Raw genomic sequence first — 144179 nt, 5'->3', positions numbered from 1 at the left:
AATGACAGCACCACTGATATCTGGCAGACCATCAGTTAGTCACGTCAGCGGTAACTGATGGAAGTTCTCCATTCAGGCCCAGGCTGTGTCCAGGTCCTTTGTCAGCTCAGACAGACAGAAAGACAGGCAGGCAACCTCTCCAACTACATTTAAACAACATACATTCATTAAAATACACCACAGAGGAATTATCTCTGAGAAAAGGTTAGAGGCTAAATGTGCAAATTTAACTGCTCCAAACTGCAGTTACTTTGCCATTGTAATGATGTGTTCAGGATTTTTTTATGCTAGCTGTTTGGAATAATTATCAGTCAATTTTTTTCCCCATTACAGTCATTGAATCTTATGGAAAAACTACATTGTCAGTGTAGCCAAAGACTGATACCGGGTATTCAAAGGGTGCAATAGAGCTTCATTGTTGTCTGAACACATCAGTGAACCAAGTCTTTGCACTACATGTATATACATTGATTCTTAATGGGTATACAGATGTTGTAATTTACTTTAAAATATACTACCCTTGTATTATGATTATTATAGTAAATGTAGCTTAAAATCTAAAATTCAGCATTTATAAGTTTATATTTTCACATTACTACTTTTGGTCTCTTCCAGTGATTGCAAGAAAAGGGAGACAGAATAGCAGCACTTATTCTTTTATATTTTTTTCCTTATTTTCTTTTTCTAAAATATTAGAAGAAAACAAAGATGAAAGCCACATAAAAAATACACAGCAATTAATCTATTATGATCTACTATGTATCAGTACATTTCTGTATCTATTTTTTTTTTTGAGGCAGCAGCATTGTGTTTGTGTCTGCATGTTTGAGTTTGTGTGTGAGTTCATTCAAAACAGATTTGACAGATACAACAAAACACCGACAAAAGATATATGTTTACAACTGTATTCGGATTTAAGGACTTTTTAAACCAATCAATAAATAATTTTGTCGTTTCCAGTTCAAAAAGTTCCTTGTTTGATATTTACATCATAAATTAAATAAGAAACTAAAGACTTTCAACTTATTTAAGATATGTTTGAAGCATTCAATACAACTCATAACAAATCAAAACAATTAAAAATTAAAGAAGACGATTAGGGCCACTGGGGAAAACAATGACAATATGACTTTTTTTCTCCAGGATTTCATTTTTTTTCCTCGGAATTCTGTCAGAATATTAGATTTTCTTTTTCTAGAGTTCTGAGGAAAAAAAAAAGAATTCTAAGAAAAAAGTCTGCAGAAAAAGTTTTCATAGAATTCTAAAAAACAAACAAAAAAACAAAAAACAGCTACAACCTGTGGCCTTAATCCACGGTTAATTTTACAACGCATGGAACAGAATTAAAAAACTTTTACTGCATATTTTACATATGCTAATAGGTCAGGTAAAAGTTAAGTGATGTAAAAACAGAAGAAATCATACTCTGATATGTAAGCATTAATAGCTAAAACTGCAAGTAAATATACAATGCCTATATTTAGAGAGCATGGGAAGATAAAAAAAAAAGAGTGAGTTTGGAAACATCTTTTCGCACACTAAATGAGGGCATTTCACATATTCCATAAACCAGTTTCAAGTTGACCTGGATATTTTGCACTTTTCCATATCAGAGGCATGTTTCTCTTTCTGTTTTTTCACTTCTTCTTCTTTTTTTTTTTTTTTAAATAATGTAATAATGGTGTGATCCAAACACCAAAACTAATTTAATGCCACCAGTGAAATATTCTACTTGGACAGAAAATAATGACACATACAAAAAACAGCTCACTGACAAATAAATACCAGGAAACACTGACATCTTACAATAGGGAGTCAATAGCCTTTTCCATGTTGCACTTCACGTGTCAGACAGTATGGTCTGTGCTCTGGAGTTTTCAGGTGAAATGGCTATGGAACAACACATTTTCTTACTGCCTTTGGAAATCATGTACAGGTCAGGTTAACAAACATGGCCAATGGTGCATGAGAGGTTTGGAATAGAAACACTGGATTGATGTTTAACCAGCTTTTGCAGGGAGGGAAAGTTACTTTACTGCCATTAAGACAACTCTGTTATATTATGTAATGGAGCAAACTTTCTCCATTTGTCAGGCAGTATGCAAAAAGTCAGTTCCTGAACAGCTTCTTAGAGTCTTGGGGAAAAAACTTCTCTAATGACAAAGAAAAGAGAAAGGCCTGACAAACACAAGTTGTGCTGAATGGATCACCAAGGGCAAGTCAGCCCCACACAGGTTCCTTGTATCCTTTTGTCAGTGTCTCAGCTTTTGTGTGGAGCACCTGGTTGCACATGCCTACAACCTCACTACGGATGGTAACGTCCTCTTTTAGACAGCTGGCTCAATCTTCACCAGATATCGTCAGCTTCCATTGGTTATGATAACTGAGGTGGTTTTATGTCCCTGTATTTGTTCAGCCTGCACTCTCACATGAGATGCCACATCATACTGCACTCCTCCACAGGCCAAGGTGGAGTAACTCCGCAAGCTCTCCGGATCATACAGATGCTCGAGGGAGTACCCAGTCAAGGCGTACGCCGCCTGCCTGTCCAGTGGCTGCCTCTCCTGTGCTGGATAGATCAGCGGACTTCCCTGGGGTTGTTGAGGGTGTGGGGACATATCTGTCTGCATGTAGTCTTTGGTGAGGGAGAGGCCTGATCTGGGGATTCCGTCAGAGCTGGGGCTGCTGAGACGAGACAAAGAAGCAGGACTCGTCGTGTTTTCATCATTTTCATTGGGGCCAAGAACTTTAATGCTGTCTCGGTGATGGAGGCGTTCAGTAAGGAGGTCGATGCTGGGGGCTCCGGGGCCACGGCATACCACGCTGGGCATAGTGAGCTGAGAGTGATGGGGTAGGGAGGAGGTGAAACAGGGACTGTGAGTTTTGGTGAGTCCCGAGACATCCAGTGGCATCTTGTGTTGCTGTAGACGGCTCTCCTCCTCTTTGATCATTTGCTGTGTGGCACGGATCAGGGTCTCCATCTTGCTGGGCTCTCGAGGGCTCGCTTGGAATTGGTCACCGTGGTAACGCTCACCTGAATCACTGGTGGACCCACCTCCGTCAGGTGAACTCACTACGCTGTCTTCGTCCCAGTGGCCCCGTCCTATAAATGCAAATCAGTGGTCAGAGTTGATAACAATAGAATAAATGAATATCACATTGTTAAAATGCTCATGTGGTTAATGGGCAAAATTCTGCCTTAAATGCATATATCATTATAGCATCATGGTCTGACTGGGTGTCTTGGCTGAAGCACAGTGGGTTTTTTTTTGCTGTTTGAGGATGTGAAATGTGAAATAACTTGGCTTTCGGTTGCGGGCAATTTTTGAACAGATGGTAGCAATCGGCACACTGGCAAGAGACGGTGTAAACAACTTAGCATGTCCCATAATAACATTTGGAAAACAGCTACCAGGAGAAGCTAGGCCAGAACTATTTTCAGAGACAGATGGTTGTGGTCTCAACCCTAACACCTCACCGTGAATGGCGCCATGGTAGGATGTTATTTCGTAGCCTTCGCTGTTGTCCACTGAGAATTTTGGCAACGAGAGAACGGAGCGTGTGGTGTCCCACCACATCTCTCTTCCCGACTGGGGGGTTCCCAGGAAGTAGCGGCCACTCTGGCATCGAACACGATCACAGGTGGTGGTGTGAGGGTGCGTTTGGGCATGGGCAAGATCCTCTTCTGATAGACCCAGGCCGTAGCACAGGGAGCCCGATTCTGGATACAATCTGTAGGCACAAGAAGCCTCCGTTGCTTCACTGGGATCCAACAGCTGAGGAGAGGCAGAGTCTGTCAGTGGGCTCCCTCCCCACTGACTGTCTTGGTCAGACTCTGAACGCTCTGGATTGAAAGCTGAAAATTGCTGGACAGAAACAAGAAAATCACAGTTCTGGGAGTTTTTGATTTGAATCCACAGCAAGCTTCCCTAATTGACTTAGCTCTAAAAAACAATTACCTGTGGGTAGGGTGACACTCTGGCTTTGGCCTTGGACTGGGTCAGACGTGACTTGGTGCTCTTTCTTTCTTCATTGTGACTGTCAGCGTAGGGAAAGGCTGGTTTGCTGGGGCTCATTTGATCCAAAGACAGCTGCATTCCTTTATACTCAGTGTCCCTTTTAAAACACATAAAATGCATGTTAGAGATAAACAAAATAGTTTAACTTAAACTTCCATTTTGTGATGCTTTTATAATCTTGCAAGATCATGCTCAGAATAACATATCTATAACAGCGAATTGCTATGAAATTCATGGGCTCCACAGGACTCTGCCAAGTAATCCTTTTACTTATTTATCACCATCAAGCGCCACCAAAACCAAATTCATCACCACTCACCATGAGGTTTTCTTTTTAGTGCTGACATCATGTTAGTACTATTACTGCGAGTATGCTGATGTTAGCATGTACACCCTCAGAGATCACCTCGGATCGCTAGCTTTCTTTTAACATGCATGCATCTTTGAACTTTGCTGTGGGTTCAAATTATTTTATGCACTATGAGCTGCAGGTTACTGAGGAGCTTCTTCACAGTGACCTACACAAACACACAGAACATTTTTGACCTAGTTTTACTTTCATTTTTTCAAGCTAGCTCATGTTTCTGTAGTTAATCCAGAATTCCCCAAACCTTTAGGCTATTTTCATCATATATACTTGGATCATGTTCTCTTTCTGACCATCTTGATTTTAGCATTGCACGAGAAGCATAATTACTAATTAGTCTAAAGCACACTCCTTGGCTAATGTTGAATATAGATAGATGGTCAGACTTAGATTGAGTCAGGCTTTATAAAAAAGGATTTAAGTACAACTTTAAGTGAATACAGTATATAAGGGAACTTTAAGATTATAAGCTCTCAGCTTCTGAGATTATTAACAAACACCCAGAAAAAACGCTAATCATTCTTTTTTCTTTTTTCTTTTTTAACCACAAACATTACGAGAATGTGGAAAGAATGCACCGAGAGTAAACACACACCAGAAACATATTTATACTTATAAGTCTTATCTATGCAATCAATTTCCTCTAAATGTACCCAGTTTTTTTAAATTTACTTTTGAATGTTGCAGATTTCAAACATGCAACTTGTGTGCCATCTTTGACATTTTAACCCACTGTACTGCGGCTGAACTCAATGCAATTGTCACCGTCGAGGGAGTGAAAAAGGCTCCTGTGTCAAGTGTTCAGCAAACATGAGCCTATTCTTAACTTATCACATCAACAGTATGTAATAGCAGCTGTCTGGCATTTTAAACCTTGTGGCCCATCCCTGACCCTGTACAGCCAGCCTCTTCAATATGACTCTAAATATGACCCATTCCTTATGTACAACACTGCAGGCGAAAGGCTATGTTTGGATAGCCAGTGCACAGTCTGAGTGTTATTTGCTCTTGCAGGTATAGTTATGGTAGCCAGTTGTGCATCCTATCTGTGCCCTGGCTGACTTATGTCTGAGCCAATAATGTTGGGCCTTTGTGCAAACTCAGCTGTGTTAGCCGAATTCCACCTCAGGGGTCAATGTCAGAGCACCTCACGTCTGAAATATGCCACCAGCCAACTTCCAAACATAATTTATTAATGGATTCTTGTTGGGCGGAAACGCTGCCATGCCAAGGCGATTGAATTGCTGTTTTTTTTTAAGTAGTTGTTTGTTTTTTTCCACTTTTGCCTCTTGGACTTTCAGATACTTCTGTGTTGGACTTGATTATTCACTTGGAAATTCTCTGTCATTTTAATGTAGTTACTTTGTTTTCGCCTTACTGCATTGAAGAAATCAATAGGTGGAGTGCAGCCATATGCATACATGCACGTACAGACTTGCGCAAACTCTCCATCACATGCACTTACACACACACACACACAGAAAAAAACGACATGTGGATCAACCAAACAAGGAAAATCCAACATGTGTTACAGCTATGAGATAGCTATTGATTCCTAGTTCACCGTTTGATCGATTTTGCTTTCCTTAGACTGCAGATCGATGGTGGCAGTAGAGGTTTTTGATGGGGTTGAACCCTGATGTTTGTCTTGCTGTCTCAAAGGGCCTTAGTGTGCTTTGTTCTCTCATAACACACAGCTGCCTGAGTCCTGCAACCTCTGTATTTGGTGGATTTGTACAGAGAGACTACGGAGGGATAAAGAGAAGGATTTCTCCAGGAGAAAAAGACCCATTGTATCACAGAGTGAGCCTCAAGTACAGATCATAAGAGTGCATGATATGATTATACAAGTAAAATATTCAGTGTTATTCCCACAGTGCCATCTCTATTAAAAGGGCATTATTATTTAGACCGGAGTAGTGCTGCAACCTTGTTTTACAATGACTGCGCAGCTACAGTATAATTGCAGCCATCAGCACAGATTATAGATTTAACTGTCTCAAAAAAGCATACTTTTAAAATTATTTTGAAATCAATTATGAAGTATCTGTTAAAACAAAAGTTTCCCTCTGATTTTAGGATGGAAATCGTTATTTACACTTACGTGAGGACATAGTTGACGCTGACGATACAGTGAGGCCTTGAGGATCGGCTATTGTGGACGATAGTGGCATAACTTTGGACCCAGACCCAGCCGCCGTGTTTGGCAAGGAACCGATAGTACTTAGTTGTGACTTGGCCTTTTACCAGCACTGCAGGAGATAAAAGAAACACACAGACAGCAGAGATTAACATGTTTAACAAGTTGCGCGTTTTCTTTTTTGTGTGTGTGCGTGCGTGTGGGAGACGTGTGATTGCCTGCACATGGTGGCTGCAGTAGGTTGCCTGAGCAGTTGCTGCATAACAAGAGAAGGTCAAGCTGCCTGTTGTAAAAGCATAAATGAACACACTTGTAACTCACAGAGGTGGTGTGCACAGCGGAGGTGGAAGATGTCACAGCTGTGGACATGATGGTACAGCGTTTTCTCAATGAGGTCCTGGGGCTCATAACCTGTCAGCTCAGCTACCCTGGGGAGAAATTCAGGAGTTAAAATAAGCAGCTAATTCAGGGATATTTCATTTTTCTGTGCTTCGGTTTTCACAGGCAATTTTAGCTCCAGGAGCTTCTTTTATAACTTGCTTCCCTTTCCTAATGAAAAATGCATAGACTTCACACAACGTTTGCCAAACACACAGTACAATTAAAATAGAAACAAACTCAAAAACACCTAAAGGGAAAAGAAAACAACAAATAGAACAAAGTCTTGATTAGTACCTGGAGTCCAGGAAGATGAGCTTCATGTCCAAGCTGGCTCTGAACATGAACATGTTACTGTGCAGTTTGATCTCAGTCACGGCACTGGGAGGCAGAGAGTGACCGACAGCCACCAAGCCCACATTCTGGTAGCATCCTTCAAAAGGTGACATGTCCAAACTGTACTGACGGATCTTCAGGTAGCCACTGCAGTGGATCACCTATCGTAAAGCATATACAAGATAATAGCTAAATCACAAATTACATTTAATAATGAAATTTCTTAACATTCCATTTCATAAGAACAGTAGTCAGCTTTATGATTTATGTGATGCATTTCGGAAGCAGGCAGGATAATAATAATAATAATAATAATAATAATAATAATAATAATGGATTGGATTTATATAGCGCTTTTCAAGGCACCCAAAGCGCTTTACAATGCCACTATTCATTCACTCTCACATTCACACACTGGTGGAGGCAGCTACGGTTGTAGCCACAGCTGCCCTGGGGCAGACTGACAGAAGCGAGGCTGCCATATCGCGGATAGTGTAATTTATATCAAAATACAATATAATCAAATGATAATAGAACTGTTGGAATAGCCTGACACAATTACATTAAACTGCATGAATAAGCTAAAACTTTTCGTGGTTAGAAAAAAAGGTATAAAGTAATTTTAATGTTGGTGACCATTTTTTCTTATTCGCTTCTTATATTTATTAATGTGAAATAATTTTTATAATACCATTATCGTTATTGTTAATAAAAAAAACAAAACAAGACACTCTTTATTTACTAGCGCTGCCTACCTTGTATCCACCACTGGTAAGCCCCGCGTTTCTTTTTGCCAGCACACATTTCATCCGCAAAAAGAAAGAGCGTTCCACTTCATATTCTGAAAGATGTCAAACACTTTGCTATTAAATTCTCGTATAATAATAACAACAATAATAATTGAAAAATAAAATAATAGGGTTTTACGGCGTTAAAATGTATCCTGCAAGGAAAAAACACAGGCACAGGCACAAGCTATTGCGTAAATTCCATCCGCGTATATTACGCGCGTTCATTGCATTTTTTTTAATCATATGCTAATAATGCTGACACTACACAGTGCAACACTATGATTAAATAGAAAATGCTAAATGACATAACATGTGCATATGTGGAGCCTGAAGGCGTCGTTCTGTACCTTGCACGAAATGTGTGTGATAGGGCTGATGTGGGGTGAGGACAGCTGTCATCTCATCGTGGTCGGCAGGATGGACATATTCATAAATACTGTTCCCAGTCAACTCTACCTGTTGAGAATAACTCAGGTAATTAACGGGTAAAAGCTTCCTGGTGGGTGAATTTTTTTTTTATCTGCGCATGGGTATCGCGTTCATTTTCAGACGATGCTTTATGAATAACAAATACAGAGGGAAAAAAACGTCTGAAAGGAAATATATATATATGTGTGTGTGTGTGTGTGTGTGTGTGTAATGATCACAGAAACGAACCTGAGACAGTCCTAAATGGACCGACGCTGTCTCTGAAATGTACATTATCTTCCCATCTGGGGCCACGACGAAGATGAATCCGTCCAACGTCTGCAAATAATAAACGACAGGCTGCCGTCACTTCTCCGTGTTAATTCACAAGCCCGGGTCGATCATGTTCTTTGGCTGCAGATCAGTACCTTTAATAATATTAATAACAGCCTAAATACCTGCAGTAAATGAGATCCCAGCTCTCGTCCAATGTTATCCAAGGATCTCGTTCGACTTGAGTGACCCCAAGCTTCACCCAGACCTGGGGAGAGAGCGAAATAACGGTGTTTGGCTGCTGCATGACTTTGAAATTAAATAGAAATATATATAGTATTTTTTTTAGTTGAGCTTAAATTATTCTTATTCTTATTCTTCGTTTAGCATAAAGGAAAAAGTAGGACACACACACACACACACACAGAAACCAAGACGCTAGGAGCTCCTATTTAAAGGGCCAATTTACAGTTAAAGCATTTATTCCTCTCCACAGTACTGAAAATTTGTCCCTTCCTGCATGCTGTACAGTCTCCCTGGAGGCACAAACCCACACGTGCAGAAGTGTTATTATTATTATTATTATTATTATTATTATTATTATTATTATTATTATTATTATTATTATTTTTGTTGTTGTTGTTGTTATTGTTGTTGATGATGATGATTTTTTTTTCCTCCCTAAAATGTGACAAAAAAATGTTCATTTGTGGATTTTTGCCTGGTATATCCCACGATAGCCTGGATGCTATCTTGTGCTACTCATCAAATTTATTCAGTTCCATCAGAAATTTCGTATTTTTATTATTATAAGTAAATTAGGTGTCCGTCTCTCCTGCTGTAAATGTGTAAATGAAAATGAAAATAGGTCTACGGTGTCGGTGGGACATGCAGACTAACATCAATCTACCAGATGAGGGGCTGCGTTAATTTTTTTTTTTACATATCTATCTATCTATCTATCTATCTATCTATCTATCTATCTATCTATCTATCTATCTATCTGTGTGTGTGTGTGTGTGTGTGTGTGTGTGTGTGTGTGTGTGTGTGTGTGTGTGTGTGTGTGTGTGTGTGTGTGTGTGTACATGTTCTTTCTTTCTTTTCATTTCATTTTTTAAGCTGCTTCCATCAAACAATGAAAAGATTAAAAAGAAAAACGCGAGCTGGGTATTTGGGAGACATTTTGCGTCCAGCATTTTGTCATCACACCGCAGAAGCTGGGTAAGATTATATGTGCTTTAGGTGATTATAAGCCTTGCAGGTGCTTTTTCTAATTGGCGACTCTTCCTCTCAGTCACGCAGACTAGTGGACCTGCAGAGACGTTGGCAGATCGTCTCATTTGGTTATACGGAATTAAAAAGCATCATAAAGCATCTGAACAGACTCCCTGACGACCCACGAGGAATTGTGGGAATATTCCTGTAACGTTTCTGTAGGACTTGAAGAGAACCTGTGTGTTCTAATTACAACCTACTTTCTAAATTATACTGAACACTAACTTTTATGTTTTTTTTTTTTGCACTAACCGACCAAGTGACAATCCTAAAAATATGCAGATTTTTAAAGTAGTCATGTTTATTTATTTTTTTCCTAAAATATAATAATATTAGGTTGTGTAGAAGTAATTCCAGTTTACTATTATTACTATTATATTACTATATTAGTAAAAATCTCCTGTCACTCCCCATGCGTTTCCCTTCATTCGTAAAATTCTGCAGATAAGTTGATCAAAGAAGAGATATAATTATTTTTAGTTAATGAAATAAAGTTAATGAAAAGATCGCAAAAACGTGTAGATGAAAAAAAATCCAACACAAATAAATAAATAAATAAACAAATAAATAAATAAATAAATAAGCAGTGGAGAGTGCACGTTGGCTAGGTGCTCACCCTGGGGGAAAACAATTCTCATCTTCAGGTAACTTGTTGTCAGTCTTATTATGGAGGCTTTGTCTAACTGGGATGTGATGGCCGACGGTAAAGGCAACATTTTAGCCAGTTCATAGAATTCACTGTTTTCCTTTTCCCTTCTAGTCCTTGCAGCCGTTTTGGATTTCTCCTTCATGTCGGCGCCTTTTCTTTATATCCTTAACTTGTCGGATGGTTCGCTCGTTCAAATCAGCAGTATGACCGACTCCTCCCGCTTTGCTTCGTTTTTCATTGTATACTTTTTTCAACTGCAAAAAAAAGTTTTTCTTGTTGTTGTTGTTGTTGTTTTGTTGTTGTTGTTGTTTTTTTGTATGACAAGATGAATCCAAAGGGTGGGAATATCCCTGTGATCTCCCAAATGAGTGATCTGAGTCTGCGATAATTCAACTGGTTGTAGTTAAACCTCCTCGGTGTAGCCACTGGCCTTCATCCATGACCTGCAAAACAAAGAATGAGTGTGAATAACTGTTGTTTTTCAGAGGAAGGCTTGCATTGCACATAGAGGTGACTCTGGAATAACAGAAAAAAAACCCCGTATACGTCAATCATCAGTCAAAGTCAGATTTATGTTTTTAACAGATCTAGAGCCAGGGCACGATGCCTTTGCCACAGTATCACAAACAAAAACAACAACCTCTGAAAAAAATGATATAAACAATACAGAAAAAAAGGTAATGCAATATGAACGCGACGCTATTACATTACGTGTACGTGGTTTAATTTTCTGAAAAGATGACAAGATTTTGGTAAACAGCTGCTCAACAGAGATATCTGTACTGACCGCAACTAGACCATAACATAAAAAAAAAAAATCTAACGGTAAGATGCAGTAAACTAATTTTGCACGTTGCATTTTCTGTTATTATTTTGGGAGTGAAAAAACAAGCCGTTATGCTGCTGATCCCTGAAGGAGTATCGAGGAAATGACATTTGACCCAACACAATTCCTGAAACGTGTGCAACTGCGTTGGCAGAGACAACTCGGTGCTCGATTTTTTTTCCTCGTTTACTTCTTTAAAGAAAGTTTAAAACATATTAAAAGGATCATTAGTTTTCAGATTTTCTTAGATGCATGTATTTGTAGTGTTCCTACCCGAGCAGAGATACGCTGTTGGGTATTTCCCTACATCTGAATCGATCCTGAGTCTCAAAGCAGCCTGCTGGGAATTTCACCTGTCCTGAACCGGGTTCACCAGTCCTCCCAGTTAAAATTGTTGTCAGCTCCTCCTGGATTTCCACCTGGAAAGGCGAACGGGCCGTGCGCTGCATACACCTCTCCAAATTATAGGGACACGCAACGAGTGGCATTCATGCCCAGCAAACCTCCTCTCCTCAACTATCTCAATGTCCCTCTCTGGAGCAGCTCGAAACCCGCCCATTGTTTTCTTGCTTCCTCGTGATTGGGTGGAAGCGTTACAAGTCATTACGCGATTGGACACTTACAGTGGGCGACGATTTAGGTATGCGTAGCACTTGGCCGTGCCCGAAGTGAGCTTAAATGTGATCCTGTTGTGTTTTTGTCATTAGCCTGCAGATCATGGATCAAGCTGAAATAAATAAATAAACCTGCATAAATAGCAGGGGAATGTTAACAGGTGAGAGGGTAATTAAAAGCTTTAAAGACTCTCACTCGGTGATGGAAAACAACAGAAAATAAAATAATCCTCCAGGAAGAACATGCATTATTTCCACAATTATGCTGCACAAATCACGAAACACCTTTCATTAGATGGTACAGAACAGAATGTATGGGGCAATTTGGGGGACAATGAAAATCGATACGGGTGTTAGTTTACTCAGAGGAACTGCAATTATTTCTTTTAGAAAATAATGGAGATATTCTTATTTTTTTCAATCCGGCTGCATTTGTTTTCATTCAGTGGTCAAATTTTTTGACAATGTGGATTTCGATTTGGGGGGGGGGGGGGGGGGGGGGGTGCAGCAGATAAATAAAGCTTTTAGGTTTTAGCAATACAGGGAGCCACGGCAGAAAACAATAAACAAACATCACGGTATTGCTGTTTGACAGAATCACTTCATGTTCTGCTTGTGCTCATCACGCTGTCTAATAAATAGACCCCACATTCTTACCATCGACCTTTTTTTTGTTTTAGCATCATATGAATGCTCTTGATATGTAATATATTCTTAGTTATATTTAAATCAACAGGCTAAATTATGCCCTCTCTCTTCAGGTTTTGTTTTTGACTAATTTCCCCCTAGCTGTCTGCTGGATTGTTTCCCCGCGGATGCAGATTTTTTTTAGTTCTCTGCTTTAAGAGGTATACTTGCAATATTAACACAGGCATCGGCTACAAAAAAATAAAAAATAAACAAAGTAGTCCGCATGTCCCTCGGTGTAGTCAGTCGTGTACTCTAGATTCTAAATTTTAAGTCTTTTGCATGAGTTCGAGTTTTTGCACATAAACCAGTGGACTGGATGTTAGTTATGATCTGTTAACCAGTTGTTTCGTGAGTTATTTCAGAGGCAAGATTATTATTATTTTTTTAAAAAAAGACAAAAAGACAGATACAAAACAGTTTACACCCGGCTGAGAGAGCGGTGCGACGCGTCCAGGGCTCGTGCAGTGGTTGGGTGTCCGTCAAACACGTTTATCTGAGGATTAATTTCCATGGTGTGAATCAGATGAAGACGCCGCGGCGCATGTAGTTTTTTAATTAGTTACCGGGCGCTCACATGGAGGAAGGAGAGATGGGGGTGTGAAAGGAAGGAGCGTGTGGATGGGGGGAGGTTGGTTAGAGCAGCGGGCTCGGTGTCGGGGGCGCGGACGCATGACGGTGAGCTCATTACGCACATAATTAGCCCTCAAATTGATGCTGCATCCTGCCGTAATTGGAGACTCTCCTGCTGCCTGGGAACAGATATATCTGTCTCCTTGCTTTTGTGCGTGGGGATGGGTGAGTGGGTGCTTGGAGGGTGACAACAGAGGATGGTGTTTCTATCTACCTGGCTTCTCCCGATCTCATTATCATCCCTACAAGGCCATACCTATTCTATTTCCCTCTCATTATGGCGCATCTCTTTAAACTAAACACCATTTCACTGCATCCTGTCCATCTTATAATAATAAAAATGAGGCGTTCCTTCAAAATACCCCCATCATTGGCTTTTCATTTTTTCCCCCCATTATTTGGATATCAAAGGACAGAGATCACCATGGTGTAATCTCTTCACACTTCCATGGAAATTATGTGAATTCCACAGTTGTCTAATTTGGTGTTTAAACACATTGTTACAAACTGAAAACATTCAAAAAATATTCTACAAATCAAACACAAGGCACCTCTCTGTATGCTCCTGTGCAGTGACAACCTGTCAGGGATTGGGAATTTCTCCGAGTGTATGAGTTCTGAGCGGCTGGTAGAAGATTTACCCAGCCTGGACATCCTGTTAATGCCCCACCACAGGCCATCACAACAGGGGATCTCGCTTTGCTGTCCTTCCAACCCCTCCTCACTGCCACCCAAGTCTCACTCGCCTTTCCATTTTTATTGTGATTTTACAAATCATTCTTCTCTGTGGGAAGCCAGGCCTTGAAGTTCTCCACTGCAGGAAAAAAAAAAACTGAGAGAGGGAGGGCAGGTTAGTGAAGGTTGTTTTGGAAAAAGGATTCCAGGAAAAGGTGGGAAGAAGGTGACTAGACAAGTGCTACCTGTCAGTGTTTCTCAGTGAGGGCTTTGGTGCTTCATTTCATGTAGTCAAATCTAATGACACTGAGAACAGTTTCACTTTCACGATTGGGATCAGTTTTTGAGTAGGGCATCATAAACTATTGTCAATGCAAAGCACTCTCTCACTCAGCTCTTGAGATACCTGTAGCCATGCAGGTATAGATTTACCATGCGATCCTCCACTATCTCTTCAATATAATCTACTTTATCACAACCGATCCTGACCCAAGTGACATCTATTGAGACAATTTATTAAAGTTTGCACAGATGCTTTTGGTATAGAAGCCTGTTTTTGTCAACCGACAAAAAAATGAATTCACATAGTAATTACTGACATGATATTTATTTATTATTATTTATAATATTAAAGCTTTTTATTGGATTACAAGTCAAAATTATGAAAACATAACTCATTACTTTGAGAAAAAAGTTCCAATATTTATACACAAATATTTATGACGAAGAAGGAAAGACTTTGTATTATGTGATACAGAGCTTCTTAGGTTAATAAGGTTTCATATGTATGATGTGATATAGTTTATATAAAGGTAGGTCCTGGGTTCAAATCCACCATCTGGCCAGGGCCATTCTGTGTTGTCTGCATGGATTATCAACAGATACTTCTTCCCACAGTGGAAAGACATGCAGTTTGTGGGGTTAGGTTATTCCAAATTGGCTGTAGGTGTGGTTATCTGCCCCCCTACCCCCTGAAAATACACTTTGGCATGCTCCTTAAAAGTCTTCAGATTTACATCAACATATCTTCTGAGAAAAACTTACTGGTCTGGATAATAGATGGATTTCACTGGGGACTTTTTTTTCTTCCTTTTAACAGCTTTCTGAAAATTGATTTTCAAATCAAGCGAGAAAATAACCTAAATCAAACCTGGAAGACAAACAGTTAGTAACCACCGGGAGAAAATGAATTCATTAATTTCAATTTGGTCAAAACGTTGCTTAGTCTTGAGTTTTAAATGTTGTAATTTCTCTTTAAATGAATGGTAATTGTGTAGATAGACAATATTTTCAAAAATATGAACCTAAAAGTTTACACCAGTCAAAAATATCTAAAACGTTTGCCTCGAAAAATAATCTACAATAATATTTTTTAAAAATGCTCGTTTAAACATTCGAAACTCCAACAAATTATTATTCAGAACCTAGTACGGTAATCTAATAGCAGCTTTATGCTGACAACAACTGTAACTTACACATTTCTCCCATCCGCAGCAGTTTGATTGATATATAATTGACACTGTAGAGCCAGAGTTTGGATTATTTATAGGGAATGAAAATGATAGAAGAGCTAACATCTATTTGTGGGAGACATAAAAAAAAAATACAAAGAAAATTCAGGAAATTATATGAAACTGATAAGAAATAGGAAGCATGGCAACGAGACGTTAAAAAGAAAAAGGAGAGCTCAAAATAGTCAATTCTAAATGTGTTAGTAAAAGACTTCACAGAATGAGTGCAAGGCAATGAGACTTGGGCACCATGTTGAGTTACACTCTGTGCTCAGAGATTGAAACGGCTGGGCATATGTAAACAGGCTGCATGTTTGACCAAGATTTGCCAGTTGTGTTTTCTGTAAGCTATTACTGACTCTTTGTGTTCTGTTTTCCTTAAAAGACTGAAATGTTATTTAGTACTCCCCACCATCTCTAGCTGTTGGTTCTGAAGCAGCCATTTTATTTGGAGATAGATGGTGGCAAATCTTATATTTGATTCTTTTTCTCCCATTAACAGTGACTTTTTCTGATCAATTCTCCCTCTCCGTGTCTCTTTCTGCCAGGCCCTTCACTGAGCCCATCTGCTGTGTGCGAGCGTTAATTAACCATACTGCCATTTCCTCCGTGCGTGTTGCATTTGAAGGTGCTTAGAGTACACGAGTCAGCCCCACAAGTTCATCAAAATGCTAATTCAGCCCAAATTAAAGTTGTGATTAACATTACACAGTTTCCTGTGCAGACACATTGATCCTTCCATGAGCTCTCACTCTCTTTCTCTAGGTGATGAGTGTCTGGGGAAAGAAAGACTTTCCTCTTGGGCGTTCTTGTCATCATTGCCAAAGTGGAAGAAAAACATAAACAACCCACAGATGGAGCTAATGGAGTGTGACTAGGATTTGATCTAAATGAAAACAACTTTCTTTATAGAATAAATAAACAAATTATTCCATTCTGTCTTATGGGAGCTATGCTTTCCCATCGTTTTGCCCTATCTCCATCTTATCTGTGCATATGCTAGCTTTCTTTTGGCGTTCTCTTGGCAGCAGGTTCTGGATTTATTGTTTTACTAAGTTTTGGCAAAAGTTAATTTTACTACCTTTTTTAATCGGTTCTGAACACTTCTTTAAGCTTTTTTATTAAACTATTGTGTTTTTATTAAACTGTTAAAACTGGGAAATTAGTAATTTGACTATGAGACAGTCTGTGAAGCAACTTAACTTGTTTTTATTTTTGTTCTTAGCTTGATGGCTAGGCTATGTTGAATTACAACAAAGGATCTCCACCTTTCATCAGATTAAAGAAGGACAAACATCTCCTGGACTCTCTGAGACTGGGCTGCCTAATCGCATGCTTCAGCTCCATGGAGCACATTGAGACCAAAGGCTCAGGTAAGCACCACTTCTTCTTCTCCACTCACCTCTTGTCACTCCTCATGTGTTTCTACAGTATACCACTGCGGCATGCCATTACAATTTTCTTCTCTGTCCCTTAGTCTGTGTTTTGTCCTGTCTCTCTATGTGCTCTCTCTTTGTTTTTACTTCTCTTTCTTCTTTTCCCCCTGGTCGTCATCTCCTAACCAGTTGCGGCAGATGGCTGCCCCTCCCTGAGCCTGTTTCTGCTGCAGGTTTTTTCCTGTTAAAAGGGAGTTTTTCCTTCCCACCGTCGCAAAGAGCTTGCTCATAGGGGGTCACTGGATTGTTGGAGTTATCTCCCAAATACTGTAGGGTCTTTACCTTACAGTATAAAGTGCCACGAGGCAACTGTTGTTGTGGTTTGACACTATATAAATAAACCTGAATTGAATTGGATTTCAGTAGTTTGCATTCATATGAATCTATATTTGTTTTTGTACAGGAACTGTACCTAAGGGAACGCGCCTGCTTTGCCTCACAGTGTGCACATGCTGCATGCGAGGAATGAATAAGCTGCAGCTCTGATGCTGTGACACAGCTCACCGAATTTAACTGCCTGCCTCTACACCTCCCTGACACTGACGCCACATGGAAACAAGCCCTTAGGTGGTTGAATAACTTCACTTAACAAGCACATTCTATTTTTATCCCAATCAAAATTCACATGATCTCAAATTTTGAATCTGCTTCGGTTTTGTTTCTTGATTATCTTGCACAAGGCCTGAGCCTTCACTCGTGTATCTGCTGTCTGCAACCTGTAAAATGTTAAGCGCAGAGTAAATTTGTAATGCAGAAAGACAGATTAGTAGCAGCTTTATCGGGTTAGTTGTGCTAATTCATCAGCAAGACATATGGTTCTGGTCCATCAAAGGCAGTGCCATTTGTATTTTTTTCCTTAAACAAAAGCAGCTTGAATTTCTCAATCAGTAAATGAAGGCAAAACATTTATTTAGCTACACACTGTAGTCTCTCTTTCACTCTCACTCTCACACACACACGCACATACACAGACACAGGGAAAAAAAGCCTCTCGGAGTAATGAAAGCCCCTGGCGTTCATCACTCTGTCTTAAGCAGTGGTTATTGAGGCATTAAATATGTCTACACAGGGCTCAGTGAAAGGCTGCCAGATCAGTTTTCTCCTCTGAGGGGGCTCTGTTTGCATACAGACAGGTTGGGAGATTGGGAACGTGCACCGAATGGAGCCTGGGAGTCGTAACTGGGTGCCCACCACTCTGGTGTTAGTGCCATTATGGGATGTCACTGTGGGAGAACTGCAGCTCTTCAGTGGGATTACTGAGATTCTTGCTGAAATTGAGCAGAATTGGAAATATGGCCAAAGGATTCTCTTCTGAGTGATGCGTGCACGTAGCTGGCACTCGTGCAGGCACACAGCCTTACATTCATGTTCAAACAAATGCAAATGTACATTTAAGGAAACATTTTGCTACAGGTGGGATTCTGACGTTGAAGCTTGCGTGAAAGGAAAGCGTACAGTCAACTTTCTGCAATCAGCGATGACATTTCTAGTCTTTCTTGTCTTTTGATTTCTTCTCACAGCATGACAACAAATGCAAAGCAGCACTGGTGCATACCTCAGCAGTCACTGCTGTCTTTGATGCATGTTTGCATAGTATAAAATATGGTGGTTTGTTCTGTTTTTTTTAACCTTGCTTGCAAACCAAATTTTTATACCGGACAATAAATATTTGAATTGCATTTAAATGTGCTGAACCGAATCTTCAACAGAAATTACACACTGAATTCTTGAGTCTGTGTTATAGCCATAGCAAAAATTATGGATAAAAAAATAGGGATTTTGTTTTTAAGCAACCCCTCTATTAAATAAAATGAAATAAAAATAGAAAGTCTGTAAGTATTTTTTTTCTTTTACAAGAGGTGAGTCATGTTGAGTACAACCTAGTGGGCACTTTTATTCATTTTACATCATAACACTGATTTTATTTGATTCACCTGAGCATTCTTAAGGGCTTTTTATTATCATGCTACTGCACTAGACAGAAGTCCTCTGCTGCTCTGGCCTAGACCAGTTAAACTACATGATTGGGCATAAGAACAGGGCCTTTACAGCTCAGTAGCCTCCTTTGTAATGCGCTTGGGGGTCAATGTGCTGAGGCCACACTCCCTTCTGAGGTCCCCTCTACCATGTCATAAAATAAACATGCTGGATGTGACCCTAGCAAGGGTGAACATTAACACCCCAGCCGCTGGCTCGGAGGTCAGCTTGAGGTCAGCACCCTGTGGTGGAGGGAAAGATGGAAATGATTCTTCCAGACTGACAGTGAAGCAGCATGGTGTCATATGCTTTACATTGTAAGACAGTCCCACCTTTTGCATGTGATCTTCTGACACCATAAACTTCCACAACTAAAAGCTGCCTATCTTCAGTAAGTAAGGCTCAAAATTAGCATCTTGTTTCTTGCCACCTGATGAATTTAAGCCCGACTTCACAAAGCTCTGAGAGTGACAGTTGCACTGCTTTGTTTATATATACTCTGACACTTACTTTTGCTGTCTGCTTATAGAGTTTTTTTCTTTTCAGTTCAGTTCAGTTCAGTTCATTTTTATTTCAAACATTTCAAACATGTGCCTTCACAATCATTACAAAATATCATTCCATTATTTGTTTGAAAAGGAGTAGGCTGAAGTATTTACTTATTTGTCCCTACCCCCTCAAGTTTTACCTCTCATTCATTTAATTTTTTTTTGTTGTCTTAAATTAAACAAACAACATATGAAACATATAAACATATGAAGTAAAACAAAACATAACATACATAAATCAAAAACAAGAAATTAGCAAGCCCCACCACAGTATAGTTTCTTTCATATGAAAAATACAGAATGTGTATATTTGCAGATACACAAGTTATGGAAAAACAACAAACCAAAACAAAACAAAAAAACAAAAAAACAACCAAAAAAGAACCGCAACACCATTACCAGCAACATTACCATCCTGGGTTAACCCCGTTTTCTTCATTCTTATACTTATTTAAAATTAGGTTTTTATATTTTACTTTAAACTGTTTTATGTTTTGACTGTCTTTTATTTCTTCTGTTAGACTGTTCCATAATTTAACTCCTGAAATTGAGATTGACATAGTTCTTAAAGTTGTTCTAGCACTTTGTATTTTTAAATTCCATTTCCCTCTTAAGTTATACCCACCTTCTCTTTCTATGAACAATTTACAGATTTCTTTGGGAAGCAATTTATTTCTGACTTTATACATTATTTGCGCTGTTTTAAGCTTCACCAAGTCTTGGAATTTAATAGCTTGCATTTTGACAAAGAGTGCATTTGTATGGTCCCTGTACCCTACATTATTTATTAATCTAATGGCCCTTTTCTGTATTATAGTTATTGTTTGTGTGTTACTTTTGTATGTGTTTCCCCAGACCTCTACACAGTAGCTCATATATGGCAGTAGTAAAGCACAGTATAAAATGTGCAGTGCTTTCTGATCCAACATATGCTTTGCTTTTCCCAGGACGGCAATGCCCCGTGCCAATTTCCCCCGAACATAAGTAATGTGTGGCTTCCAACAGAGCTTGTGGTCAATGATCACCCCAAGAAATTTTATTTCATTTACTCTTTCTAAATATACATTGTCAACACATATTTCTACTTCGATGTTTTTCTTTTGGTTTCCAAACAACATAAATTTGGTTTTATCGAGATTCAATGATAATTTATTTATATCAAACCACTTCTTTAATATCGTTAATTCCTGTGTGATCATTTCCAAAACCTGTGGCAATTCCCCACCTGCACACAGTATATTTGTGTCATCTGCAAATATTACAAACTTTAAAATCTCCGATACTCTGCAGATATCATTTAAGTACATAATAAACATTTTTGGACCCAGTACTGAACCTTGAGGTACTCCACAAGCTATATCCATCAAATTAGATTTATATTCATTTATTTGTACATATTGTTGCCTATTCCCTACATAGCTTTTTAACCATTCCAAAACCACTCCCCTAAACCCGTACTTTTCCAGTTTTTTTAATAGAATTTCATGATTAACAGTATCAAACGCCTTCTTTAGATCTAAGAAAACTCCGAGCGCATACCTCTTATTATCCATACATTCCGTTATCTTTTCCATTAGATCTATCAGTGCCAAAGCTGTTGATCTGTTGTTTCTGAACCCATACTGACTATCTGTCATTAATTCATATTTTTCCACAAAACTGTCAAATCTTTTTATGAAGAGTTTTTCCAGTATCTTAGAGAACTGGGAGAGTATTGACACTGGTCTATAGTTTGTAAAATGATGTCTTTCACCGGTTTTGTAAATGGGAATAACTTTAGCAACTTTCATTTTTTGTGGAAAAACTCCTTTTTGAAACGACAAGTTGAATATATATTTTAATGGTTTTACGATACCATCAATAACTGTCTTTACCGTTACCATATCAATATCATTCCAGTCTGTACTGGTTTTGGTTTTAACAGCTGTTTCCTGTTATCAAAAACAATGCTAATGTTTACCATAAGAGTGAACCGAAACACTAAAATTCTAGCAAAGTATTCAAAAGATGCACCTCATATAGCAAAGAAGATCTAGATCCGAGTAGTAGCTTCTCACCACACATGTGACTGTTTCAGTGTTAATGTTACACATTAATTATGTCTGCTTTGATTACCAAATAGTTTTTTCATAGGTGAGCTTTGAGAAAATTTGTGTTTTGGTGATTTCAATACGTCACAGATTCAGAAACCAGAAGAGGCAGAGCAGAGTGGCTCCTGCAGCCGAGTAGCTCTGGTACATTATTCAACCTTGCATTCAACCTGACCGTGGGGTGCCACAGATGTCAGACATGGCTAACCAGCTATTGTAGAGAGCAGACACGAACGCCAGACCTGCCCAGACTGGTCAGACTTGATAGGGAGCTACATATTCTATACTGACATCAAGAAAGCGAGAAAGAGAGAGGGAAAACTAATAAATAATTGCCAGCCGTTCAGACAGAGGTCAAACAGCACTTGTGAATTCTTACGCTTTGTATTCTGCAAAATTATGCTTTTTGATGTTCATTGTGCATTCCTTCGTGAAATGTAAATATAGGTTTTTTGTCCTATAAAGAAGCCACAAAGAGTTATCTTCAAAGTTGTCCCTATCCTGCAGCAAGATTGCAATCCAGGAAACAGGATAGAATGTGAGGATTTATAAGCAAACCGCAAGCTGTAGGATTTATTTGTCCTTTTAGCCTATCCAGAATGTGCTTTTAAAACCTCCCCCTGCAACAATTAGAGGGTATAGATCACATTATTGCCTTTGCAGAGGCCAGATAACACCAAAAGGCTTTGGGACATCTCATTCGCATTGGGAACGGTCTGGAAGATGCTTTACTAGATGGATTTATATGTGGCCTGCGCTGCTTTCCAGTGATTGAATGTCTGTGTGCATGTGTTGAGCTGACTCTGTGTGGATCTGTCAAGGGACTCATAAGGGAGGTTTGAATTAGGCATGAGATAGAAGGAGGATGTGTGTGTGTGCGTGTGTGTTTGTCTTTGGGTACATGTGTGACTTGGAGTACTTTATGGTGAAAGAGCGTGTAAATAGTGACCGGAGACAGATGTGGGCTCATCCCTGAAAGACGGAGGATAAAAAATTATTAGGGCAAGACCTCAGGATCATAGCAGGGCAGGACATTTCTCAAAGTAACGTACTTCCAGGATGTTATGAGCGAAAAGGAAGCAAAGCATGTAAATGGTGCGCATACTCAAATATAACAAATCGTCTTTCTCTGTTTTATGGCATTGCTGGCTGATAATATCCAGTTGCACAAAGTGAAATCAAATCCGCGAAACATCCACACCAATCTTTTTCATCTATGAAACTGAAAGCTTTACCTAAGAGGTTAGCTTTAGCACTAAACACCACAAAGACTATAAAACATGAGCTGGAGAGTTGTGAGAGACATAAAAGCAGGTCCTTTTAATGTAATATTGATTTACAAACCACAAGTTAAAACACCTCCTAGTCACGGGTCATTACTTGCAACCCCAAGCGAATCAAGCTGGGTGCTGAATTAGAGCCATTGCACATGAGGCAGTGAAAGTTTTCAGAGCCACATGCACACGTTTTAAGTGTCCTCGCGTCTAGACGGTTACACCATGAAAGCATGGACGGTGGAGTAGGACAAAACATTACACAGACATTTAAAGCAGTGAAGTAAAGCAACAATTTGTGAAGACGTGCTGCTAACCATGCAGTTTGGGTATTAAAAGAGTTGGAGTGCTATTTTGTTTTATTTCGTTTCAACATAACTATTATTATGATATTTATATATGAATATATGTATTTTTTATACAGTTGCAGCCTGCACAGAGCATTGGGAGAACTGTAAGGATCTCTTAGCCCCTAATGTGTCTATTCACTGGTGACATCCAGGTATTTTTCAAGCTTGTGTTAATTAGCACTATTAAACAACAATTATGCAAAATTATTTTTTGTGCTTTGACCTCACACCACAAAGCTGTGATAATCGGGTATACAGCAGGGAGAAATTATAATAATTAACTGGTTTCAGACAGTTAATGTGTTGCTGGAGTCAATGTCAAAGTTAAAATGTTTTTTTTTTTAAAGAGCACTACTTGTATATGCCAACTGGGAATCGTTCTTTTTACTTTGATTTTGTTCATAGACAGCCTTGCAAATGTTCTTTATTTATTAAAATATCAGATTTTTGTCTGGAATAGATGAATATCTTTGCCAACACCAGCATTTGCTGCCAAACAATTGTAGCAAACAAGCACAAAAAATTGAAACGTGATTTACAAGAATGGTGAATGCAGTTGTTTCAGAAAGAAAACCATGCAAAATGTCACCAAATGAGACTTTAAATTATATATTTGCGAAAATATTTTTTTAAAATTGTTTAATTTGAATGAAATAATACCAGTTACACTCATTATCCTTTACCTTAGGATATAATCCATTATTTATACAATGTTATTGTAAAGCTGAGTGTGATAAGTATAAAAACTATACAACGTCTTACAGAAAGCTTCTTTTTCAAGATAATATCTCCTCATATGTGTTTATTTTGCAGCATTATACTATAAAGTCGCTGTTGTTTATCAAACAGTGCAACACTTTTTTTGAGCAGAATGAGGTATAAGTGCAGAAAAGCAAAAATGTAATGCCACCATAGGAGATATGGGATATTTATTAATGAATATCAGTCAACAGTTACAACCTTTTCTCTAAAAACACAGATTACACCTGTGTGTAATTTACATTCATTATACTTTTATACACCAGAGTTGATTAATCAGTGCCAGGAGGAAAAATTACTTATTGCTTAATTCAGCAAATGGACAATAATTCAAGTGAAGTAATTAGGCAACATTTAATCACCGCAATAAGCACAAAAATAATCAAAAAAGTTTTGCAACTTATTTAAAGTGGTTTGATTTTTTTATAATTGTCTAGGTAGTTATTTATATTCATGATTCTAGTCATTTTAAGTGTCTTTAAAGACCCGGAGAACTAATAAATAGAAAATAATTTCCATTCTTTTGCCTGACCTAAAATGTTACTTAAATGTTTATTGACAAAATTCCTACAATTATGTAGAAATATAAAAATATAAATGTAGCATGGAAACGTTACATACTCATTATGTTAAATCTCATGTGCAGCACGCAGATGAGATTTAACATACTTAACTTTAGAGCTTAAGTTCTTCTTTCCTTCTATCCTAAAAAGAACAAAACAAAACAAAAAAACACGGAAAAAAAGAACAACTAACCTTTCCCCATTTTTAAATATAGCAGTAACCAGGCACTCTAAACATGCAGCTTGTGCTAAAGCAAATATGGCTCCCATTTACATTTTAATTCACCGTTTGGTAAATGCTTCCACATGAGACTTTACTCTCAGAGGAAAGTAATGCTTCTCATTATTAGCTGTATTAGTGTGGAGCCTAGCGCAGGGTACACACACACACACACACACACACACACACACACACACATGCACACACACACACACACACATGTAAACATGCTATTTTCAAATCTGTATTTATAGGCAAGTGGCAAACCATAACAATGACAACAATTCACACAGCCTTTTCCATATCTGATGCAAATCTGGGGAGTTGCTCCCCTCCATGCTTTGTTTTTATGTGGTAACATTTACATTTCATAAACTCGCTCACCTTTTGTTCGTCCCTGAGCATTGACTGATGCTCTGCACCAGTCATTTCCAAGGAGGTTGCTTGCTGAATTGCTCTCCTCGCTGAAAATTTATATTTACAAGGCTGTTAACAGGTTGCGAGCAGCTTAATTGCGGTGATTACTCATTGCATGCGTAAAGGAAGAGGAGGTGTAAAGAATTATGTCGCTTTGGGCTGTCCCATTCCTGTGATCACGCGCCCCATGATAAATCTGCGCATGTGTGTAATAATATGGTTCACTGTCAGCACTTATGTGTCTTAATATTCTTCAGTAATGATGTTTTTACTGCTTGAAATCTGTGGACAGAAAAGTTGAGTTTTTATTGAGAACAGGTGAATAAATACTTGTTTCATTGTTAAAAATAATCACTGTAAAAGTAACTCTTGTTATATAGTTTTTAAAAGTTTGACCATTTTATTATAATCCAAAATGAGCCTCAAATCTCTGAGCTCATTTATAGGGGAAAAAAGGCTGACGCTTATTGAAGTGTGTAAACAGCAAATTAAGACATATTATCATGACATATTGCAAATTAAAGAGAATAGATTTGTTAAGAAAATAGATTTGTTTCACAACAGCTTCTTTTTTTCCTATTCAGCGGAACGAAATTAGCTTTTCTTGACGGTCTGACAGCCATGCAAATGTTAAAGCGCTGGAATGTTCCACAAACCAGAGCAGATGGACATGACAAAACCCCTCCCTTTCAACTCTCAAAGAAGATGACATCCCCACATATGGTTGCTGTGATTGATCTGTCGTTAGAGAGCGATGGCTGGCTTAGAGGAGGGAATGGGGAAGGGATATGCACAGAGCAACAGCAAAGTGCCAGTGTAATGTTTTCCATGGCAAATCTCATACAGTCAAGAGGATGAATGTGTCAATGGTCAGGCTGTTTTAAATTGATTGCGTGTGGGAGAGAAAGAAACCGACATGGATGGTCTTCATTTCATACTTGTTTTTTTTTTTTTTTGTTTCATCTTTGCCTGTTTGGAGTTCATTTGTGTTTCTCTCCCTTGAAATGGTGCATTGTGTCTGCATTTCTCATAACATTCTGAGTTTTTATTTAGCAAAAGATACTAAATGAGTTTTATTTATGAAGGAAAGGTACTAACCAGAATGCATTTACAAGGCAAGTGAAGAAAAAGTGCCTGAACACTTATCATTTAACACTTCAATACTGGAGATGGATATGTTTATGGTTTCTACTTCATCAAAAGCAGCTGTGTTACTTGGATATTACCTGGAATTTGATGTTTGTGTTTGTGTATTTTTTTCAGATTATAGTCAGCACCTATATTACCTTATAATCATTCATGGGGCAACTCATGCCAAGGGTGATAAACTGTATCTCTGATCAAAAAGTCAAACATTGTAACTAAAAATGCAAATGCTGTCTCATGGGGAGAGAGCAAGAAAGAGAGAGAGAGAGAGAGAGAGAGAGAGAGAGAGAGAGAGAGAGAGAGAGAGAGAGAGAGAAATGATGATGATGTTGGAAAGAAAAGCAATAGGATGGATATGCAGCTCCAGAGGCAGAACAGAAGCTGGGAGCTTGTCTTGTCCTGCTGTGTGTCTGGCAGATTGCTATGGAGCCTGTCATTGCGAGCAGCAGGGTGTTCAGCCACTACATGGCGTTCAGCGGGGGAACGGAATAAATCACTGGAACACACACAGTCCAGCTTACAGTTTGCCTGGAAAAGCTAACATTGGCCTCTAGTCACACCTTAATTTTGTTTGTCCTGCAAAAGAGTCAGCATTATTCAGCCAAAGTATTCAACTGAGCTTAGCCAAAGAAAGATTTCTGAGTAAAACAAATCACATAGAAAATGTGTAAAAATTGTTAATAAACTTATATAATATAAAAGAAATACATTTTGCTTGTTTGCTACTTGTATTTTCTGCAACACCATGATAGTAATCTAACCACTGCATTTCACGCCACCACATAATATATTCAATATTAAAATTAGATCCACTTTAGTAGCCAGTTCTGTCTCGCATACTTCGTAAAAATATTTAGGATGATATTAAAAAATTCCTGCTTTTTTGTCTTTGTGAAAGGACAAATGCTTAAAATCAAGCCTGTGAAACTTGTATTGTTTGCAGGAGATAAATGAATGAATTGTACCAATCGTGTATTGTATATGTCCATTTGAGGTTAATATCAACACTACTATAAGGGTAGTAACTACAGTATTGTTGAATGATCTGATTTCAAAACTCTGGCTTTGAAGCAGCTGCTTCTTTAACTTAACTTGTCACTGCCATATTCATGCTTAAAATAACCAATGTGTTTTTATGATGGTCTGCCTTCCTGTCACTTTAGTGAGAGTGGGATCAGGGCATTAGGGTAGCTGGTGTTAGACCTGGTGTTTCTTCACCTAAATCAACCAGCTGAAATGCTAAATGTCTGTCTCTGTGTCATTCAACACACCCAAAGGATACGGTTCACTCCACAAACACACAAACTAACTACTGATGATTCTTACTACCACATTTCATGCTGCTTACTGGCCCTCCTCATGCATCTCATTCTTTTTCCTTTCATAATGGGTTGATCAGTATAAGAATATGAAGACTTTAGGTTGACTAGTATACATCTTAAGAAGCACACTATAGTGCAAATATGGAATTACAAAGAGTCAGTGTTTTACTTTACAGTAATGCTTGTCTTGCAAAGATCGTTTCCAAACATTTGCTTTTAACTGGGTGAAAATACTTTAAACAAGTATAGTTTTAGGGAAAGTATTTCTGCATTTGACTGCATTCATTCCTTCAATTGTTTAGAACATGCCAAATGTAAATGCTAAAAACCACATTAAAACAATACTTTGACAAGTCCTTTTAAGTGAGACCAGAGTTGTGTGGTCCCAAGTTCACACGCTTCATTTCAAAGACAGACTTATAGAAGACATCGGGATGTCAGTGTCACCTCGTTTCTTCCCAGAATGCAAAAGTAAAAGGCATGAAACCCTGCAATTGGGCCAGAAAATAATAGACTATGCTCCTGGAAAGAGTTGCTCATTGGTTTGGATTTAGGAATGGCTGTGATGAGGAAGAAGACAAGCATGTATTTACATGAGACACCCACACAGGCCTCCATAATCAATCTTGCAATCTCTCAGGGTGCAGACTCAGCCAAGAATCAGTGTGTGGGATGGAAGTCATGGTAAACAGCATGAATCTTTGCCAGCTGTCTATTTAAAGTCCTTATTTATCCACAGAACTGTGAATCTTTTCCTGCAGTGTCATACTAAACATTAAAATATGCCCATGCTGGTATTATGGGAGATATGTTTGCCATCTTTCCCACAGTCATATGGCAAGATTTCCATCTCATCTCAGCATCCACAGAGGTAAACAGAATTGGAATGGGAATACAGATTCCATCCCAAAATTTGACAACTTGCAACAACTATGAAGAATGTTAAATTTGTTTTATTTGTAGGCTTTGTCTTCTTTCTTCTTTCAGTGTTAGATTTATGAAGGTTCTATTTCTTTTTTTCATTTGACACCAACATTACTCTGCAGAGGACTAAAGCAATCACTGGGTCCAGCTGTTATGATTCAGGAGAAAGTTCCAATATGAAAATTTCCTTTAAAAAAACAAAACAAAAAAACACAACACAACCATTTACACACATAAATGCAAAAGAATAATGCATAATGTAAAATAATGCAGGTGGAGTTGTTGGAAGGAACAGGGCAATGCTTTAGGCCAAATACAGTTAGGACTATAAGCATTTGGCAATGTCACTTCAGCTTTAATTTAAGAGGTTTTTAAAATATATATATGTATTTTAACTGGATAAACAAAAAGTGTGTAATTATAAGATTTGTTTTTAACACATGGATTAAAATCACTTGCAGTCTAGAACCCATACACATCATCAAACCCCTCTTGAGATGATCTGTCAGGCTTTTTCTGGAGCCACCTCCAGTTGCTGCTTGCTTGTGCGTGTTTCTGTGTTCAGTTTTGTCTTCAGTAACTGAGACGCATGCTCTGTTGGACTGAGGTGAGTTTACTGAGTTGGCCATTGAAGAATATCTAATTTCTTTGCCATGAAAAACTCTTGGGTTGCTTTTGCTTTGGGTCCTTATCTGTTTGCACTATGAAACAACACTAGTGACTCAGTTCCACTGTTCCACTCAGTCATACCCATTCTATATCACAGCTTCCAGTAGGTTTGGCAGAAAGTTTGGTGTCTTGGTTTTATTTGTCCTGAACTCTTCGGGCTCTTTTTGATGTTTTCTGGTAAATTTTTATCTGGCCTTGCTGTTTTTGACAGTAAACTGGTTTTTATCTTGTTGTAAAGCCTCTTTATTTCAATTCATGAAGGTTTTTCTTCATTGTAGACTTTGATACTGGTATGTCTGCTTCCTTGAGAGTTTTCTACATTTGGCGAGACGTGACGAGGTTTTTCTTAACCATGCTATCATCCTAATGTGGTCCTTCTGGCCTTTTGGCTGTTGCTGAGCTGACCAATGCATTGATTCTTTTTAGGAATGTAGCAGATTGCTGATTTTGACACTCGTAGGGCTTTATCTCTCTGATAGGTTTATTTTGTTTTTCAGTCAAATTATGGCCTCCCTCACTTCAATCAACATCTTCTTGAACCTCATATTTATAGCTCCAGTGATGTTTAATATGTGGAATCAAATCCACATCTTCTATCTGCTTAATTTGTCATGAAATAAGAAAGAAACAACCATGGAATTGCTTATCTGTCACTCGCCCAATTACAATTATCAGCCTCCCAAAAACATAAAATTGTTCAACCTCAATTCCAAAAAATTTGGGAATTTTTGGGGAATTGGCTTATAAAACCATAATCTACTGATGACAACAATCCTCAAGAGGTTTTAGTAGACACTCTGGGTCACTCTGACAGATAATAAGTAATTAAGTAAATACTGCTTTACCTAAATTTCGATCAGGACTTATGTCAATTTATTTGGCAAATAACTGAAGGTTACAACCTTCTCTTACAAGTTGTCCATTTTTTTCAGGCAGCAAAATTAACATAAACATTTTTCCAGAATCAACTGAATGTAGTGTAAGAGCGATAAACCTACAACCTACACACCTACAAGAAATAAAGCTTCTTTTCTAGTCTTTCTTTATTAGATACTAGCCCTCGCCTTAAGATGTTCTACAAATTCAGTAATATTTTTAAGTAATCCAAGTGTTTTCTGAAGGCATTCCTGCACCATGAACAACATTTGAGTTCACAAATGGCTGTGGTGTCACACTGTCAGATACTAGAGTGTAATTTTCAATATTTTTCAAAACAGAGCTTTAACAGCACACTCAATTGGAAAGACCCAAAAGAAAAGAGAAACTAAAGAATGGGGGAAAATATGAGAGTCGGAGAAGCTAGTGGTCATTTAAAATGACCAGTCATGAACACTTTAGGGTGAATGGGTTCTATGGTGCAATCAAGCAGATCTCAGTGCTACTTACTAGAGATTAGCTTGCTGGTGCACTAATGGGCAACACGAGAGAATCAGGAGTGTTAATGTGTAAAAACTGAGTGCTATTTGGTTTTACAAAAGAAATAGATTATATCTAATATTCTCTCCAGCTCCATTTTCTATAATTCCTCTTTTTGTCTTCTCTTTCTTTTACTCTTTCCATCATTCCTTCCTTCTTTCCCAAACTTTAGATAGTGGCAGCTCAGTCGACCAGAGTGAGTGCATGTTTTTACATAATCTCAAAGCCTAAGCAACAGATCTCCTGGTTGATACAAGGAGCTGCAAGCCAAACAATTCTACCCAGATTTATGACTTGGCACAATTAACAGAGCTGGCAATCTAGTACTTGTTGCCCAATGCATCCAGCATCCAAATCCTTCCCTTTCCTTTCACAGTTGGCCAAATAGTATTGGCAAATATGACAGTGATTTGTTTTGGTAGTTTTACCTCCACGGAATAACAAAAACATATACGGAAATTTTTTAAAAAGTACAGATGACGTTTGAAGAATATGTAAAGGGAAATTATAGGAAATCTTAGTAATATTAAACTCATGTTAACAGAAAAGGCATTATTAAAGCACTAAAGATTATACATCTTCTAAAAATCTCAAAGATTCTCTAATTAACTGAGTAATGAACTTTCCAATGACAATGTATAAAAATACAAGTACTAAATGTTGGTCTGTGAAGGTTCTCAGTCATCCAGGTCATCGTAGTCAAAGGAGCTTGCAAAGAAAAGCGTAAACGCTTTTCTTTGCAAGCTCCTTTGACTACTAAATGTTGGCTTTAAATGAAATAATCTATCCTTGTTTATTCTGTCTTTTGCTGTTTTCTTGACCGTTTTAAACAGCGGTTTGCTTAAAAAAATACATATAACTAAATTTGGCACTTTTTATTAGAACAAAAATGTTTAAATGCTACATTTTTAAGGTATCTGACTGTGACACTGTCAGTCACAGCTGTTTACTTTAAAATCAGATTCACGTTCATTCTTTATCTTGTTTACGGTTGGTGTTGACAGTTCGGTCCTCTCCCTCGCTCAGCAGTGGCAATGGTATCACCAGACTCATTTCAGTTGAAATCAACTGATCTAATTTAGACATCTTTGTAAACCTTGACTTTTATGTTCTGAAAATAAATGGGCAGACATGCTGCAGGGTAATATGCAACTGACGACTTAAATCTACATCTTCCTCTTCAATTTGTGTGTTTACATTGCGAGTAAACAAAGGGTTCTTTTTTTTTTTTCTTGCTTGAACTTAAAAAGTAATTTTGTACTTCCCCTCTGTGCTTTGGCAGTTTTATGACCTTAGGGACTATGCCTCATTTAACATCGTTTACACAAGGAAGTCATTATTGCTCACTAGCTGACACAGAAAAGGCCAGCTCATGAATATAAATAAAGCAAAATCAAACCCATTTGCAAAAGTTTTCCGACTACTTACTAAAACTTAGGAGAATGTCATTTAAACGTTTTGAAATGACTGCGAGCAATTTAATCACTCTCAAAAACATTTATGCTCCAGTTTTTAGAATAATTAACACCATCCATTTTTTAATTGCACTATAATTTTGATGCTGCTGATAGATTTTTTAAACATAAACTGGCCACTAAATTAATTTGGATTTTCATTTTGTTTTTGATTAAAATAAATAAGCCCACTTTTTTTTTATTTTAATTTGTCAAACATTTGTGTGTATGGCTGCTTCATTTCTTTGTATTTATTTATTTTTTTACTATCACAAATGGACCACTGCCAGACAAGAAAGGTGTTCGCTACAAACCCAGCTGTGTAAATTGTTAATTTTGAATCAGTAAACAAAAAACCTGAGTCGTCTGCTGAGGCAAATATGATAATTGTTTGTGGATTATGGAGATCTGGCTGGCAACTCGGCAGAGGCTGTGAGTAAACGAGAAGAAAGCTCAGCTCAAACAAATGCACTTACTCAGTCAGTCCGGCATGATCCACATGGGAATATCCAGCCTGTGGACCCAGGAGGGTTTCTGCTTGGAAGATTGGTTCAATCAGTAAAACACACATGAACATCTAGAAATAACTGGATTCTGTTTGGTCCCTTCAACATATGTTACAACTTTAAAGCACAGCAAAAACCCTTCCACTTTCCATATTAAGCTATGTTTCTATTAGACACTAGCAGCGCCTATGAAATGAAGGAGATATTCAACAATTGCTGTTGTTTTGTGCAACAGATTTTTTTGGGGGGAGAGAGAAAGCGGGTTAAAAGCTACCTTAAAATGTACCTTTAAGTCTCAGTCACACAAAGGAGTATAAATGCTACATTAGGAAAAGAATGAAAGAAAAACAAATGAATATGTATTTTCCTTTTGGCTTTACTAACAAGGAAATTACACGAGTAGTCATTTTGTACTGTGATGAAGCCATTTTTACCTTCAGAATCGCTTTAATTCTTCATTCCAACCCCATCATCTGAATGTTGGAGGATAAATCAAAACTCATGAGACCAAAAACATTTTTCCAATCTTCTGTTGTCCAATTTTGATGACTCATGTGAGTTGCAACCTTGGGTTCCTGTTGTTAGCTAACGGGGGCAGCACCTGGTGTGGTCTTCTGCTGCTGTAGCCCACGGAACCATTCCTCAGAGATTTTGATCCATATTGATATGATAGCATAAGTTGCAGCTGCAGACCGGCTGACTGTGGAGATGATGTGAATACAGTGAACTTATTGTAATGTTTAAGAAACTAGTCTGAGATGATTTGAGCTTTGGGACATAGTGTGTTACTCTACTGGAAGTAGCCATCAGATAATGGGTACGCTGAGGTTATAAATGGATGGACATAGACAACACCAGATACTCAGATATGCCGTGATGTTTAAATGTTTTATAGTTTGCACTAAGGTGCCAAATGTTTGTCAAGAAAATATCCCCCACATGGTTATACCACCACCAGCAGCCTGAACCTGTGATAGGAGGCAGGATAGATCCATGCTTTCATGTTCTTTATGTAAATTCTGAGCCTAGCATCAGAACATTATATCAGAAGTCAACGCTCATCAGATCAGGCAACCTTTTCCACCTTCAGCTGTCGAGTTTTGGTGACCCTGTGTGAGTTGATGCCTCAGTTTCCTGTTTTTAGCTGACAGCAGTGGCACCCAGTGCGCTGTAGTCCATTTGTTTCTAGGTTCAGTGTGTTCTCTATTCAGAGATGCTCTTCTGCATACCTTGGTTGCAACGACTGGTTATTTGAGTTACTGTTGCTTTCCTATCAGCTCAAAGCACTCTATCTATTGGCCTCTGACCTCTGGCATCAACAAAGCATTTTCACCCTGAGAACTGCTGCTCACTGGATGTTTCCTGCTTTTCACACTGTTCTCTGTAAACCCTAGAGATAGTCATGCTAGAATCCAGAAATCCAGTAGATCAACAATTACTGGAATATTTAAAGCAGCCTGCCTCGCACCAATAACTATACCACATTCAGAGTAACTTAAATCAACCATTTACAGTTTCTCACTTTGAACTTTAGCAGGTTGTCTTGAACATGCCTAAATGCACTGAGTGACTGCCATGTGATCGATGAATAGATATTTGAATTACAACCAGTCTAATGGGTGTACCTAATAAAGTGGCTGGAGAATGTATTTCTGTATTTCTCTGCCTTTATGAACACACCATCCTAATCAGTTTAAGGGCTTTAAAGCTACTACTCAAGCTACTCAGTAGCTTCCATTTAAATGGCAGAGCCAGAACATAAGAATTTAGCTTGACCATTTCAGAAACTCATCTTAAGCTCCAAGGATGTCCCTGCTGTAGCAGCAAGCGATCACTTCCCTAGCTTCACTTGATGGACTAAGAAAGGAAACCTTGTTTTTAAAACATTGTTCTTGAAAATCCAAAATAATAATAAAAAAATCCTTCCAATATAATTTTTTAATATGACACAAATACACCTTTATACCCTGATAAACATTATATTCATCTAAAAGCTGCCACTGTCATTGCTATAATGATGTCAAAATGTTACCAGGCAGGTAGAATTATAGAATTATAACTTATTTAACAAGTATACAGACAATCATATCAATATCAATGTCAGGAAAAAAAAGACAATATATCCTATTGTTCATTAGTTGCAATGGATGGATAGTTCACAATGGGAAAGAGAAAAAGGTTCTTTCTATTCCCCTGCTCTGTGTCAAAGTCCTCCTTATTGTATTTATTTATTTAAATGAACATGATAAGGGCATGTATATGTAATCACCAGCCAATCTTATAAAGGTTTGCTTACTATTTCTCAAAAAAAGGTTTATTTTTTTTAATTTTATTTAATTTTTTTAAAAGATTTTCTCCATTGATTCCATAATCCAGTTGTTAATCAGCCATCTATTTGTTGAGTATTACATCTCTCTATACAGTCCCCCATCGTAGCAAGAGATGTATTATATATTACTTGTTACTTTTCTCAAAAGTAATGCAGTACATTACTTAATTAGTCGTTAAGTAGTTTGTTACAGTACTCCTTGCAGTACTTTCTCATTAGTACATAAAATTACCTTAAAAACATATTGTCTCATACTTACCAGTTAAAAATGTAAATCACAGGCCACAGCTCCACACAACAACACAAATCCCTATTCTAATAAGGGCATACCTAAGATCTTTATTTTAGCGTTTACATATGAACACAAAGCTGACATCACAAAGCGAAGATTCAAACCAGCTCAAAAAGACTTCAGAGCGATCACCACAGTTACTCTACTTTAGAAACATGAACAGGTAGAAATTGAAGCTATAAGCCTGACTGCTCATCACTGCCTTTGTAATTGCTGGTGTTCAGTTTCTGGATTCTAGGGTAAGGTCACCATTCACTTAGCTTTAAAATCACTCTGGGTTCTTGGCTAGCTTTGCATTAGCATGCTGTTTTTGCAGATCCTTGCAAAGAGTTGAACTTGTGTTAGCAGTATAATCTGGTTGTTTCTGTCCTGGATGCAGTTCCCATTTTACTATCACATGCAATAAAAGTAAAAGTAATGTCCATATCATCACTCTTCAGTTGTATTGCTGTACCACTCCACCATTTCTCAACCATCCTCCTCAGCAAATGCATTTTGATTTCTTTCTATCCACCCAGCATCCAGAGAAGTGATGAACCTTTGTAATGCAAGTAACCATATAACTGTAACTGTAATGTAACTATTGAATTTAGTATAGTAACAGGTTACATTATTGTGATTGCAGTAACATGTTGCTTTGTAATGTATGACACCCAGTACCCAGCAATTTTCCCATCAAGTTTCAAAGTTATGGCATCACAACAATATGATTTAGTAATGATGTTTGCAGGAGAATATCAATCATGATGTTGTAAGAATAATACCAACAGGAGGACTTCAGATGTGTTCCCTGGAGTGATTTGGAACATGATGAAGGATAAAACTGAGCTGGACCTGCTACCAGTGTGTTCTTAGGGTCTATTTCTTGCTCTTTTGACTAAATTGTATTTCTTGCATCTCACTTAAGTTTATTTTTAATATTCGTCATTCCGCCTCTTTTGTGTCTGCTGTCAAGGGTAGTGTAAGAAGCAAAGCATACAAAATACCACATGCAAATTTGCCAGCTGGAAGGGAAGTTGCAGCGTCACCCAACCGGCACTTGTGCATTTCTATTTTAGCTACGGAATGTGGGCAAAGCAGTTTTGTGGTGAATATACTCTGCAACACACTGGAAGAATTGTACCCTAATAACGTTTTCCCAGACATGTCATCTAAGTGCTGGGGCCTTGTAACGCTCCATGGGATTTATTATGAACGGGTCATGGCCAAGAGTTTAGCAGAAATGGGAACAAACTTTCCAGTGACATCAGCCTGCAGAAAAGGGTGCTTTAAAAATGCAATGGCATAAAAAAACAAAAAAATACCACAGGGAAAATTCAACAGTCTGTGATGTGCTGCTTATACAAACTTTGTCATTTTAAGTATGACTGACATCCTCCAGCGCAGCATCTATTAACCTTTAAAGTGGCTGTTGTAAGTAGCTGCTCTTTAAAGAACTGGTTATCTGATCTTTTTCTTTGTAAGAAAGGCAATAATTCTTTTTAGTCGTGAGATCATCTAATCTCTTCTCCACTGAGACCATGTATCCCAGTAAACCTTTAGATCAAAGCATGCCAGGGACTCCTCAACATGGTATCCCTTGATCGCCTTTTCTACTACAAAAACTAAATTCCAACAAAGAGTGTGTGAACTACCCACTCTGAGAAAAGTGAAAAAAGAGACTTTAATGTCTGAAACAACGTGAGTCGCTCGACACTCTTGTCATTGATACACACCCGCTGCTGCTGTGTCCCTTCGCTGTGTGAGGCAATGGTCTTCAAGGATGGGTGGTCCGTCTGGGACTCAAGTCGGACGTATGTGTAGGGGTGTGTGAGCTCCCTTTGTGTCAGGGGAGAGGGGCCTTTGTTCTCTTAACCAGGGAGGTGGGACCAACAGATTAAGCCTTTAGAAGTGCAACCGACCACCATGAGGGCACGCCACAAGGGAGAATGTGTTTTGTGTGTGTGTGTGTGTGTGTGTTTGAGTCTTTGCACGTATATAAGTCTGTGTTCATGCACAGTGTGTACTGTGGAGTTTGAGTGAAAGTAGTAAAAACATGAAAAATGAAAAGAGAGTGAGAGAAAGGGAAAGAAATCAACGGAACAAGCGAAACAAAAACAGAAAAAAAAAAGTCAGAGCAGGCATTTGTACCCATTTGCATCCAAATTAGGATGAGTTAGTGAGACTCTGATGCAGGTCACCAGGTCAATAGTTCTTATCCATCTGTCCTTCTGATGGCATGCCTCCCAGGTCAGTTTGATTCCTCTGTGAGAGAGCTAATCTCACCCCAGTGCTCAGTGAGCCTCTACAGCATCCTCTGATCTGCTCCTTCAAACCCCTTGCTCCCCACACACACAACAGAATGGGCTTGAGCTGAGGGGAGAGGAGGGGAGTGTCTCTCTCTCTCTCTCTCTCACACACACACACACACACACACACACACACACACACACACACACACACACACACACGCACGCACACACACGCAAATGGTTTAAGATGCAAACACACAGAAACAGATGGATAGCTGCCTTAAGTTCATTTTTACCAAAATATTCTCTTGAAACGCTTCAGAATGAAATATGTCAATTAAGTTAAAACTCAGCACCTATTAAATTAAGCGCTGAAATTTAATAGATGTTACTATTTCCAAAACATATTTTTTTTAAACCTGAGCAATTTGAAGGTAAATGTTCCACATAAGGACCCTTATAATAATGTTATAAACTTCTTAGTGATGTAGGTATTTCGTGTAGTCTTTTTTTTTTAAATGTAGGCAGGTTACAACATATGCTTAGAATTATTTTTAAATACTGTTTGACCCATCTCTGTGGAGAGTAAAGCTTTTGGGAACAGGACAAGCACACCATCTGTGATTAAACCTCCATCCGTCCTGCAGCTCATGAAAAAGCATGACCTCCTCCTTCCCCTCCTCTCAGATTCTTGTTTCTCTCTCTCGCTCATTCCTTAGTTTTCTTCCTTCGCAGTGTTCCTCCGTCTGTCATGGCGGCTGTCTGAACAAACAAACACACAAGGGTCCATGGCGAGCCAGACGGCGTGATGAGGGATTGTTTGCTTTGGTTGCTCCCGTGCGGGCGAAAGTTTTCTTAAGAGGCACACAGAGGTCTGGAGCTGAACGGAGAGACCACAAAACAAATATTTACCCTCCTGCCTCCAGCGCCTGGGCCCTTTCCTTTCCTCCTTGGATGACAAACAAGAGGATGGACCCACTTTTGGTTCTGAAGAGAAAAAGAGATGTGGTTCAGTGATAAATAAAGATTTGACTCTTGATTTATGGGCTGTCATTGGTCGCTCAGATTAATAATTGAGAGTTAATGCTAAACTCAGCGTGTAATAATTGTACGACCGTACAAACCAAACTTGCATTTCCACTGTTACACACGTGGATCTGAAATCTGTTGCCCATCACTAGGTTCAGACTGTAGTTTATCACAGCCTAACGCTTCTCCTTCAGTGATGCCTCTTTGCCAGTTGTGCATTGCTCCTACTCTCCCCTTATAATCTCCACTCTCTTTGTGCTTTCCCGGTACCATCAAACTCAAATCAACAGACATCACTGTCCCTCCAATGCACCCATTAAGTCCAGCCTCTATCTGAATTTAAAATGTCTCTCCTGTCACTCTTCTGCCAGTAAATATGTACATGTTTGACTGTGGGGTCAGTGAAGGAGACAGGAACTGAGCAGAAATACCTACTTCCTGGAGGAGACAGCACAGCAGGCACTGCTCTCCCAATCATGTGTCAGCATGCTGTCACACATCTAAGATGAACAATAAAACAGAAGGTGAGAAAGAGGGCGTCCACAGGAAGTGGCTCATTCAACCTGCTGAAGAGAGAGAGAGAGAGAGAGAGAGAGAGAGGCCTGTGTTGGACAGATATGCAGGTGTTAATATTCTGTAGAAAGGAAATAGTTGTAAGCTTCACTAACCTTTAGTGAGCATGGGACTGTCCTCAGGCTGGGTACAGAATTCATAATGTCTGGTCATTCAGTCCAGCTCCATTGAAAGTGCTGACTACATTCTTAGATGTAGGTAGATTTAGAGAAATCGGTCCATATGCTTTAATTTTGAAAAAAAAGAAGAAAATAAATATACATATTACAGTTAGCATATTTACAGAACTTCCCTTGCAATACCTTTACAGATATACTCCTTTGTTTATGTTCAGCAGCATGGACAGTGTGGACTATTAACAAGATTATCCATAGGACTGTAGTGCCCCCTTGTGTTACATATTATTCATCATTTTTTTACTAGCTGCCGGCAGATTGAGCACATTGAAAACATGCAGGCAGACAGAAGGATTTAAGAAAAGTATTTAGACAGAAATGTAAAGAATCGCCTACTGACTGAAGAAAATCTGTGTGTAGTTGACCGACCCTACCAGGGCTACAAAGCTTAAACAACATTTATCAAAAACTGATAAAATAAGACATATTTTTTGCAGGGTGGGAAACTATATAAGCCAGGCTGAATTGGGAAAAAGGACATTTTAATGAACTCATCCCTCCACTTTGAGTCCAGAGCAAAAACCAAACAAAACAAACAAACAAAAAACCCAAATTAAATCTCAAGGAGTTGCTTTGACAATATAGGCAAGTTGTAAAAGATGTTAAAATATAAATGTCTCTGTTTGGTTTTAGGCATTTAATTTCTTTACTCCTGAAGTTGTCATAGCTTGCTTTGCTTCATTCTATGTGATTTTATGTATATCTATAAATTTTCTCCAATTCCCAATGGGGGGGTGCTGCAGCCTATCCCAGCTGTCATAGATAGTGAAACAGGGTATGCCATGGATAGGTCTGCAGTATATGACAGGGCTAACACAGTGACACAGAAAGCAATGTCACAGAAAGCAACACACCTACGGATAATTTAGAATCATCGGTTAACCTGATATGCATAATTTTGGACTGTGGGAGGTAAGCTGGAGTACTTCCACCCACACAGGCCAGTGGAGACCCAGAACCCAGGGCCTTCTTCCAGCAAGGCAACAGAGCTAACCATGTCATTATTTATATGTGTGCTTATTGTGTGTAAATCATTATATGTGTGTAGTTCTGTTACCACTGGTGCTTAAAATGCTGCTCCTGGCTAGGACACTTCTGCAAAATACATTTAAAATCTCACTCAGATCTCACTATCTGTTGGTTATATAAAGGTAAATGAAATGAATCAATGGATCAATAAGTGGCTCATTAAATAGACAGGATCCAGACATATGGAGCCTACCCCAGCCGCCAAAAGGTAAAAGGTGGTGTTCACCTTGGACAGACTACCAGTCCATCGCAGGGCAGTCATCCACACTGACATTCACACCTACGGCCAATTTAGAATCAATTATTACCCCATGCATGTTTTGAGGCTGAGGCAGGAAGCCAGAGTAGCCTGAAAAAACCCATAGAACATAGGGAGAACATGCAAACTCCACACAGAAAGGAGCTGGCCTAAATAAATAAATAACATCTGTTTTATCTTTTTGTCAGTCTGTTTTTATTGTTTCTAGCTCTCCCATATTCATTTGGGACACCCACATAAATTTGGGAAGGTCACAGAATTCTAGAGTGGCTCCATAATGTAGTGGTTAACATAATCACCAAAGCGAAAGACCCTGGGTTTGATCCTGGGAGGCGTCAGAAGTCCCTTTGGTGTCATCGGGAGGGGACTCTAGTGTTCTGGAACTTTTAAAACTAAAGACAACTAGTTATTGTATTCTGCTTGGATTCTTCACAAGACACATTTCAATCATTTCTAAACACATACTTAGACCTTTTAAATTAAAAAATAAGTTCCAGTATCAATTTGTATAGTATGTGTAAAGGGATTTTTGAATTTAATCTGGATTCCTGGGCCTGTGTTTTATTGTCTCAGTGTTTACATCACTGAGCTGTGCTCATTTATCTTTCCACTAGAAGCTTGTTAGCTGCAAAGAGGCTGCTCTGTGATTAATCCTGACCACTGATCACCCTTGAGGATGGCAAACAATAGCAGAACTACTCTACTGGGATCAATAAAAAAACCTTAAGGTAAAAGCAGTACTATCAGTAGGTGAAAGCCATTTCCTCCACTAGGTGTCAGTTTAGTTTTACCGTAAAACTGCAGAGGCGTAAACATGAGTCATAAAATTGTTGCTCTCTGAGATACAGAGTGAATAAAGAGTTGCACCCAGTGCAATAATGCACAGACATTAGTTGTTTGTTTATACAGCTCAAATAACATTTTCACTTTTTATGAGTTCTCACTTTCATTTGCTTCTTTCCCTCACGTCCTCCTTTCATCTTTCTCTCTTTGCTTCTCTGTGTCCTCAGTTAATCTGTGTATAATATTCCATGTTATGTCATGTAGTCTTTATTCAGTCTTTAGCATTTGAAAGATAAATGGTAACTCATTAGAATAAACAGGAAATGCTCAGCTACTGATTGCTACGTGACTTAATTTGAATTTATACTCTCCCATTCACAGTTAATTTAATTGACTGCTTTTGGCATGCAACAAAAAAGAACAAATTGTGTGTATTAACTTTGGCCTTCAGAGAAAAACTTACAAGAAACTATACATAACCAATACTGCATGACTACTATTACTGTTAACAAAAAAAGAAGGCAAGATTGAATGACAGGAATTAAGACAAGCATGACGATCCTCCCCAGCGACCTGTCTGGGATACACCCTCTTCTCATCGAACAAAAGTTGGGATAAGCTGAGCTTAAAATAACATATTCTGAATGCTTTTCTTCTGCATCGTCTACTGCATTAACATATTGAACTGCCACAATTATATTTTCATTCATATCTCAAAGAGCTTCCCTCATTTAAGCCATGTTTCCAGCTATTGACTAAAAAGCGCCCGGGTGTTCTGTCACAGACTTCCCTCGATCCCCTAGGACTCAGGACCCGTCTGACCGTTTTTAGGCAACGAGGCCGCTAAGAAAGGACTGTCAGCGGATATGGATGCTTCCAGAGCTCATTAAATAGCTGTCTGCAGCATACCAGGCTCTGGGAGACAGAGCCGGAGATAGAAAGCAACATCATAAAGGAAATTCATCCATCATGTTCTTCCATGACATTAATATCTGTCACACACCTCTGACAATGCAATACTGCACCCCTGGAGTGAGACATCTTTCTATCAGAGTTGCAACGCAAGCCAAGAGGGGCACTCAAGTGTGCACGTTAGTGTTTATATGCATGTGTCCCTGTGTAATTTTGTTTGAAGGAGAGCTGGGATGGGGTTATGAATTTGGCAATTCTTCTGTCTTGTTCCTATTATAAAACACCAATGGTGATATTGCTAAAGGCGTATGTGCTTTTCCCTACCAGTATAGCAACAGTTCTGCACAAAGGAGGAACTTTCAGCACACAGACTACCTAAGATTGTTGCACCAAAACTGAAATTTGAACCACTACTCTGGGATCTTTGCAATGATTTGTTTGCGGAGAAGTAACATTAGGGTAAAAAAAAAAAATGAACCCAGAACATCATAGATATAAATGTGAATCTTTGCTGCAGGATGTCCCAGCCCCCTGTCCTATTTTCTTCCCCACAGAGCTCAGACGCGTCCCCGAAGTTTTCTTGCAACTTCCTAGTCACTGACAGGCTCGTGATTATCAGATGAGATAGTCATTTCTGTGTGACTTTCAGATTTAGACTCCACCTTACCTGGATACAGTGTCTTGCTTAAGGACACATATGGAGTAGGAACTTAAATCAGATATGGAGCTATGGATATTCTATGTTTGTTCACCTGGTACATGCACAACATTCATTCTTTTTTAGCTTTGCTTTTGGGCTCTACTCACCTTTTTTCATATCCACCACTGTTGCATTTTTTGTATGAATAAATGCTATAATTTGGCACCAGACTACGAATAGGTCTGGAAAATATACTGTTTCATTTATTGCTATTTTGGTAAACAACAACAACTGCCACTGAAAGCTGTGCTTTGTCATGGCTGCAGAACCTCCTGTTTCTGTACCCAAGCTCATAATGTTATGTTCTTTTTCTATTACTCCCCAGACTGAAATCAACCAGTGAAGAATTCAGCTCACATTCATGTTATGGTATTATTCTTCAGATGCCTTATGTCTAGCATGAGGTCTCCATTTGCTCGCTCTCCCTCTTCGCCTTCTCTCCCTGTGAATCATAACCAGACTCAGCAGTTTTAAAGTGAATAATTAGCCAGTAAAACTCTATATCAAGGCATTGTGGATGGATTTTCAATTGCACACTGCTTTTCCCTAAAGCAGATACCTTACACATAGCTTATAATGAAGCCAGAGTTTCGCGAGCTGTCACGGTCATTGCACATATGGCTTTCTGCTGCATGGTGATGCCGCATCCCTTCTTCCCAGTTTATCAGCTTATGTTTTAGAGTGTTTTTTTGCAAATCCTTCAGAGACACCTGGAGGGTTGGGAGACTGTCAGAAACAAACAAATCCCACAGGTTGTTTGTGCAAGCAGTTCACTACAAACCATAGTTATGTTTCTTTGTGACACTACCCTCCAGTAGCCCAGCCTGCCTTTACTCAGATTGATGCAGCAGCACAGTGCTGACTGGCTCTGACAGGACTCTCCTTGGACCTCTACTCCAGGTCATTTGTCAGCAGGCAGGCTTTGCACAACAGAGTACAGATTGGCAGTTGACTGTAACAGCGTTCAACATGAACAAGCATAGGCACCATAGGGGCTGTGAATGAGAAATAATACAGAGCCAAGCTGAGTAAACATGATACTCCAGTGTAATGAATCAGCTCATAGCACTTCCTTGACAACAGAAGCCTGTCGGGTTTAAACGAAAACACATGCATAAATATTCTCCCTAGTTAATATTTTATCAGCTACACCAGCCCAGCTTTTACATGAAACACCACATTGTGATGAACCAGCATCCATCCGAGCCATGACCATATGCTGTTCCACATTTGTTGTTCACCGTTTGTGAGTTCGGTGTGAGGCGCAACCTGTGTACTACAAGTCTCTTCTTCCAAGGTGATTAATCATAATTTCAGACATATCCCTAAAGTGAATAACTCCTAATTCTCAGGAGTGTTATTTGCTGTTCAGCACCTGTGAAACTTATGCAACCAAAAGCTTTCGACAAACACTCATTTTGCAGCAGGTTAGTTAAATCCCAGCTGGTTTAAAAGAATAGGGGACTAGTGGATTTTTTAAAGAAAAGAATGGAGACATGTGGTTCCAATTAGAACAGTAGCCATCTCTGCAGACTTACTGTCACTGCTTGTGCTCTAACCCTCTCTTTAATTACACAGAGACAAAAGAGGATGTCAAGTGAAAATAGCAAAATCGGCTCCATGTAAGACATTCTGTATGATTTCTGCTGTGGGGTAGCAGAGATTCAGAGTTGGCATAAATTCTTTAGACACTCAATCAATCACAAAGCACAAAATGCAGACTGAAACGATATATATGTTGAAATGGCTTTAAAACCCAAGAAGTATATTAAGCAACAGCTTGCAACTTTAACAATGAATTATTTTAATGTTATTTATTTTATTTTATGAGATTCTTGGATACCAATCTTAGTTAGGTAACACATAGGCTGACATGTCGCAAGATATTTCAGCCTATGGCATACCTACAAGGAAATTAGCCACATTGTTGAAACCACCTGCCTCATTATGTGTGGGCATGCTGCAAAAATAACTCTGTTGCAGCCTGGAAACAGGACATGCACATACTCTGTGGTGTCTGGTTACTTTTGGTCCTCAGGGTACTTGGGTGGGGCCTCTGTGCATGGGGTTTGTAGTGACACATCACCAAGATGCTCAGCTGGATTTGGATGTAAGGTGTTTGGAGGCCAAGTCATAGCTTTGAGCTCTTTTTTTGTGTTCTTCAACCCATTCTTGAGCAGTCTGGTGGGGCACATTGTCCTGACAGGGAAGGATGCTGCCAGTGGGGGAACACCATTGGGATGGAGGACCACGTGGTTTGCAAATGGGTAAAACTGTGCATGTCAAAACCTCTGCAAATTTGCCTGGAGTCAGTGTTTCCAGAACACTGTTTTATAATTAGATGATTAATGTTTCTCACTTCACCTGTGAGTGTTTTTAATATTGTGGCTGATTGATTTAGTATAAACATTAATGGTACTCAAAGGATAAGTCTGTAACCTGTGAAAAACACAACATAGACTCACCTAATTAAACTAAAAATTTAAGCCAGGTAGCAAAAACTGATATAGAAACTGGTGCCGCCTTTTCTGTTTAAATTAGTCATAAACATAGTGACTAATTCAACCTTAAGCTACCTTCTTGAGAATCGCAGGCACTCTCATATTAAGCCAGGTGCAAACTTAATACGAAATGTAGCATGAATTTATTATCTCTAAAATGTCATTACCGTGCTGCCTAGCTCCATCTTGACATGATGCTGTACCAGTGTTGTGAAGGAAAACTAGTTTCAGATTTTCCAGGCTGACAACTGATGGGGAAATCCAAGTATCCTGACACCTATAGCATATCACAATTACCCACAAGCTTCAGGGCTGTAACTAAGAGCGGGGAGGTATGTGCTTCTCCCACATGGGAAAAAGCAAGAGAGAAGGAAACAGGAGGAGACAGATACACAAACACAAAGTTGGTGTTTTCTCAGCGAAAAACAAACCCAAACAAAACAACACTGCATTCTCTGGCTTGCTGGTGGGTCGCACACCTCCACAGTTACCATAGTAACAGCCGTCCCTGTGGAAAAGGGTTTTGGCTCAATCCTGGAGGCCAGTGTTTGATTGAATGGTTGTCAGGAAGCAAGATGAATGATGACGTGTAAGAGCCCCGCTGACAGACACACTTCACACAGAGGCACACTTAAGAGCAATACAAGGTTTGTGTGTATGCACGTGTGTGTGTGTGTGTGTGTGTGCGTGCGTGTGTTCGGGCAGTGTAAGTGTGTAAGTGTTTTTACAGCATGTATTAAATAGCGGGTCAGTGGAAGGTCTGAAAGGATTTTTGAAGGCCTGAGAAAAATATAAATGAGCCCCAAAACTTTTCACTCACTGCTCATCCTTGAAAACAATGTCTTTTCTTATCTCTTAAATTCTGTTAGAATTAATGACTTCAACCGTAAAATAACCCAGCAGAGTATGGGCAGTACGTGTAATACATATTTACTGCAGCACTAACTGACATGCAGGAGACACAGTAGCATATTTTACCAATACCGTGCAAAGGTTCCAAAAACTACATTCTACATTCTACAGATTGGAAAAGGATTGATGCAATTTGTGGTAATAGTCTGCACCATTATCCTGTTTCTTTCCTGCTTCTTCCTTGCACTCACTAATAAGCAGCACCAACAAATAACCAGCAAGATATCAGTAGCCCAACATTTCGTGTGACCTGAAAGTGTCGCAGTCACTGGGAGCTGCATTCGAAAGGAATATTACCAAAATCTGCATTTCATAAGTGCTGTGTCTTCCCTGCCTTCATGCGATGTGAAGTTCATTCCCAGTGATAATTAAACCCTTAGCACATTTTCATCTTCTTACCTCTACTTTACATAATTATCCTCAGGCCACTTTCTCTTGCAGGAGATATTAACTGCTAGATATAGAAGGCAAAGATAATCCCAAAGGATATAATGTGTATACAGGAAAACATTCTCTCTCTCCCTCTCTCACTTTCTGCTTGTATCTCAGAATTGCAAGATTTTAAATTAACAGATATTCCTATATCAACCAAAGATGTGTAGCATTAGGGAGGAGCTGGGAGCAGCAAAAGCTCCTGCCAATAGCAGGACTAATTTCCTTTGTTATAGTTACATTTATATGTCACTTCATGCCCCCTTTGACCATCTGTTTCATTAAAAAACAGGCATACAGCAGTTACACTTTATGCACTGTGTCAGTGTGAACATTGCATCACAGCATCGAGCCACTACAGATGACTGTACTAATGCATTTTGCACTGAAGGAGCTGAGATTCTCAGTAATATTTATATAGATACAAAGGTGTGAGGCCTTTGTGCTTTAGCTTCATTCAGATAGGATGCAATGAATAAATTTGTCAAATGTGCTCAGGGCCTATACGCTTCTAAGGAGTAAGTGGTGGTTTAAGTGGTTCTTAAATAATGAATACATATAAATACCTTATTTTCAATTTTACATTTACATGACAGGTGTTCAGCTGACTCTCTGCGATCAAGTGACGGCTTAAGAATCAAGTCTGTGTTGTTTGCAAACTGAAATTTTACACAGTTTCCTGGAACTTTTCTGCGAGAGGTCAGATGGCCCAGTGAAAGCAAAATATAAGATAACACACCCTGATAGGCAACGTGACATGAAACCAAAATTGGGGTTTCCCCCCGATTTAATCACAGCTACCTCCGTCATCTGGCTTGAGTTGTCAAAATAAAATGTTTTTATTAAGCAAATAAATGCAGACTACCGAAGTATACCCTCATCAATCATTTATCCTCGAGATGTGTTGCTCAGTGCGTCATATCATCACCACATTACTTCCCACATGGTGGTGAAAGTCAAATATGTAAATGGGCAAATGGGGCTGATGGTCAACACAAACCCTCCTTCATTAGAGGAGCATGGAGACACCATGGAGACAAGGAGTTTGGGGGGTAGAGAGATAGAGAGGGTGGTATGTGCATGTTTGATGGGGGTGGGGGGGATGATGAATGAGTGTACACCATGCTGTCATTTGTACTTTGGCATCCAGTCCAAAGCACAATTTAGTGTAAAATATTGCACCAGCCCCTTCAGATGACAAAGTGTAATGCTGATGTATGAATAGACAGAAACCATCCCCAGCTGCTATTGAACAGTGGGAGATAGATATTCTTCTCAAAGGGCATTTAATTAGCGTACACACAGCCACTGCAGAGGGTGAATACTGAAAAAAGGCCAGTCATACTCTGGTCCTTAAGTGCAACAAACAAACATGGCTAGAAAATAAAACAGGTAAGGTAAACAAGTTTGTTGCTCTTCATAGATGTGTCACATATTAATAGATTTAAAATCTTTCTTTTGTTGTTGTTGTTTTTTAGAAATTGTTCCCATTTCCTTAAAAGTGACTCATATTATTCTTTGCTGCTTTATGTCTTCATGCACTGCCTTTCAGCTATTTCAGAGAATACTATTTACACAAAAACTATCTTTTAAATTTTGTTCATCAACTTAGAGATTATCACATAAATGTGAAGAACATCCATCTTAATAATTATCTTGTAGAAGAACTTAATGATTTGTGACATGATGAAAATATCATGTGTGTTCCTTTTTCTGCAACTTTTATTTTCATTTTTTAAGCAAGAGAGTTCTGCATTAACAATATTTCATATTAATAGCGCATAATGTGTCGCTTGCCACAAATCTAAATAAAATCTTTTCGTACGCATTTCCTTCAGCCTATGTGGATTCTTTCAGCATCAAATCTTTTAACTTGTTGAATTGCTTTTAGATCTGCAACTTTAGCCACAGCTAGTTTTGTATGAAAAAATGAAAGTTAGATTGTCCTTAATATCTCTCAAATTGTTCAACTTTGTTGGCTTGCTCAGTATAATTTCATAAAGAGCTAGGCTAGTTTGACGTAAATCTGGGGAATGCACTTGGAGTACATGGGAGAGCTTTCCAAAACAGTTTAGTTTAACCTCATTTAGAATAAAACTTAATGTTCCCACACAGTTCCTGAGAAAGATTACCAACCTTAACCCACAACAGTGAAACTGTATCCAAAATAACACTATTACTGCTTCTGACTTAGGGTACAGGTGCTATGCACAAATTCCTATCAGCCACTTGCACCTGAATCATCCTTTTATATTTGCAAAGATAGCATGACAGCTGCCTTTAACTGTAAGAGTGAGCCAAATTTCTGTCTGGATTATGGGATTCAGTGCAGCTGTGCAGTTTAAGATGCCACACAACCTTCTCTAAAGGACAAGAAGGTAAATAAAACGTTCTATCTATAATGGAGGATAGCAAACAGTTAATTATTAATCAATGGCACTTAGGTTATGTGAATTTGAGCCTACGTTACTTTGTTTTTTTACAATATACGATGCTTAAACCCCCTTGAATTTGTCTACATGAAACAGCAGCAAAATTTGTTTTAACATGACTATGAGAAGAATGGTGAAGCTGTCGACCTCTAACCAATATATTCTAATTTCCTTCTATTGGGATTTATGGAATGAGGAAATAAGTGAAATAACTATTGGCAAATATTCTCAAATTACATTTGAGAATTAGTTTCCTTGGGTGTGTTCTGGATGACGTAATTGCAGTAAGTGGTTTTCTTTACCCCCTACAGGTAACTAGATATGTTCCTGATTGTGGGCCGTATATAAGAGGAGAAGCTGTCAGAAAGGTTGCTCATTTAGCCAAACAGTACTTCATACAAACAAACTGACGACTGAGAACCCCTGTCCTGGGTCTCTTCTGGTTTGGCAGGGTAAAGGATTTTCTCTTTTAAATTTGTTTGGTTTTGAGCGTGATGCTTCTTGGTACTTATATTTAAAACAATACTTAAGAAACCTTGCAAAAAATACATTTAATATACGTAGTACTATAATTTAGTAGCATTTTGATGTGGCATTATGTTTTTAATACAGCTAACTTCAATCGATATACAGTGGTGTGAAAAATTGTTTGTCCCCTGTCCATTCATTTTTGCATAATTTTTGTAATCCAGCCACATTGGAGGGTTTACAAGCATGAAACACCTTTTTATGGTCATGCCACAGCATATCCATGGGATTCAGGTCAGGACCTTGACTAGGTCACTGAGTAAGTCTTCATTTGGTTTTTCTTAAGTCATTCAGAGGTGGACTTGCTGGTGCGTTTTGGAACATTGCCCTGCTGGAAAAACCAAGTGCGCTTCAGCTTGAGGTCAAAAACTGGACTGGACATTCTCCTTCGGGATGTTTTGGTAGACAGCAGAATTCTTGATTCCATTTACCACACCAAGTCTTCCAGGTCCCGAGGAAGCAAAACAGCCCCAGGCCAACACACTACCATGACCATATTTTACTGTTGGTATGATGTTCCTTGTCTGCAACGCTGTTAGTTTTTATGCCAGATGTAACAGGACTCAAACCTTCCAAAAAGTTCAACTTCTATCTCGTCTGCATAAAAGAATGTTTTACCAGATGTCTTGGGGAGATGTTTTTGGCAATTGTGAGATGAGCCTTTGAGTTATTTTTGGTCAGCAGAGGTTTTCTCCTAGAAATCTCCCATTTTTGCTCATTCCTTTTCTTATTGTTGGATCATGAAGTCTGATCTTAACTGAGACATGTGAATCCTGAGGTTCTTTAATGTTTTCTGGGTTATTTTATGAACTCTTGGATGAGTTGTTGATGTGCTCTTGGAGTAACTTTGGTAAGCCAGTCAAGCCTGGAAAGCTTCACCACTGTTCCAGATTTACTCCATTGGTGTATAATGGCTCTCACTTTGGTTCACTGGAGTCCCAAACATGTAAGTGTGAAAAATATGCAAAAGACTGGAAAATCAGGAAGGGGGCAAACACTTTTTCACATCACTGTATTAAAAACTAAAATATTGATCTCATTGTCATTTTGTTTTAAGGTTCCTCTACAATCATGATGCGACTGGTAATGTATAACTTTAAATACATTTTAAGTTCAATTAAAATTGAATTTCCTTCTGTTCTGTAATACACATGTTTTCACATTACAAGCTCAATTCCGAAAATGTTGGGATTCTGCATAAAATCTAAATAAAAACAGAATGATATGATTTGCAAATTTTGCAAACTAACATTTTATTCACAATATAAAATACGTGAAATAAGTTTAAACTTATTAGTGGCTGATTTAAAATAGTATCAAATAGTAAAAGTTCTGGCCTGCAGGGAAACAAGTTCAGCATCTATACACTTCAACTTTAATATTGTCTTGGTGAAATATGTAAGGCCTTGACCAAAAGAAACATAATATGGATGGGAGCACATGTTGCTCTAAAACCTGTTCACAGCTTTCAGCACTGATGGTGCTTTTCCAGATGTGGGAGATTTAAAATTATCTGACTGTAGAAGTACACGCCAGAAACGATGGTTCTGCACACTGTTATTGTTTTTTATTGAGAGTTATGCACACAAAGAAGGCAGTCCGTTTCAGTCTAGCTCTCTCCTCCTCCCCGCTCGACTCTGCCTTCACTATAGAGACACGGAAAAGAGACACCGTCATCAGACAATCGCCTGTGGCTCACCTGCCTCCCGGTGCCGCCCCCTTGAGCTCACTGCACCACTCCTCCCTTGCAGCTGAGCCAGGGACCACGCCACCACCACACTGATATATTTCATGAAATAGCAAAATGACTCAGTTTAAATGTTTTTAATGTTCTACTGAGAATAAAGTGTCAGTTTATGAAATTTGCAAATCATTGTATTCCGGTTTCAGTTACATTTTACAGAATTTCCCAACATTATCAGAATTGATTTTATACATTCAAGACAATATGTATAAGCAGAATGCAGTTTTATGTGATTCCAACATAATTATTTTTTCTATTTTTTCTTGCAGTTGGTTGTTGCCATTACTGGCATTACTTTTTGGTGGGTTGTTCTCAATAACTATTAAATTTGAACAATTCTGCAATTTATAAGCAGTGCATTTAATCAAAAAATATGCAATTAAAGCATTATTAGCAAAACAAAATGTTATGATTGTGTTTACCAGAAAACACATACAAGGTGGACAGTGCGCCCAGCTCTGAAAAACAAAAAGATAAAAATGGTAAGACCCTTCCCAGTAGGATGCTACATTTCATGACCAATGTCCTGTATCTTAGCTAATGTAGAAAAACATTGTAACATGTTAATTGTATATTCAGATTTGACAATCTTAAAATAGTAACATCCTTCATCACAAGTTGATTAATGTTACATACAATGTATGTTATTTCAGTCTCAGATGAAGAACTTTGTATCTACTTCTAAAGTTAATAGTTTCTGACAAGACTATAATATCTCAAACGTGTTGGCAATTGCAAAAATACAACATTATTCTTCTTACTAGGAAGTGAAAATCAGGCTTCCAGTGGCTCCAGTTCTAAGAACCCAAAGGATAAAAATGGTGAGATCCTTCATTACAACTTGAATAATGTTGTAATTAGTTTTATGTGTGTACATAAAAGGTTTATATTTTCTTCTGAAGAGCTTTGTATCTTCTTGTAAAGTTGTTTTTTGGCAATTATGTCAACTGGCAGAACTGTATACAGTCACAAAAAACAATAGAAATAGTTCGATCTTTCATAACAATTTCATTAATGTCAATACATTGTGTATTATTTCAGTCAAAATCACAACATTATTCTTCTTAGTAGGAAGCGACCAGCAGGCTCCCAGTGGCTCCAGTCCTAAGGACCCAAAGGATAAAAAAGGTATTGCAATATGATTAATGTCACATAAAATGCGTATTATTTCAATCACTGCAGAAGAGCTTTGTAGCATTTTGTAAAGTTATTCAGTTTTGACAGCTGTGCCATCATAACTGTGCACAATCACAACAGACATCATTTTTTGATTATATTTACTAGAAAACTCCACGGACTCCAGTCCTAAAGACCAAAAGGATAAAAATGGTGCGATCCTTCATTACAACCTAATGAATGTCACATAAAATATGGATATTTTCAGTCGGTGCTGAAAAGCTTTGTATCTTCGTGTAAAGTTGCTCATTTTTGAAAATTACCTAAATTGGCAGAACTGTAAAAATAGAAATATTGAGATCCTTCATAAAAATTTCATTAATGTCAATACAGTGTGTATTATTTCAGTCACTGGTAGAACTGTACAACATCACAACATTATTCTTCTTACTAGGAAGCCACCAGCAGGCTCCCAGTGGATCTAGTCCTAAGGCTCCATAGGATTAAAAATGGTAGATCCTTCATTGTAATATGATTAGTGTCACATAAAATCATATTATTTCAATCACTGCAGAAGAGCTTCGTAGCATTTTGTAAAGTTATTCAGTTTTGACAGCTGTGCCATCATAACTGTGCACAATCACAACAGACATCATTTTTTGATTATATTTACTAGAAAACTCCCCTCAAACCAGTCCTAAGGATCAAAAGGATAAAAAAGGTAGATCCTTAATGAGAATTTGATTAATGCCAGTACAGTGTGTATCATTTCAATCACTGCAGAAGAGTTTAGTAAAAGTTACTCATTTTTGACAATTTTGCACAATCACTGTGCACAATCACAACAGACATCATTTTCTTACTATATTTACTAGAAAACTCCACTGACTCCAGTCCTAAGGACCAAAAGGATAAAAAAGGTCAGATCCTTCATTACAACTTGATTTATGTCACAAACGTGTATGCACATAAAATGTGCTGAAGGACTTTTCAGCTTCTTGTAAATGTATTAAATTTTGACAATTTTGTAAACTCCCAGAACTGTACACAATCACAAAAGATCTTTTTATTCATTTTAACTAGAAAAGTCAAGTGGCTCCAGTTCTAAGAAACAAAAAGATAAAAATGGTGAGATCCTTCATTGTAACTTGATTAACACCATGTAAAATGTGTACATCTTCAGTCTCTGTTGAAGAGCTTTGCATCTTCTTGTAAAATTATTCAAATTTGACAAGAATTGTACACTGTAACAAAGTACAACATTATTCCACTTAATAGGAAGCAAATTGCAGGACTCCAGTGAATCTAGTTCAAAGGAAGAAAAGGACGGTAAGAGCCTTCAACACTGTGTATCAGTATCACATACAGTGTGGTGTATTTTAATCACGGTGGAAGAACTTTGTAATGTCTTGGAACTCCATAAACTGTAAGGACTGTTATTCTTCTTCTGTTTACTAGAAAGGAAACAGCAGGACTCCAGTGAATCTAGTTCAAAGGAAGAAAAGGATGAAAATGGTAAGACCCTTCACTATGTGTCACACCCAACGTGTAGTCAGTGGCATACTTTGAAATGAGAGAAATATTTGCTTATATTGTGATGTCAAACAATGCCCCCAAAATGATGATGTATTATTCTATACATTTACATCTATATTCTACATTTTTTAATTGGTTGCTAAAGCTTGGTTGCTAAATGCACATTAAACTGTTTACTGGAATATGAGTTAAATGTGTTGATGTGACAGTGGAAATTCAGATTTTTTCTTATCTTATCTTATCTTATCTTATCTTGTCTTATCTTATCTTATCTTATCTTTTAAGGTGTATTTAATTTAATTAAATACATTTAATTAAATAACTTTGGCAGGTACACAAAGCCATTAGCACTGTACACCATCACAAATAAAATAACATTATAGCATTTATATTTACCAGAAAGCAACCTACTGACTGTCTGTCTGATTTTAAGGAACAAAAGAGGACCCTTCACTTTAATATAACCCAAAGTGAAGTGAAGTTTCTAAGTTCCTAAGGTGGAAAATTTAATGTTTCATTTGTCACACAGGAGTAGCTATTTTATCCTTTTTATCAGTTTCCTGATAAAATAGGACTTTCCTCTTTTTTTTGGTAATCACACAGTATTAACTCTCATTTTCTCACCAACTAAAGTATCGAATTCATTGTATTTGAAAAACAATCAATGCATTTTAATTGATCAGTTTGTGCAATTTTTAAAGTCTCACTTTCTGCTGTTTTTTCATTTTCTGCATTTCAGTAAAGCCCTGCTACTATCCCACCAACATTCGTAAGGAGATCACATTTTATTTTCTCATTTGCAGTTACAGTGTGAAAAAGTGTTTGCCCCCCTGATTTCCTGGTGTTTTGCATGTTTTTCACACTTACATATTTCAGATCATCAAACAATTGTTAATATTAGACAAAGATAACCAAAGTTAATATGAAATTCAGTTTTTAAATGAGGATTTCAGTGATTAAAGGAGAAAATAAGGCTTTGGGACTCCAGTGAACCAAAGTAGCAGCCAGGAACAACGGTAAAGCTTCCCAAGAGTGACCAAAATTACTCTAAGAGCACATTGATGACAGCTTAAGAAAAACAAAATGAAGACTTTGGAGCGGCCTAATCAAAGTCCAGACCTGAATCCGAAGGAGATGCTGTGGTATGACCTTAAAAAGCTGTTTCATGCTTGGAAACCCTACAATGTGGCAAAATTGCAACAATTATGCAAAGATGATTGGTCCAAAATCCCTCTACTATTGATTCCAGTTTTTGCTGCTAAGGGTTGGCCCAACCAGTTATTAGGTTTAGGGGGCAATCACGTTTTCACACAGAGCCATGTAGGTTTGGATTTATTTCCCTTAAATCATAAACACCTTCATTTAGAAACGGCATTTTGTGTTTACTTATGTTATCTTTGTCTAATATTTAAGTTTCTTTGATGATCTGAAACCTAATACTTTTTCACACCACTGTACATCACAGCCATCTTTTTTAACATTCACAATTTGTCTTAGTCAAATGAAAACATTTACAGAAAAGCTTTCAAAGTTGCTAAATTATCTGAATTTGACCCTTTTCCAGGATGCTGGACAGAATGGTTCGATAGAGACGACCCTTCTGCATCTGGAGACTGGGAAACTCTTTGCAGGCTCCGCAAAGAGAACCCTGGAAAGATCTGCCCTAGACCAGCAGCTATCGAAGCCAAGACTCTATCTGGGCTCACTGTGGCTGCAGCAGGGGACGTGATTTACAAGTAAGAACAGTACAAGAAAAAATATGTGAAAAAGTGTGTGTGAGTGATATATTCTATGGAATTGGCAGCATTTGCATCTTCACTGTTTAAGTTGGACACAGTTTGAGGATTCACCAAAGTGTGACATGAACCATATGCCACAGCAATCCATCCAGTGTTTTGGAGATACTGCAGCCTGTACCACAGTGGTGACAAATCAACAGACAGACAGATGGGCTGACAGAGTTTGATTGCCATGCCTTTAACCATGCATTAACATGTCTAAAAAATGCAAATACACTTAAGTGGTTACAGCTATTAGGCTGCTCTTAGTCAGTGTCATGCTGGTCTCCTTCTTTTCTTTTTTCTTTTTTAGAAATGACATAACTTCAGGATTTATCTGCAGAAACAAAGACCAGATCAACAATAAGAAGTGCAACGATTATCGTGTTCGCTTCAGCTGCTATCCCCCGTTTTGTGAAAGAGGAGGTATCACTACATTCTGCATGTGGAATATTAAGCTCCTAATGCAAACTGATTTCTTGCTTTTTTTATTGCATAAAGAATAGACAGTCATTTAAAATGTTGCTTTGGTTCTGTAGTTTTCTAACAGGCATGCTTTGTCTGTATTTACTCACTGCAGTGTGTTGGACCAGCTGGTTTAATCGCGATGATCCTGGTACAACAGGAGACTGGGAGGTTTTAAGTGAACTGAAGAAACAAAAAAAAATTTGTGACAACCCTCTGTATGTGGACGCTGTTACCACTGACACAATTACCCCAGCCATCTACACAGGGGAGACCTTTTACATGTAAGCTGCCTCCTAAGAAAACAATAAAAGCTTCACGTGTAGTACAAACAACCCAATGATCAAACACAGTGTTCAGCAACAACGCCTCTTGCCTCAAGTTTCCAAATTTTAGATATGTTCTGCCTGAAGATATTTCTTAAACAACGAATGGGAATTCAGTTATATTTGTAAGGGTGATCATTTTTCCTGAGGGATTTCAAAATAATGTCAAAATTCATTCTTGTATTACTGGGTTTAACTAGAACAATATGTGTGTTATGAGAAAGAAAAAGTAATACATGACAGGAAATGATTTACATGTGATTATTTTATCTTATTTAAATTGGATGTTTGAGACATTTCACATTTACACTTATAAAAAAACAAATTACACAAGACATTTTGAAGAGTAAAATTCATTTTTATTGGACCTGCCAACAGCACTATTGCGAAACCAGGTCATCTATTTTTATCATTAAAAAAAAGACAACTGCAACAACAAAAGTAAGTATGGTTTAACCAAAATGCCTCATTAAACAGTGGAAATGAACTGACATTTACATATTACTTTACCAGTCTTGTTGACTGTGGAGTATAGTGCTGGAGAATAGAAGGTAGATTTAACCATACATGTTTACTCTGCTTTACTCTGTGCACTTTAATTATTTTATGGTGGGCAAATTAGACCTACTAACTAGATATGTATGTCTTTGTACAATAAACACAAGTTCCTGTTTTAGATTATTATCGTCATAATAATAAAATAAGAACATTAAGCATATTTGTAGCTTACTTTGTGCTCATTTTTTTCAGGTACAATCCAACTGACGGATTTGTTTGCCGCAATAAGGACCAGACTACTGGCAAGTGCAGTGACTACAAAGTAACAACTGAGCCCCGATTGAGTCCACCACGCTTAGAATTGTGGGGAGAAAAGAAGTTCCTCTTCATATCACTTTAATTTTCCTCTGCTATTTCTTTTGTTTAATAATTCATTTTTTACTGGGCGTAATATCGGGAGGAATTTGTAATGGGCCCCCTTCGCAGACATCTTCACTTAGCGGCGTTGCAAAAGCACAGGTGTTGCTAAATTAAAGATGATCTTGTTTCACTGAAACGACCATGGTGATGTGAACGACACAAAAGCAGCTAAAAATGAAGATTTAGTGTTAAATATGTACGCAAATGTTTTCAGTGGTACAGGAGGAAGTTTTTCTGCTTTAACTTTCTTTTCTTTTCAGTGATTATGAAAGCATGACATTGTTTGACTAATGAACCAAAATACTAAAACGAATAAAACCACTAACGAACAGCAAGTCGGTTTCTTCTCTTGAGCTTACATGAAGCTATGACTTGATGTGAGTTATGCAGATGTACAGTATATGTTTTCAGCAGATGGTGGGGACTAATGTGATACGCATGCTGTGTTGTTTGACAGGAAAGTGAAAATGTGGAAAAGCGCAACTCAGTAAATCTGAATTTTATATCAAAATAATTGGCAACACTAACAAGCAAACACACAGGTAGAACTAATGTCTATTTATAGAAAAAAAGACAGTTTGTTTTTTTAGTGCAGGATTAGTGTATTTACAGCTTCCCTTTCTCGCTGACCTACATAAGGCCTTCGCCACATTTCCTTTAAAATCAAGTATTCTTGATGCAAGCCTGTACGTGCACATAACCCCCTGCAAACCCAGAATGTACACATATAAGCACACAGATACATATATACATGCACACACATACACACAGGCACTAAGGAGAGCAGGGAGATACAAGGTGATTCCATAACACCGCCAACAATTCCTCGGGAGATGAGCACTTGTGATAGGTGCTGAAAAGAAACTGCAGGGCACTGTACGGAATATAAAATAAGGAACTTTTCCACAGTCTGCTCTTGGAAACGAATCTGTTCTTTGGAGGGTTTTGCTAATGCTTGCATGTTTGCATTGCATCAACAGTTCTGTACTTGGTGCCATTTGGCTTTGAGCATGAACGCCTGTCTTCCAGAAGGCTGAAGACTGTGTTGAAATAGGCAACATATCAAAAGACGAAAAAGAAAAAAAAACAACCGAGAAGGACGGATGCAATCTGTTAAATTTTTCCTCTTAACTTCTCATGATAAAACTAAAGAGGAAAAATTCTGACACTGGTGGCAAAATAAAATGAAATTTGCATTATTGAAGTGCAACATAAGTGTCGAAGCTTTGCAGCACTATGGCGTTCCATTCTCTTCCATTAATCTACCAATATTCCATGGCTGTGAAGGCCTATTTATAGACCAGGGGATGATTAAGTGGTGAAGCTCTGTGCCACAAAGGGAACCAAGCTCATTTTCTTTTTCCTTCCTCTCTCTTCTTTGTGTATTCTCTTCCTACTTCTCCCTCTCTCTTTCTATCCCTCTGTGCCCGAGTCTTCTTTCCTATCGTCTCACTCTTTCTCTCTGCGCTCCTCTTTTCCATGAGCTTATATATTATATACCCAACTTTCATTCATATACTTTAGTTTAGCTGTCATTAAAATTATGTTAGACTCAAGGGGTAAGGATAAGTCCTTTAATTTCTTTTTTTTTTTCATTAGGCATTTGACAAAAGGATTTACAGCAGTGTTAATTGTTATGAGGCTTCACAGCAAAGACTGACAGGCTTAACAAGAGAGGATGGAGCTCAGTTCTATATGTTTCCATTGCTAAGGCAAGCTGGCTCAAGAATGAAAAGTGTTTTTAGTTAAAAGTAGAGGAAGAACATTTGTGCAGAGAGCTGCTTGCAAGGTGTCCTTGAGTGGAAGTGGAGCAATGCACAGGGTAAAGGGTTAAGCTCATTTTCATGTGTGCAGACATGATTAATGGAGGAGAGGAGAGGAGAAGAGAGGAGAGGAGAGGAGAGGAGAGGAGAGGAGAGGAGAGGAGAGGAGAGGAGAGGAAAGGAAAGGAAAGGAAAGGAAAGGAAAGGAAAGGACCTCACCCAGTTTAGGACCAGCCTCGTTTCATCGTTTCCAGAAGAGCAAGGACATAAATGAGCTCAAACCCTCCTCCGTGCTTCCACACACTCCAGCTACTGGTCCATATCCAGATTTTTCCCTGCATTTACAAAGGCTTGGATAACAGCATTTTTGTGAAGAGTGGGCTTAGTGCAGAGCTGTAAATACTGATGACCTCAATAACACCCATTTGCCTATTAAAACCACTCAAAATATTTGTAGAAGGAGGTGAAAATGGACTATTTGAATATGCTGAAATGATACTTATTATGCCAGAAGTAGATTTATTTTTAATGCAATAAAAAATGGATTCTGTGTTAGAAATTAACCATAAAAAGTGCAGTCGTTTATATCATACATACTGAATATCAAAGCTTATGTGACAGAAATAAGTCACCATATTTGTCCTCATCAGAAATGTCTTTTTTCTCACTAACTGCAAGAGTTTGGGACTGAAAATAGCAACATTTAATGCATCTGAAAGCATCTCAGCATCCTTAAATCTAGAACAGCTCTTTGCAATCACCTAACAGCCGGAGCTTGTATTTAAAGACCAATTTGTTACACTATTTAGAATTTCTGTTTATTTGTCTAATATATTTTGGTATAGCTGCAGTCTTGGCAACCCATGAAAACACTTTAGCTGTACAAGGCAGTCCATGTACGTTGAGTTATTTTTAATAAATCCTTAACCAGGCAATTTGATAATTCCCAAATCCATCTGTCAAATAGCATTTAATTTAAAGACACAAATTTATCACATTCATGGCGGTGTAAATTTGATTAGTCCTGAATTATGTATAAATGAATAGCTCTGCCTCCATCCCTAGAGTCCTTGGGATGTCAGACCCCAACTTTAAATCCCTCTCACCAAAGCAATATGAGCCTGAAAAGCTATTAGAGCATGACTCCTGAGAGATGAACAAGACAAAAGCGTTATGCCTGTACCTCCACGTAAGGTGCGAACAATACCAGGCTATTTTCACTCTGACAAGCCATATTAGTCGTGCCAGCTTTTGCCTGCTGGCAACTCCGACGTGATAGCTGTCTGGGACATTTTGTTTCCAGTCACAGTAGCTGATCCCTTGATTAAAAACATTGAATGCTGAGAGCGTGTTATCCCTGTTTGGAGTTTCTGATCCTGGGTGTCTCAGGCGACTGCTGGGCTTTCTCATCCCCAGCGGCAACAGCTGATCCCAGGAACTTTAAGGACGCAGAGTGGATTGCATTACTGAGGTGGAAGTCAAAACATGCCAGAAGTGTTTGCCTGTCATAACCCTTCGCTGAAAAAAAAAGAAAAGAAAAATTCTGGTGTGTAAGCTGATTTCTAATGAGGAAATAGATGCATTGTTACCCAACTTTCACTGCAGTATCTTTAAGACAGCAAACGGTCTTTGTAAAAGTTGTTTTTTTTCCCCGCATCACACCCTATGGCCTGAAACAGATTTATATTATGTGGTGACATAATGTTAGCTTGGTGGCATTCATGTTCATGGGTGGTTTCCGTGTCTCTTTTGTCAATGGCTTATAAAATGGCAAGAATTACACCGCTCCCCAATGAGTTACGACTAGGCACCAAGAGAGCCCATTAACAAAGGCCCAGATGCACACAAATCACCAATGTGTGTCCAGTCTTTGTTTACACTATCACATTTGGCTTTGAAAGGCCCTCCACTTACACCCATTCATGGGCATCAGAGATGGAGATGTCTTTGGAGAAAGGGAAGTTTATTGGAGGCTTTCCTATAACAGAATGCAAAGCCTTATGAGTTCCTCTCATATTCTCCAGTCTCCTTCTCTGCAGGCAAACCCTTGGCACTGGCTAGCCCAATAGGGAAAGTCACTTTTTGCAAGCATTGCCAAGATTTCTATTTGAAAGCCAAAACGTGTAGGCAGACAGATGCATCTGTCCACATTCTGTCTGTTCCTCTCTTTCAAACTTTCCTCACTGGCTCTCACTATCTCTCTCTCTCTCACACACATGCATATGCACACACATCCACTCGCTCACACAGGGGGCTGTTTCCTCATCGTTCACACTGAGAAATGCCCTGTAAGGATGTCCTTATCCTGCAAACCAGACTCTGCTGGATGCTATATAATAACAACTCCAGCCATCCACCATCCAATCAGCCAGGCTCACTGCTGTGGGTGCGCGCGTGTGTCTGTGAATATGCATGATTTTTTTTCTCTCCCTAAGATCTGAAACCACAGCGCACAGAAAGGATTTATTTTTCCTGACAAGATATAAACAACTCATACAAAATCAATTTTAAAAAGGAAAATATTTATTCATTTACAATTGTTTGTGGTCGGATAGAGGCTACTGTGTGAGGAATTTCAGCTGAGAACCATAAATATTACCACAATGATACATTAAAAAACAGTCCATGGTGAGCACAAGGATGGATAGAGGTGGATTATGCAGCAGGAGAAGTCTGAGAATTTTCTGTGGACATTTGGACTTTCTTGCTCTGGAAAAAGTGGGGCATCTTTTCCACTAATTATGGGATGAATCCAAGCTGACTACAACTGCTACAAACCTTTCAGACCAATATTTCAAACCAAAAATGTGTTAAATAAACTGTATTTGAGTTATTAATGAAGCATTCATTTTAAGTGGCACAATGAATCATAATCTGTAATGTTTCAATGGATATTAAATCTCTATGGCAATATGAACTATAATGTTTCATTAGTATAGCCTTGATGAATCTTTTCTGCACTTATGATGTTTTTTTAAAAAAACAAAAAAACATGTGAAGCATATGGATCCAGAGTTATATTTAACATATTATGTTTTAAGCCTCTTTAAAGGTCTAATCAGGCACATATGATTCAAAACTGGGTGTGCACTGGAAGACTACAGTCAGGTGCTCATTAATCCAAACATCTAATCAAACGTGGAACCGGCTCAGTGGATTCGGGCATGTAGACATGGTCAAGAGGATCTTCTGAAGGAAGGAGCTGAGCATTAGAATGAACTGGGATTTAATTAACTGTGAATGGGACATGCTTGATAGTGCTAGACAGGCTGGTCTAAGTATTATAAAAACTGCTCATCTACTGGGATTGTTCCACACAGCCAGGGAGTGGTGTGAAAAAGAGAATCTATTCAGCGAGTAGCAGTTTTCTGTGAGAAAATGTCCTGATGATGTCAAAGGTCAGTGGAGAATGGCCAGGCTGCTTGGAGCTAATAAGAAGGCAACAGTAACTCAAATAACCATTCATTACAACCAAGGCATTCAGAAGAGCTAAAAACATCAAACCTTGGAGCAGAAAGTAAACACTGGGTGCTGTTCCTGTCAGCTAAGAACAGGAAACTGAGACTACAATTCACACTGACTCACCAAAACTGGCCAACAGAAGATTGGAAAACCATTGCTTGGTCTGATGAGTCTTGATTTCTACAGCAACATTTAGATGGTAGGGTCAGAATTTGATGTAAACTATGTGAAAGGATGGCTCCATCCTGCCTTTTCTCAATGGTTCAAGGTACTAGTGTTGATGTAATGGAGTTGGGGATATTTTCTTGGCACACTTAGTACAAAATGAGCATTGTTTATACACCATAGCCTACCTGACTATTGCTGCTGAAGATGTCTTTCCCTTTATAACCACAGTGGGATCATCTCAAAATGACACTGGTACTCAGATCGTCTCCGCAGTCATCAGATCTCAATCCACTAGAGCACATTTGGGATGTGGTAGAATGGGAAGATTGACATCCTGGATGTGTAGTCGACACATCTGCAGTAACTTTGTGATGTTATAATATCAATATGGAGCAAAATCTCTGAGGAATGTTTCCAGCATCTTTGTATAATCTACAAAAAAACAAAAAAAAACAAAGCCCCAAATAAAATAAAAAAACATCTGAAGGCAAAAAGAGGTCCAACCCAGTAGTACCATGGTGTACCTAATAAAGTGACTGTTAGATGTATACACCACAGTGAATGTATGCTGGTGAATGTGTACATTATATTTTAAGTTACTTTAAAAGAAAGTAAGAACATTTATAATGCCTCAGTCACAATTAAGTGACTCAGTAGGCCGTGACTGTGAACCAGTGTGCACGAGAGCACAGCCCCGGAGCTGCTGAGCTAAACAAAAACGTTTCTGTTAATATTTCTGATTACACCTGCGCTTTTCCTTATCTTAAGTCATCTTCTCTATAAAAGACCCATATTGTGAAAATCAAGGTTACAATCACAATGGAGGTGTAGAGGCTGAAATTACTGTGGCAATAACCTCTATTGATTACGACTGTCATTTTACATTGCAGTATAAATGCACTAATATGGTAGGACTGCATTACTACAAAAGCACTGTTTAAATCATTGCATTTGAACCACTGTAAAAATAAATCAATAAATAGAAAAAAATGCATGATTCAAAACATAGCATCATACACCAGAACTGAGAAAAACAAATGCAGAAATGGAGCTTTGATTTTAAAATGTCTGTTTATTGTTTATATTTCAGCAACAGCAGCTCTTAGATATTGTGACTTTCATTCTAATGGGTTTCTTGGGGTGGTAGTTAACAGATTCACCTTACGCTTTGTCTCGTCTCTGGTTTGAGACCAGAATGACACACAAACCAAGATTCAGAGGATTTAAGCTACTATACTCCTTGTGCCAATCCCAAGTTTGGATAAATGGGAGAGCTGTGTCAGGAAAGGCATCTGTGCCAAATCAAATATGCATATCCATCCACTGTGGCGACCCCTTGGGAAATAAGGGCGCAGCCGAAAGGACCCAGATAATGTGTTTCTTAACCTCTACCAGGACTCTTTAAGAGTGGTGCACTCAGTGCTTATTGGGTATTTGACATTTCTTCAAACTACTTTTAAGGTTGAACAGCACCAAATAATTATTATTGATCACACCATCATTAGGGTAACTTCTAACACAGACTACCATTTTGTGCCTGGTAATTCAGCATTTATGGACGGGTAACAAATTCAAGGGAAAACCTGAGTGCTTAAAACCCACTGTAAGCGCCAGACGTCTGCTTTATATTTTTATTTACGATTGAGTTCATGTTTGTTTATAATTCATAGATTCATTACATAAGTCATCTTTTCAGGATTAATAAATGTGAAAATATATGTGTTTACATAAAGTAATTTTAAGTCACTGTTTTGGGATTGGAACCTAAAAGGGGGTACCTCTCACTTTAATTATGTAAGTGCAATAGTAGCATGAAACCCTGTGTGAGAGGGAAGGGGAGGAGCATGGACAGAGAGGTTAGGAGTCTCACGGTTTTCTGACCGTGTGCACAGCTAGTTCTGGATAATTGCTATTTTTTGGAACTTTCATGTTTTTTAGGAAGGAGTTCATTGTTACATCTTCCGTTTGTAATAAATAAACAGTCTTCAAATCATAATGCAACTGGAAGCATTTCTTTTGGAAACCAGGAACACGCGTCAGCCATAGACTCTTCTTTTTTGAACTTGGTTTATTGGAAATTACCCTACATTTAGTCAGAAAACCTTCTTGCTCCTTTTTTGGGAAAAGGAATACTGAAAAGGATCATGTTTAGCAACGCCGTGCACTGTGGATTGAAGGCAATAGCCTACTTGGAGGAAGAATCACGGTAAGCAGTGAAAACAAGCTTTGCTACTGTGGAAATTTGTCATAATGCATGAGAGTGATGAAGAACCAGTGTGTGGAAAAAGAGAATCAAAAATGACAGAAAAGGCTGTCGAGGAAAAGCTGCACAGGTTGACCCAGTCTAGAAAGGCTAAGCTAGGCCACCTAAGTAGCCAAGCTAATCAGCTCGAACGGCTAATGGAAGATGATGCTAACGTGAATGCTGTTAAGCAGAAATTGCGTTTAGACTACCAAGATTCATTTGGAGAACTGCGTAAGATAAATGATAGTTTGAGAGTATTAATGCATGAGGAAGAATTTGAAAAGGACCAAAGTTCTTGGTATGAACCTAATGCTAGTCGTATTCGTGGATTTATGCAACATGTGGAAACATGGGTTAAAGCAGCTGAGGAGCGCACAGAACAAGCTAGACAGTGTGATGCAGACATCCAGCCTTCCGACAGTGTTTCTGTGATGTCCGCTGCATTAAGCAGTAAAAGCAGGAGGCGCAGGTCAGCCGTTGGGAGCCAAGTGTCCACTGCTTCCTCAGTACGCCTCAAAGCTGAAATGGAGAGGGCCACATTGCTCGCACAAGCAACTGCTCTCAAACAAAAACAAGAGCTTGAACGACAGGAAACTGAGTTGAAAGCAAAAAGAGAGCAGCTAGATCTGCAAACTGCTATTGCCGCCTCTGATGCTAAATTAAAGGTATTAGAGAATTTTGAAAATGAGCGCTCGTCACATGTGAGTCCTGCATACCCAACAACTATTGATTCTGGATTCATACCATTACCTGTAAGTCAAACTCCAGTCACCAACACAGAAAATGGATATGGGGAATTCATGCCTTTACAAAATCACCCTATTGGTACGCAGCAGTCTAGAGTGGATTTTGCAGCAGATGAGCAAGCAGTTGAAACACTCTGTACTGTTATGACACGTCAGAATAATATAACGGAGCTGATGGTGAAACAACAAAAAATGATGACATTGCCACCTTTAGACATCCCTACCTTCAGTGGTGATCCTCTAGATTACAATACATTTGTAAGCGCCTTTGAGCACGGAGTAGAGTCTCGCACTGAAAGTCCTAAGGATCGCCTCTACTTCTTAGAGCAGTTCACTAATGGACAGCCGAAAGAGCTAATAAAGAGCTGCCTTCATATGAAGCCAGATGTAGGCTATCACAAGGCTAAACAGCTCCTTAAAGAGCATTTTGGAAATGACTACAAAGTTGCTGTAGCCTACATGAACAAGGTCTCAAACTGGTCACCTATCAAGCCAGAAGATGCAGAAGCTTTAAATGCGTTTTCACTCTTTCTGACAGCTTGCTGTAACACCATGGCTGAAGTGAGTTACATGGAGGAACTTGATAACGTCGCAAGCCTGAAAGCCATTGTAGCAAAACTTCCATACAAGTTACGTGAAAGGTGGAGATCTGTTGTGTGTGGTATGCAAGAGCGAGGCGACAGACGAGTCAAGTTCAATGATTTGGTGGAGTTTATTAATAAACAAGCCAAAATTGCACTTCACCCTGTTTTTGGTGACATAAAGGATAGCACCACTGCTAAACCATTCACCATTAAACAAAACAGTAACAAGGATCAGAAAAGGGTTGTAATGAAGAAGTCATTCACCACCAGTGCCATACCACTGGACATTCAGGAGAAAGACACAAAGCCAATGGAAAACACAAATTATGTGAAACCCACTCCACAGGCATGTCTGTTCTGTAACGGTGGGCACATCATAGACCTGTGTGGTAAGTTTAAGGGCAAGCCACACAACGAAAAGTTGGAATTTTTGAAAGGCAAAGGACTGTGTTTTAGCTGTTTGAAGCAAGGTCACATGAGCAAACTTTGTAAGAGAAAGGTGAGCTGTGAGGTATGTTCTCTTGCTCATCATACATTGTTGCATATCAAGAAAAGGGACACAGACGCTGACACAGAGAAGAAAACTAAGAACAGTGAAAGTCAAACGATCTTAAGTGCCTTTGTCTGTGCAGAGTCTGAGGATTGTGGGCCAGCTGGGGCCGGGGAAGATGACTGCACACTTGCAATAGTTCCTGTACAGGTCAAAGCCAAAAAGGGAAGTGTAGTAGTGCAGACTTACGCCTTCTTGGACCCAGGAAGCTCTGCCACATTCTGTACAGAGACATTAATGGACAAATTGAAGATCACTGGAAGGAAAACTGACATACTACTGAAAACTATGAATAAAGAGAAACCTGTCTGTACTCATGTAGTGTCAGGCTTGGAGGTCAGTAGTTTATCTGGTGACGACTTTATTGATCTGCCAGATGTCTTCACACAAAGGACAATACCTGTAGGAAAAGACAACATACCCCTACAGAAGGATCTCGAAAAGTGGCCTTACCTTAAAGAAGTAAAACTGCCTCGAATTGAGACTGACATTGGATTGCTTATCGGAGCAAATGTACCTAAAGCAATGGAGCCATGGGAGGTTGTAAGCAGTGTAGGTAATGGACCGTATGCTGTAAGAACCAAGCTAGGTTGGACTGTGAATGGACCTTTGAGAGAAACTGGCTGTCATGCAGACAAGAGAAACCCAGCCAAGGCTAATGCAAACCGCATATCAGTGAGCCGTTTAGAGAAGCTGTGGCTTCAACAGTTCATGGTGGATTTTCCAGAGGGAGGAAAACATGATGAAGTGGAAATGTCAAGAGAGGACCATCAGCTTATGGACATGGCCATGGAATCTGCAAAACTGATGGATGGCCACTATACAATATGTCTACCTCTGAAGAACAGATTGGTCAACATGCCAAATAATCGCTCAGTCGCTGAACAACGAGCACGTAACTTGAGGCTTAAATTTCTCAGGAATGACTGCTTCCGACAAGAGTACACAGACTTCATGGAAGACCTTCTTAAAAAGGGCTATGCAGTACAACTGTCAAATGGTGAACTGGCGCACAAAGAAGGAAAAGTGTGGTATATACCCCATCACGCCGTGTACCACCCTGTGAAACAGAAATTAAGAGTTGTGTTCGACTGTGCAGCGTCCTATCAGGGCACATCCCTGAATGATCAACTTCTTCAGGGTCCAGATTTGACCAGCAGTCTCATTGGTGTTGTCATACGATTTAGACAGGAACCTGTTGCAATTATGGCAGACGTTGAAGCAATGTTTCACCAGGTGAAGGTGCCTGACGGTGACTCTGACTTACTTAGGTTCCTCTGGTGGACAGGTGGCGACTGCAATCAAGCTTTGACTGAGCACAAGATGACTGTGCATTTGTTTGGGGCCACATCCTCACCCAGTTGTGCCAATTTCGCTTTGAGGAAGTGTGCTGAAGACCAGAGTAGGCAGTTCAGAGCTGAAGTTGTTCAAACAGTATTGCAGAACTTTTACGTTGATGACTGTCTCAAGTCTGTCGCTACGGAGGAGGCAGCTATATCAATGTGTCAAGATCTAATGAAAATCTGTGCCAACGGAGGCTTGACTCCATCCCAAAGTCTGAACTGGCAGCAGAAATGAAAAGCCTGGACCTGGATCATGGCAAACTTCCACTTGAGAGGGCCCTTGGTCTCAATTGGTGTGTTGAGTCAGACACATTCAGATTTAAGATCAACATCAAAGATCGCCCATTCACAAGAAGAGGACTTCTTTCTGTCATTGGATCAGTGTATGACCCATTAGGCATTTTGGCGCCAGCAGTCTTGCCAGCAAAGATTATCCTGCAGGAATTGTGCAGATTGAAGATCGGGTGGGATGACGACTTACCTGAGCACATAAAGAGGCGGTGGACTGACTGGTTAACTAGCCTTCCTGCTTTGGAACACTTCTCAGTCGCAAGATGTTTCAAGCCCAAAGATTTTGGAAATGATGTATTTGCACAACTACATCACTTTGCAGACGCAAGTGAGGATGCATATGGCTCAGTCAGCTACCTACTCATGCGTAACACGAGCAATGAGACACAATGTGCATTTATGATGGGCAAGTCCAGAGTGGCGCCTCTCAGGCCTCCTACCATACCCCGCCTGGAATTGACTGCTGCTACAGTAGCCATTAGGATGGATAGTGTCCTGAGAAGAGAGCTACAACTGAATCTTGCAGAATCAGTTTTTTGGACAGACAGTACGGTGGTGCTCCAGTATCTCCGGAATGAGACCACGCGTTTTCGTACGTTTGTGGCAAACAGAGTTGCAGCTATTCTGAAAGGCTCTGATGTGGAACAGTGGAAACACATCAGCACAGACAAGAATCCTGCTGACTGCGCCTCAAGAGGGCAAAGAGTAGATGAATTTATGAAGAACAGAACGTGGGTGTCTGGGCCAGATTTTCTTCGCAGTCCAGTAGAGTTTTGGCCTAACACTGCACTGAATTGTTCGGAAATCACTTCTGGTGATCCTGAGATCAAGAGAGCCACAGTAAACAAAATAGAGGTGGAAGAAAATGTTGCTCCATTCAAGAGACTGATAAATTACTTCTCATCATGGACAAAGTTGAAAAGAGTGGTGGCGTGGTTCCTGAAACTTAAAGCCTTACTTTGGAGTCTCTGTCAAAAACGTAAAGAGCTATGCGTAACCAGTGTGGAGAATAGCCTTGACAATGATCGACAGCTGAGGCAAAGTCAGATTGACAGTTTCAGGACAAGCTTTAAGCCTACACAAATTTCAGTGGAAGACCTGAATCAAGCAGAGCTCGATATAATCAGATTTTGCCAAAAGGAGAAATTCTCGGAAGAGGTTTCAGCTCTTCACAAGGGACAAAGTGTGAAGCGCAATAGCCACTTATACAAACTGAACCCTGTACTACAGGAAGATCTGTTGAGAGTTGGTGGAAGATTGAGCTGGGCAGCTATGCCGGAAATCGCTAAGCAGCCTATTATCCTGTCTAGAGACTTTCACATTTCTGACTTAGTCCTCCAACAGATACATGAAGAAACTGGGCATGGAGGGCGCAATCACATGCTCTCTGAATTGCGACAGAAGTTTTGGATCCCAAGTGCCAACACAGCCATTAGAAAGATCATCGCAAAGTGTGTGACATGTCGTCGCTTGCATGGGAGAGTTGGGAAACAACTGATGGCTGATCTTCCACAAGAGCGAGTGTTGCCAGATGATCCACCCTTCACCCGGGTTGGTGTAGACTACTTCGGCCCATTCGAAGTAAGACGTGGAAGAACCATCTTAAAAAGATATGGTGTTATATTCACTTGTTTAGCGGTTCGTGCAGTACACATAGAGCTGGCCTCATCATTAGACACAGATTCGTGCATAAATGCAATCCGGCGCTTCATAGCACGGAGAGGACAAGTGAAGGAGATTCGCTCAGATAATGGGACGAATTTTGTTGCTGCCAATCGTGAGCTGAAGGAAGCAGTCACTGACTGGAACACTTCACCGTTTCAGCATCTATTTCAACAGCATGGAATTAAGTGGACATTTAACCCTCCCACTGCTTCACATCATGGCGGAGCATGGGAGAGGTTGATAAGATCAATACGAAAAGTGCTGAATTCTACTGTGAGAGAACAAGTTCTGGAAGAAGAATGCCTTCATACAGTCTTATGTGAGGCAGAGTCGATCATCAACAGCCGACCAATCACCAGGGCATCAAGCGACCCAAATGATTTGGAGGCTCTGACACCTAATCATCTTTTGTTGTTGAAAACAAAACCTTCATTGCCTCCAGGATTGTTTGACCAGAATGACCTCTACTCACGACGTAGATGGAAACAGGTGCAATATATGTCCAATCTATTTTGGAAGAGATGGACTAAAGAATACCTACCTCAACTTCAGGAACGTCAGCGGTGGGCCACAGCATCAAGAAACTTTGCAGAAGGAGATGTCGTTCTTCTTGTGGACGACTGTGCACCACGAAACTCATGGATTATGGGAAAGATCATCAAAACTGTTCCAGACAAGAAGGGTCTCGTTCGCCGAGTACGGATAAAGACAAAGACTAATGTTTTGGACAGACCCATCACCAAGATTTGTCTGCTTGTGGAATCTGAATGGGCTAGTGGTAAAGACTAAGCCCCTACGATGAGCCATGTGCTAGCAACCTCTGGCTCTTTCCTTCTTTCTCTCTTTCCTTCTTTTCTTTCTTATTCTTTTTCATCTGTTCTTTTGGAAATGGACAGAAACCAGCCTTAATATACTTTGCAAAGCTGATTGGCAAAGTATTGGACAATTCATTTGTCTATAAATAATATTTTGTCATGTGTTTAAACATTGGATGTGTCTAACATGGTTCATATTAAGTTTGTAAAGTTAAAAATGTGGTAATTGTTCTAAGGCAATACATTATTAGAACAATTAGGGGCCGGTAATGTAAGCGCCAGACGTCTGCTTTATATTTTTATTTACGATTGAGTTCATGTTTGTTTATAATTCATAGATTCATTACATAAGTCATCTTTTCAGGATTAATAAATGTGAAAATATATGTGTTTACATAAAGTAATTTTAAGTCACTGTTTTGGGATTGGAACCTAAAAGGGGGTACCTCTCACTTTAATTATGTAAGTGCAATAGTAGCATGAAACCCTGTGTGAGAGGGAAGGGGAGGAGCATGGACAGAGAGGTTAGGAGTCTCACGGTTTTCTGACCGTGTGCACAGCTAGTTCTGGATAACTGCTATTTTTTGGAACTTTCATGTTTTTTAGGAAGGAGTTCATTGTTACATCTTCCGTTTGTAATAAATAAACAGTCTTCAAATCATAATGCAACTGGAAGCATTTCTTTTGGAAACCAGGAACACGCGTCAGCCATAGACTCTTCTTTTTTGAACTTGGTTTATTGGAAATTACCCTACACCCAAAGTGAGGTGATTCACTTATTCTGTTATGCTGGAGGGAGCACCGTGCTGACATGTTTGGGGTCCACTAGTCACTCAGTACAAAGTTGTTCTGAGTGATCACCTTCATCCTGAAAGGAAACGTTTCCATTCTGATAAGAGGGGTCTGTACTAGGATGACACAGTGCTCATTCATAGGATAAGAGGGGGAGTAACAGAAGGGTTTGATGAGTTGGAAAATGATGTGAATCGTATGCTGTGGTCTTCACCCTCATCAGGTCTCAGCTCAGTGAAAAGCTTTAAGGGTGATTTCGGACAGACATGTTAGACAGCCCTCTCTCCACCACCTTCATAGAAACACCAGTGACTTAGAAAAATGGTATTCTATTCCTCCTGTGAAGCTCTACCTAAACTGTGGTGGTGGCATGTGGTGACCTAACACATCGATTAGACACTTGATTTTTCCTTCAATTTGCCACGTGTCTACAAATATTGTTAAGCTGTTAGCTTCTTTTATCAATTTAATAACAGAACCACTATTCTCACCTAAGATAGTCAAGTATCCATACTATACCAAGATAGTTTTGGGGTCCAGTGGTTACAAAATAAGACGCTAAATGGCCTGCGTATAATAACCTGACTGGGTAGTGGCAGTGTCTGCTACACTGCAGCACCTACTGTGACTAAATAAGGAGACTTCCTCATGCCTACTTTATTTTCATTAACCAATAATGAAATAACTTTAATGTTGACTCACAGATAATATGTAATATAACTCATAATTGGACATTAAATGTTACTTGGTTTTAGCTTCAGTACTTGCACAATAAAATTGTGTCTTAAATAGGCTCAAATATATCATCAAGCCTTTGGGTTATAACCCAAGTGCTGTGTGCTTTTGTTTACAAATGTTATCTAGCTTCATACAAATAGCTTTGGCAGTTGTCTATGTTGTTACGTGATACCTTTGACAACTGATTTTGCATTTCATATAATCCTTACATGATTATCAGCTTATTAAATTAAATAGTTTATTATATATTATGCATGGCATATGCTACTTATGAAATCGCCTACCTTTGCAATCAATTACCTGCAAATAGAAGAAGCTTGCCTCCCAGGTTTTTGCCAGACAGTTTGAACAATAACATTTTTAAATGATCATGCTCTAAAGTTAAACTAGTCATGCAGCAGTTTTGTCTCTTATTCTAACGAAACTGCGACTGAAACTGAACACCTTAGGGTGCGCATCACCTTCATGAAGTGCACCCAACAGGGCAGGCGGGCTAATGTCAGGATCACTGCTCTGTGTGCAGTTCAGTTTAATGGAATCAAAATTTAATTAACGCTGCCTATTTAAAATATTTTGAGCAAAAATTGAGCATACAATATATAATTCATGAAGGCACTACTCACACAGTCTAACTGCATGAAAATTCATGCAGTCGAACTTCATTAGGGTGCATTAATTTTAGTTTCTATAAAGGTATTGAATAGAGTGGCGGATGAATACAAATTTGATTTTCAAATTATTCTGAGCTGCTGTATCATTAGTTATTCTACAGGGTACAGAGCATTTAGTTATTTGTGACGATCTATCATGGCACATTACCACAATGGGCACAAATTGACCATAGTTCTCAACTATAGTTGCACTGAGTAAATTACCATGCCATTATTGAAAGTAATATGGCAGATAGAAGTTACAGATGGCTGTCACATTATAAAGTCAGAGCGCAGTACCAGAAGTAAGTCTGCCTGAGTCTAGTTGCCGTGGGGGGGATTTGTGGGCATCCATCAGCACTAACTGGAAGTGACAGTGTGCAGAGAGGTCCTAATTACTGTCTCACTTGACTAATTGTCGCCTCTGAAGAATGTATTCCCCACTGAGATCCCACCTCATTGACAATACTGCTCAAGACATATAGACCAGGGCTGCCTTCCCCGCGCTCAAAGGAAGTGTCCACAAATGGGAAATGTAAACACAGTACACTGCGAACTCAGTGCTACTGTCGCTGACAAAAAAAGAACAGGTTCAAATCATCTTTGTGAGTTCCAATGAAGAAAGAGTATGTGTTCCTTGTAGGGGCCCTTGTGTGGCTCACCAAAGTGTTAGTTACAGTCATCACGGAACAATGTGCTGATGAACTGAGACCATTGTTGCCTTTCTGGAGCCAACCATGTTAAAATAACTTGGGGTATTCAAAATAATGCTGTAGAGATGAGTCTTTAGTGCTGGGCTACTAAACTGAATGAATGTCTTCTCTTTCAAGGTCTTACCATTCAAAGTGCATCAGCTTCTCGTTTCCATGGTTTCCCCTCTCTGCGCCAATGCTATCTTTCCACCACTATGCCTGCGCGGGAGAGAGCGAGAGGGGGAGAGAGAAAGCGAGGGAGAGAGAGAGAGAGAAAGAGAGAGAGAATGACAGAGGGCTTTCAGCAGTGGTTATCTCTCCTTTGCATAAAGTCCCCTTTGCATTACTCAGTGCATGAATGGCGTTTGAATAAACACACCAGCCAGCTCATATGGAACCCTCCACGGGTTACAAGCGAGTGGGTGTGTATAAACTCATCTAATTTGTGGTCTTCTTCAAAAATGACAAGGTTTGATCATAGATGGAAGAAAGTACATTTCCCAAATGGCACAAGGGTATTTTCCTATTAGTCACAACAAGCTAAAGGAGCAAGAGTCATTTAACATCATAATGTGGCAATTATTTGATATTCCCATCTCCTTTCCCCTTTTATAACTGATTCACACACAGTTATCTCCACCTGAGCGGCTTTCAGGGAAGTGAAAAAGGGTGTTAACCTGAGACATCTAATTGAAAACGAAGATCAAGATCAACACAGAAAGCATTAATCTAGTGCAGTGGAAATTGTATGTTTGCCCATGCATTCCCTGTGTTCGGGCTTAAAATATTATTTAGATTCTTGATTAGAAAATTAAGTCGCAATCATTTCTTGCTGCATTAATTTGCATGCATTGAGTGAGGAGGTACCTGAGGACTTAACGCATTTGCAACGCCTTAGTATTAGGCCAGAGGGCGCTTTAATTTTAAAAGGAAAACAGCGTGCCTGTCAGTTGATGTCTTCTCTCGGAGCTCAATAAGCATTCCTTTCATGCTGTGTGAAGCTCTGCTGACTTATATGGAAACCCTGAATTTCTCCATAATTATGCTAATGGTCCAGATGGTAGCATCACGAGTGCCATTCTCTTTGATATTCTCACACTGCAGAGGGCTGGTGTGCAGACCCACGCAAACCAACACACGCTCAAAGTCAGTGTTCACACCACCTACTTGAGCCCATGTAAATTAATTCGCGGATCCTTTAGCTGAAAAAAGCCCACTCGTCACTATTAAATGCATGTGCTTGTATTTGTTTTGGGGATTTGGCAATTCTTGTAAAGTACAATAGAGTCGCACTTCAACAAAAGGCGGGTGTAGGTGTCAGTATCCTTTATTTATCTACACATTTGCTCATGATTTACTACGACTTTTACAGTCTAATAAAAAGAACAATAAACGGCGATGTGAGTGCACTTCAAGAACATTTCAGTGACATTCGTGAAGGTTGAAAAAAAAAAGCATGCCAAGGTCATACACTGTAAGGCCATGAATAAATATTCCAGCGAATTTTATTTTAGAGTCCCCCCCCTTTAACCACACACTCGCGCACAAACATACACATACGCGCGCACAGGCCAGCCATTCACTCACTCGAGCCACACAATAACTGTGTTCATCCAGGCTTGGACTCTGGTGGCGCCCATCAAAGAGCTCCTTTCACATCTCCGTGGGGATTAAATGGGACCTCCACCCTTTCTGGGCGGCTGTGCGCCGTTCTACCTATACCTCCAGCTGATGCACTGGCCCATGAAGAACTGCCCATTTAGGGCGGATGCTGATAAGGTGCATGTAGTGTTAAATCAATAGCACAGGCCTATACGCAAGAGCGGCAGATATCCATCTTCTCGGTGCAATGCATAGCATAGGATAGAGGCTGTTTTTGAACCCGTTAATCAGATAGAAACGCGATATGCTCAGCAGATATTGGATGTCTTTCCCCGTGAAATTTAACCAGCGGTGGAGTCTTTGTGTGTATGACGCACACACCTTCACTTCGGAGGATGGCTCGCACTTGAGAACAGTCTGTTGCTGGAAGGCTTTCAAGTCTAAAGTGGAGTTATTTGCATAGGTTAAATATTCGTGCCTTTCAGCAGCTTCTGTCGATATTACGGATTTGCTGTTCTGCCAATTTTAATTCCTTTCATTCCACTCCTCCCACATTTCTGGAATGATGGTGAAAATTGTCGGAAGGTTGATGCTTGAAATCCCGTAAAAGAGCTTCTGAAAGGGAAGTCACGAATGACAAAACACAAAGTGGGCCCACATATCCCACTGGGGTGCAAAGGAGGAGGGGGGGGGGGGGGGGGGGGGATCAGTGCAAAGCTATCCTGCTGACATCACATCGCTTGTGCACGGTGCATGGCCATTTAGAGCGGTGTATAAGCTTTACAGTGTTTTCTTTATCTGCCGAATTCAGCAAAAATACCTGAAGTGCTAAATCACTGCTGGTTGTTTGAACCCTGAGTGAGATTGCTGCTTATTTCTTTGACTAGACTGTCTCTGGCCGTGGTGCTGAAGAGAGATCAAGCGGAAACGTACTAATCGAGTGTTAAATAGAGTTAACATTTGCCCTTTATCACATGCCACTTCGGTTACAAGATAATTTAATTTGATCAGTGGCATAACTTTGTTTGATAATTATATAGTCCAGAGCCTCCTGTCTCAGATTTACTTTGCCTTCATGGGTGCATTCAAACCTGGTAGTGATTTGAACTGGTTGCAAAAGTTAGCTACCATTACCGTGTGCACTTTAACGATTGCACATTTATAGACACACCTATAAATGCCTGCGAACTTGGTGGGCAAGTTATGAGAGGAAACTGGGAAACAGCTTCCTAGAAACGTGGTACGAAGAGAGAATTAAAGTTTTACACTGCTAGCTTTCAATTATTTTTCTCCCTTATTCCGCCATTCCATCCCTCTATTTCCCTCCTCCCTGCTCGGCATGTCTCTCCGTCTTTCTATCTGTAGTCTATCTCCATCTCCCCTTTCTCCCCTTCTCTCTCAGTCGCGCTCACTCTCTCTCGCTCTCTGTTGCGCGTTCACAATACTAACCTTGGCTCGACGTCAGAGCCTGTGCAGCAGTGCAGTATAATGGGAGCGCAAGGAACCCAGAGCGCCTCATAGGGGGGTGCATATCGCTGCTGTATCCTCTGCTTGGCGCTGTCTAGCTCCTTTCCAACCCACTCCAGTTCCTCACCTATAGCCCATGCTTGGGCTCCCTCCTCCCCACTGGATCCGTACCCTTCGACATGGATGTCCCGCCGTCCCGCGACCCCGAGGATTGCTGTTTCTTGGCGCAGTGAAGAAGGAAGAGGAGAACGGGAAGGGGAAGGAATCATGCCGGGACTGCTAATGGATTTAGGGAAAGCGCAAGTGACCATGCCGTGATCTTGCGCATCCAGGGCCGCCGTTACCCTGCCTTGCCCAACAACCGTAGAAGAATTACGAGGGAATCGAACCCGCGCACCGAGGGGAATAACCACTGTGCATTTTTTTTAAAACAACATGAAGATTACCTCCCATCATCTGATGATAACCAGTCTTGCTTTCAGGTCCAACCTCAGGCTGATCCCGCTTCTGCTGCTGTTTCTTGGTTACTCTCGCGGGATGCCACACGTTTTAAGATTTGGTAAGTAATCTGTTTATAACAATGTATCATCGACGTTACGATGTCTAATCACAACAACTACTCATAAGATTGGCCACAGCGGCACGACACATTGGCGGGATGCAGGCTGTGGAGATATTTTTGTCCCACTTTTGTCACGTTTTCCGTTAAGAGTTTGCAAATAATATCGTCTGCACTTTTAAAATAGCGTTTAGCCCGGCGAATATTTCATAGTGTGCCTTTATAATGTCACTGTATTCCGTAACAGTGTCTTCGTGGGGTTTTACTTAGTGCTTAATACGATCAGCGACGAATGACGCTTTCCAGTGAACTTGAAATCACCGTTACAGTAACTCTGGACGCTTAAAGGCAGGAGTACTCTATGCAACAGTTCACGGCTATGAAGCTCACCACCAGAGCCGCCGCTTAAATCTCCTCACCCTGCAACCTGAATCATCCCGTAGGTCTTTTAAACTGCTGACTCTCCAGCACATCCTCTGCAGTGAATGTTTACATGTAACCATTAGCTTGCTTTCCGAGAGTGGATCAATTATTGATCTGTGAAAAGTGTCGATCAATGCGCCGGGCAACGGGCTACTTTATATCCGAAATCAGAGCGAAGAGCTTCCCATCAGGGAATTCCCATGATTTTGCTTAATTCACACGGTTGTTGCCGTTTAAACAGATACTTGCTTGTTTCCAGTGCTCACTGGATGTGCCCTTACCCAACACTGTGTCTCAGATTAGCTGTGTAATTCGGTAGTCTAAAAGTTGAGGCACTCCTTTAAAAAATATCCTGGTGAGTTAATTAGACACTTTAAAAGGATTAAAGAAGTAATTCTTCAACACTTGCCACTACGGCGAATTTTCCCCGGTACATAACTTCAAAACAGTGCCATTAACGCCCGTGTTCCTGTCTGAAAGTCACTAAATCGCAGCCTCCCGTGGCTTCCTCTGATGCTTAATTAGATCCGTCTCAGGGTGGCTCTTTCTGCCGCTCTCTGTTGCATTTACAGAGAACATCTTGGAGTGACAGGGGAGCCGCCACGACAGCGGATGTCATCAAGTGTTGACAACACATCCTTACAATCCCCAGTTCTCCTGAGGGTCCTGTTTAAGAGTCAGGCCACGTCCGCAAGAGCCGCCGCTATGGCAACGGGATGTGCTTGTCTTCCTGCTTCTTCCTCAGCAAGACGCGCGATTTCCCGTCTCGCGTGTTCCCTGACAGACGCCGGGCGTCTATTCAGTAATCCTCGGAGGACGGTAAAGTCCTTGCACTGGCTAATAGCAAAGTTTTCAAGGCGGCAAATGATATCGAACATTCCCAAGAGACAAAATCCAGATATCATTCTGACCATGGTTACCGCTTTATGCATATTTATTGTTCGTGTGTGCGTGTTTTATCAGTGCAAAGGTTAGACGTGTACCTCCCCATACCAAAGATGTCGCCTGTGCTAACAAGCTGGATCTGTAAGGCATCTGGTATCAGCAAGACAGACAGAACCATGTAAGATAAGAGGTGTTTCGTGTCACTGAGATCTTTTGCCCTGGGTGAACCCATGCTTGATATTTTCTCCTTCTTCTGGTGGAAGTGACAGTCAGAGCGCCTGGCACGCGTCTACGAGCCGGGGCTCTGTCCGTGGTCCTGAACAAGCGCTTGTTTAGTCGCACGGACTTGGCAGCACGGCCGCCTGTTGCTGAACAACTCTTCCTTTTCACAACACACTGATACACCTTCTATAAACGACTTAGTCTTTGTTTTTTGTTTTTTTGTTTGTTTTTTTATGCACTATAATATCTGTCATTCAAGCGCCACACACGCTCTATTGTAAAATGGCTCCATTTTCTGCACTGTAATTCATTCTCCTTAGAAAAATAAGTTCATGTGTCTGTATTTGCTTCTGAAAGAGCCGAGTTTCCTAAAGAGAAATATAGTTAAATTAGAGATTTATGTATCAGCTTATATAAAAAATAACACAACATGTCAGTCATGCATGCACACGGGAGAATTACAAATCCCTTTAAAGACATTAGAGTCCATCCAGTACATTTCTTGTCCTGGAGGATGTGCTTACTCAGCAGATAATCCCAGCTGCTCCTGCAGAAGGCTGGCTAAATGAGGAGGTCAGCTCCCCTGGGTCCGTCTGTTCCTTTCCTGCCCCAAGATCCCTTTTGCCCAGACAGGCGGCTCACATTGTAAAAACCACTGTTCTCCTGTCAGGCTGAGACCTCTACACAAAGACACACTGTAACACTACGGCATAGTCAACCTTTTGCATTCATAGCTCCAGTCTCACCATGTAGAGCGACAAGTGTCGGAGGAGAAAGGAAAAGAAAAACAGTGTTCAGGCCACCAGCTGCAGGCAAATATGCTGAGCCCATTCCCATACTGAGTTGAGTTATTATGTTCAGTGTTCCTCATTTATAAATCTTACAGGTAATTTATTTAGTTAGATGCAGAAAATAGAGCCAGCCCATACAAGTTGTAATAAAAAACCTCTTGAGAAAAGATTCTCTCTTCATTACTACTTCACATTTGCCTTCTGGGAGCACTGAATTACACTTTTTTTAGCTACTGATGTTGCTAAGGGTCTTTGGGATAGAGAACAAAATGTTTCTGTCGTTTAATTTTCTTTTCCCACCCTTACAATGAAGGCTGCACACATAAATATGCAAAATGCCCGTTTTGAATATAATCTGAAACACAACTGCTTATAATACATAAAATTCCAATTGTGTAGAAACATCTGAACTAGCTTCCTGAAATAATTAAATAGCTTAGTGTCAGACGCTTCTAAAGCTCAGTTTTTCTCACTCACAGATGGCCTGTTAAAATTCAGTGAAGTGGAAATTCAATGTTTTCTTTCAAATCTGTCCCATAACCTGAAGGATCTCATTTTATTTTTTTATTTTTTCCATGCAAATAACATTTTGTGCATGATCCTATTTAGCTGCCCCCAAATGTTCTGTCACACAAGCAGTGAGTCATCACATCTGCTATTCCAACCCAGATGACTTTGACTTACAGACCCGCATGTTACTCTAAAAATAAAGAAATTCAGTTGGAGAAATATCAACAGTGAAACTGAGACCGCCTTTTAATTCTGATGTCCGTAGTCGGTCTGTGACTGTGAGGTTGAGTGATAACCTTATCACTGCCATTTGGAAGCAGCGCTGGCAGATGCAGTGTGTCCCTGGGCTGTCAACTCCTGCTGAAAGCATTGTTGACTCAGAGATACTCATTTCATTTGTTTATTTCCTGCTTATACTTATATTTCCCCAGTACAGACGTGTGGGAATATTTATGACTAAAACACAACATTCTTTTTCATTTTGGAAAGGAAATCAAGCTTTTTTTTCTCAGTCCACTGGCAAAAGACACAATCCCCTCGGGTAGAAGAGAAGTTTATCTAACTCCTTCCACAATGCTGTGCCAGAATATAGGCTCTCTTTTGGGTGTCTAATATTTAAACCGCTTTATCCCCTCGTGGTGGTAAAATTAGAAGGTTGTTGAAAACGAGCAAGGATAGAGGGAACACATTCAATGGGAGTTTGTGGTTAATTGACTTTATTTGCTTTTGCTTTCTGCCAGCCTGAATTATCAGCATGCTGGAGTTTAGTTTAGGATTGCAGGAATTATGGCTAACACCCTGTGCCCTGGCCCACTGCCAGCATGTTCACAGCAAACATATTTAAAATGGGCACAAAGCTGCTTAAAATATTCACGTGTCACTTGACCCAATCAAAGCTTATAGAAATATGAAACTATCTCTGCTCGCAAATGATTTCCATGGTATAAAAATACCCACCGTGGGTTTCAAGAACAAAGAGGAGATCTGTCTTACATTAGCATGCAGCACCACACATGGGCTTGAAGCAGAGAACTATCTAGATGGATTTCTAAAACATGTTTACAGTCCAGAGTCTTTGAAGGTCTTGCTGTCATGCCTCAGTTACAAAAGGCTCAATGGTGATTAATTCAGGGTACATATTTCTTGCCATTTTGAAATGGCAAATATCTTTGAGGTATGAAATTAGTTTTTTTTTCTTAGCATTAAGTCTTTTTCTTTTCTTTTTTCTTTTCTTTTTTTTTTTGAGGTTTACCAGCAACTTTTGAAAAGATTATTTACATTGAAGGAGGCTTTAGCTGATTGACCTTGTTTGCAATGTAATCCTTTCTTGCATAACAGACTCTTTTAACACAGTCTGCTTTTATTTATTTATTTTTTTGTTGAAAATCAAACAGAATAAATCTGAGACCTGTGCTCCTTTACTTCCCAGCGCAAGGCTTGCCTTATGTATCGGCTTTCATTATTCACAGTCTGTCACTCTTTGTCGTTGTCACTCAGGGATTTTGCCGGGTATCAGAAGGGTTAGAGGTTATATGTGCAATTGCTCTGTGAAACTGTCCCTTGAGAAGAGCCTACAGCACGTCTTGCTGCGTTGCTGCTGTGGCTCGGAGCCGACTGAAGGTCGGAGCTGAAAGCACTCACAGGGAATAATTTTTTTCTTTTCCTTTTTTCTTTTGCATCTTTTAATACATGTGGGACTGTCCTTCTCGCTATCTCACCAAGGGAGCTGGAAGTAAATTTGAAGTCACTGAGAGGTGTAAGAAAAACAAGAGTGTTTGTTAGAGAGGAAAAGAGAGAGAAAGAGAGAGTCTGTGTAAAGTGTGAGTGAGATGAAAAAACAGTGAGTGTTGAGGCGTATACAGAGTAAAGATAGATTAGTTTGCCTCAGAGCGGTCCACTCTCAGCCCACTCTCAGTTGTGGTCTTTTATTACGGTTTTTTGATGGCTTCTATGAAGAGAGACGGAAAGGACAGTAGAGTATGTGGAAATGTAGTGGGAGGCCAGGAGTCATGCACTGCATCTCTGAATAAATGTCAGCAGTATCATATTAGCAAGTTGAAAATTTGCCTGGGACTGCAGATATGCATGAAATAGCTTTTATAGGAGTGAAAAACTGAAAATAGGTTGGTAACACAAATGTCTTTGTAGTTCCTTAGAAGAACTAAAACCCAAAATGTGTTTTCATTAGCCAGTCTTGTGGACATGTTGGGTTTGTCTCCACTTCAAATAGACTATAAAATAGTGTGAATCAATAAAAATCAGCATGCTGGGTTGCTTCGTTGAATATTGATAAAGGAAGGAAAACTGGCAGCATAGCAAATAAGGAGTGCCAAATCCCGGATGTCCCCTTTTCGTGTATCACAGGTTACCATCTGTGAGAATACAAACATGAATATTACAAAATAAAAAGCAAATGTGTGCTCAAAGCAGAATATGAGGGATTGTGCTAATATTGCATTGTGCTGTGAATTAATGACTTAAACAGCCACAAGCAGCAGCAGCTTGAGCAGGACCACATGGTTTTGAAGTGTTCCACACTTCTGAACTGGCTGTACTTCCAGTGTTGTCACAGGAGACCACTCAGGAGCAGGAACAACATGTCATGTTTTGTGTTTTACTGTAACAGGAGGTAAAAGGTGCAAGATCTTTAACTTTATACTAGCTCAAGTGCACTAATTGCCTTTTAAGTGATTGCTTAATAGAAAGAAAATAAAACCTGGCTTGTCACCTGTTTATTACGGTAAGATGGCAACGGGGCTAATTGTTAGTAAATGTTTACAGTGTATTTGTTGTATGATTAATGCATTAAGACAGTCTCTGATTGCTTTTGTTGGTCGTGGGTTGTTTTTTTTGTTTTTGTTTTTTGCTGAAGGGCTTGTTTACCAATATGTACTCATAGTTTTAGTGTTTTAAAGATGTGCCTTAAGTTGAGGCAGTCAGATGTGAATTTCAAACACACAGATCAGGTAAACATTTCTGAAGGCATATATGCCATCAACGATAGCATTGATGTCCAAACTACATGGGATTCTGAAGTCAATCGATTGCAGAAAGCCCTCCGGCTGTGTTGGCTATGATGCAAGGCACCGAACAGGTCAGGATGTGGTGATTCGCCTTCATTTCCAGCCAGCTGAATAAAGGAATAAAAGAAGGAGCAGAGCTATGGGTTGAAGGAGAGAAAGCAAAATTCGGGCTCCCATTGACAGCATAGAATGTCAGATGTATGAACATTTCTCTGTGTGAACCAAGGACACAGGGGGAAATGGGCTCTGTGGGAGGACATATTGAGGCAGGCTTACTTAAAATCATGTTCTTTGAACCAGCATGACGCTCCATTGTCAAGGCTGCACAAGGGCTATGCAAAATGCCTCCCCCTGCAATGTTGAATTTATTTTTTCTCTGCTTTCACTCAGAGGGTTTGTAAGTGTTTGGGTAGCTTTCTGATGTTGTTTTGATGACAGTTTTGAATGAAAAGATGAGATTAGACATATGTGGGGGGGGGGGGGGGGGGGAACCGCAACAGTATAGGAAAGCCTAAGAATTATTAAATAAAGCAAAATAAACCACAGAGTTTGCAAAAGCATTTTTTGAAGCTTTAATAAGATAAGATAAGGCTTTAATGCTACCTGGCTTGGCTGCAGTAGGTTTTGATTGTGTTCTGCTGTTTGTCATCCACGCTCAGAGACAATCCAATTGAAATGACCTACTAAATCTGGCCCTTCTCCAAACATAACGGTGGACTGGAATAGGCTTGGTTTGATATTCCCATCTTGCACAATTTATTTTAAGAGCCTGAAGAGACATAATGAAGCCAATTGCTTCCATTTCTCTTACACAGCTTCCCATGAGATATACCCACAGCTTTTTAAAAATGACAAAGAACCCTGAATTTGCTACCCAACAGAGTTCGATTGAATGTGGGAAATGGTGAAATTACCTTAAAAAATAAGAAGCAGCAGATCAGGAGAAAGATTAAAGCAGGAGCCTTCATTTTTCACCCATTTCACCTCTTTAGCCTTTTTGCTTTTATCCTGAAAAGATGTTTTCTTATTTAGTTTGAAAAACTACACAACTGCACATATTTGAGGAGCTTTGCTTTTTAATCTGCTTTTTTTTAATCACTTGCCCTCTGGCTATTTTCCTGCTAAAGTCAGTGTGCGAGTCTCTTTCATTTCTTTCTCTCTTTGCTACTGCGCAGCTGCCTGTGTTTGCAGAACAAGCAAGACAAATTGACACACCTTTGCAGCAAAGTGTACCTGTAGCTCTGATTATCAGCTAGCTTGTGTACAACAGTGGCTGATGGGAGGCTGATGAACCCAAACTAGGAGCTGACATTTTCCTGCCCTGTGGCTGAGGGAGAGAGGAGGGGTGCAGGTGTCCGTTCGGGTCTAATGCACCATCCATTCAGTCGTTTAATTGAGTGTCTTTTATCTGCCTCCGGTGACCTCTTTTATTCTCAATTTCTCCCTCTTCGTTTCCTTCCCTCATCTATTTTTTCTGTGCCCCACCCAGCTCTCTCTTCTTCTGTCTCTCTCTTTTCTTCCCAAGTCAAAATTCCTCTTTTTGCTTGTTTGACAGCACACCCATCTACCTGCATCTAGCTCTGACTTTAGACATAATGGCCTGCTGTTTTCTAAACCAATCTGATGGGCTGTGAGGAGACAGTATCATGCTGAGGTGCACTTTCAGCATCGAATTAATATCCAGAAAATAGACTTTTCTGTCCATTTTCCTCTTATTTTCTCCATTTCTTTGCCTTTGTCCTTCACTGCCCTTCCTCTCCATGTCGTCTTTGTTTCCCCTTTGGCTTTCAGCTTGTCTGCTTGTCATTCCTCTACTTTGTTCTGTCTCACTGCGATCAAACCTTACTTCTCCCTGTCTCCTGATCTCAGCGTCCTTGCACACAATGATGAAAATCCCCGTACTTTGGCATACAAAGTCGAAATCTCAATTTTAAAGCAAGGAATACCTTTTCAGTCGAATATTTTCATTTTCGTACACCCAGTCTGGAAAAGGAACATTGTATTTGGGCTTTTATCACCATTTAAATTGTGCCCAACATATAGAGCATATGCTATCATTATTACCTCTACACTCTCCATTTCATTTTCACAGCAGAAATAGCTCTGGTTAACTAATATAGATTTACTGCAGAGGAAAAACACTCTTGTTTTAACGCATTGCAACCCACTAGCTGTTAGTGCTGTTAATGCAATCTTATCCACTTATCCACTGCACATATGTTTTTCTTTCTTTTTTTCCCTCAATATCTTTTTGGCTTGTTAAAGTTTCCAGGCATCCATGTCATTATCTCCCTGAAAACAATAATGCCCTTCTTTGCAAAGATCTCTAAATTTATGAAGATTAAAAATTATTATAATTAGATTCAGTAAATCCAGCGAACGGGCTCATTTTTCTACCCTTCTCCATCGCCCTGTGAAAGCCCAACTGTTAGAATTAAAGAGCTGCCTCCTGAATTAATTCTTGACCTTTGCCTCTAACGGGAGATAACATCTGCCCTTCTACAAGAAAGAAAGTCTAATTTACTAGCCATTTTGTTCAAAATTACATTGGTAAGGGTGTAATACAGGGCCATTTTGATGAACAAGAGAACAGTGCGAATTAGAATGAGTGCAGCAAAAGGAGCAAGGAGGACAATAGACTCTCATATAATTTGCCGAGACTTAATTGCAGCATTATAAATTGAACTTCTTTTTGGCTCTGCACCAGGGCTGGATACATATGATAAATGTTATATGTGTTGTAAGTTAAGGCTATCCTGTTAAAATATTCTCCCTATATCGGAGTGTTTTTAGCGCCTGAAATGAAATGTTAAGAAATGGTGCGATAGTGAGATGAGTGTCTTAACACCCTGCTTTTTGGCAAGTATGCTGGAGACAGTTAGAAATCCCTATGCTTAACTTTTAAGACTGTGAGATTACTGTTAGTCAAGTTCTTATCTATATTTATTTTGTTGAGTGATACAGCTTGAGGGCTGAAGTATCCAGGGATGCTCAACACACCAAATCCATCCTGCATTACGCTTCCCAGTTGCGATGCCGTAAATGGCGATATTATCACAGTGGGGAAAATTAATATAAACCAAGGATGCACATGCATGGTCACAATGTTCTCCAGGCTGGACTCCTTTAGCCTGCAGTGGATAATTAGCATCTCTCACACGTGCTTAGGCTTGATTAAAACTCAGTTTACAGTGAGCAGTGCTGTGAGGTCGCCATCTGTCACCTGCCGAGGCCACCATGAGATGTACTCTAGTCTGAGGGAGTGAGAAAGACCCTGTGTGTGTGTTTGTGTGGGTTTGTTTCATAGAGTAGAGAAAAAGATGAGGCATACGAAGAGAAATGGCAAAGACAGGTGAGGCATGAAGCAGCAGGAAACATTCTATTAAATAAGTTGCGCTGCTCAGTCCCTATGGCCTGTATATTAGACACAAATCACATATTTTCTGTGTGGGCAGAAAAAGTGTCTGACTGCACTTTTGAGATTTGTATTATTTACGTGAACTGCATAACCTTGTGACTGCAGTTTTAGGAATGCTCATGTTTATACATGGAATTCAGATGGGAAGTCTGAGAGCTCTAAGGCTCATAAAACCTACAGTGTGTGAAAGCCACTGTATTTTTCCCCAAATGCATGTGCATTAGTCAAATAAGACTTTTTGTTTTACCCCCCTCTAAAATACAGAATAAAAATACAATGCTGCAGCTGTAATATAAAGTACATCACAACTGCAAAGTGTATATTTGTTCTGATGATGATGAACCAAAGACATTTACATACCTCACCACAAAATGTGGAAACAATGCACATAGACTTTTTTTTCCCCACAAATAAATAAATAAATCTTATTTCCATAGTATCGTGAATATTTCATGGTATACCCTGGAACAGTTGGGCAGGTGGGAAGAATGCATTAAAAAATCATGCTGCAGCAATGAGGGGGCCAAGCACCTCACCGAGACATAGTTTTCACAACCTTGGTAAGGGTTGCCGAGTCTGTACACCAAATTTGGTGTTAACACACTTGCTGAGATATGATCTTCTTTCTTGGGATGTACTGCTCCGATTTTTTCCATTTCTGATACGATACAGAAACCTTGGCTTCAGGTAGCTGCTGATACCACGTACTGCTCCGGAACCAGTGTTAAATTAGTAAGCTTTTCTCCTCACTGTGAGGCCGGGAATCTTTTATATGTAAGGCAGCATCCGAGCTCAACATGAAGATTGCTTTGCAAACTTTATAAAATATAATAAAATAAAATACGACAAATAAGTACGTCAAAGAATGTAAATTTACTGAATTGGTATTCATTAGTGAAATGCTAAATTACACAAGCCAATGAAAAGTTACAAAAGAAAATTACCAGTGTAATTAAAGCTTCTCATTGGTGCATCCCTACATATCTTTACAGATTTTGATTGGCTGTAATGCTTTGGTAATGTAATGTTTAAATCCAGATACTCCATTTAAAAAAAAAAAGGATTTGAAAAAAAATCCTCTACTTGATCCAAGGAGACCAGTGACCATATTTTGTCAATTTAGCATAGGTAACCAAAGTTATGTGCATAAGTGCACCTCCAACTTTGGCTTGTTCATGGCCCTCAAAGCACAGACGTTAAGATAGTAGACAGTTCCCAGTCAGGATGGTGAGTTTCACAATTTTTTGCCATGACAGAACTGACTCCAATGGCAGAAAAAGAGGAAGATGTGATCATGTACATAAGAAAACGTAGAAGCCCAATTTAATCCAAAGCACTGTTGCCTGTCACCCAATAAACTCCCAGTCTCTGTATCTGTCACAGAGGCGAGAAAAAAAAAAGCCTTTCAATGTTCCCCACAGAGAAACAACATAAAGACAACTGAAAGCTATTTGCCTGCGAAGAGTGAAAATGACTCCTCTTCCCGAGGCACCACTGAATGATGCCTCAGCAAGAGCTCAAAGGTGTTACCACCTGTGTACATCTCATATTACAACAACCATAATGTCTTTTGTTGTGTACCTCTGATGATTTGTGTGTAGCAGAAGTGTCAGCAGATATTTTCTAAAATACCTCTCATCTAACCACCCCCATGGAAAATAGGGAATTGTCATTAGATTGTTTTAAACCATTTTTAATACGTTCTAATATACATACAGTTCTGATAATATATAAAATATTAATGTAGCCCAAAATGTAATTATCTCCACTTGTTCTGTAATGTTAATAAATCATTTTGGGGTAAAAAATGATTTCTCTGCATGCCTGTTTGGGAAGAGATTCTCACTGGGGGTGTGCAGTGTGCAATGTGGGAAACAGATTTGTGATACTAACTGAAATTTTAAAGCAATTTTAAAAAAATAAAGTAACCCTTATTAGTATTAAACTCCTTTGTGACCTTTTTATGGGTTTATAAGGAGCTTTTTAACAAGCTTTGTAGCATGTATCTATGTGAGCGTGTTTGGTCATACAGCAAAACAACCACAGAACGTGTTTCTTTAGGGAGGTTGTGCAATCTCAAGTGCAGGCACATATTTTCTGTGAATAGTCAGAATGTGTGTGTGCACCCTTATATGCCTATGTGTGCAGGCGAGTGTGAGAACTTAGTGCTTATACATCTTATTTTCACAGTAGTTGGTATTTCTTTTCAGTTGCTTTCACAATTCGAGAGCAGTGAAGAGGCTGGAAACCGCTAGCAGACAGAAGTCATTTAGGAATTCAGCAATTCAAGGCCTGTGGAAGTGTACTCACAGTTTGGCACAATTAGTACCAAAAGGGGTCCCTGCTTGACAAATTAGCACACAAAATGTCAGCCGGTAGTTTAGCACATCCACAATAAGCCCTTGCAAATTAGCACATACTTTGAGGAGGGAGCTGGCACATTATTATGAATAGAGAGAGCCTAGCAAATTAGCACATCTGTTGCCAGCGCCTGGAATTAATACATGTTATATGATCACTGGTTTCCCACTTGGAGCCGGGTCAGGGATGAGGGCCATGGCACACATTCTAATTGAAGACAGTATGTGCTCATTATAAGAGATTGATGAAATTGATCTTTTTGCAATGGATAAGCTCATTATTACTCTGAGTTCAGCTCAAGTTAGGCATCTTTAAATGCTGCAGGCGGGAGCTATAAATTCTCTCATCAGCCACATTTTCCTTGTACTCAGTGGATTCTTGCATGACAGCTTTGTTTAGTTTCAATCTTCGAAGTGCGTGATTGTGTCTGTTTGCACTTGTATGTTCAAGTGTGTGACTCACTCTGAGTCTTAGCATCCAGCAGTGGCAGGTGACAGTCCAGCCCAGTGTCAAGAGGCTTTAAGGTGACAGGAGTGATTCTATTCTGGAGAAAACAGCAACAAGCCAGACAAGCTAGATAAAAACTGTTGTTCACACACAATAGCTCCTATGGGTTTCATCTTCAGCTTCGAACGGGTTAGCTGATTGTAGATTTGTTTTTTATTGATTGGTAGTACTTGTTTTTTTCCCTTATTTTTCATGCTGTATATCATATTCTGTTTTAACTATGCTTGGTACTTTTGCAGCAAATGTGCATTCCTGATTTTGTGCCACCAGTGACGAACGTCGCAGTTATTTTGATTCACCTAAACGTATTGACTTATCAATCTCTGGCAACCCCTCATCATCCAGTCCTTGATTCGGAGTTATATTTAGGAGCTGCTCATTAACAGCCCGTTAATTATCAGGTCGCTGCTGATTCCTTCCTCATTTGTTCCTCAGCTACATTTCACATGTTGCCTGCATCACACTCTAAAGTGCTACTCTTGGGCTCACTAGACACAACCAAAAATGTATTGAGCATCTTTCTAAACACAATATTGTTTTATTTGCTAGTTTTACAGTTTCCTCTGTCTTGCTCTTTCAGTATTAATGCTCATCAAGATAATAAGACCATAAAGGATGTAGTTGCCAAACAATGCATTGGCATGTATAGTCTTGGCTACAAAATGTTTAAACACAGCATGCATGTCTTATCGTGCACACAGACTAAAATAGTGAAGAATGTCACACCTCCAAAAGCAATGAATATTTACAAGAAGTATTTGACAAATAAGCCAACATCCTGCAGTGATCCAAATAGTTATAATTTTTGTACAGACTGCAGAAGATTTTTTGTATGATTGGCTGTCATAACACGAGAGCGCTTCCAGCAGAGTTTGAGCATCCTGTGTGCTGGTCAGATTTTCAGGGATCTTCAGGTCGAGATAGAATTGGCTCTTGTGTGGCATAGGAAGGTCAGTCATCAGCTCTAAGAAGGGGAGCTTCAGATTAACGACCAGGGGCGGCGAATCTCTGCAGGCCTTCATGCATCATGTCCCATTCACCGCCAAACATGTCAGGGTGCGCTCCCACTGGGAATTTCAGGGATATTTATGGAGCGTTTCCATCACTTTTGCCTCCTGCCTGTTGCACTGATCCTCTCTGGCTGAAAGATGGAGGAAGGAAGAAACGGGCCAGCGGGTTAGGGTGTGGTAGATGTTGGGGTGTGGTGGGTGGAGGTCTTGCAGCCAGACTGAAGGCTTTCATGCGCATACCTGGGCCATTTGCCTTAGCAACGCGGTTGCTCGCATGTTGCCATGGCAGCCACCCGACTGCCCACTGCCATCCTGCAGCTGCACTGCTGGTCATTAGTCACAGAGACAGGTCGTACACACTATCACAATGCCCTTCCTCCACCAATCAGCTCCTCACATGCCAAAAGTGCCGGTGCCTCTCAGCCATAGCATAGCTGCATGAGTCGCCATGGCAACATATCTAACTCCCATCTCTCATTGTACAAGAGCATCCTTCAGTAGAGAGAGCTAATTGTGCTAAATGTATTTTCATTCACAGTTTGCAATGCTTCGCAAGTGCTCACAATTCAACAAAGTAATAAAAAAAAAAGTCTTAGCTTTAATCTTTGTTCCAAACAGCATGTGATCAGCAGATAGACTTTACTGAATGTGATTTTCAAGGTTGTCTGTTACTAGTGTTTTTCAAGTATGCCCTTCAGAGATGTACTTTTTCTGTGTACAGAAGTTAATTTAGAACAAACTTAACTTCTGAGAGATATTAAGCCAGTGAGCAAGTTATTGCATGAATTGTAATCCAAAATACACTTCATTAACAGTGATAAAACATTAAAAGGGAGGAAAGTATACAGACACCCTCCCGCATTACGCTTTGGTCTTGACTTTCCGCTCAGTCTTTCTCTCTTTCTTTCAGTGACACACAGGCACACACATATCCAGGCACACTGAAACACTCCGATCAGCGGGCCCTGTTTTCTCGTCAGAGTGATTATGCAGCTCATAACTCACTCAGAGCTTTCATTTGCACCATAATTCAAACCAATCCCAGTGATGGAAGCTCTATAATTCTTACATGCACACACACACGCACACACACAGGCTGATTATCTCAGCTGCAACTCACACACCTGCAGTCACACGGACCACAAAAACAAGAGAAAGGAGAAGATAAATGCAAATATAATAGGTAGAGTGTTATTAGACTTTAAACAAGGTAAATATACATTAACTCGTATGGGTTTTAATGTCACTTATGTCTCTTGAAAGATGCATAACATCTACTTTGGGAAGGAGCACGAGATGGATTAGTCTCTATAATCAATAGTGCAAATGAAAACCAAGGATTCATGTAGCACATTAGATTCAAAGGAGCACTAACGCAAACGATAACCACTGCTATTCCATTTATTAGCATTTTGAAATTTAACTGTAAATATTTTATGTTATCCTCTGCAGACTTTTATTTAATGTTTCTTCTCTGAGTTCTTAAGGTACATGATTTCTATCAAACCAGCATGCCCAAGACATACAGCTTGCCAGGGAAATCAGATGTGCATAACCTAAAGTCCTTATGCTAATTTTCAACAGCCCAGTGGAGCTCAGCCTGCTCCCTCAGGGCTATACTGTAATAATTATCTATTAGGTCAGACTGACATGATTTCTATCATCTTTAATGGTGATTTTTGGGTATTCGCTCCTTTGAAGATTAATGTGTCATTTCAGTAAAATGAAAAGCCATGAATAGCAACATGTTCGCATCACATCGCTGTATAGGAGGAGGATTTACACATGAAAAAATCATTAACTCAGCTCACTGAGTGACACAGTGACGCTCAGAATGTGTGCTTCATTGCCTTCTTAACTTTGTACATATCTCTTATCACAAACTGCTATGAAAATTCCATAAAATAAAGTAAGAACCCCCAATATATGGCTGTACTGTGGTGACAGTGACAAAGCTCCCTTCCCCGGGTTAATGACATCTTCTTTGCCCTCCTGCTCTCATTTTCTATCACTGCCTGCCATGGCCAGATGCTATTTATAGCCGCTATCTGTTACTGTAAAGCCCTCTTTCTTTCTGTACTCTTTCAAAAAATGTGCCACTCTTTCAGTTTTACTTCCCCCTTTGCTCCGTATAATTGAATCAATAAACAGGCTTTAAAGTTTTTCATTTTGGATTCAGTCAAACTGACTCTCTGTCCTCCAAGAGGATGGGATCCATAGAAGGACTCGTGAACTCTGCTCTCGTCTTCTGGAGTGTTTCTCAGAGCTCCTTTCACAACACCCTTTCATCTTTCCCCCCTCATGCATTCTCTTTTAAGTTTGATTTTTGTATAGCCTTCATGGGATTTAGACCACTTTCAAAGGTGTATCAGCTGTTGAAATGTGTTGTCTTCCTATGTTTTTATTTTCATAGCTGAAAGTGGCTGATTAACTCCAAAGCTGTTTCACATTCAAATATTGTTGGTGTGATTTAATATATTAAGAAGAATAATAACTGTATATGTATAGCACTTAAAAAAACAACACACAGTGACAAAGTGCTTTGCAGTTGGGATAAAAACACATTAAAAGCAAGTGTCCATATTTATACATGCAAACACAGAGTAATATGCTACATAATGCTGCATATCAGACCCCCTTTCACGCGGTTTTACCTCATCCTGTTGATGGATGTGTGAAAATTCTCTCTGACCCCAGTTACACCTGAAATTGCATATGTGCTGAGTGGCTGGCTTGTGGATTAGATGATGTGAACACTGATATATTTTCATAAATGTTCCTAAAACCCATTAAAAACAAAACAAAACAGAACATGCAAATTTGGTGCAATTTTTTATACCCAATTCCAGGAAAACATTTTAAAACTTCCTATGATTCAAAGTTCAAAATGATCCTTTTTTTATTCTCCTCTTTGGTGCATTCCCTTAGTTTATCCACTTTGTGAATCAAGCTCCTCTTCCTTTAAACCAGCGTTCCTCGAAATGGCTTGCAAACAGAAGGTTGGGTCAAAGCCAGAGCAACTACTGTAGGGATAGCTGCTCTAATTGACATCCTAAAGATCCAAGACTTGTGTGAGATGGGTGTTTATAGCAGTCTAAGAATGACTTGCATCACCTGTGGGACCATCTACAATTTCAAAAGGATCCCAAAGACAGAAAATAGGAGAAAGCATACCAAGTCCAGTGTAAATACATGCAGATAAATTATGCTTGACATAATCAGAAAACAAGACACATTTGTAGTGGCTCACTTTAAACATTGATATTCTTTGTCTCGGATCCTGAAGTGCATAAATAGACCAGCTGGAGCATTAATTGTCCCTGTTGTGCTCAGAATAACTGACAGTTCTGAAGGATGCTATTTTAAACTGACAACACCTTTCTTTGCAGCAGTAATTATAGTGTCTGGTTATGTAAAAGTTTTTATTTCATCAGTTACAGACACCAAAAAGGTAACAAGATTTGCCAGACAGCAACAGAACCAACCGAGTAAACAGTGAGATATACAGTTAGGTTCATATGTTTTTAATTAGTATTGTTAAAAATGCCCCAATGGCATCTTAATTTCTGATTTGATTGACCTTCTCGTTATCTGTCTTTCTGACTTGCCTCTATTTATACCCACTTTAAATATGTTTCTGATTTCCCCCGTGGCTCTTATTCTCTCGTCTACCTTTTCACTTTAATTTCCCTCTGCTCTTGCCCGGCTTTCTTTGCTCGCATCTCATTTGAGAATCATTTAAATCAATGGGACAACTGGTAGAGTGAACCTTTCTGTCAAGGCTGAGCGAGGGAGTTAAAGAAGGGCAACCACCCCTGAACTCACCTCCCAATGCAACTAATTGCCTATAATTACGCCGACGACTGCCACAGAATGCAAATCAGCAGGGATCCAAATGCCTACTCCGCATTGTAAATCTGTTTCATGTCAGCATGAAACTGAGCTGTGAAAAGCATTGAACACAGCAGCATCAATAATATGAGTACAAATACTTAAAAAATGATGCACTGCTTGAGCTGTAATTGCCTGCATCATATCCATCATTTACTTGAAGGTTTCTTGTGTTAAGGAATCTATGGCAATTATAGGAGGCTGGACTCGCCATTCAAACGTCTTGTTCTCTCCTGCTTTTTATCCCTCAGGAGGAATATTTGAATCCATTGAGAGCGGCCCCTCGGGAGCAGAGGAACTAGCCTTTAAATTTGCCTTGAACACAATCAACAGGAACCGCACATTGCTCCCCAACACCACGCTGACCTATGACATCCAGAGAATAAACATCTTTGACAGCTTTGAGGCTTCCCGGAAAGGTGAGTCAAGAGGAATGGAAAGGACGTTTAGCTGAATCTCACTGTGAGTGCTTTTTGTTCTTACATGAATTAGTATTTTACAGGTAGCCATTCAGACAAACGCTGCACACTCTACTTTCCTATTTGAGTGTCAAATCGATTCATGTTTTATCAGTTAAAAGGATAAAAGTAATGTCCATGTATAGCTTGTATTTTTATGCTGTAAAGCCCATGTGTAATGCATTAACCTTTTGTAAAGGAAACCTAAAACCTGCCCTGTTGGTCGCTGATGATGGACAAGCATTTGTGTTCATGGTGTCTGAAATCTCAATTTACTGCTCACAGTAAAGAAGATTATTGCATCATTATTATTATTATGAACGTGTAAACCGGGCAGTGATTCGAGATAAAACCACAGAGTACATCGTAGAATATTTTCTGTTATTCGCCCCATCTAACCACTAATGCAGTTTACATCCACAAACGACTTGACATTTATTTGTTAAAATGGGTTACTAATTGACAGAGTTTAAAGAGAGTTGAGCTAACGAAGGGGAGAAAAATGACCAAAGATACCTTGTGAAGTCCTCACAGTTGCGAGGCTTATTAATTTGCTATTTTTTTCCCCGAGTGTTCCCATCTTTTTTTTTCCCCCTCTCTTTGTTTGCCCACATCAATCACAACCACAGTGGAACAGTGTGAAAGATGTTCTCCTTCCTACTCAAACAGAGGTCCAGCTTGTATAAACAACGCTCCGAACCGCTAGCGGCTATAAAAGAAAATTCCACAGTCGGAATTAAGATTATCCGCTGGGCTGAGGAAATTATTAAGCACCGGTTCTGTTTATGTTTTGGTTGCTTCAGGTGACATGTGGACAAAAAAAAAGAAAAAAATTGAGCAGAGAATATGAGATATAGTGAAACTTAAAAGCATAACCGAAACATGAAACTAACTGTCTTTTTGTTTTCTTTTGTTTTATTTTTCCTTGCTACCCCGTCAGCATGTGACCAGCTTTCCTTAGGTGTGGCGGCCATTTTTGGCCCCTCACACAGCTCGTCAGCTAACGCGGTCCAGTCCATCTGCAATGCTTTGGGAGTGCCCCACATCCAGACCAAGTGGAAGCATCAGGTGTCAGACAACAGGGACTCGTACTATGTCAGCCTATACCCTGACTTCTCCTCCCTTAGCAGAGCCATTCTCGACCTGGTGCACTTCTTCAAGTGGAGAACAGTCACCGTGGTCTATGACGACAGCACAGGTACAGGTACAGTCGGTGTCTGTCTTCATTTTCCACTGGTGCGTGTTTTGTGTGATGATGGATGTGACAATTCTTAAAACCAACCAAAAAACAATGTCCAGTAAGAAAGAAGTACCAGGTGATCTACAAAAAGCAGCAGTGCTGCTCAGAGTTCAGAGAGTGCTTTGTAACCTGTCAAGTTAATTCAGAAATCAATAGCTTACTGTTCTGCCTTAGTCCTCCAGGTGCTGCCCATGTCAGTCTTCCAGGAGAGTGAGCAGCAGCACAGAAAAAAAACGAGAACCACATTACCCAGAATGACCCTGTGTCTCTTCAGATTAATGCAATGCAGAATTGTAGTATGTGGGCGCTGACAACAGCCATTAATAACACACAGAGACACTTGATCTCTGAGGGTGGCAATCAAATGAGTCTCTGAGCCATTTTGTCTATCCTGTGACTTTGCGGAGTGCCTCGTAACGTGCTTTTTAAAAGGCGAGTCGTATTTTAGCTGGAGTACAGTGAGAGTTTTACAAGGTAAAGTATAATCACTCTAGAGAAGATAACAATATTCAAATGCGTATTCACAAGTTATGAGCTTTTTGGCATGACGTGGTTGACAAGTAAATGTAAGTAAATTACAGAGCAGAGAGGAGGATTAAATTTTCAGGTTGCCTAATGAATTCAATTTCTTCTCTCCACCAGTCTATATAGTCTTGTAGTTGACATCCTATGCAGCGCCTCTAAATAGATACGAGAGCCCTTTTGTTCCTTTTGAAAGCATCACCTTTACAGCCATTTGACTTCTTCAAGTGTCTCTTCTTCCACATCTGTGATATATTGTAAATAGCCAATCCTGCAGCGTTCTAGCACTCATACATTAACCTCAGCTGATATCCCATTGGCTCGTCCCGCTTGCCACATTATTTTGACTCATCTCCTTGACCTCCCCTCTCTTCCTACCTTGGAGCTCAGTATGTTAACACCCTCACTCTCCTGCAAACTGTCCCGGAGAGATGCCAAACGGGGTGATCTCTCACCTCTCTCTGCATCAGATAGGAGCTGCTTGGGCCTCCTCTGTGGTACGTATAGGCTGTAACGCACCTGACGCCCTGAAAAGTGTGACAGCTGCACAGCCATGTTGTTTACCCCCTCCGTTTCCACCCGGTCTCAGGCTGTAATCACACAGCTTCATGCTCCAGAGCCCCGCGCTGCTGATTGGAGCCTATCTGACGGCTGACAGGAAAAACTATCAGAGGGGATAAAATATTCACACACAGCCGTTAGAAGATCCAGGGGGAAAGTCTGAAGGAATTAGCCAGAGCCCACAAACATCTACAATGACAGTGTTTCCCAAACGTTGAGCTCCCTTGACAGATTTTTTTTCCTAGCTTAACACCTCCCAAAGTGTCAGTTCGAACAAAAACAGGGAGACGCAGACATGCCCTAGAGTAGGGATCTATTGGGATTACCTGAGGAAAGCTGTATAGGTTCAGTATTCCTCCCTACAATGGTACTTTTCAAGGCGAGACCTGCATGTTCCTATTTCACACCAATCTTTCTATAGGCCTCAGGGAGACCCAGCCCCACTCACAGTAAGACCATTAAACTGCTCACACAGCACTTCATTTCAAAATAAAAAATAGGCTGAGCTATCTTAAAGTGGTTGAAAAAAAAAATCCTATCTCTCTCCAGTTCCCTCTCAAACTATCCTTGCTGCTCCATCCATTTTTATACCCATGACAAGTAATCATCTCTCCCATCAATCCAGCCTCTTTCATCCCTGGACTCTGAAGTTCTTTACTGAGGGAGAAACTCATTGTAATCTCATCACAGTATCTCCCGGAGAGCTTTCTACCTGAGCGTGTGGTCGAGAAATGAAAGGTGAAGATTGTAGCTCAATGTGTGACGAAGGCGCCGGGCTCCCTGGGGGCAAGTACAAGCTGGGCAAACAGAGCCTCTCTCATCAGAACACATCTGAAGTGTATGTGAGAGAGGCAGAAGAGGCAGGATTGACCACGGCTTTCCATCTGGATAAAAATTGAACCTATTCCGCGCTATTCTATGGTATCATGGAAGACAAGAGCAAATCACCATTTGGGAAGCTTCTTTCAGGATGGGACTTTCTGTAGGAGGTTGCAAAATGAGGCGCTCTCTGTATTGTGGTTTTTGTTATGAAAGAGTGCAATGTGCTGGCTTGGTGTAACATTCTCTTGATAAGTCTGTAGCTGTCTGTTTGCTTGCCAAGCATGAGTAGGAGGATCAATAGACTGGAAGACATGCATATGAGCATATTTTTTCTGCTGAGAATACATGACTCCAATTGGTCTTCGTGGCCTCCTTAGAATCAGAGTTACTTCAAAATGGTGGCACATCAAACACACCATATTGCTGCATCTTTAAAATGGTCCTTTCACACTATATATGTATCCTCTTTGTCTGCAGGTCTCATTCGACTGCAGGAGCTGATCAAGGCACCTTCACGATACAACATTCGTTTGAAGATCCGACAGCTGCCCACAGAGACCAAGGACGCCAAGCCACTTCTGAAGGAGATGAAGAAGGCAAAGGAGTTCCATGTCATATTTGATTGTGGACATGAGATGGCTGCCTGGATCCTGAAACAGGTATCAACTCACCTTAATGAGCCCTGATACTCTCTTAGACTCACGGATGTCTGCAGCATTTGTGAACAGCATAAGTAATTTTATCACACTGTTTCCTGAATTTAGTTAAAAGTAAGTTAGCTACTGTATAAAATTTACATAATTTCCCCTTAAAGAAATTTTCACATGTTACTGAGTACCCAGACTCATATATATACACATATATATGTGCTAAAATAATCAACATAAGTCCATTCGTGATCCCTATCTTATTCTTTCTCTCTTTAAGAACTGCTGCAGATCTGTACATCTTTAATCCTTGTGTGTTAGATATCTACTCGTGGCCCGTCATAATGGATGCTTTCCATTGTACATATTTTTTTTCTTTTAAATTATAAAGTCTAATTCTGCTCACAGGCATGTTCAATTCATTTAGCAGAGGCGCATTATTAATGAGAACCGTGGGGGTTGTTGTTGAGCTCAAGTCTTCTCACAAGCATATTGCACAGTTGGAGTTCTCTCTATAGCTGTGTGTCAAAACTAATGATTCTTTATTGTGGCGCATATTTTGTTTGTTATTTATCGTTGCATGCACAATGCAGTGCCGAGCCCGCATGGACTTAGGATATAATGTACAACGTATTGGGAGAAACGTGAGCAATGTGGACGCATAGACTGATTTTTTCAAGCAAAATTACTGTCAGTGTCATGATACCGTCTCGGCTCTGAGTGTAATAATAACCGAATAAGTCTGTTCATCAGTCATCAGGACAATTAAAAATGCCTTGGCAGGCCCCCGCTTTCACATTTTTTCCAGTCTCAGGTGCCTTTCTGACAGGTGTCAGGGTGGCAATATGTATTAAATAACAGGTCAATTAGTAATTCTAATACCACAATTCATTAAGCTATTTGTAATTGACTTTTAGTTACTGCTTGCTTTTTATTTCTCCCTGTAGGCCCTGGCAATGGGTATGATGACGGAGTACTATCATTATATATTTACAACCCTGGTGAGTACCCTGGGACTTTTTTGTTGTTGACAAGATGTGATGATAGACTGTGTTTTGTTACTTTTTTTCTTTTTGCACAGCCCCGTCCACTTGATAACATGCTGTTTGGAGATATTTCGTCTTCTGAGCCTATTGTAGTGCAAACATTAATCTGTTTTTTTTTTCCTTGTTGCAATGAAAAATTACCTGTCACTTTTTCATTTCTGAGAATACAATTTAATACCGCTAACCGAGAACTAGTCAAAGAAAAACATCCCATTATTTTCATTTTATGTGAGGCGTTTTGAACCCGAAGTGCAAGTTGACTTTGCGATCACAGAAACCGATGCCCTTGAAAGGCTGAGTCATTGTTATGCAGTCTATTATAAATATACCCTTTGCATTCCACTGCGTCTGCTGAGAAAGTTTAACTTGAATTTATTTTCTAAATTCTGAACAACCTTCTCACCTCACCTGGCTGACCACTACCCAGAGTTTAGGAAACAAAAGCAGTTGGAGGTATTTTATTCTCACTCCAGCAGCGATTGAAGTTTGCTAAATTTCTTTGATCTAGCCGCTACAAAGATTGCTTCTCACACTCCAGATGAAAAGCAGCACATCTTCACTGAGCCCAGAGAACAGAAGACTGAGAGCTTAGATAATAGCCCTGAGCAGATGAGACTGTCACCCATTTGGTCCATTATAGCTCTAACAAACAAATAGCCCGCTGTGTTGTTTGGAACACAGTTGGAAAGGGTGAAGAAAAGGTTAGAGAAAACTGACCTGAAAAGACATTTACCATTGCAGAGGACATGTAACTATCCCTAGTGCATCCACATACAGTAAGAACCTGACTAGATGAAAGGGGAGTGAGTGACAGCAGGTATGTCATTGGGAAAGGGAAGAGAATAGTGATTATAGGCCTCTTTCGGTGGCATGCTGTTTCTTGCCGGGATGGAAGCATGCCTACTTTAACATCAGTCAGTGTTTGGCAGAATTGGAAGCCAGTGTGCTGGCCCGAGATGCTGCACACTGGTACCAAGCCATTCATGCTGCTCTCGGAATAGGACAGCAAACATTGACCACGGCAGCCCCATTCTGCGTCCATCACCCGCTGTTTCTCTGTCAACTGTGTTGTTGCATCCCAGAGACATCTGCCTGGTGAGATGCCAGACATGCTGCATGCGGGACAATTGGGTCGTCCTTTTCCGTCCACATGATAGATGGCAGTCCACCAAAAGCATGCCGGTAACCTTGAAAGGCTTGCCTTTATCAAGGCTACTGTCTCAGCGTAAGATGAAATAGCTCCTGAAATCCCTTCAACTGCACCCTTTTGCGCTCCCTCATTTGGCAGTGGCTGCCGCTCAAACGTCGACTTGTAATTATGAAAATGAGCGATGTATAGCAGTGGAGGAGGGAAGATGAGGAAATCATGATTTTTTTTTCAGTTACATTTTGATCTTTGTGCCTCTAGGACCTTTTCGCCCTTGACATGGAACCATATCGCTACAGTGGAGTCAACATGACCGGTTTCCGCATACTCAACACAGAAAACTCTCAGGTGTCGTCGATCATCGAGAAGTGGTCAATGGAGAGATTACAAGCCCCACCCAAGCCAGACTCGGGCCTGCTGGATGGATTCATGACGGTAGGCCCAAACCTTTTTATCTAAGATGTGTACATCTTACTGTCCACATAAAAATAAAAACTGCCCAAATAATTTGGATGCCATACATAAAGTTTTTTGTTTTTGTTTTTTTGTTGGTTTTTTTTGATTGATGAAACAAAATGAGTGTTTTGAAATAGAGCGTAGCTGTGGAGGAAAAGAACTGTAACTGAGTACCAGTTGTCAATCACAAACTCAATTGTGAGGGGCTCCTGGGGTGGGTACCGCGTGGAGCTTTTGAGTTGGTGCTCCTGGGTCTAAATGCTCCGTAATGAGCTGGTGTGAATGGTAATAGCCGTTTATCTGCCCTCCTGCCTCTCACAACTCTCCTCTGGGAGCGTGGCCAAAATATGACAATCTGTCAGTGTTCATGCAGAGAGAGGGAGCAAATTGGATGGAAATTATGGCCCTGGTTTTTTAGGATGGCATCCAAAAAAGCATGGGATAAGGTGATTTGAAAGTGAAAACGGGAATGGAGCTCGTCATGGACATTCAAGGTCCCTTTCTGGGTCTGTTGTTGTAAACAGTCAATTTACTCCACCTCCCTCACAACACCTTCCTTTGAGACAAACACCTTTTTTTTTCTTCTTTTAGCCTGCCTCTCTTTGTTCTTGGCAGACTTAAGATATGGTTTCTAAAATCTGTGCAATGAAAGAAGAATCTTTTCATTAGAGACTTTAAAGACAAGCCTTTGAATTAGCCACAGTGCATGGTGTCTATTCATATCAATCACAGCCTTAATTCAAGCTTACACATGATCAAATATGAACACACACAGTTTGTGATGAATTTAAATGTGTGGGGTTTTTTTATGTATCTACATATATTACAGCCTAAGTTGTGTCAGAAACATTCAGCATGCACGGCTTTAAAACAGAAATGTAATATTCTATTTCCCTCAAGCATCGGCATGATGCACTTGATTTTTTTTTTTTTTTGTTTTTTTACATCAATGGAAATTAATTGATTTCAGTGGAGATGGCTGAAGTGATTAATTAGCATTGCATGAATCATTTTGTCAGATTCTATCCTATGTATTGACGTATCTCATTGGATTAGAATCACTGGGCTGAATAATAAATAATGCATCCAATAGCATGCTTGACGGAGTGCATGCTAGTCTTGGGTATTTTCGTTTCACCTTAAGACAGGTCTTTGTAATGAGCGAATGCAGAGAGTGCAGCCTGAATGTACAAACACTGCCATTTTGATGTTATATTAAATACATAATGGAGAAACGGTTTTGCTGCTCATATAAAATGATTCTGTACTTAGACGGAATATGAACGCGTTTTAAATAACAATCTGCTTTTCCGTAACGCAAATACAATTCTTTTTTTCTTTTTTTTAAGTCATTCCATAGATTTTCCTGATACTTCAGCTATACCGCCTCGGGTTAAAGGTGACACCTATAAGGGTGTCATTAAATAAAGCGGTAGAGTGCTGCAGCGGCCAGCGTGTGACCTTCCACCCCCGACCTTGCCTCTAGCCTTTTATTTCTCCTCTCTGGTGCCGTGTTCCTTTTCTGTGCAGTACAGAAGCCTTGCTGGGCTCTGGGCTTGTTTGTGCTCGGTGACCAGGCAACAGTTGTGTAGAGATGGTTACCAGGACAACGCCATCTGTGTCACCTTGTGATTGACTGAGATGAGAGGAGGTAGGGAAGGGGAGGGGTGAGGTGAAATGGGTTGCGGCAAAAGGGGGTGGTGGTGGTGGTGGGGGGGGTGATGAGGAGGAGGGGCGAGAGAAGATTGGACAGGAAAGATGGGGGAGAGGGTGTTACAAATATTGAGAGGTGCATCTGATGTTTGCTTACGCCACTAGCCCGGTGTTGCAGGGTAGTGAATAATCACACAGACACTTGGTGCTTTGGGTGAGGCCAAGTGTCTGAGGAAAGGACGCATAATGAGAAGCCCTTCCTCAGACTAGGCAAGCTCGAAGCCGCAGACACACTGAGCCCCTGCCTCCTAACCCTGTTTGGCAGAGGTATCTCTGACATGGAAGGACACATAATCAAAGTAGCAGGGCTAATTAGTCCAGTTATTTTTGCGTGCGTGTGTGCGTGCGCTGTTGATCTTGCTTGTTTGTGTTGACTCTTTGACAATATCCCCCAAGTAAAGTGAAGCTCAAGTTGTTTTAACCCTGCGTCGTGAGGTGAATTTACAGCAACTAAAGACCCGCAGCCCGTGTACTGAGAAATGCACCCAGCAGATTTATTAGATATCTCGTGTCTAATCTGATTATTATTTTGTCCCATCTGTTTCTAATTATTGCCTTCAGCTAATGAGATATTTGCTTTTAATGCTTTGTTTTAATTTGAATTATTTTAAATCCCCGATCGCTGAGCTAAGTATATACCAGGATTTAACTAAGGAGAAGGAAAAGAGGGAAAAAAAAGATCTTCCCAGTTGTACGCCTCGCTGAGGTTTTAGGCCTGGATATTTTCTGCATCTCCACCATTTCATTTATGTCTGCATTTCATTGAGCTATAATTACCACCACAGAGAGCTGGATGTTCTCCAGTGTCATCAAAACAATTGAAAATTCTGGTGTAATAGCTCATAATTATCACTCTCTTATTAGTAGAGAGCAGTTGTTTGGATAATATGTTGGCTATGACATGGGTGTTGCTGCTCCTTTCGATCACATGGGACAAAAATAAGACACATGGGTGAAATTAATTGAAAACAACAAACACTACACAGAAATGCTCCTCAACAAAGGCCACTGTAACCATTATAATAATAATAATAATAATAAGGATAAAGGTGTTAGAGTTAGATTTGTAATTAATATGCACAGAGTTGTTGGATAGCTACCTTTTAGGTAGGTAGTACACAAGAAAGTGCTAAATCTTTGGAAATCCTGAAGCTGTTCATATTTAACAGTGTATATGGTGATCATTTTTAGCTATTCAGTGTAATTGCATTGCATTACTGCTTTGATGTGTAATTGTTAGTGGCAGCCTGGTGTTCCCCCGTGGGATAAAAATTACACGCCTAACAGAAAACGTTACATGCATATACCGGGTCCCATTTGCCAGATTTGCAACTTGCAAGCTGTGATTTGCAATATGAGATGATCTCCTGCATCCTAATTTTAACACATTTCATTAGGCTAAACAAACGGCTCGCACGTCGTGCCTGAGCATGTGAGAGCCCTTTAGCACTCGCACATGTACTAGTGAGTAAAATTGACTTGTGAAACGCGGCGCTGCCAAGTGCACACACCAGTTGTTTTTGTAACACGTGCCTCTGGATGCTATTCTGAAAAGCAAATCTGGAGCACGCATGCATTTAAACAATGCGAAATGCAACATTTAATCGTTTTCTTCATTAGACTTCTCTCTTAATGCTGCATGACACGATGAATCCTCTGTGCCCCAGTTCCAGTCGAGACGTGTTTGCTTTCTCCGGTGGTTAACGCGTTTAAACGAAATAATTGCATGCGTATTATTGGAATGATCTCGTCATTACCACCAGTAACTACCAGATCAACAACGACTCAAATTCTATCAGCGGATTTAAATGCAGTGTTTGTGTGTGTCACAGATTGTGCCTTTTAAAATAATTTGTGATAAGTATACTTCATTTCTGTTTGGGTTCAAATTAGGGATAATGGGAGCAGAAAATGAATTAGGAAGAGAAAGAGGAGGAAGCAGTTTTGCCCAGAAATGGTGCACAGGGGGTAAAGAGCAGCAGGGAGAGAGATGAGAACAGATACCTAGCTGCATTAACGAGCACTGCTGGGAGTAAAGTGGGAGACACCCACACAGCGAGAGCAGAATGAAGGAGCTTGCTAGGTGGCTGCTACATGCCATTAACAATGGGTTTACCATGGATGTTTACATTTAAATGTGTGTTTGTGGCGCACAGCATGTATGTTCGAAACACCTACAGGAGGATTCGGTTGCCTGTTCCAAGAGGGGAGGACTTGGCTCAGATTTGGCATCACTACTGGGTTTGATACAGAGCATGACTGCCTGGAAACTGACAATAGGAAGACAATATTGACACACGAATCCCTCTCCCAGTGAGCTTCATTCATACAATATTCCAGCCAAATGAAGGTCCTTGGTGTGGGTGTTGAGCCAAATGTGGTGCTCCCCAGTGAGAATACTATTGAATGCATACTGTAATTTTGCTTGATATGAGTCACACACAAAAAAAACTTGCTTGAAATTAAACTGAGCAGTTGAGGGAATCCTTTTATTTGTTCAAACTGACTTCTACCCCACAGCTGAAAGTTCAGCAGTAGCATAAATATTCACATATTTGTTTCATCATTTATTATTTAGTGGGATTTTTTTTAGAATTCTGTTTTGTACAGAATTCAGCTGATACATATTATTTTGAAATGTAAAATATCTCCTTCTTACCATCTCTGATAACAGCATTTATAGATTTTCTCAAACCTCCTCCAGTATCAGTCATTTTCTAATCAGTCGTCATTACAACCTGGTCTGCTTTATATCGACAAACCGCTTTTCTTTGCGCGGAATCACAAGGCGCTTAGTTATTGTATTTGATATAGTACAGACAGAGCTAGCAGAACAAACGCCACATAGGTTCGCAGGTTGGTTGCGTCCATTAGAGCAATGTGATCCCCCTTCCTCTGATCCCGGTTGGCAGAGGAGAGAGCCTTTTAAAGACAGCGACTGTGGAGAGCAGACACTCGATGCCCTGTGCCGGGCACCACCAGCTGGGCTTGGCACAGTATCAACATTATTAGCACCAGTGCTCCCTTGGTCCATAGAAGCCTTTTGTGAGTGAGAACAGCCAGGGGGAATTAAAAGGCAGATTTATTATCCTGCTTTCCTTTGGTTTTACTTTCTCAAACACATTTTACTTCACTGTCTTGTTTGCTTGTTGTGTTTACCTTTGTGTTAATAAAGCAAATCAAATTAAGCACAGTACGGACACGTTTTTACCTTTATATACATGCGTAAAGATTAAACGCAGACCACACTACACATGCAAGGCAGAGATTCCTCTGCAGTAATGTAAGCACACCCCCGCTGGTGTTATGTATAGGACAATAAGGGAATTTGCAATCAGAGACTGCAACCATCATCAGATCCCTATCATCCAAATAGCCCCTGGAGGCCAGTGCAAGCAAAAGAAGCTGTGTATTATGGTTGCACTTAAGCTCAGGAATATTGGGTGGCCTTGGGATCACTTGGCAAGCTATCATCTTTCAAGAAGCCATCCCACCCACCTACACTCACAATCACAATCACATGGATACTCAATATACATATATACATAATTCTTTTGCAAAAATGTATAAATTGCCATTTCTTACTAATAACTATATTAAGGTAAAAATAAATATCCTAAAAAATAAGAGAGGAATCCAGTAATCTTCTATAAGCAAGAGCTTTCAGACACATAAACACACAAACATACACAGATGTATACAAATGAGATATTAAAGAAAAAAACTAAAGAAAAAACATCGACCACAGGTCACTGTAGCGTCAGCAATGATTCTGACACATAGCTGTTTATTTGGTTGACTACTAACAAAGAATATGATTCAGATCATTTTCATTCTAATCATAACATTCAAAGACCTCCTCAGGATAAAGCTGATCACTCAGATTTCGTATTGATTTGCAGTGACGCGAGAAAAATAACCCACAGCATTCTGGCAACCCCGAGTGCAGGGTAAGAACCTGAAAAAGGCTCAGGTTTTTTCTTTCATTAAATATGAACATATTTTGGATGTTGTGCTGTTTACTTCTACTTTACTTTATTTCCAAATACCAGTTACTAATTTAGTTTCTAATTTCCAATGTGCATAATTGGACAACTTTTAATGTTTGTCCAGACGATTAAAATTCTTGTGTAAATATAATGCGTGTGAAAACTTTTGATAAAAGTATGTCTCTCGTATGCACCCATGAAAACCAAGGAGTATTTCATGTCATTCTGCAAACCAGTTATTGCAGTTCATACACAAAAAAACTGCATCGCATAAACAACAGAGTTTCTTGTTGTTGTTTTTTTTTTTAATTGATACCATCTTGCTACTCTGGTAATCTGGGGAAAGACCCCCTAACAGTAAAATGGCCACTGTTAGCATTAACCCAGATGTAATTAACACTGCCTGTGTTGTTTAGACAGTGGATCAAGTGTGGACTCCTACATCCTCCATTTTCACTCTTCTCTCCTCTCTGGGCATGCAAGTCCAACAGATGGTAGGGAATTAAGAAGGACTGTTCAGTCCTTTAACAACCCTCCTCTCCTCCTTCACCACACTGCCGTTTAGATCTAGCATTCTGTCATAGCTGAAGCGCAGCTTTAAATGACCCCCTCATTTAATCATAAAACATGTTTTTTCTTCTTTCCGAGAGGTTGAATAGTAAAAGCTTTGTCACTCTGGAAATTTTGGAAGGCATTTGACATGAACTGAGGGAGATAAAAATCTTCAGAACAGGCACCTACTAGCCTCTTTAGCAAAACCTGGCTGGATGCTGATTAAATACGAGAAAAGGCCATCATATTAAACAGGCACTTAATCAGGTGAGGGTTAGGCTGCATGGTGTTAATTAAGGCGGACTCTGAAATGGACCGTGCTGCCAGAAGCATGCTGTTGCCTGAAGGGTCTGGTGGGACACCACTGCTCTGAGCAATCACGGTCTCTTTTTGTCAGACTTGATAAAGTAGTCAGGCACGGCATCATATTTGATATTTCGTGCAGTCGCAAGCTGTGATATTTTTAACCATGCTCGTATCTTGGCTCCAGAGATGGCGGGCAGTGTGTCACTTGGCTGGTATGTCGCGTTGTGGTTTTGAGTGAACATTTTTTTGGATGGGACTGTCAGACATTTTTTGCTACAGTCATTTCCAATTTAGGTTCTTGGTCTTGTTATGTGCTGAATTTTTAAAAATGGAGGGGAAAGTAAAACAAATCTTTGTAGGTAAACCCTAGCATTCTGGCAGCAACACCAGTAGTTTGTTTGGAGCAAACAGAAGATGGACTAGATAGTTGGCACGCGCTGCCTGGGCATATTTGAACTGCTTCACCAATTTAGCTGTGTAAACCAACTGTTTACAAAATCTGACTGAGATATAAACCTCTTGCTCTCTCCCCTTCTGCCTTGAGATTACAATTCATCAGCATTAAAGGGTTAAACAAGAAAATAGCATGAGCGGAGGTTAGCAATAAAAGAAGTATTTGAAGCGAAAAGATCACTTAGACATTAATAAAAGCACTATGTAAGGTCAAAATGGAGGTTTTGTCAACATTAAAGCATCTGTCAATGTATGATAAGGGCACCTTAATAATTTTACATCAGTACTAAATCAATATATATAGACATCAAACAGAGTTCTGCTCGCATTCTCATGATTCCCAGTGGACCCTCTCTTTCAAACCAAAAACCTCTGCAGTGTAGTCCTTTATTCCCCTTTAAAGTGTGCTTAAATCTACAATAAAACCATGAATGTGCTTTCACATAAATCCAGCCACCATCAATGAATCAGTTACCCAGGGGTCCTTGTTGGAAGAAGCGAGTTTTACTTCCCTGTGACAAAAACCTCATTTAAAAAAAAAAAATTCCACACGGCTGCTGCTCTGTTGCTTCAGCATGTGGAAATGCAATGTGAGAAAGGGATTAAACCTCTAATGCACAAAAGAAAAAGGGGGAAAAAAATAGCAGTGACGGCACTGGCAAAGCCCTCATACATTCATACTCTGAGCAATACTCACACACGGCTCTGTGAAATACTTAAGAGAGCAACTGGGGAAGGCAGAGGGACGACAAAGGGGATGAAAGGGAGGAAGAGCCAGGCTGAAGGGGGGAGGGATCGGGGCAGAGAACAGGCAGGCAGAAAGCGAGGAAGAGACACGGAGTGGAAAAGTTACGGACGGAGAGAGCGACGGCAGTACACTGAGTCGCAGTCACCCAAGGGTTTTTTTTCCTTCCCAAAATGATGTGAATGCCTGCTCTTCCCTCTCTGCTAGGAAACCCAGAAAAGCCATAATATGCCCCATAAATCACATATGTCACATTTCTGTGTTTTTTCCACTCTAGTCTTTTTCTTTCAAGAACCGAACATTTGCACAATTCTCAGTGCAGTGACTTTCATCACCCAGGGTCTCATGTAAGACGCCACTGCAAGAAATACAGCACAGTGCAAAAGTTTTTGGCACCAACTTTTGGAAAGCTGGTTTCAAATGCTACTGGGATTTTTTCATATTCAAAAACACTAAACACTTACTCAGTGTTTTAGTGGCCACTGTTTCACAGGATCACCTTTCTCGAGTACACTTGCTGAGAATTTCTCACTGAACTTGGCATTTAGGTTGTTAATAGCAACTTACCACAGTTTCTTGTGGATTTAGGCAGCATTAGTGTCTTTTTTCCTCACTTCATGCAGTCTCACGCTGACTCAAAGATGCTGAAATCTGGGCTCTGTGGGACCCATACCATCTGCTCTGGGATTCCTTGTTATTCTTATTGCTGAAAATACTCCCATCAAGTCTGGCTGCATGTTTAGTGTTATAATATTAAATTAATATCAGGCGTCTACCTAATGGTAGCGCATGATGAATGAGAGCAGAACTGCAGCACATGCTATATTGCAATTTATTTGTCAGTGTACTAAAACTAGCAAAAACATGACAATGTAGACAGATTTTCTTAGGCATCAGAAACATCTGTAAACTGTTTTCTTCTTGGAAATGTTGGAATCGTCTGTTATTTGTCACTTGTTGGAATACATTTGCATTATTTTAACTCCAAAATCTGGCTAATGTGTCTCTGTTTTTGTGCAAAAACACAGAAAAAGAATTTGTAAAAACAAAAAAGTTTCTAATATGAAACTTTACCTTTAACAGGGAGATCTAGTTAGCCCGTCTCCAGCATTATCTTCACACCAGCTCGTCAAAATATGACCAGTTGGTTATTTTTGTGCAAAACCACAGTTTTTATTACCTCTTCTATCTGCTAGCTGAATGCATCATAGGTGTTGGTGCCAGACGGGCTGGTCTGACTATTTTAGAAACTAATGATCTACTGGGATTTTCTCATACAACCATTTCTAGGAATGATAGAATAGTCTGAAAAAGAAAAAAATCCAGTAAGTGCCAGTTCTCTGGGCAAACATGAAAGCATGGATCCATTCTGCCTTGCCTCAGTGCTTCAGTCTGCTGCTGCTGCTGGTGGGGGGTATTTTCTTGGCAGAGTTTGGGCCCTTTAATACCAACTGAACAGTGGTTAAATGCCACAGCCTACCTGGGTGTTGTTGCTGACCACGTGCATCCCTTTACGACCACAGTGTACCCATCTTCAGATGACCGCTACCAGAAGGATAAAACGGCATGTCACAATGCTCGGATCATCTCAAACTGTGGCAGTGAGTTGACTGTACTCAAATGGCCTCCACAGTCACCAGATTTAAATCCAATAGGGCAGCTTTAGGTTGTGGTGGACCCACAATTCAATTCATGGATGTGCAGCTGACAAATCTGCAACAACTCTGTGATGCTGTCATATCAATATGGACAAGATTTCTTAGTAGCACCTTGCTGAATTTATGCCATGAAGAATTAATCTCCTCTGAAGGCACAAGAGGGATCAATCCAGTACAAAGTGTACCTTAAAAAAGCGCTTTGTATGTTTAAGCCACTAAGCATGAACATGTTGAAAGATTGTGGCTACGGGGTTTAACTGTGTCGTTCTGAGTAAACATGCCTAGAGGAGTCTCCTTTTGTGTCTTGTTTTCGAAAAGGAAAAGTGCTTGCTCCAGTGTTTCAATCAACAAACGGTGGAAAGTGGTATTGATCTTCTGAGTCTCATCAAGTAATTAAACATCGAGCAATTAAGTATATTTTTCTAAATTGTTATTCTAAGTAATGGAGCTGGAAGTGACAGAGATGCTCAGCCATTGTCAGTGAGCTCATATTTGTCTGAGCAGGCAGCTCGCTTTTGTTTTCCACACTGGTTGGAATTCAACGAACAATTATGTACAGACATTTCCCATCAGTGTCCATACTTTACACGAGAATTTAAATCTCGGCAGATTAAAAATAAATGCAATATCTCTGTGAGCGGGCCTGTGAGTGAGATCGCACGCCCTGATTGAAGTTTAAATTATAAACCATTCCGGGGATTTTTTTAATAACAAAAGAAAAATCAAGAGACGATGTGGAGACGTAATTGTTAAAAAGTTTAGAAATGCCGCCATTTATCTGACAGCAGAATCTGAGACTCTAATGCTTCCACAGACGGTGCAGTCAAGCAGCACAAATACATATAAAAAAATGAAAGAAATGAATAATTACCTCCTTCTTCTATCAAATCATCAAACCCCATGGGTCCGCGTGTGATCCAAGGGCAGAGTGACTTCAGCTCCAAGAAAACAAAGAGCTTCCCTCTCTCCTGCTGACATTGTGACTCTGATGCTGACGGCAATGCTGTGGGGATGTGTGTTTGTTGGGGTGCATATTTTTACATGTTGTGTGCGTGTGTGTTGTTGATCTGTACCTGGCATCTGCAGTGCAGTGATGCATGATAAATAACAGGTCATTCCAAATCTCATTAAGCCTAATCAGATGTATATGATATATGATATATATATATAAATAGTGGAGTTTCACTGTCCATAAGCAGCCGTGGTGATTGTGAGCACGTGTGTGTGTGTTTATGTGTGTTTTGTTTATAGGAATGCTGCAAAGAGGATAGCTGATAGCTGAGGTGAGAAGAGAAAGAGAGATGTCGTTTTTCATGGCGCTACATTATCAGAGGAATTATGGCATTATGCACAGGTGGAGAGCCGGTGTGAATACTGATACAGCGAAAATGAATATATTTGTATAAACACACACACAGAGACAGACATGCACTCAGCAGCTTGCTCGGTGGAGTTTGCAGTCCACCTGATTGAAATGAGGAAACTGCATGAAACTACGGCAAACCAGGCTTGCCTGTAGGAAGCTTGCACATTGAGGTCGGTCACTGTCTGAGAGCGATCTCCTTCATGTGCGTGTATTCAGTGTCCGCACGTCTCACTAATTGGTTCTCGCATGCATCTTAATATATTTGCATGTTACTCAGGTATCAAGTTTATGAGAGGGGGGGATATGCAGAGATGAATTAAGATATAAAGGACTGGAAAGGAAGATGTACTGTGCAGAGGTAAAATGCAAGTTGTAAATTGAAAGACAATTGTTTCTGGACTGGTACATTTAGTGATGGTAATGAGCAGTGTTTGATTTCAAATGGTTATGTGGGTGTTTGAGTGAAAGAGAGCGAGAGAGAGAGGAGTGGGGAGAGAAAAGAGAAGGACAAGGAAACAAAGGTTTTGGGCATCTTCTTTGAAACCCTTTCTCTGCTGTATCTGAGTGTCCCAGGGGTTTGAGATTGGTTCCACTTAAAGCACTTAAAACACCCCACAGGACCTGTGCTTGGCTCTGTAATAAATATCAAGATCGCTCTTGGATTGTTTTTAAATTGAATGCAATCTGCCAGAACTATGAGCCATCATTTCATATTTTTTCCTCCTTGATCTTTGCTTACACTTGATGCCAGCCTCGTTTTGCTTCCATCATAAAGGGATTTTCAGGAATAGTTCTGTTTCAGAGTCAGAAAAAGATCTTTGACTTATAAATCATTTGAGCCAGAAAATATCTGATATATCACAGAGATCAAAAGTTAAGAGATGTGGGAAATATCTCCACAAATGATTTTAAGAATGCTACCCATTCATTAGGTACACCTATTCAACTGCTCATTAGTGCAAATACCTAATTAGCCAATCATCTGGCAGCAACTAAATACACTGAGGATTGTAGACATGGTCAAGATGACCTGTTAAAGTCCAAGCTAAAATAAAAAAGAGGAGGGGGCGATTAAAGTGACTTTGAACATGGCATAGTTGATGGTGCCAGATGGGCTTATCTGAGTATCTGCAGAACTACTGATCTAGTGGATTTTTTTCCCACACAACTATCTCCGGGGTTAACAGAGAATGGTCTAAAAAATAGAAGATATCCTGGAAGCAGCAGTTCTCACTGCTTGAAGGCAACAGCAACTTAAATAACCACTCATTACAACCAAGGTATGCAGAAGAGTTGAAGCACTGAAGCATTAATGGGCTACAGCAGCAGAAGATCACACTTAGGTGTCACTCTGGGCATTTAGGAGCTTTAAACTAAGGCTTCACACGGACCAAAACTAGATAACATGGGAAAAGAAATGTTGCCTGGTCTCAGTTTCTGCTGCAGCATTCGGATAGTATCGTCAGAATTTGGTCTAAACAACATGAAAGCATCAATCCATCTTGAATCAACACTTCAGGCTGCTGGAGGTGGTGTAATAGTATGTTGAATATTTCCTTGGCTCAGGCCAATTGAGCACTGTTTAAACACCACAGCCTACATGAGTGTTGTTGCTTACTGTGTCCACCCCTTTATAACCACAGTGTATCTATATGTTGATGGCTGCCTGCAGCAGGATAATGTACCATGGCACAAAACTCTAATCATCTCAAACTGGTTTCTCGAACATGACAATGACTTCACTGTACTCAAATAGCATCCACAGTCACCAGACCTAAATCCAACAGGGAAGAAGAACAAAAGATTCACGACACGGGTGTGCAGGGGACAAATCTGCAGCAACTGTGTGATGCTATCATGGCACTGACTGTTTCAAGCATTCTGTTGCCACAAAGAATTAAGGGAGTTCTGAAAGCAAAGGGGATCCAACTGGTACTAGAAAAAATCTACCTAATAAAGTGGTTCAAATAAAGGGGTGGATGGAGAAGTCAAAAGTGCAAACACAGCAGTATGCAGAACTGTGTTTATACTATAATACATGAAATATCCCATTGTTACTTAAACAATACCTCATGTAGACAAACCTGTCTTCTGTGACCACAAATAAATACCTGTTGCCGATAATTTTTTTTTTTTAATCTAATTTTGCCATGGATGTGTACAGACAGCTCATCATAAAGTAGTCTGGCATTTATTCTACTATCCTAGCTGCTGTTTGTCAATTGTACTCATACTACATGGATTTCACCGTAGCATGTCTTCCTTGCCACTCTATTATCACATTTACTTGTAAAGCAGACATAATAACATCACAAATAACAATCAAAAGCCCTATGTAAATTCAGAGGTCAGTCATAGTAATTATCATGTGAATGTGCGACTCCACTCGGCTGTGCGGAGCTTTATAGAGAGTTTCAGCTCAGTAAAACAGCAAAACAGAGCAACTGTACTCTTTTGGTTCAGTCTCACCCCCCTCGTCGCAGCATTGACTGACACTGCTGCTCTGTATCAGCAGGAGGTATAAAATGCAACTGTTTACTAAAGGTTTATGATATCAACTGGAAATGGGGCACAATTTCACAGCTCATTTCAGCTGCCCCGTAAGTCAGCAAAGAGTCTTTTACTGTTTATGCAGGTTTAAAACCTTTCATATTTCAAAGCTTAGAAAATATTTGCCACTGAGGAAGATACCCTGCTTGTCTCCAGTGCATATTTATGTATTTGTGCTTAAGAAACTCTCCATATTTTTTTAAAAGGAAATAAATAATTTGGACGAGAATAAAATCTTTATGGGTAGCGCTTTCTAAGACAGCTTGGTAATCAGATGGACAGAAGGTAATAATAATGAAATAATGTGTTATTACCACTTAGTTACAAAGTACTAATAACCAAGTACTGTGTTACGTTTCGGTGTGTCAGTGTTTTGTTTTTGCATGACTTATGTATTTCCTGCTTTACTTTGAAAGTCTGTGTTATCTTAGTGTGTTCAGTTTACATTTTCCCTGTCTCGTCAGTTCTATTTGCCCCAGCTGTGTTTCCCTCCTGTGGTCCATTTCCTGATTGCTCCCTCTATGTATTTAAACCCTGTGTTTCAGTGTGTCATGGTCGCGATCTCCCCCGTGTTGTAAATAGTTTGGTGTTTTGTTGTAAATAAATAGTCTGTTGTAAATAGTTGTGAATGGGTTTGTCAATACTTTTCGTCATGGGATATTTTCGTTTTGGGATTTTGGTGGAGAGCCTTCGTGGTTTTATTTTCCTTATCTTTGTTTTTCTACGTTGCACCCCGGTTGCCTAGGCCGGGGTGTAACAACTGTAATAGCTTGTATCGACAGTGGCTATTGTGGTTATATATGTCTAGCTGGGGGTTTTCTTGCGTGTTTGTTTGTTTGTTGGCTTGTTTTTAAATATACTGACTTTCAAGTGGTCGTAACCTGATGTGCTGCGATAGGTCTAGGCTGCTGAGGGCCTTCCCATGATGCATTGAGTGTTTCTTCTTCACTCACCTTTTGTAATCACTGTGTGCTTACACACCACTCTGCATTTAATCATTAGTTACTATTAATCTCTGGCTCTCTTCCAGGCCTGTTTTCCTTCCTTCCGTCACCCCCAACCGGTCATGGCAGATGGCTGCTTCTGCCAGAGGTTTCTTCCTGTTAAATGAGCCTTTTTTTTTTTCTTCCTATTGTCATCAAGTGCTTCCGCAAAGTTTAATTGTTGAAATGTTCTTTGTATAATTGTGGGATCTTTGCCTTACAATATAAAGCACCTTGAGGTAATTGCTGTTGTGATTTGGTGCTATTTAAATAAAATTTAATTAAATTGAATTTTATTGATCATTATTAAGCCTACTTTCTGGCCCTTATTGCACAGTTAAATATAGTCCAATGTTACTTAGCTATAACCATTGTTGAGTCAAGATGTCATTTGGTAATTATTTAGATATTACTTCATAATTTAGTGTTATAACATTCTGTTTCCATATAGTACCTTCTTGTGTCCTTAATTCAATATTACCACATTATTACCAAGCTCTAATAGAAAAGTCTTCCTCTTTATGCTACAAATAGCTTAGGAATAAACAAACAGCTCAAAATCTGGCATTTCTTGAAGGTAAAGGCACAAGTTCATCTGTTAAGCTTTTCTAAAAATGAATCATCACTCTCCTGTCACACATCAAGCTTGTGCTTAAGCACTCCAATTTCACTTCACATGCAAAGCTATGAAAAGTGAACTAAAAATAGACTTCCAAGTAGAGAATTTTGATAGATTTTCGAAAACATTTCACAGAACATCTTTGTAGCCAAGACGATTAACTGAAAAGACAGTGCGCACCGCAGTTTGACCCAAAAGAATAAAGAGTTTGTCAATGGAGGAGTTGGAATGTGATATTGACTGATTTTGGAATGGGGGAAAAAATCAAGTAGTTTAGAGGAAAGTTAAAAGGTCAGTGGCAAAATTTAAATGAAAAGGTATTTAAAAAAGAAATAGCAGGCTCGGAGATTTAATTTGAATTTCATAAATTCTGCAATGCCACAGCCAAACTAAAATCAATCAAAGAATATTATCCATGGAATAAATGCATTCAGAATGTGTTACATACTTTTGAAATTCAGTGCAGTGGACGGGGATTGAATGTGAATAATACTTATATAACTTCTTTTTTTTTTTTTACATAAATTGCTAAAATAACTTGATTCAGTCCAACAGCAAGTCTTAGTCGGCCAGCAAACGAATGATTGGACGTGACAAACTTTCCGTTCAAAGGAAAGAAAATAGTACTGACTGTGTTTAAAACTCCTCCTCGCTATTCAAGAAATAGAGTAGTGCAGTGACAGAGTCTTTTCCTAGTGAGTATTTGTCACGAACACCACACACACACACACACACACACACACACACACACACACACACACACACACACACACACACACACACACACACACACACGCACACTGCTGCCACTGGGAGAGCAGATATGGCCCTAGCTGTTCCCTTTTCCAGGAAAGCATTGGGGATGAAAGAGCGCAGAGATAGGTCTCCCATTCTCTGATCTACTGCTGCCTTTGACATCAGCAGTCATCAACTCCAAAAGAAGAGGAGAAAAGGGGGGAAAGAAAAAAATCATCAATCTTCCCTTCACTGCAACCACACATGAACTCCATCAACTCTGTCTATTTTTCATTCCGTTTCTGCTACCAGGAAACTCTCTCTCTCTTTTTTTTTTCTTTGCTGTTAGAAGTAAGATGCATTCCTTTACCTGACCTCTCATCATTTATAAGGCTTGGTATAAAGTGCACAGAGAGCACACGCTTTCTCCTGCTTCTTGCCCTCATGTATGAAGTGGATGCTTCACAGCGCCTATAGAGCAAATATAGGGAACCAGCAGCTCGGCAGCCTCCTGCTACGTGTCGAGCTGCACTGAAGGCCAGCTCATTTTCTCTGGCAGCAAGCACATTCACAAAGATTCTATAGCTGCAAATACTTTGCGGTCTCAGAGTAACTCCTCTCACTTCCTTGCAGTTTGGTCATCCACGACTTGTCAAATAAGATCACCATAGTGTATTTCAGCCTGTGTGGGACCGTGGAAAGTGGATCTGCGATGAGCTGAGCGTGGAGTGTGTCAAACTGTGTGGACTGACGGCATGAAAAGAATTCATGTGTGCCAACTGGAGCGGTGGAGATAAATCACAGCTTGTCAGTGTGTGAGAAATTTCAGCTCCAGCGTTTACGCCCTTTGATGACTTATTATGAGGGTTATATGCATAGCTGTCTTAGGTGTTTTTCAGTGCAACCCTTTGTCCTTTGTACTTAGCATGTTACACTGAGTGTGCCAGAGAGAGAGTCGTCCTGTCTGCACCGGTGCCCGTTTTGCGCTCCCTCTCTCTGGGGGAACAGGCACACCCATCAGCAACCATTAGTCTTCACACTGACGTGGCGCCCTTCCACTGAGAGACTTTCCCTGGCAGAGCTTTCTGATTGCCTCAGACAGTGGTTGGATATTTTTACTAACAAGCTGAGACACTGTGCCATTTGTGTGGGGCATTTACTGCTGGCTCTACTCCTAATTCATGTTGTAGTGACTTATGACTAAAGCAAGTCATCTGAGACTTCACACAGTTTCTTATGTCCCTGCACAGGTGAATTAATGGGGAGATGAAAGGTTGTGTGGACAGAAGTATCAAGTGGTCTTATAAAATGTCTAATAGTATTACCCTCCTGTTTGCAGACCGATGCAGCCCTGATGTATGATGCCGTGCATGTGGTGGCGGTGGCAGTGCAGCAGTCGCAGCAGATCACTGTGAGCTCTCTGCAGTGTAATCGCCACAAGCCGTGGCGCTTTGGAGGGCGTTTCATCAACCTTATCAAAGAGGTATAAGGTCACTGTTTTCAGTGTGCACTCCAGCTTGACCTTTGACCTGTGGGATCTACTGAACATTGTACCTTTCTTATTGTGTTATATGGATTAGCGCAGTCATGTTTGCAAGCATTTTATGTGTGCATCTCTGGAATTATTTAGTTAACACATGTGATACAGTTTCAGTGCAGCTTTCCAATCAGCCTTTATTGGTCCAGAAAGCTGTGGTCATTTATCACAGAAACCATATAAGCATCTTAAATAAGTTTATTATCTAATCATTAATTCTAAATAATCTTTATAAAAAAAATGAATCCGCAGCATTATCCACAGTAACTACATTTTTTGTTGTTTGTGCCATTGTCTTTCAACCACACTTTCTCAGTGCATATCTCCACCCGTGTTTATATCAAAGGCTCTGCATGCCTCCTTAACTCTAGTCAGGGTCAGCCATTTGCTTTGTTCTACAAAGCTCTTTCATTCTCTGGATGGTATCATTGCAGGTAATTTTCAGAATGAGCCATTGTAGTAGCTGGTGCTTCCTCCCCCTCCTGTGTCTGCTATCACTCCCCATGCCCGTCTGTTCCTCCAATGGCTTTGAAGTGAAACTTCAAGCACAATGAACCACATGCATAATGAACTCTTACCTGTCAAACCTGCTTCTGTTCTCGCTGCTTTATTGTTTCTTGTTACGTTGTTGAGATAGACAGTAAGGGGAGAGCCAGATGGAATTCATAATTGGGAAAGAAAAACTTTTATGGTTAGGGGTTGGATTGATATTGCTGAGAAAGGCAATGTCTTAAGGTTAATGGAATGACTGCGTTCAGAGCTGAGGATTTTAGTTCATCGTGCTGTGTATTTCTATCTTTAGGCACACTGGGATGGTTTGACAGGACGTGTCCTTTTTAACAAGACCAATGGACTGAGAACTGATTTTGACCTAGATGTCATCAGTCTGAAGGAGGAGGGGCTGGAAAAGGTGTGTCACTCGTTGGTGTAGCTCATGCTTGCAGTCATGGCAAAAATTAAGTAAGCCCTCTTTCGATTCTAAGGAATCGCGTTACAAAAAAATAACTTAAAAGTCTTAAAATGATACAACATCAGATGATCTACAAAACATTAAATATTACACAGTGTCATTATTTATTTTTAAAATTAAGCCAAAATGCAAAGGTGGTGTGTGAAAAACTAAGTACATTGTTACTGCTTCCACAGGGATTAAAAGGGTAAGGAGCAGCCAAGTGCTGATAATCAAATGGCCTTGATTGATTGATCATCAGTAAGTGTGAGCACCTCTATAAAAGAAGAAGTTTTGGCTGTTTGCTGTTCTGGAGCTTTCGCCGTGAAGAAAAGACATTAGGAATAATCCTAACGAAGCAGTTGGTGCTGCCCATCAATCTGGGCCATTTCCAAACGATTTGGAGTCTATCATTCTTGAATGAGAGAGATTATTTGCAAGTGGAAAACATTCAAAACAGTTGCCAGTCTTCCCAGGAGTGAACGTTCCAACAAATCCACACAGAGAGATCGCGCCATGCAATGCTCAGAGAAAATAAAAAAACCCAAGAGCTACATCTCAGACTCTACACACCACAGTTATCATGTTAAATCCTAAAGTTCGTGACGTTACAATTAGAGAAAGACTAAACGGACTAAATGGCTTGGTTTAAAGGGATTTCAGGGGAAAGTCTCCTCTTTCTAAAATTAACATGGCAGCACAGCTTAGGTTTACAAAGTTGCATCTGAACAAACTGCAAGGTTTTTGGAGCGTTGTCCTTCGGACAGATAAGATAAAAGTGGAGATGTCTGGCCATAATGTAGATCTCCATGTTTGTTGAAAACCAAACACAGCATATCAGCACAAACACCTCACACCAGCTGTCGAGTCCAGTAGCGGAGGGGTGATGATTTGGGCTTGTTTTGCAGCCACGGGACCTGGGCACTTTGCAGTCACTTAGTCGACCATGAGTTCCCTTGTGTATCAAATTATTCTAGAGTCAAATGTGAGGCCATCTGTCCAACAGCTAAAGCTTGGTTGAAATTGGGTCATCCAACAGGCCAATATCCCAAGCACAGCTGCAGATCTACACCAGAGTGGCTAAAAAAGAGAAGAACTGAGGTTTTGCAATAGCTCGGTCCTTTTTATATACAGGGAGTGCAGAATTATTAGGCAACTTGTATTTTTGAGGAATAATGTTTTTATTGAACAACAACCATGTTCTCAATGAACCCAAAAAACTCATTAATATCAAAGCTGAATGTTTTTGGAAGTAGTTTTTAGTTTGTTTTTAGTTTTAGCTATTTTAGGGGGATATCTGTGTGTGCAGGTGACTATTACTGTGCATAATTATTAGGCAACTTAACAAAAAACAAATATATACCCATTTCAATTACTTATTTTTACCAGTGAAACCAATATAACATCTCCACATTCACAAATATACATTTCTGTCATTCAAAAACAAAACAAAAACAAATCAGCGACCAATATAGCCACCTTTCTTTGCAAGGACACTCAAAAGCCTGCCATCCATGGATTCTGTCAGTGTTTTGATCTGTTCACCATCAACATTGCGTGCAGCAGCAACCACAGCCTCCCAGAAACTGTTCAGAGAGGTGTACTGTTTTCCCTCCTTGTAAATCTCACATTTGATGATGGACCACAGGTTCTCAATGGGGTTCAGATCAGGTGAACAAGGAGGCCATGTCATTAGTTTTTCTTCTTTTATACCCTTTCTTGCCAGCCACGCTGTGGAGTACTTGGACGCGTGTGATGGAGCATTGTCCTGCATGAAAATCATGTTTTTCTTGAAGGATGCAGACTTCTTCCTGTACCACTGCTTGAAGAAGGTGTCTTCCAGAAACTGGCAGTAGGACTGGGAGTTGAGCTTGACTCCATCCTCAACCCGAAAAGGCCCCACAAGCTCATCTTTGATGATACCAGCCCAAACCAGTACTCCACCTCCACCTTGCTGGCGTCTGAGTCGGACTGGAGCTCTCTGCCCTTTACCAATCCAGCCACGGGCCCATCCATCTGGCCCATCAAGACTCACTCTCATTTCATCAGTCCATAAAACCTTAGAAAAACCAGTCTTGAGATATTTCTTGGCCCAGTCTTGACGTTTCAGCTTGTGTGTCTTGTTCAGTGGTGGTCGTCTTTCAGCCTTTCTTACCTTGGCCATGTCTCTGAGTATTGCACACCTTGTGCTTTTGGGCACTCCAGTGATGTTGCAGCTCTGAAATATGGCCAAACTGGTGGCAAGTGGCATCTTGGCGGCTGCACGCTTGACTTTTCTCAGTTCATGGGCAGTTATTTTGTGCCTTGGTTTTTCCACACGCTTCTTGTGACCCTGTTGACTATTTTGAATGAAACGCTTGATTGTTCGATGATCACGCTTCAGAAGCTTTGCAATTTTGAGACTGCTGCATCCCTCTGCAAGATATCTCACTATTTTTGACTTTTCTGAGCCTGTCAAGTCCTTCTTTTGACCCATTTTGCCAAAGGAAAGGACATTGCCTAATAATTATGCACACCTGATATAGCGTGTTGATGTCATTAGACCACACCCCTTCTCATTACAGAGATGCACATCACCTAATATGCTTAATTGGTAGTAGGCTTTCGAGCCTATACAGCTTGGAGTAAGACAACATGCATGAAGAGGATGATGTGGACAAAATACTCATTTGCCTAATAATTCTGCACTCCCTGTATATATATATATATTTTTTTTTTTTTAAAGTTAGAACTGAAAGAGGGTGTACTTTATTTTTAGTATGACCTTAAGTATCAAATGTAAGTGGGGGTGATTTGAAGTGTTTCATTTCCCATCTGTAGACAAGAGGATATAAACTTGACTCTGAATTGTTTCAACAGATTGGAACATGGGATCCTCCCAGCGGTTTAAATATGACAGAGACTCACAAAAGCAAGACGTCCAACATCACTGATTCTCTGGCTAACAAATCCCTGCGTGTATCCACCATACTGGTAGACACGGCCGAATGAAAACACTAACAGCAGACATTCACAGTCTCAATTGCACCTGAAAAATATATAATACAAAAATCACAGACTTCTGCACTCCTACAGCAGTTTGTTTTCCCTGTACAGGAGGAGCCATATGTGATGTTTAAGAAGTCAGACAAGCCTCTATATGGGAACGATCGCTTTGAGGGCTACTGTATCGACCTGCTGAGGGAACTCTCCTCCATCCTAGGCTTCCGCTATGAGGTTCGATTAGTTGAAGATGGGAAGTACGGTGCGCTGGATGAGAGCACAGGCCAGTGGAACGGCATGGTGCGGGAGCTCATGGACCACGTGAGTCGGCACTCACCAGGGAGAAGACAACACTCAGTCATTAGAATAAAAAACTATTATAATAATTAAAGCGAAACACTTTCTGCTTTCTATTAATCATATTTTATAATGGTCCACTATTTTTTCTTCATGTATTTTAATAAAGCTACTCTACATTGCAAGCTGATTCAAAACAATAAGAATTGCATCTCTAAATGCTCAAATGGGACTTTTTTTTTTTTTTTAAATCTTCTCATTATTAAGTCATTTGTGTCTTCATCTGCTGGTACAGTCGGAATATTTTATTTCTAAAAGCCAAAATTTATTTTCCACTTAGGCAGAGCAGTCTGCCATATTCCTTCTTGTCCTTCTTTGTCTGAATGAATAAATCTTTGAAATTCTTCAATACCGAACTGAAATGGAAACAGGCTGAAATATTGCTACTGAACAAGCATATGTCTTTAATATGAGATTACAGTGTTAAAATGCTTCTCCTCAGAAATGCAACTACGTGTTGCGTCGACACAGACCTCGACAACCGTGCTTGGTCTGCTTAGTGGAAAGACAGGATATTGATCAGATAAAGGCTCTGTGAAACAAAATGTAATAGGCTGTAAAAGCAAGTAACCTGCCAATGTAGCTATGTGCCGTTTTCTCGTTTTCGGAGTGCTGCCAATCCTTTTATAGACTCAGTTCGTATATCTTCTTTCCTTCCTGCCTTTCAGTAACTATCAATATTTATTAGCTCTAAGTTAAACATACTTAGAGCTGTTTAAGCACACAAAGTAGCTCAGCACAGTAAAAAGAAATGTCAGAGAAGCGAAGACGCACCAGCACACAAGTATGCTTCCAATGCTGTCTGCTCTTTGTGTAGGCTAGACAGTGGGAGTATAAAAAGATAAAGTTTTACTTGGCCTGATATGACCAGTAGCCTACAGTGGCTACCCTTAGGTCATATTCACAAGTTAACTGCTATTGTTTGATGAATAAACTTCTGGGTCCAGTGATCAATGTTTGCCGGCTTCCACTGCAGCCTGCAAGAATTAGGAAAAGGGATAACTGATACCAGGGAATGTGCATTTTAATGCATTTTTAAAATCCAGCAATAGACTATGTCATTATCACCAGTGAGTTTAACATTTTATCAGGCAAGTCCTTTTGTTTGCCTTCATGCAGCCAAAGCAGGCTGGCTACAGCCAAAGCTGTGATTGGTCAGCGCTAATCGAACTACAAATGAACTACAAATGGAAACCAGAAGCCTTTTAGCGCCAAAAATTGTGTCTCTCACTTGTAGATTCTTTGTCCTCATATGCAAATATATCTGTGTTTACAGAGAAGCAATTTAGCAGTTGTTGGGGTTTAATTGACTTGCTTGATTTTCATTGTTTATTACGGTTTATTTATTTATTGTGACCGTTTGTATTATTTATTACAGTTCTGCTTCCACACTGTGTATTACCATAGAAAGCTATCTGACAATTATGACATTTGGTGCTGTATAGGAAGCTTTTCTAAGCCTCAGATATATAGATGACTTCTTATGAGGAAAAATTATAGCAAAAAGCCCTGAAATCTTTCCCCCTGCTGAGATTGGTCGCTTGCTAGTTTGCAAAAGCGACTTTGGCTGCTTGAAACAGAATCTTCAAAAAATCTAGAAACTGTAAAAAAATATATATATATATATTTTTTTTTTTACATCAAGTTACGGCTTGGAGCAATTATGCAAAAATACTACAGAGCAAGTGCTGAACTGTGCAGAAGGCTAATTTTCTATTCTGAGGCAACTTGAGGTTGAATTGTTGAAAATTAATCTAATCCTAAGATTGTTGCCCCTTATAAAAAAGGATCAGACATATAACCTGTAATTTCCAGACCAACTCAGCCTCCCACCTAATAATCTAGTCGAAGTAATGATCCTAGCTACGTTTTTTTCCCTCATGTCATGTCTCTGCCTCCTGTACATATTGAGCAGAGCAGCTGCTGACAGAAATCAGATCTTAATTGAATTGGCTGGGATTTTTTTTTCTACTGGTGAACAAACACCCATCCCCCTATTTGACGTCGCCGCTGTTTTCTCATTGCAGAAAGCAGACCTTGCAGTTGCTCCTCTGGCCATTACTTACGTCAGAGAGAAGGTCATCGACTTCTCCAAGCCCTTCATGACGCTGGGGATAAGTATCCTGTACCGCAAGCCCAACGGCACCAATCCTGGGGTCTTCTCCTTCCTCAACCCCCTCTCGCCTGATATCTGGATGTATATTCTGCTGGCTTGCTTGGGTGTCAGTTGTGTGCTGTTTGTCATAGCCAGGTAACATGTCAACCCCCCTGTTTGCTTCCGTTGCTTGACTTCACTCTCCCCCTCCTGCTTGCCTCCTTTGACTAACATGCAGCAGTTGATGACTTCTGTGATATGAAGATGTGTGCTGAAACAAAAGGATATGAAATCTGCAGTAAACATATAAGAAAGGACCATGGCAGCATTTTTGCCAACATTCGAATGTTTTGGAAAAGTTCACATTTTACCAAAATATAATTGCAATAATGGATTTAAACATGGTCCACATCCTACTATGGTCCTGATAAGTATAGAGCAATATTTCAGGCATATTTGCACAAGCATCAGCAACTGTAAAACCAGCAAACTGATATTTATTGTAAGAAATGTGCAGTAATCTAAGGTACACTGCTGATACTGTACAAATACATTTCCTACAATATTTTAATCGACCTATCCCCCGAAGAAAAAAAACCCCCAGATGCATGACCAACGCATTATGATGTGTGTGTGGGCTTTTCTTCTTCTTCTTTGATCCTGAGAGGTTTTGGTTTAACACACATTTCATCAAATGTTACTGGCAAAATGATCACATGAGAGGAAAGCAGCAACTGTCACCTAAGTTAGTTCAGAATATGCAAATTAAACCCATAGTTATTTGCTCCCACATTTATTCATGGTAAGTAAAAAGCATGCAATCCTATTGATATTATTCTGGTTGCGATAAAAATGACCTTGAGATCTGATATTTCTAATTTTGCTTCTATGAAATTATAATGCGTATATCTGCATCATGCCATTTTTGCACACAATAGCAATACAGAGTCCTTTGCGTCACTCTATGTGACAAAAATATCCAACAAAGTTTAAATCTTAAGCACGGTGTTCTCTACAGCTTGCTGATCTGGTTCCCTCATAATTACAGTATTGATTGCGCGGCCACCGGATGATTGGCCGATCCTCCAAATGCAGAGTATATTATTTTCTTTCTCAAATATAGCAGGAGTTGTGAGCTTATGAAGTCCAAGTTTGCACAATAAAACACTAAACAGTACATCGTTGAACTGCATCCCACACGTTAACACACTTTTTTCTTTTTCCTAAATAAGCTATCGGATTTCAGGCTCCAGAGAAATACATATCACTCAGTGCATCCTCCCAGCTCTGTTTGCGGTTGAATTGATTTCTCCCTTTATTAACAAAACAAATGGTATTATTTCAGCTCGCAAAACCCTTTTTCATGGTAGAAAATGTCCACTTGCAAACAAGAATAGATTATATAAATTGTATTAGACCGTGTTTACATGAATTGCAGGCTCTTGTAATTTTACATTCCAACTTCCAGATGTCTGTGATTTTTTAAGACACCAAACACAACCTCTTCACTTGGCCTGAGACAAGAAAGGCAACAGATCTATAAAGCCGGGCAAAGTAATTGAATTGAACAGACAGCTAATGGAGGGCGTGCGTTTTGTGTTATTGTGGCCAGGGACAAGCGAAGGGGAAGAGGGACAGGAGTAGGGGAACGGAGAGGGAGAGAGAGGGAAAGCGTCTTTTTAGAATTCTGTGTGCAATTCGACATGTCCCCTGTGCTGGATGTGAGGAGGTGACCTTACGTCCTCGTGTTCCACATCCTCTTCCTCCTGCTGATCGGTGTGCAGAACACGGCCTGCAGGAATACGGGCCAGCTGCAGACAAAGGTCATACAGAGGAGCCATCAAACCTGGTACATACAGAATACACATGTAGACACTGGGAGAAACAAACACTGTCCAATCAAATCTGCACCAGCAACCTACATACATCTGTTGTGTTCTACGATCGGCTGCGGGCTACAGCAATTACGTGCATTGTCTGTGTACAAAAACATAACGAAATAATCAGAAAACACGTTTGACTTTGAGATGCAATCGGTGCAGCCAATGCAAATACCCAGTTGCTACCACATGAAAAACTCACCCACACAGATGTAAAGGCATATTTATGCGCCAGACGCTTGATGCACGCAGGCATAAGTGCATGCGACCACATAAAAACATGCGAGCGCGCTCACTGCATTCTGAACAGCTCTGCAAGGCCATTGTGTTGTTTCAGTTGCCTGTGATACCAAGGAGACAGAGCTCGTTGACATTCCAATAAATCAGGCATCCTGATGGTGTTGACATGAAGAATTATAGCGTGCCATCACAGCCATGTCCACACAGATGATTTTCACTGAACGGAAAATAACTGTAAAGGAAGGGCATTGTGACAAAAATGTTGCCATGTTCCCAGTGCTTGTAAAATAAGAACAGTAATTAGCGTGCTCCAAATGGCACTCATATGTACAGACGGAAAGCAAATTGTAGGAAAACCAAAGTCTTTGGCTGTTACAGTGGGATATTTTTTTGGCACAGTTTGGGTCCCCTGAGAGCATATGGTCACTTTAAATCTATACAAATCTGTTCTGACACATATACGATATATGCTATATAAACACATTTATTCCCTTTCTGTGTCTAAGAGGCACAGCTGACAAATGGCGTCACATGTTCACACAGTATAAAACCTTAAGACTCTGCCTACAGGCTTATTAGCATGCAGTATATCTGGGAAAGGCTTCTCAACACCATTACCTGTCAGGCCCCTCAACTCTGCATAAGCAATGTTCCCTCTATCAGCCACTTCAGCACAAACTCAATCAGTTCCTGATGCTTAACACTAACCCAATCACCTTGTGCTAATGCCATGCCACTTTTGCTTAGGATAATAAATGAGAAATGTCCACAAGTGACCCGAAGACACTGACAATCAGCCAAGGCGGGCAGCGTGTTCAGCAGGAGGAGGTTCATGGGGGAAGCAAAACAATCTGGAGGAAAAAAAATGAAGCGTGGGTTGCTGGGAAGAGAATGGTATAGGAGGATGTGAGGGGATGTGATGTGGGGGATTGCGAGAAAAAGGGAAAAGGAGAAGAACAGAGATTGCTGTTGGGAAACCAGAAGAAAAAAAGGAGAGCACAAGTCCCACGTTGGGGTGTTAAAATAAAATGGTATCCGCAGAGTAACGATAATTGTAGCTGCTGGGGGAAACACTTAAAGGCTCCTGACTAAGTGAATTGAAATGAGCTCCAAAGATCATTACACACAGGGACATTATCACCAGTGACAGCGTTATTCCAGTCTATTGATCCATTCTTACAATAAACTGATACCACTTGAATATGCCAATAAGTCTCGGCAAAATCTCAGCAAAAGCTGAAACGATTTGCTTTCGTCTCCGCAGAAGCGCTGATCCACAAAACAGGTTTTCTACACATTCACACTCCTTCTTCCTGCTGATAATGTTTTCAGATTCATGTCTTTTCAGCCATTTAATCTGTACCACTGAAAACACTGTTCTGTCCTTTTGTGCTGACATGTGTGTCTTTCTGCTCTTTCCCTTATAGGTTTAGTCCTTATGAGTGGTACAACCCGCATCCATGCAACCCTGACTCAGATGTAGTGGAAAACAATTTTACGCTGCTCAATAGTTTCTGGTTTGGAGTTGGGGCACTCATGCAGCAAGGTAGTTGCCTCAGCCTGTGGCTACAGTTGCTTTGTGGAGCTGGAGCTCTCTACACCCCACTGTCCCTAAGGGTTGGGTTTGTTTGTTTTTAACTAAGCCAGAGGCAATAGAGAGAGACCTCTAAAAGACCACACAGAAATTAGAATAAATGTGCATATATTTTAAAATAAATGTAACAGACTTAGGCTCATGGGAGCATGGGCTAAACCCGAATATGTAAACTAGGAACATGTTTCTAAAAACAACAGTTTTACAGCCTTTAGTCCACTTGAGTTAAATTAATGAGAGTGAGAGTGATTCTTGTATAAAATGCATAAAGCGATTCTGTTTGCGAACAGACGTGTTGTTGAGCTCATTAGCTGAAAAAGACTTAAAAATAACATTCGCTTAAAAGTAAAGCTATGTTTGTTACTGTAGCAATGCCACTAATAGCCGAGTGTCCTCTTCTCTTGCCTCTGGCCTATCAGCACCTAGAGATCAGTGGGGTGTGGAGTCAGGATGTGAGGTTACCTTGGGTACATGACTCTCTGGCCTAACCAGCCTGTTACCTCTCCACACAGTACTGCACCATCGATGTTGATGTGTTTAATTTGATATATGAGATTTATGCAAACACCTTGTTCTCTTTGAATGGCACTTTCCGGTAACTCTTGCATTATTTAAAGCACTCCCTTGTGACTGAGACGAGATAATTTCACTTGTTTGAGATCCAACAATCTGCTTGTTTTGAGAGCTCTCTCGAGTGATTTAATCTTGATGCGAGTGGCACATCTGCCTGCGCTGAGAACTTGATGAGTTCTCGAAACAAGCCCGTTTCTAAAGGCGTTAGTCCTCTCTGGTTTTTGCATGTTAAAAATAAACGTAATGAGAAGATTGGAATGATAATGACTTGTTGAAATGAATGCATCTTGCTGTTTAACTTTCATTCTTGCCGCCTCCTTCACCCCAGGGTCAGAGCTCATGCCCAAGGCCCTGTCGACTCGAATAGTGGGAGGCATCTGGTGGTTCTTCACCCTCATCATCATTTCCTCCTATACAGCCAATTTGGCTGCTTTTCTCACTGTGGAGAGGATGGAATCGCCCATAGATTCAGCCGATGACCTGGCCAAACAAACTAAAATCCCATATGGGGTGGTGGAGGACGGTGCCACAATGACATTCTTCAAGGTAGCTGGATCTACGACGATGTTTGTGCAGTGGCTCTGTGAATAATGTTATTTTCTCACACATCAAATTTATAATCCTTTTAAGATTTCTCTCCTGGTTGATTTTCCAACACCTGTGTTTGCTGTGCAAATAGCAAACACTCCATGTGCAGTTAATTTGTCAGAAAAATGCAGAAGAGCAACTGGTGTTGAAAGTGCAGCCATTTTTTTTTAAAGTAGTCAAAGTAATCCACTGAATATTGCACCTGCAAACATCATGCATGGGTTGCAACTGCAGAGAACAGTGGAGTTTATTGTCTTCCTAAGAAGTAGTGCCACATTTATAACTGATTTGCTGGTAAAAATGCAGGAAAATTACTTTCCTAGCCATACAGTTTGTCGTTGCAAACATTTGTGAAAGAATGGTCCGTTCTAAGAGCTCACTGAATTCGACTGTGGTAGTGTAATAGGACGTCACCTTTAGTAGCCTTTGTGAAATTTCTTTTCTCCTAGACATTCAGCATTCAACTGTAAGTGGCATTATTGCAAAGTGGAAGCACTCTGGAACCACAGCAACTCAGCCACAAAGTGTTAGACCACATAAAGTTACAGCTCGCAGAGTGCTAAGACGCATAGTGCTTAAAAGTTGCCAACACCCTGCTGACTCAGTAATGGCAGAGCTCCATACCTCCTGTGGCAATAACATCAGTACAAAAACTGTGTGCCGGTAGCTTCTTGACATGGGTTTCCAAGGCTGAGCCATTGCAGTAGGTAACATGTAGTTGGCCCAGTCCTTGTGCCCATTTCGTACATATATCTGTTTTAAATTATAAATGCAACATTCATCAAAAAGATGTGACTGCTTCACAGCAAAAAAACATACAGTAATTCCCTGGTTGAAAGTGCCTGATGCAGCAGCATTAGGAAGTGTCTGGTAACAATAAATTAAACATAAACCAGATTATATGAATTGCCTCCAGTGAATCATTTGTGCAAAGCTAGGCAATTTCAATTTAGCATGAAGAGCCTCCACCATAAAAAAAAAAAACACTCTGAAAGGTACTTATATAATGTGAGAATGACAAATACAAGCTATAAAAAACAGAGCTTGATTTATAACAAAAGAAAAGTCGTATTTATGGCTCATCTAAATCACCAGGATTTAAACTTTGAGTTCTTTTCATCATAGAAATATTAATATCATCATTTCATCATATCGTTTTTCAGACATTAAAATGGACCTATGATGCTTTTCCTGAGTTTCTGTGACAGTGTTGGATGATCATTGTAACATGGCCAAAATTGTACACAAACAGCTAAAAAGCTCAAGGTTCATGCTTTGCTACAGACAGGGTTTTTTTTTTTTATCTTGGACATGCGTAATGTCTCAGAGAAGAGATACCCTTGATGGTCATTTCAGGCACCCGGCTTCGAGCACAGCAGCCTCATCAATTTGCAGTCTTCTGTTTGTGACGGGAAGCCAATAAAAACCTTAAACAGAAGGTGGCCGTAAAAGGGGAGGACCGTAAGAACTTAGCAGCTCCTCAAAGCCTCAGAAGAAAATAAATAGGGTTTATTTTTGAACTGTGAGTCATGCAAAGCTATTATAGTCTAGGAATAAGAAAAAATGTGCAGCTGAAAATGAACATAATAGGTCCCAAACACTGTGCAAACGATGATATGATATTTTCTCCTAATACTTCTTAGATTCTCATTCAGATCCCACTCTCTGGTTACTTGCAGAAGACAAAAATCTCTACCTATGACAAGATGTGGGAGTTTATGAACAGCAGAAGGCAATCTGTGATGGTAAAGAACGTGGAGGAAGGCATCCAGCGTGTCCTTACCTCAGATTATGCCTTCCTCATGGAGTCCACTACCATTGAGTTTGTCACCCAGCGCAACTGCAACCTCACGCAGATTGGAGGCCTCATAGATTCCAGAGCCTACGGCGTGGGAACACCTATGGGTAAACGACCTCTGCATCCCTCTGTGTTGTAAGCCACTCGGATTAAGTCTGCAGATACTGCAGATACTGTGTGACGCATTAAGGTGTGTTGTGGGAATGATGGAAAGCTTTGAAAAGGGAAAGGTTGATCTTTATCAGCGAGGTCACGGGTATAATGGTTAGACACAGTGAGGTGTAAAAGGTGTAGCTTAATGAAAAGTGAAATGCCTAGAAGGTTGAGTTTATGGATGAAGTTAAAATGACTCACTGCTTCGGCAAGATCTTTCTATTCATGGTGATTTTCTCACAAGATTGTTTCAGAGGCAGGAATGGTGTATCAAACTCTCTTCACAAATACTTTTAATGGTCTGTTTTCATTTTATTTTATGTTCACGTAAGGCAACACTGTGAGTGTCGGTTCAGTGCAATTCCCTTTGACTTACTTGACACCGGCATTAATTTCAGCACTAAACCACAACTAAAAAGCACTTCAGAGAGTATAAAACAAACTCTAGGAGCTTGTTTTCAGAAGCCGCTTTGACCCAGCTCCCATCAAAAATTTTGTATTCTGACATTTTATACCATCATTATCCAGGAATGAGGCAGATGAGCTAAAAGTATCACAAAAACAAGTACAATCATAAGAGGTTTGGTGCATTAAAAGCATTGTTTGTCAGGGTTAATCAATGCACAGCTCACAGCTCTAGCGTTCCCAGGGACCCTGACTGAAAGCCGTTGATGGTTCCCATTCAAGTGTCACAGAGGTTAGAGTGGTCCTGACGAGGCCACAGAGAACTCTGCTACCAGCTGTAATGGTCACATCTATCATGAATGATATGAAGGCCATCAAAATACGGAGGATTAATTTTGGCCATCCGCATCTGGACCGGGCTGCCGCTGATGAGTATGGGGCGGTTATGAATCTGCAGGGATGCCGTGATTGCCGTGGCTATAACAAAGCTGAGGGGCTGCTGTGAAATATAGGCCCACTGTGGCTCCCTAAGTGCTGAAGTACTTAGACTGATGTCCTTGAAATGGACACATAGAGACTGGAGCATGGATCACTTCTTTTTTATTTTTTATTCACGCAGTAGTATACTTTATATTTTATATATCATATATATATAGATAGAGAGATAGATAGATAGATGGATAGATATATAAAATAGGAACACATCACTTTAATTCAGCAATAAATGGTTCTGCATTTATATAGAGATAAATATTCACTCTGAAGAATATTACTTCCCACTTTCTTCTTTCTGTCTAATCCTTATATTATTTGCTCAGAAGCCGATTATGGCCTGCAAAAAGATCTTGAGATCGGAATCTCGATGACTTTATTAGTTCAGAAGTAATTTTGGCAGAATATAAAAATTAGTATTTTTTTTTTATTATTATTTTTGATGGTGGCCCTCTCCTTGTGTCCTTTTTCAAAACCATGTGAGCTCTTCAGCTATCACGTTAGCCACCGGCTCATACCTTTTGGCCTCCTGAACAATGTTTAGCAGCTTATTCCCTATAGGGCTTTTACAGCAATAAAGCAGAGCAAGACATAATAACATTTTAACCTTTTAGTGCTAGATGGTTTCCCAAATCACAAATGCTTCATCCACTGCTATCGACTTAAACTGTGATCGCATTAATACTTGAGGCCAGACAGTGTAGGAGTGATGGATGATCTCTGGTGTTGAACATCTGTCAGGTAGTTGTGTATGCACAGTGTGTCAAGCACGGCGCTTTTCCCATTCGCCCAGGCCCCGCTCTCCATATCCTCCTCTCTAAGGACCCATCCTATTAGCATTTATCCAAGGCCTGTTTTGTTAAGCCATCATTAATCATTTGAAATATGAGAGGAGCCTGAATCAGGGGACCCAGATACTAGAGAGATCTCTGATTTTTCAAATGAAGCAGGCATATGTTTCCCACATACATAGTCAATTGCATCTAAGGGGCTGTGCTTTACACGCTTTGCATATCGACCGTATGAAATGCACGGAATATACCGTGTGTTGCAAGTCTGCTCTGGTTTATCATGTCAGTGTACTCATAAGCTCAGCACGGGGAGAAAAACACAAGGTTACAAAATAAGAGAAGAAAAAAAAAAAACAGATGCTGCTCCAAAGTCAGTGGCATTGTGTAATTTTCAGTTTTCTAGTAATGTCTCTTTTGTTAGTCTAAACACAGAGATTTGGAGATGAAAGGATGATGGATGGCATTAGATTAATGATAGATGAGACAGAGGAAGACTCAACTAACGGGGCTGACAGGCAAAACTGTATGAGATCAACAAACAGCATGATGGTACTTGTTACCTGGAGCCTGACTCCGTTCATTTCCTTTGGAGTTCTGGCACAAAATGTTCTCTTCCTTTTTAAAACCATTTCTATTATCCTTGAATTATTTTTTTTATTTTTTTTATTTTTTTAACATTTCTTTTGTTTCTTTTAAGTCACTCTTAATTTGCACACGAGGCAAATGCCTGAAATGAATATGTGCACCCAGGCTTCATTATGCATGAGTCCCATAATCGCATAAATACACTAACAAGCTCTTAAAGCAGTGAAAACATGAAACATGAAGGCTCACAGTAAGAATTAATCTTTCTTGGCCCGGTTGAAGCAAAGTGTGTGTGCGCTGCTCCTGGATCAACCCAGCCGTGTGTTGTGGCGCACACGCTGTGGATGGGAGAGGAACATGACCCCACTCGGCTACCCTGCAACGATTATTCCCGCTTTGATCAGGCCAGCGCCCGCTGCGCCTTAATGCCTCGTCGCTAATTCTGGCGCCTTCCTACTTTCTGTGGATTTGAGTTTGCTCAACATGCATCAAAAAACAGCAATGCAGAAACCCAATCATCAATATACACGTATAATCCCAAACACATATGCATCCATATAATGTACCCCTCACTGGGCTCCTCTGTTCATAGGGACTATTTCTGTCATATGAAAGCGTGTGCAAACAGCAGCTAAATTGTGAGAATCGACAGCAGCTCTGCTCCCCCAAGCCAAGTTATTGTTGCCAACTCCCTGTGCATTATAATAAACACACTGCAGAGAGGAGTGAGAATTTTGGAATAGCTCTGTGAATATGGCGGATTAGTGGGATTTGAAGAAGGACTTACAAAAAAACTCTCTCTAAGCGGCTAACAATAACATGACAGGTTATATGATCACATGCAAGCCTGAATGTGTTTCTTACACCCACTAACACAACAATGACGATCCTAGGCACATGAGTATTATCTGTGTTTTCCAGTTTCACGATACGCTTTTTGTATTCGCAGGATCTCCATACAGAGACAAGATCACGATAGCTATTCTGCAGCTGCAAGAGGAAGGCAAGCTGCACATGATGAAGGAGAAGTGGTGGAGAGGCAACGGGTGTCCCGAGGAGGAGAGCAAAGAGGCCAGCGCTCTGGGAGTACAGAACATCGGTGGGATCTTCATCGTGCTGGCTGCGGGACTTGTGCTGTCAGTGTTTGTGGCTGTGGGGGAGGTCCTTTACAAGTCTAAGCAGAACGCCCAGCTGGAAAAGGTACAGGCGCTATTAGAGAAGAGATTTTAGGCTTCTGCTGTAGCGTGTTTGTGTCAAGGTATGGCTGTGTGGCAGGCAGGATGGGGATCTAAATGAAGGACTCGGGGAGTCATAAGTGATCTCAAAACACAGTCTTAATGCTGGTAATTTACAAAGAAAGAGAAGAAGATCCAAATCTCATGGAACACAGAGCCAAGGAAACGCACAAGCATGAGGGGTGACGCAAAAACGAACAGAGGGAGGCTCAGACAATATCAACATACGCCAGAAGAATAGAAATGGGGAACGGGTGGAAACAGAGCTGAGGACAACTAACACTTAAAAGGAAGTAAAACTGAAAAATAGAGCACATGAGACAAAAGATTAACGAATTAAAAACAGGAGGTAACACGTGCAGAAACACAAGGGAGGCAGGAATACACAGGAACTCACAGAATTAAATACGACCCAAATAATAACCACGAACAGAAGTAGATAGGAAACTAAAACCTGAGAATCTAAATATAAAGAAAAATTTAAGAAAAATACAAAACCAAAACTCAAAAGCGGTCTACCTCTCTTGCTCTGCCATTTTAGAAATCAAACTGTAAAAACAAGACACCAAACCCAAGAGACATCAAATGAAAGTGAAATGAAAATTTGTCTTATAGCCCTAAAGTGCATTTTTACAGACCAAGCTTGTTTTTATTTTAACAATTGGCTACTTAAATTGCTTTCACTCTTCATAATGGCTATAGACCTGTGGTGTGGAGACAGAAATCCCCCAGTGCTTTAACCTGTGTGAGTTTTTAGCAGTCAATATTTGCTAAACCAAGCAAGCATTTTCCGAAACTAACTTCTGTCTACGCATGGATAATTTTCTTGCTGATTTTAAATGGGGAAAAATGTTTTACTTGTTTGTTGTTTTTTAGTCATATATTATATTGAATCATCATTTCAATAAATTAACAATTACAGCAACTCCTTCATCACAAACACCAGCATAATAGTATTAAACAAATACAAATCTATTTTAATTCACCATGTATACATAGAGTGCACTGTATCCACAGCTTCTTTATCCCCCTGGTTACGTTTCTGAATATTTTTCAGGCTGTTCTGTTTGTGCTCTATTTTCGTACTGAGCGCACATGATTCATCACACAGTGTGGAGTATGTATTTTAGTGCACTTTAACTCGTGCAGTGATGTTTCCCAATAATTGTGAGAGTCCTTTTGATAGCGTCTGTTAATTATTTACGTCTATAGAATTAGCACAGCGCAGCAGCGTGTTACTTTATTGCAACAGTAATTAGTTTCTTGCTTTTTTTAAGGGCTGCAAAAGTTTCACAGCACATCTTAGCTATCATTAATCAAGAGCTGCAAGACTGGGTCACAATATTCAGATAATTTGCAAATGCCAGAGTCTCTAGGCTGACAAGGTGCTAGTAATTTGCATGCTGACAGCAAGCCTCTCCTTTTTTTACTCCCTGCCAGAGTCCTCCACCCTAACATCACGAGCTTTTTCTCTCTCTCTTTTTTTTAAAACCCTCCTTCTCATTGTTTTTCAAAATTTATTTTCTGTTATCCTTCTTGCCTGTCTGCTTTTGTAATCAGTCTTCCTTCAGACTCTAGAAAATATTTCATTCATATGGCAGACAAATATATGTAAAAAAATGTTGCAAAAAAAAAACACACCCTAAGCCACCTACAGATATCCATCTCGCACACCTACACACATACACAAACAGAAAAATAATAGCTTCATACTTTAATGCTCCCCCTCCTCTTTTTATCTTCTCCCCTCCTACACTCTTTGAATTTGAATTACATTTTGCATAATCAGAAAAGGAATGTATGAGAATTTGACTTGGCAAAGTTGGTGCCCGGGCATATTGACATTTTATAGGATTTTACACCACATACATAATGCAGGGACAACAGAAGCTCACATTACACAAGTTGCATAAGACTGTGATGTTTTAAAGTGGGTAGCAGTATATTTGGATTTAATCTGCCGAAGTGGATGCTTTGTCCTTTATGCTGTCTCTTTAGGTTTTTCACTTTCATGCCAAATTACAAGTGTTTAATGTTTCTCCCAGAATCCCGTTCTTGGCAGGGTGCAAATGGCTGTGAAACGCTATTTAGACGTTTGTGTGACAGTGACGATTTAAAGGGGGAATCTAGGACATATCAAACCCTTTAAATGAAGGCTTGTTTTCTCAAAATATTCTGTCGAAAAAAGCAAATGAATAGATGCTTCATGTTCTGTAGCTGTTGCGCAGTTACACGATATCAACTGACTCAATGGTTTATTTTATCGCATGTACACATAAAATAAAACTGAACACGTTGACCTTTGTTTTCCCAGAATAGTACCACGAGATCCTTTTTTATTATTTATTTATAACCTCACAAATTATGTTACAGTACTGTGCAAAAGTCATGAGTCCCCCCTTATTTTATATAGTTTGCTTCTAAGAAGCCAGACTTTCATGTGGCTTCCAAGTAATCTTGAACAATAGCACTCTGGGCTTTCTGAAGGTCTTTCAAGTTTTTCTTTCGACAGTGGTTGCTTTTTCACTTAACACTGACTTATGAATCCTACAAGCAGAAAAGAGGCACCTAACCAGTGTTGTGTCTACATATAACAGATAACTTAGCAAAGAACCAAATTTAAATTGCATCTTTAGGCACTTTGGCATTTCTATAGTTGAATTTATGAAAAATACAAAACGTAACACAGTCTGACAGGCATAAAATAGTATTTTTGCACCAATGAGGTTATTCCCAAAGAACTGTTAGCTGAAAACTTGGCATATCAAAGGAAGGTCCAAAGGAAACAGGACAAAATCTACACCAGTACCTAAGAGATGTATGTGGCACTAAATCCTCATCAGAAATGGTCACAGTAAATGGGCAGCTGTCAAGAAGCCATTCTTAAAGAAGAAAAACAAGGAGAAAAGGTTGAGGTTTGCCAAATTACACACAATGCGACTGAAAATCAGTGGCAACGGGTCTTACAGAGTGATGAATACAAATTTGAAATTTTTGGTTCAGACATCAGTAGGTAGAGAGAGAACAATAACAGTCTACACGGTGAAAAAGAATGTCCTTCAAGAGGCTATACATGAAGACTGCATAAAGAAATTACAAAACAGCTTGCCTAAGAGAGTTCAGGCTGTGTGAAGAATAACGGTGATCATACCAAATATTGACTTTCACATTTTTCAATAAATCACCGCACCTATTTCCCATTTTCGTAGCAAACTTTGAAGAAATGAGGGGCAGCTTGAGACTTTTGCGCAGTACTGTACATACATATGCTTGTCGTAAAACCAACATAAAGCCAATAAATACAAAAGAAGGAGGAGAAACTGTTCAGTTTGGCTAATTTTTTCAAGCTTAAAATAGAATAGAGAAGCTCAGCAATTCCCCTTTGAGTGTATGTGGTGACAGTGGAAAGGAAAAAAAAGAGAAAAAATGAACACTGAGAAACAACCAATAATAACAATTGCTGCTTGGTGGGTTTAGTAACCCCAGATCCAAAATCTGAATGCCAGAGACAGATGGCGAAGGATACAGAGACAGAGAGGAGAGCGGGTAAACTACCAGGGCAAAAAGACACACAGTTGATCACACGCAGTTGTCATCTATATGCATGGGGAGTTAAAGTGAAAGGAGGAGTTCAGTAGATGATGGAAGAGCAGCCTGGGGTCTGCAGCAGTATAACTAAGCGAGGGTCACCTGACCCAACCCCACCTATAAGCTTTATCAAGGAGGACCTGTTTTTTTTAAATCGTGTAAAAAGGCTGTGTGACTTTGAACTCAAACTGGAAGCTGGTTTTACATCTGAAGGTCAGACCTCCTGCTGTACTTTTGGAACCACAAGTAAGAAAAAGGCAGAAAAGGAAACATATTGTACAGCATATAAAAAAGTATTTTCATGTTACACAACATATTAAGGTGAGAGGATGCGCATGGTAAAGCAGTGAAATTGAATTTATGTAGACATCGACTGATTCTGGTAGAATTAAAGTCACTAAATTTAGAATATCCCAGTGATGGTGCCACCTGGTGGTGAAAAAAGGACACTGTGGCAATTACCCAAGAATACTGAAATGTAATGGACAGGTCCATTACAAAAACATGAGTGGAAAATAAAAGCCCTCCCTCATTAAACAACCCTGTAGGTCATTTGTGCAAGCTGTTAAAATGACCTGCAGCTGCACTTTAAAGTTAACTAACCTCTGTCGCCCATGTAAATAAATGCATGTAAAATGTGCACTGGTGTCATCAGCGTTTTGCCACACCAGGCTTACGCTCAAGTCTCCTGGCTAAAAGCCAGCGGTTTCATTGTGCCAAAACCACTCTGCCCGCCTCCTAATGCAAATACTTTCCCCTTTCTTTTAGACAGTAAGAACAAATGATCCACTATGACTGTATATCTCAAGAATGTGTTGAACTTTTTTTTTTCCTTCTTCTTTTCTATTTCCTTCTCGCAGCGATCATTCTGCAGTGCCATGATGGACGAGCTGCGCGTGTCTCTAAAGTGCCAACGCCGTCTCAAACAAAAGCCTCAGCCACCTGTCATCGTTAAGACAGAGGAGGTTATTAACATGCACACGTTTAACGACAGGAGACTCCCAGGAAAGGAAACCATGGCATGAACACTGAATACACCTGGACTACACCCCTCAGTAAAAACCACGAGTGGGGAGACAGGGTTGAATTAATGCTGGCTTAGTTACAGACTGAGTTTAGCAGGGGGGGGGGGGGACAAAAATTTAAAAAAAATTACAAAGAAACAAACAGGATTCCTTTCGAACCCACTTGCTTATGTAGACAGATGTTTCCTGTGGAAATATAGATACCTGAGCAGTGTCACCTCACTGTGACATTCACTTTTTGAAGGGAGATGTAATCGAAGGACTTACTTATGGGTTTGGTTGGTGATATATGTAAAATGACAGAAGAGCCGAGCAATTTTATGACACAACATTTGATTAGTCCACAGTAGAAGTGGACTTAAACATACGCATACACACAAAAAAAACTAATGAAAAAAAATGTATGCACACACACTGACACACACTGACACACACACACTCTCATCTGACACACTTGACAACTGTGCAGAAGGGAAAACTATTGTGACACTTACACCAGATGTAGTTTTTCTGTTGATGTCAATACCCTTTCGTCTTACCTCCATGTGTGTGTGACCCGATCGGTCCCCTCTCCTCGGTGGCTTGAGTTTCTCTCAGATAATTTGAACAAACACTAATCTTACACCAACAAAGGGAACAGTAGTCAGTGCCAAATGGTTTGTTATGAACTGATGTATAAAAGTGATATTTAGTTTTGAGAACCATCTATGCCGACTTTGTCAAATATCCATCGTTTTCTTCTATAATGCCTTTCTCGTGCCAAAGTTCTGCCATTGTAAAGAACTTTCTGCCATGCCTATTATTATGTTCAAAGCCTCTACAAGAAATGTATACTGTCAGAGTCCTTATCCATGTCGGTCCTTGCGCACAGTCTGCAGTTTTCACTCTGTATCAGTTGTTGTTTAAAATGCAGGATTTCTACAAAAATGTTTGTTTTTGTACAAGAACAAAAAGTTTTGTAGTACTTTGTATCATGGTAGCCCCTTCTGTGGACAAAATATGTAGCAGATACCAACTCAGCCCTCAAACTCTGACAACTGGTGGCTATGGGGCTTCAAACTCTGCTGTGTAGGGTTCATCATTCTCATCTTTCAGAGATTCAGTCTTTTGTCTTGCCAGTCTCACGGGGCCAGCTGTATATACTATCTGGAGACGATGTAGTGGATTTTGGCAGGTAAGAAACAATAAAACCAGAAAATGCAACCGTTCTGCTGTCAGTGAGAGTTGGGTAGTCACCATAATGAGTCACCATGAAAGACGTAGTAAAACATGCAAATGCTCTACGTCTAGAAGGTGTTCATAACTGTGGTTGTGTAGCACCAATATACAGCAAAATTGTTATTTTTATTATGAGTTGTTTAATTTTTGTTTGTTTTGTTTTTCCTTTTACCAGAATCAAGTCCTAAAAGTATTATTTCAAAACTAGGGGAAATATTTACAGCCAAAAGTAACACAGATATTGATCTTGAAGAGCCAAAGGAAAAAATACCCTGCAGTAATTTCTTTAACATAAACAAACAAGCTTGATATTGATCTCTTGGATGTGTACACTAACCGAGGCATTTTACAGTTGAAAATTCCACTTTTCTTTGCTGTCTGGTAGACATGCAGTATAATGTGGAATGACTGTTCCTAAATTACCTCACACTGACTATAGCTTTTTTTTTCCCCCTCCCTGCGAATCCTTGCAGCTTATCAGTATGGATCCATACTGGTAAATCTGCTACAAACCTGATTGAGTTGGCCTGATTGATTGATTGATTGATTGATTGATTGATTGATTGATTGATTGATTGATTGCTCTATAAATAATCTGACACTGCGTGAATGACATTCTCAGTCTCAGTATGGCCATGTTTCCAATTCGTTCCAAGGGTTTGTTAATATTTCATGTTGGTATCAGTAAGTTTGATTTATTAATGCATATTCCTGCACCAGAAGGTGAAAAAAATATTGAAATGAGTCCATTTGCATTTTGAAACTGGTCGAAGTAATCTCACGGCACTGTTGGATATTTTTCAGTGCTTTCAGAAAATATTACTTTTAGGACTCGCTAACAGACAAAGATGACCTCAGTCAAAGGGGAACCTCACTGATGGGCAGCTTTTGAATGTATAAAACTGTGCATTTGCAGTAATTCTGATGTTGGCGTAATTAGAGCTTTGAGACACTCATGTGCTACATAGTAAATCTCTCACCTCTGCTCAAATGCCAGGTGTTGCTTCACTCACGGTGCCTAAAAGGGACTTGATCAACCTTGGGGCGCAATTTTCGAGGATAACTCGTGGGCCGAGCGAATCATTTATCCACTAATTGTCTCCAGATGCGTGTTCTCTTCGCCAAGCGACACATCACATTTGGCCCCACAACACTTCTGTGTCTGTTAACTCTGTTCCGTGTTGTGAAATGACAAGCATATCTGATAGGTTACTCCACCAGTGCCCTGTCTTCCTACACTATTCGGTTAATCATCTGATCTGATATTCCAGGGATGATTTCAAAGACAAAAAAATGAAAAAAAAAAATCAAATACGCCCACACACCTGTGTTGTACACGAGTGGCTCCCCTATATTTAATGACTTCTTTAAAACAACCGCATCTACGCTTTTATGAGAAATGACAGGGAAGACATGCTCCTTTAACTTGTCAGCTATCTACCAGTGTGGCTTGTCATTTTTTTTCCTTTTTTTTTTTTCTACACACGGCTAAATCTAGCAGTGTGAGCTCAAGTGGTTGAATAGTTTGGGAACATTGCTGTGGGAAACTGATGTGTGCTCGTGGAATCTGACATCCATGCAAGGTTTTACAAATAATGTCATTAAAAATGGTCATAATTGTAGATTTGCCTCTTAGCTTTACTCCAGACTTTGCAGTTCTTTTCCACCCAAATGAGGAAGCAACAGGATATGCCAAGTGAACCAGATGCCATCTAGCCCAGTGTGTCTCTAGCCATGTCTTGTATTGTTATAAAACATCTGAATATAAAATATGAAAAGGGTTGATTTATGTAATCAAATCAAATCAAAGCAAGGACTGTAGGGAGGCTTAACCAATTATTTTTCCAGCTTGCTCACCAGCTATTACTGCATCCGCCTGTCTGTTTACAATTTTCTCTGACTACTAGTTTCTAAAATATCTCCAGCTTATGAGGAGGCTGCACAGTCTAACAAAATAGCCCAGGAATGTTCCACTGCACACACTCTGGTTTTTTATTGTTTATTGTTATTTCCTACCCACAGGCAGCAGTGGACAGTGAGGCCGCTCTGGATTTCAGACAAGGGGTTTTTTTGGGGTTTTTTTTTTTTTTGGGGGGGGGGGGGGTAATGATGAAAACTGTTTCTGCAGCCTGAGCTCTACCATAACAACATAAATGGCCACCCTGTCTGCCCTCCAGATTGACAGGGAAGGTCAGAGCATGCATCAATGCGTTCAGCACGAACCATTTAGTCTGTCACACTTATTCCATCATATTAAGTCCTCTTCCTCCTTTTCCTAAGTGCTCATTGGAAAGGTATCCTTGAATAACATCTTGTTCATTAGCCAATTAATGGCCAAGATTGCATTGTGAACAGAAAATTGCTTTCTGAATGTGACTTTGGTTTGTCGTGCAGATATTATGACCTAACAGAGCCTGCCAAGGGAGGTTTTTTTAAGGTAGGGAATATTCTTCACCTCATTTCCAAGTGATTTTTAATAATTCAGGATCCCAGATTAGGAATCATTAAAAATCTATTTTTTTTTTTAACTAGCAGCACATGTATGTGTAAAGTTATTAGATATGGTGGGCGTGGGGCAACAAGATGTTCGGAATATGCCCTCTGTCAGAGAGATAATTAAATAGATTGTTTACACTGAGCATGGGTGCATTAGGCAACTGTGTGCAATGGTACAAGCCAAAAATAGCATTGCATCATGT

The 144179-nt window shown here is 39.9% G+C and overlaps 3 protein-coding genes across 5 annotated transcripts; 2 read left to right on the top strand and 1 right to left on the bottom strand.

The window, feature by feature from the left end:
- Positions 1-640: 640 nt before the first annotated feature.
- Positions 641-11965, bottom strand: LOC146652363 (single-minded homolog 1-like). 2 transcript variants are annotated; one of them, XM_085382750.1, is made up of 12 exons: positions 11736-11965; positions 10604-11079; positions 8898-8980; positions 8689-8778; positions 8379-8487; positions 7996-8081; positions 7202-7401; positions 6848-6954; positions 6491-6638; positions 3960-4116; positions 3479-3866; positions 641-3103 (listed from the first exon to the last, which is right to left on the bottom strand). In XM_085382750.1, the coding sequence occupies exons 2-12, from the start codon at positions 10776-10778 to the stop codon at positions 2361-2363; spliced, it is 2286 nt and encodes a 761-aa protein (XP_085238876.1). In that variant the 5' UTR covers positions 10779-11079; positions 11736-11965; the 3' UTR covers positions 641-2360. The 2 variants fall into 2 exon arrangements, with proteins under 2 accessions (XP_085238876.1, XP_085238877.1); XM_085382751.1 differs by having other exon boundaries at positions 11816-11965.
- Positions 11966-46049: 34084 nt separating this feature from the next.
- On the top strand, positions 46050-57978 carry muc5.7 (mucin5.7). Its single transcript, XM_085382698.1, has 14 exons — positions 46050-46114; positions 51785-51816; positions 51941-51997; positions 52280-52336; positions 52587-52643; positions 53507-53551; positions 53715-53759; positions 53910-53960; positions 54090-54146; positions 54907-54936; positions 55732-55903; positions 56259-56371; positions 56526-56694; positions 57487-57978. Exons 1-14 carry the CDS (start codon positions 46050-46052, stop codon positions 57632-57634), a joined length of 1098 nt encoding a protein of 365 aa, XP_085238824.1. The 3' UTR covers positions 57635-57978.
- A 19292-nt stretch (positions 57979-77270) lies between these two features.
- On the top strand, positions 77271-142943 carry LOC146652361 (glutamate receptor ionotropic, kainate 2-like). 2 transcript variants are annotated; one of them, XM_085381673.1, is made up of 16 exons: positions 77271-77786; positions 95079-95246; positions 96226-96483; positions 98908-99089; positions 100025-100078; positions 101532-101705; positions 118735-118878; positions 119735-119842; positions 122741-122854; positions 122978-123184; positions 125248-125471; positions 128863-128981; positions 129931-130148; positions 131870-132095; positions 135364-135614; positions 140098-142943. In XM_085381673.1, exons 1-16 carry the CDS (start codon positions 77663-77665, stop codon positions 140260-140262), a joined length of 2736 nt encoding a protein of 911 aa, XP_085237799.1. In that variant the 5' UTR covers positions 77271-77662; the 3' UTR covers positions 140263-142943. The 2 variants fall into 2 exon arrangements, with proteins under 2 accessions (XP_085237799.1, XP_085237798.1); XM_085381672.1 differs by having other exon boundaries at positions 96226-96489.
- The last annotated feature ends 1236 nt before the right edge of the window (positions 142944-144179 follow it).

Source organism: Rhamphochromis longiceps, linkage group LG15 (genome assembly GCF_057381845.1).
Source record: "Rhamphochromis longiceps isolate RC_006_pf linkage group LG15, R_longiceps_female_GT1.1, whole genome shotgun sequence".
Lineage (NCBI taxonomy): Eukaryota > Metazoa > Chordata > Actinopteri > Cichliformes > Cichlidae > Rhamphochromis > Rhamphochromis longiceps.
This window is presented reverse-complemented; position numbering and strand designations above follow the sequence as displayed.

Excerpts from the sequence above, each read along its gene's own strand:
- muc5.7 (XM_085382698.1), top strand. The coding sequence starts at position 46,050 with ATGACGTGTAAGAGCCCCGCTGACAGACACACTTCACACAGAGGCACA. Across the intron at positions 54,937-55,731 it reads CTACTATCCCACCAACATTC|GATGCTGGACAGAATGGTTC; the intron begins GTAAGGAGATCA and ends ACCCTTTTCCAG. Across the intron at positions 55,904-56,258 it reads GCAGGGGACGTGATTTACAA|AAATGACATAACTTCAGGAT; the intron begins GTAAGAACAGTA and ends TTTCTTTTTTAG.
- LOC146652361 (XM_085381672.1), top strand. The coding sequence starts at position 77,663 with ATGAAGATTACCTCCCATCATCTGATGATAACCAGTCTTGCTTTCAGG. Across the intron at positions 96,490-98,907 it reads TGACGACAGCACAGGTACAG|GTCTCATTCGACTGCAGGAG; the intron begins GTACAGTCGGTG and ends CTTTGTCTGCAG. Across the intron at positions 132,096-135,363 it reads CGGCGTGGGAACACCTATGG|GATCTCCATACAGAGACAAG; the intron begins GTAAACGACCTC and ends TTGTATTCGCAG.
- LOC146652363 (XM_085382750.1), bottom strand. The coding sequence starts at position 10,778 with ATGAAGGAGAAATCCAAAACGGCTGCAAGGACTAGAAGGGAAAAGGAA. Across the intron at positions 8,779-8,897 it reads TGGGATCTCATTTACTGCAG|ACGTTGGACGGATTCATCTT; the intron begins GTATTTAGGCTG and ends TATTATTTGCAG. Across the intron at positions 7,402-7,995 it reads TTACCAGTGGTGGATACAAG|GTGATCCACTGCAGTGGCTA; the intron begins GTAGGCAGCGCT and ends GCTTTACGATAG.